The sequence below is a fragment of the Mustelus asterias genome, chromosome 15 (genome assembly GCF_964213995.1).
Source record: "Mustelus asterias chromosome 15, sMusAst1.hap1.1, whole genome shotgun sequence".
Lineage (NCBI taxonomy): Eukaryota > Metazoa > Chordata > Chondrichthyes > Carcharhiniformes > Triakidae > Mustelus > Mustelus asterias.
Window position 1 is genome coordinate 30696063 of NC_135815.1, and position 144179 is coordinate 30840241.

Below are 144179 nucleotides of genomic sequence, written 5' to 3' on the forward strand. Positions count from 1 at the left end.
AAATTATCAAACTGCTTATCAGACATTCAATACTAAATAAGCAGAAATTTCCTCCATTCAAATATTGGGAATGCTGAGGACATTGCTGTCAATTCCCATTCCAAACTTGGTTCCCTATAATTCCCTTATTGAGTCCATCCCGCTCCCTGGCAACTTCCTGACATTAATCCAGACTATTTGCAACCTTGGTGCCATAGAATCATAGAATCCCTACAGTGCAGAAGGAGGCCATTCAGCCCCTCGAGCCTGCACTGACAACAATCCCATGTGGGCCCTATCCCCATCACCCCACATATTTACCCTGCGAGTCCCCCTGGCACTAAGGAGCAATTTTGCATGGCCAATCCACCTAATCTGCACATCTTTAGAGAATGGGAAGACACTGGAACACCCAGAGGAAACCTATGCAGACACAGGGAGAAGGTGCAAACTCCACACAGACAGTCACTCAAGGCCAGAATCGAACCCGAATCCCTGGCGCAGTAAGGCAGCAATGCTAACCACTGTGCCACCGTGCCGCCCATATTTGACTCCAAGAAGAGTTTCCAACCACCAGCATTAAGACTCTCTGTTTCCATTTCCTTAACATCACCAGACTTCACCCTGCCATAGCTCAGTTGCTGCTGAAATTCTCAATCATGGCTTTGTTACCTTTACATTCAACAATTCCAACCAATTCCCCTTCCTAAACCTGAGACAACCCAAACCTTTGCTGCCCATGCCCTAACTCTCAGCAAGTCCCATTCACCTATCACCCCTGACCTATAATGACTCCCGATCAAACAATTACAATTCTCATCCTTGCTTTCAAATCCCTCCATGTCCTTGCTTCTCCCTGTCTCTATAATCTCCTCCAGCCCCACATCTTTCCATGATACCTAAGCTCATCTAATTCGGGCCTCATCAGCAATTTTAATCGCTCCACTATGGATGGTTATGCCTTCAGTTGCCTTGGCCCCAAGCTATGGAATACCATCCCTACACCTCTCTCTCCCTCACTTTCCTCTTTTAAGACACCCTTTAAAACCTGCCACTTTTCCTAAGCTTTTGGTAATCTGATCTAATATCTTCATGTGTGGCTCAGTATAATTACTCCCATGAAACACTTTGGAGTTTTATGATTTTGAAGGCAATATATAAATTTACATAATTGTTGTCCTGAATGACCACCCCTTATTTTGAGACTGTAACCTCACTACCTAGATTCCCCAGTAATGGGAAACATGTTCTCAGTATCTACCTTTCCAAACTCCTTAAATATTTCAATTGGATCATCTCATATTCTTCTGAACTCTTGGGAGCATAGACCTAGTCTGCTCAACCTCTCCTCATGGAGCAGTTCCATCATTCGAGGGACCAGTCTAGTGAATTTTTGATACACTCCCTCAAGGGCAAGTACGTCCTTTCTTAGAGGGCAGCACGGTGGCACAGTGGTTAGCACTGCTGCCTCACTGCGCCAGGGACCTGGGTTCAATTCCCAGATGGGTCACTGCTTGTGCGGGATCTGCATGTTCTCCCCGTGTCTGCGTGGGTTTCCTCTGGGTGCTCTGGTTTCCTCCCACAGTCTGAAAGACATGCTGGTTAGGTGCATTGTCCGTGGTAAATTCTCCCTCAGTGTACCCGAACAGGCACCGGAGTGTGGCGACCAGGGGATTTTCACAGTAACTTCATTACAGTGTTAATGTAAGCCTACTTGTGACAGTAACAAATGAACTTAAACTAGGTCAAATTGCACATGATATTCCAAGTGTGGCCTCACCTTGCCCTGTGCAATTACAGTCAGACATTTTTGCTCTTATACTCTTAACTCCTTCATAACGAATATCCCGCCATCCACAGGAAAAGGCTAACATGAAAATGAAAAAAAGGGAAAAACTCCAGGGGGCAAAAAGACAACAAGCCACAATATAAGGGCAAAGCATCACATGGGGCAACGAGGGTTGGACATGAGCTGAATGAAAGGTGACAGAGCAAGAGGAAAAGGTGACATGTTGACCTGACCTCTCTCTGTCCAACTCAAAAAACCCTTCACAACAAAAGTTAGCGTATTGTCTATCTTCCTAATTTCTTGCTATACCTGCATGTCAACATTCATGTACAAGGACACCCAGATTCCTCTGAATGCAGACATTTTCCAGTCTCTCACCATTCAAAAAATATTCTGCCTTTTTTCTCACTTTTAAAAACTTTTCCTACTGAAGTGGATAACTTCACACTTCGTCACATTGTATTTCCATCTGCCATTTTCTTGCCCATTCACCTAACCTGCCTGTATCCTTATGCAGCCTCTTCACCCTCTCCTCATTACTTATTTGGCCACCATCACCATTGGTAAATTTGGATATCTTAAGTTTCCTCATCTAGGTCACTAATATAGATTGTAAGTAGCAGTATTGATCTTGCAGTAACCCCACCAGTGACCATCTGTCATCCATTGCCATAATGGCTGCTTTGACAATTGATATTGGTAAATATCCAACATAATATAAGCGCAAATGCCAAACCTTGCCCAGCCATGTCAACACAAAAAGGTTCTTTTTTTAAATTCATTTGTGGGACATGGGCATCGCTGGCTGGCCAGGATTTATTTCCCATCCCTAGTTGCCCCTTGAACTGAGTGTCTCTCTCAGCTATTTCAGAGAGGCAGTGGAGGGTCAACCACATTGCAGTGGCTCTGGAGCCACATATAGGCCAGACCAGGTAAGGATAGCAGATTTCTTTCCCTAAAGGAAGGAACTGGATGCAGCATATTGAGGAAAGACCATAGAACCTCTACAATGCAGAAGGAAGCCATTCCTTCCCCAAAAGACATTAGTGAACCAGATGGGATTTTCTGACAATTGTCACCAGTAGATTCTTAATTCCAGATATTTTTTATTGAATTCAAATTCCACCATCTGCCGTGGTGAGATTCGAACCCAGGTCCCCAGAACATTAGCTGGGTTTCTGAATTAATAGTCTAGTGATAATACCACTAGGCCATCGCCTCCCACAAGAAAAAAATAAGAGTTATCATTTTTTGTCAAGTTGAAAATTAGAAAATAGGCAGGGTAGGAATGGGTCTCAATCATGAGATTTATTTTATTGACATCAACAATCATAAACAAACTTTATTCTTCTTCCGTTTTCACAGGCCTTTTTTTACTTGACATTTAGTGGCATTTTTAATCCAAAATTTTATTTTTCTCAGATTCTATGCCATGCCAGGAATTAGCACAATGACTGGACTCTTCTCCTTCAGCAGCACGGATTGTTTACACAAGACTAAAATGAAATGTAGGCTAATGCGTCAGAATAGGGCAAAGATGATTGGAAATATCATGCTCATTTTCAGAAGAATCAGGGAAACAATTCATCAGGTTCCCACGAAATGAAGCCTCCATGAAGGACTCAATGACCCATTCTGGTTTCAGTCTGCAGCCAGTTCATGTTAATAAGAGCAGAAATTAGCCACATTGTTATGTCAGCCTGAGAAAGGCTGAGTACGCTTGTCAGTCCAATATGCATGCCTCATCCAAAGTTGTGGTGATGGTGTGGGACGGATAGGCTTTAGTGGGAGGGTAGGAATACAAACCATATATTTAGTCACCACTTAACTGTTTGGTAGTGCATGACTTTGACAATTATTTGTGAAACAGCTATTTATATGAGTTGGGGAAGGAGTATTTAAAAACACCAAGATAATAATGGCAGTACTTTTGGATTTCCTCAATGGACTGTTCTGGTGAATTGACTAGAAGTACAGTCATTAGCACCTTAAACCTGAAAAGGTACCTTAAATCTATCTTGGTTTTGTCAAAAAAGAGGTGGCATCCCCACCTTTTTAACATTAAGGGGTGTCCCATTTAAGATGAAGATGAGGAGGAGTTTTGTCTCTCAGGGGAATGGCAAAGCAAGCTTGAGGGGGTTCAATGATCTACTCCAGATCCTACTTCTAAAGTTACATCAATAAAAATGTCGTATGACAAGACAATATGCCTCTTTTACATATAGTTAGGCCTCATCTGGAGTACTGCATCCAGTCCAGGGCAGCATACTTGAGGAAAGACCATGGAACCTCTACAATGCAGAAGGAGGCCATTTGGCCCATTGGGTCTGCACTGACTCGCCAACAGAGCATCTTACCCAGGTTTTATCCCCATAACCCCATTCATTTACCCTGCTATTTTCCCTAATCTACACATCTTGGGACACTAATTGGCAATTTACCAAAGCCAATCCACCTAACCTGCACATTTTTGGAGTGTGGGAGGAAACTGGAGCACCCAGAGGAAACCCACGCAGACACTGGGAGAATGTGCAAACTCCACACAGACAGTCACCCAAGGCTGGAATCGAACCCAGGTCCCTGGTGCTGTGGGGCAGCAGTGCGAACCAGTGTTCCACTGTGCCATCCCCAAGAAGAATCAATAGAATTTCACAGTGCAGAAGGAGGCCATTCAGCCCATCGAGTCTGCGTTGATTCTCTGAATGAGCATCTTACTCAGGCCCATCCAACAGAGGGGTATTCAAGATGCTGAGGGTTATGGATAGGGCAGCAGTGCTAACCAGTCATCATTTACTCATGACTTTATATGATATTGCTCTATGCATGCTAGCGCTGACCTATTGGGAAGAGCCCCGTTCAAGACTTACATTGAGAATATTTCAATTTTGAAGCTCTTTCATTTTTAATTGAACAGTATTTCCTGAGGACTGGAGATTACGGGCGGAATTCTCCAGCTGTGCTGATCTAAAAGCCGGAAATTCCCACCCGACCGTTAATGGGGTTTCACATTGTCCGCAATCCGCCTGCTAAAATTCCAGTGACGGACGGGATGGGAGAATTACAGCCTACTTTTTTAGTCATAGTCAATGCCCACTTGTAACGGGAATTGAGCACAATCATATCCGGAGATTCCAGCTTGAAATGGTCCTGCATTAATTATTGACTGACATTGACCCAACGTATCAAAAGTGTTACACTCTATGTCCTTTCTGTTGCTCTGAACTGGGACCTAACATTATTTACTGCTCAAATATTGCACAACAGGAGCAGTTTCATGTTTCATTACCCATTACTCTTAAATTCTTCCACAATTGAAGATCTGTCAAAGGCACCAGTGACATTTTGCAGGAATCTTGTGGTTTTCAAACTCTCTGTAATCTCAAAAATACACACACCCTCATCAATGATTCACCATTCCCCATGCAGAGCATTGTGCTATGTACAAGTATAAGGCAAGTTACAGTGCAAACCGCTTCTAATACAAACCCAATGGTTACCACTGTTTATATGATGTGGAGATGCCGGTGTTGGACTGGGGTAGGCACAGTAAGAAGTCTCACAACACTAGCTTAAAGTCCAACAGGTATATTTGAAATCATGAGCTTTCGGAGCGCTGCTCCTTCATCAAGTGAGTGCAGAGTTGGGTTCACAAACAGAGCATATATAGACACAGACTCAATCGCAAGATAATGGTTGGAATGAGAATCTTTACAGGTAATCAAGTCTTTACAGGTACAGACAGTGTGAGTGGAGAGAGGGATAAGCACAGGTTAAAGAGGTGTGAATTGTCTCAAGCTAGGAGAGTTAGTAAGATTTTGCAAGCCTAGGCCAAATGATGGGGGTTACAGATAATGTGACACGAACCCAAGATTCCGGTTGGCGCCATCCTCATATGTGCGGAACTTGGCTATCAGTTTCCGCTCAGCGATTCTGCGTGTCTTGAAGGTCGCCTTGGAGAATGCTTACCCGAAGATCAGAGGCTGAATGCCCTTGACTGCTGAAGTGTTCCCTGACAGGAAGGGAACACTCCTGCCTGGTGATTGTCGAGCGGTGTCTGTTCATCCGTTGTCATAGTGTCTGCATGGTCTCCCCAATGTACCATGCCTCGGGACATACTTTCCTGCAGCGTATCAGGTAGACAACGTTGGCCGAGTCGCATGAGTATGTACCATGTACCTGGTGGATAGTGTTCTCACTTGTGTTGATGGCATCCGTGTCGATGATCCGGCACGTCTTGCAGAGGTTGCTGTGGCAGGGTTGTGTGATGTTGTGGTCGCTGTTCTCCTGAAGGCTGGGTAGTTTGCTGCGAACAATGGTCTGTTTGAGGTTGCATGGTTGTTTAAAGGCAAGCAATGGGGATGTGGGGATGGTCTTGGTGAGATGTTCATCTTCATCGATGACAAGTTGAAGGCTCTGAAGAAGATGTCATAGTTTCTCCGCTCCAGGGAAGTACTGGACAAAGAAGGGTACTCTGTTGGCTCTGTCCCATGTTTGGCTTCTGAGGAGGTCGGTGCAGTTTTTCACTGTGGCGCGTCAGAACTGTTGATCGATGAGTTGAGCGCCATATCCTGTTCTTATGAGGGCGTCTTTCAGCATCTATAGATGTCTGTTGCAATCCTCCTCATCTAAGCAGATCCTGTGTATACGGACGGTTTTTCCGTCAGTGATGGCTTCATTAACGTGTTTAGGGTGGAAGCTGGAGAAGTGGAGCATCGTGAAGTTATCTGTGGGCTTGCGGTACAGTGAAGTGTAAGGTGACCGTCTTTGATGGAGATGCGTGTGTCCAAGAATGCAACCGATTCCGGAGAGTAGTCCATGGTGAATCTGATGGTGGGATGGAACTTGTTGATGTCATCATATAGCTGTTTCAGTGATTGCTCACCATGAGTCCAAAGGAAGAAAATGTCATCGATGTATCTAGTGTATAGCGTCGGTTGAAGGTCCTGTGCGGTGAGGAAGTCTTGTTCGAACCTGTGCATAAAGATTTTGGCATATTGAGGTGTGAATTTAATCATCATGGCTGTTCCCTGTGGCTGGATGAAGAACTGTTGTCGAAGGTGATGACGTTGTGTTCCAGGATGAAGCAGATGAGTTGTAGAATTGCATCTGGAAATTGGCAATTGGCGATGTTGAGTACTGAGGCAGTTGCAGCAATGCCGTCACCATGGGGGATTCTGGTGTAGAGTGTCGAGATGTTCATTGTGACGAGGAGTGTTCCTGGTTCAACTGCTCCATGGGTGTTGAATTTCTGTAAGAATCATAGAATCATAGAAACCCTACAGTGCAGAAGGAGGCCATTCGGCCCATCGAGTCTGCACCGACCGCAATCCCACCCTACCCCCACATATTTACCCGCTTATCCCTCTAATCTACACATTTTAGGATTCTAAGGGGCAATTTTTAACCGGGCCAATCAACCTAACCCGCACATCTTTGGACTGTGGGAGGAAACCGGAGCACCCGGAGGAAACCCACGCAGACACGAGGAGAATGTGCAAACTCCACACAGACAGTGACCCGAGCCGGGAATCGAACCCGGGACCCTGGAGCTGTGAAGCAGCAGTGCTAACCACTGCGCTACCGTGCCGCCCATAAGAAGTCCGTAGTGTCGCGACAGAAGCTGGGGGCTCCTTGTACGATGGGTTTCAGGATGCTCTCGATGTAGCCAGAGGTCCCATTGCCTGATATGATGGGGGCCGGATCCTTGTATATCTTCAGGAGGCAGGAGAGATTTCCAACGTGGGGAGTACGTGGGATGAGAGTACGGACAGTGCTTTTTAGGTCCGGATCAAAGGTCTTGATCTGTCTGTTGAGTTGGCGGGTGTGTTCTTTGGTTGGATCTGCGGGTAACTGTCTGTAGTGTTCCTCATTGTTCAGTTGTCGGTACACTTCTTTGCAGTAATCCGTTTTGTTCAGTGTGACGGTGGCCCCTCCTTTGTCTGCTGGTTTGATGACAATGTTGCGGTTGGGCTTGAAAGCTCGGATGACATTGCGTTGTGCTTGGGTGATGTTCGGGAACGTCTTGTGAGTGGGGTTGATAAATCTGGCATTGACGCACCTCCTGACGTCTTGGGCATACATGTCAAGTCGAGGGCAGCGGCCTTCCAGAGGAGTCCAATTCGACTCTTTCCTCTTCGGTTGCTGCACCGCGGATCTCTCTGTTGGCTGTCCAGTTCATTGGCTGTCTCATTGGGTTCGCTGTTGGCCTCTTGGGGTTTGTGGAAGAACTCTCGCAGCCTCATTCGCCTGATGAATTCCTCTGTGTCTGCTGTGAGACTGGTGGAGTCCATTTTGGTTATGAGGCAGATATTGAGCCCTCGGCTGAGAACTTCAATTTCGTCTGGTTGAAGGGTGTAGTCTGACAAGTTGACAATGGACTTCCCTGCAGTGGTACTGTTTTCTATTGTGGTACCGGGGAAGGTTTGGTTGCTACTGGTGATGATGCCGAGTTTCTCAAGTTTCCTGTTCTTGGTGCGCAAGTAGATGGCGTAGTTCCGATGTCTCATCTGCTTGGCAGTGTTTTGCAACTGGTCTGCGTCCTGAGCGCAAGTTGAGAATATGGACTCTATCTTGGTTTCCAGGTTGCGTCATCTGCTGTAGAGCTAGTGTATGAGGTGGTTGAGGAGTGTGAGAGAGGCACGATGGCAAAGTCTCTTCGCGTAGTCCGTGTTATAGGTTGACCTGAGTGTGTTCGTGATCTGTAGTCCTTTCGGGATCATGCCTGCTTTGTCGAAACTTGATGTCTGTGTCGATATGTGCGATCTTCTTGGAGATCCTCTCCAGTTTGAGCCGGCAGTTTACAGTGTCAGTGGTAGCCATGATGCAATGGGCCATGGTACATCGGCAAAACCATGCAGACGCTACAACAACCGATTGACAATCACCAGGCAGGAGTGTTCCCTTCCTGTCGGGGAACACTTCAGCAGTCAAGGGCATTCAGCCTCCGATCTTCGGGTAAGCGTTCCCCAAGGTGGCCTTCAAGGTACACGACAACGCAGAATCGCCAAGCAAAAACTGATAGTCATGTTGCGCACACATGAGGACAGCCTCAACTGGAATCTTGGGTTCCTGTCACACTGTGTGTAACCCCCACCATTTGGCCTAGGCTCGCAAAATCCTACTAACTGTCCTGGCTTGAGACAATTCAGACCTCTTTAACCTGAGCTTATCCCTCTCTCCACTCACATTGTCTGTGCCTGTAAAAACTTGATTACCTGAAAAGACTCGCATTCCAACCATTATCCTGCAACTGAGTCTGTGTCCATACATGCCCAGTTTGTGAACCCAACTCTCCACTCGCCTGATGAAGGAGCAGCACTCGTGATACCAAATAAATCTGTTGGACTTTAACCTGGTGTTATGAGACTTCTTACTGTTTTCACAGGGTTCCAAAATGCATGCCATTAGAAAGAAACATTTTTTATATCAACTTTCGCCTCCTTAAGATTTCCCAGAAAACTTTACAGACAATCACTTTGGAAATGTAGGTACTTGTTCTTTTTAGAGAAACAGAGATTCCAATTTGCACATTGCAAAGTCTGACACAATGATATAAATGACTGGTTAATATTTTTTGATGGAATTACTTGAGAGACAAATGGTGCAAAGGGAAGACAGAAGAGCTTCTTTACTCCGTTTAGTTCCATGGGATCTTTTACATCCAGCAGAGCTGGCAGAAGAGCCTTCAGTTAACATGTTATCCAAAAATGAACGTCGATGATAAAACAGCAATACCCTTAACATTGCTCTAAAATGTCAGGTTAGACTTTGTGAATGTGTCTTTGAGCGGAATTTGAAGTTACTGCTTTTCAGATTTTTGATTTTGATTTGATTTATTGTCACATGTATTGGGATACAGTGAAAAGTACTGTTTCTTGCACGCAATACAGACAAAACATAAGGTTCATAGAGTACATAGGGGAGAAGGAAAGGAGAGGGTGCAGAATGTAATGTTACAGTCATAGCTAGAGTGCAGAAAAAGATCAGCTTAATATAGGATAGGACCACACAGAAGTCTGATGGCAGCAGGGAAGAAGCATTTCTTGAGTCGGTTGATATGTGATCTCAGACTTTTGTATTACCTTCCCAACCGAAGAAGGTGGAAGAGAGTATGTCCGGGATGTATGGGGTCTTTGATTATGCTAGCTGCGTTCCCGAGGCAGCAGGAAGTGCAGATGGAGTCAATGGATGGGAGGCTGGTTTGCGTGATGGACTGGGCTACGTTCACAACCCTTTGTAGTTTCTTGTGGTCTTGGACAGAGCAGGAGCCATACCAAGCTGTGATACATCTGGAAAGGATGCTTTTTATGGTGCGTCTGTCAAAATTGGTGAGAGTCGTAGTGGACATGACGAATTTCCTTAGCCTCCTGAGAAAGTAGATGATCCAGAGGGAAGTTGGTTACTATTGAGCCAGTTGATAATAGGGCAGAGTACATCTATCTGGCCAATAGCTGTGTTCAGCTTGGTCCCCTTTATATCCCAGCCCTGAAAAATACAGGCAATTATCCAGGAGCATTCACAAAGTTCATCCACAAACACACAAATCAAGCTGAAAATGGAGGTGAGCCAGCTCTTCTACACAAATTCACTATTTATGGACAGTACATATAACTAAACATCACTCCAGCCATGGAGATAGTCCCCTTGGAAACTAAAAATTGGAAGCAGCTTTGGAAGAACAGGAGTGGAACATTCAAGCAGTCCTGATCAAAGCGGCGCTGATAAAATCAAGAAGGACCATGTACAAAGATTGCCAGAATGAAAGAAAGATGGAACATCTATCATACAACGTGCTCTTGCTTCTAGAGGGTTCCAAGATTGTGAGGCAGAGTTATTCCAAAACATTCAGACAAAGTTCAAAACTGGGGCTGACCGTCTACCTAGTATGCTAACAAGCCACTTTCCAGAACAGAACAATAACAGCAGCAAAGAATACTGCTTCTTTTTTGTTATGGATAATCCTTATCGTCACACCTGCTGTAACGTTCTGTCCCTGTGGCACATCTCTGGAATCCAGTGAGATGCAGCTTTCCATTCCTTGGAGGGGAAATGGACTCACTTGGAATAATGCAGTTTACTCCACGATCTTTCCTCACAAAGGAATAAATTAGTTACGTGACCATTCAACTCTATGGGTGAAGTTTTTCTTTTTAGGTGAAGTGTGGTGGGTTCAGCAGCAACTACCCCGCTGCTCGGAATGGCAGGAACGCATGCCGACTTTGCGCTGGGAAGCTCATTAATTATACACAGGCAGGTATTGGATCGAATCACCTGGTGAGTTGGGAGCTGATTCTTTCACCCATCATTTGTTGGTGGGGTCGAAGGTCCAGGTGCCATATTTAAAGGCCAGCCAAACATATGCATCTCACCCTCACCAGTCCACCTTCTCCAGGGCACACACAGCGTTGGCTTCCATCTAGAAGAAGAAGGTTGCAAGGCTCAAGAAGAAGGCAGCACCCTGCTTCAACCGCCCCCCACCCCACCGCCCCCTGCCCCGCCACAGTCCCCCAAGGCTTTGATCAAAGGAGTGTGGGTGCACAAGCATGTCCTGTATCCCAAGGATGAGTTCTGGAAGCAGACCAGCCTTGCCTCTCTGCTCTTCGGCCTGCAAAGCCATCGCAGGGGATGTCAATCGCAGCCAAAACGCCATCCGATGCAGGAAGAGGATGAATGATCTCACCTGCTCTGTCAGGGTAAGTCATTCTGCAACTCCATCCAATAACAAACCCCCATCATGGCATCATTAGGGAAAGCGATGGCCTAGTGGTATTAGTGCTACACTATTAATCCAGAAACTCAGCTAATGTTCTGCGGACCCAGGTTCGAAACCCGCCACGGCAGATAGTGGAATTTGAATTCAATTAAAGATATCTGGAATTAAGAATCTACTGATGACCATGAAACCATTGTCGATTGTCGGAAAAACCCATCTTGTTCACTAGAGTCCTTTACGGAAGGAAATCTGTCTCCTTACAAAGGCTGGCCGACATGTGACTCCAGAGCCACAACAATGTGGCTCTCAACTGCCCTCCAGGGACAAGTAGGGGTGGGCAATAAATGTTGGCCAGTATGGTGGCCAAGATGTGTTTAAATCTTTATCATAAGTGTGTGATGTGTGTGTTTCAAATCCTTCATCCTCACAGAAGATCATTGTGTGAGGGCAGCTCATGAGCCTGCAGCTACTAGCAGCAATTGTGTCTCCTCAGGGGTGGTAGTAAAGGACAAGGCATCGACTGGAGGAAGGCAATCCTCGTGCATGTCCTTGTCTCAATGATCACTGTGTTTTCATCTTATCTGGTGACAAAAGCTTCAAGTTAGGGCAGCATGGTGGCACAGTGGTTAGCACTGCTGCCTCACAGTGCCAGGGCCCAGGGTTCAATTCCCAGCTTGGTCATTGTCTGTGTGGCATCTGCACATTCTCCCAGTGTCTGCGAGGGTTTCCTCCGGGGGTGTTCCAGTTTCCTCCCACACTCCAAAGATGCGCAGGTTAGGTTGTTTGGCCATGCTAAATTGTCCCTTAGTGTCAGGGAGATTAGCAGGGTAAATATGTGCAGTTACGGAAGATAGGGCCTGGGTGGTATCGTAGTTAGTGCAGACTTGATGGGCCAAATGGCCTCCTTCAGCAGTCTAGGGATTCTATGATTCTGTGATTCTATCTCTCGCTTCACTCTCGTTCCTCAGTGGACTCTCAGTGTCCAGAGTGAGCGGATTCATGGGGCACCGCAGAGATCATAAAAAAGTTTTAAAAGTTTATTCATTATTGTCACAAATAGGCTTACATTAACACTGCAATAAAGTTACTGTGAAAATCCCCTAGTCGGCCACACTCTGGCACCGGGTACACTGAGGGAGAATTTAGCACGGCCAATGCACCTAACCAACATGTCTTTCGGACTGTGGGAGGAAACTGGCACCCAGAGGAAACCCACACAGACACAGGGAGAATGTGCAGACTCCACACAGATAGTGACCCAAGCCGGGAATCGAACCTGGGTCCTTGGCGCTCTGAAGCAGCAGTGCTAACCACTATGCCACTGTGCCACCCCATAGCCAGGCAATTTACGAGGCCAAAAGGTACAAGTGTGAATGTGGGTTTGGTTATTGATGCGAATGGTTGGATATCCCCTGAGATGATGGAGAATGCCTTGAGGGCCAAGCACAATGTGGCCATCTCCCCTTGCCTTCATTTTACTGTTCCCGGAAGATGTCAGCAATTGAAGTGTCACGGGCACGTCTCCCACATCTTCCTTCCTCCTTGGCGTCGTCACCTTCATACTGACCCTCAGCACCCTCTTGAGGTTCCTGAGCCTCTAGATCTACATCCTCCACTGAGCTCTCATCCTGCTCCCGTTCACCCACTGGCAAGGGATTATTTCTTTGCACTGCCAGATTATGAAGTGTGGAAGTTAAAAAGTTCAGATTGAAGGTTCACAGTTTGGAAGTTAAATTGTGCGGAAGTTAAAGTCTTCAAATTAAAAACTTATGCTTTCTCTGTACAGTAGAGGAAAATGTTTATCAGCTTACTGACCTTCAAAAGGAGTCAGTCTCTGCTATTTCTTCACAGGCGCCCAAAACATTTTCCTTTTTCGGCCTTCGCCAGAGGATGAGCAAGACCAGATTTTTCCATAACAAATACCAACGGCAATATATGAGGATATGCTATGCAAATGAAGGATTAGCTGAAGTCAATTTTTTATCGAATGAGGGGAGGTGAAAGGCTGGGATTTAATTGGCAATGTATGTCAATGAAAGATGTGAAAAATCTCTTGTTCCTGATTTGCTGTAATTGACTATAACAGCTGAGCTGTTTCTCTGTAACCTCAGAACTGCTCCGGTCAATCTGATTTGTGCACAAGTAATTGAAGACCTTGCATTGGATGCATGGTGTCCAGCGCTGTTTGTGTAAGGAGTTGACTGAGTGCCTTTAGATTGCTGTTACTCAAGAGAATGCTAACAGAAGGGCTAACACACTACGATCATGCAGGAAACTCTATTGGGAGTGTACTGTAGTGAGCCACATGAGTTGTCCAAGCATCTGAAGCACATCTTCAGAATCCCTATATTTTGCTCTACCAGGGAATGCATGGGACTGTGGGCAACGTTGTACTTCTCCTCAGAATGACCGCGGGTGACACGTCAGTGTCATCAGCCAGCATTTCAGTGAATCTCCTCAAGCAGCCATCCCTGTCAATTAACTGGCCCCTCGAAACGCTCATGCACCCAGGAATGACTCTGGATGTAGGAAGCATGGCAACTCCCAGGATATCCAGCACCAACACTCATTATGTGCTTCCGATGGTCACACATCAGTTGAATGTTGAGAGAATGGCTGCATTTGTGCTTTATAAACATTAGGGGCTTCTGTCATGGAGCCTTTAAAGCCACATGAGCACAGTCGATTGCACCCTGCACTCTTGGGAATGGTGGCGAAGCTGGTGAATCTCGCAGTCTGGCTATCGTCATCCGAGAAAACCTGACATCCTAATGTACCTTCCTGTAAAGAGCATCAGTGACCCCTTACATGCACCTTTGTGTTGCGGACTGAGAGATGCCACAGATGTCGTTGTTAATCCCTGCAAATAAATAAGAGTGTGATGGTCATCTTTAAAATCACTGACTCTCATTCTACGTGGCGTCAGGTCTTAGAAACATAGAAACATAGAAAAACTACAGCACAAACAGGCCCTTCGGCCCACAAGTTGTGCCGAACACATCCCTACCTTCTAGACCTACCTATAACCCTCCATCCTATTAAGCTCCATGTACTCATCCAGGAGTCTCTTAAAAGACCCTATTGAGTTCGCCTCCACCACCACTGACGGCAGCCGATTCCACTCGCCCACCACCCTCTGTGTGAAAAACCTACCCCTAATATCTCCCCTGTACCTACCCCCCAGCACCTTAAATCTGTGTCCTCTCGTAGCAGACATTTCCACCCTGGGAAAAAGCCTCTGAGAGTCCACCCGATCTATGCCTCTCATGTCTTCACAAAGAATGTAGCATATGTGATCTACCAGAGCTCGGGACGAGTGCAGACATGCCCAACATTGTTTCTCACTCATTTGTAAATAGGAATCTTCTTCAGTATACCCTTGGTCTGGCAAATCGGTCTCTCCTTTTGGCCCTCTTGTTCTTGCTCTTGTGCCCCTTGACTCTGGACATTAGATGGGGCCTCCTCATGGATCTGTGCTCTGCCTCACCACACCTCCCCTCCTCCATCTCTTTAATGCATTAAGACCCCCAGAAAAGCAATGTTGGGCCCCGGATCCATTTCTTCTTTGCCGTTGAAGAAATTAATGAGGAATGATTCTACACAGTGAAGCTCACAACCTTTAGGTTCTGTAATGGTCTATAATGGTTTCAGCCCTACTTGCGTTGTCACTGATGCTGCCTTGTCTTTGAGGTGCTAACACCCTGACTGAAGTCATCAAGGTGCCACCCCAGGAATGTGACTTCTCAATCCCTGATTGGTGTGAGAGGATGTGAATGACAAATGATACCCAACCTGGTTCTGTGCTCCAATCTATGATCTTGCATTCTAATTCACAATACATTGCTTCTGATGAAGGACTGGATGCCCTTTGGCTGGTTAGGCATGCTAATTCCAGAGAGAACATGTCTGGCCTCCATTAACGAAATCTCCCTGATTGCCTGTATTGCCAAACTATACATTCAGATGTCTTATTGCTGATACGCGGTGACATTGATGTGAAGCTAGTCAGTTATACGTATCCCTCTTTCAGTGCTGAATCTGTCTGTGTTAAGACGTCCTCTTCTTTCTATAAAATAAGACTCCAGATTATTCTTGCAGCACTTACACGTTAGAGAGTACAGTGAGAAGTCTCACAACACCAAGTTAAAGTCCAACAGGTTTATTTGCACTGCCCCGAAAACTCGTGATTCCAAATAAACCTGTTGGACTTTAACCTGGTGTGTTAGACTTCTTACTGTGCCCACCCCAGTCCAATGCTGGCATCTCCACATCAAGTTGGAGAGTGCCCTCAGAAAGGGTCCCTTTGCCGAGCAGTGCTCTTCTCTGACACAATCACTGACCGCTCCCATACAGAATCGCTTCTACTTTTGAATTAAAACTGAGCAATAACTCCATTACAAGATGGTTAATCGTGTCTTACTGTTTCAAAATAGAACATTGAATACAGGAGTTTGGGACGTCTTGTTGAAGTTGTACAAGACATTGGTAAGGCCACACTTGGAATAATGTGTGCAATTCTTGTCACCCTATTATAGAAAGGATATTATTAAACTAGAAAGAGTGCAGAAAAGATTTACCAGGGACTTGATGGATTGAGTTATAAGGAGAGGCTGGATAGACTGGGACTTTTTTCTCTGGAGCGTAGGAGGCTGAGGGGTGATCTTATAGAGGTCCATAAAATAATGAGGGGCACAGATCAGCTAGATATCTTTTCCCAAAGGTAGGAGAGTCTAAAACTAGAGGTTTAAGGTGAGAGGGAAGAGATACAAATCTCCCAGAGGGGCAATTTTTTCACACAGAGGATGGTGAGTGTCTGGAACAAGCTGCCAGAGGTAGTAGTAGAGGTGGGTACAATTTTGTCTTTTAAAAAGTATTTAGATAGTTACATGGGTACGTCGAGTTTAGAGGGAAATGGGCCAAATGTGGGCAATTGGGATTAGCTTAGGGTTTTTAAAAAAAAGGGCAGCATGGACAAGTTGGGCCGAAGGGCCTGTTTCCTTGCTGTAAACCTCTATGACTCTAAAACAAGTTTCAACACTCCCTTGTTGACTGTACTTGTACCAATATTTATCTGGAACATTACAATATGAAGGTACAGCTCCCTCCCTCAGCCTCCTCCAATGATACTGCATCCCTGAGTTGTTGCAGTGGACATTCCTACCCTCTCACCTAAGCCCATCATTACTGAAGTGCCCATGTGGTCTCTTCCCTCCTTATCTGGAGGCTGTGTCTGGAGCAGTGTCACCTACACAGGTTCACCTCCCCACCAGGAAAGCTTCACTTCCTCGTTGCCTCACCCCTGCTGCCGATGTGTTTACCTTTTCCCGCTATAGCACTCCCCACTTCCAAACCTCTTTCCCCATCGATATGATCATTTCTGACCACTCAGCCCTGATGAGCAGTACTGCACAGTACAGTCCCTCTTCCAGACAATGATGGGCACTCACCTGGAGCAGGCTACCCCACACCTTCCCCCAGCCGGAATAGTGGTCAGTATCTGAAAGTTGCACCCTGCCTGAATACCACTACACAGTGGTGTCCTTGCGACCATGGACCAATCACTGGGAGGAGAGCAACCCTCCAGCCACAGCAGTGTGGTGTTCCACTGCCATTGCAACCAACACCGGCACAAGGGGGGGCGGCACGGTGGCACAGTGGTTAGCACTGCTGCCTCACAGCGCCAGGGACCCGGGTTCAATTCCCGGCTTGGGTCACTGTCTGTGTGGAGTTCTCCCCATGTCTGCATGTGTTTCCTCTGGGTGCTCCGGTTTCCACCCATAGTTCAAAAGGCGTGCTGGTTAGGTTCCAAGGCCATGCTTAATTCTCCCTCAGTGCACCCGAACAGGTGCCGGAGTGTGGTGACTTGGGGATTTTCACAGTAACTTCATTGCAGTGTTAATGTAAGTCCACTTGTGACAAATAAGTAAACTTAAATATCACCATGGAAGGTAGTCTACTTGTGTTGCACTCACCTCAAAGTCGCGAGCAAAGAGAGGTCCGATGTGTGCACACCCACCTTTTCACAAACGTGAATCAGAGCGATGTGATTTCCCGCTGGCGTGACGTAAGATTGGAAGGCGGCACGTGATTCCAGCAATAAGTTAATTTAATCAGCGTTCCTGAGATAACGAATATAAATGGCATTCGCACCACGAGTCAGCAGGATAACTGACCCATTCTTAACGGGAGAATTGCAAACTATTTTTACACCGATTCTTTGCCACTGTTGGATTTTCTGTCCCTGCCACATAAAACCCACCACGGGCAGGACGGAGAATGTTTGTACACTATCAAAAAAATAATCAAAGATAGCATTTATTTTAATGTCTTACAGTATTTCCTCACATGGTTGACAGGATGTTCGAGAGCTGTTTAACATTGCTTTGGATGCCATGTGAAAACCAAGCGGTTTGCTTTTTTAAATTGTTTTTTGATGTGTCCTCTCAGTACGGACGGTGAGGCTGAGAAAATGCCTCTTGTGGGACAAGGAGTATTGCTGCTTTTTTGTAACGAGTAGAATAGCAATGTAATGTGATCAGGTGCCATGTTAACATTGCCTTGTCTGTTGGAATTTAGCACGAAGTACCACTTTGTTTCCATTACCGATTGTCTATGTTTTACTGAAAGGATGCACTACAATGAGATGCCTCCTTTTAGTAGACAGCGTGATCACCCTGTGACCTGAAGAATCGGCCTGTAACAATAGTTTCATTAATCAACAATGACACGGTGCCTGGGCTGTTTCCTTGAGATTTAACACCCATCCTCCTTACATCAGCTATTTCCTGCTCGCTGAGGTTAAATGACATTCTTTATTACTCTCCTTACATCTGGCTACTTAATGCTGGCTCTCATGCTCTTGAAATGCGCATGACTGCTCCAAGAACACAACACTTTCACAATTAAGTGGACAACCTTTTCTCAAAATAGCCATTTCCGCTGCAACAAGTCTTCCGCACAAAGCTCACACAAGTCTGTCAATGTAATCGGGAAAAAAAAGAAAACTGAGGTTTTCCCTATTCCTTGTTCAGCTGTGAAAGAGCAATGAAACTAAAAATGACACACATTACAAGAAAACAGATGCATCTGTTGCCTGTTTTTTAATCCAAATTCTATTTTCAAATCCTTCCTTGGCTTCTCCCCACCCTATCTCTGTAACCTCTTCTAGCCATGCAACTGGCCAAGATCTCTGCACTCCTTCAAAGGAGATTTACCAGGATGTTGCCTGGTATGGTGGGAAGATCGTATGAGGAAAGGCTGAGGGACTTGAGGTTGTTTTCGTTAGAGAGAAGGTGGTTAAGAGGTGACTTAATGGAGGCATACAAGATGATCAGAGGATTAGATAGGGTGGATAGTGAGAGCCTTTTTCCTCGGATGGTGATAGCTAACACGAGGGGACATAGCTTTAAATTGAGGGGTGACAGATATAGGACAGATGCCAGAGGTAGGTTCTTTACTCAGAGAGTAGTAAGGGCGTGGAATGCCCTGTCTGCAGCAGTAGTGGACTCGTCAACATTAAGAGCATTCAAATGATTATTGGATAAACATATGGATGATATTGGAATAGTGTAGATTAGAGGGGCTTTAGATTGGTTTCACTGGTCGGCGCAACATCGAGGGCCGAAGGGCCTGTACTGTGCTGTAATGTTCTATGTTCTATGTTCAATTCTGGGCTACTGCACAATCTGACAATTCAATCTCTTCACCATTGGCTGCCATGCCTTCAGATCCTAAGCCCGAAGCCCTGGAATTCACATCTTAAACTTAGCGTCCTTTCTAGTTCTCTCTCAAAGTATTAAAGTTTATTCATTAGTGTCACAAGTAGGCTTACATTAGAACATAGAACATAGAATATTACAGCGCAGCACAGGCCCTTCGGCCCTCGATGTTGCGCCGACCGGTGAAACCAATCTAAAGCCCATCTAACCTACACTATTCCAATATCATCCATATGTTTATCCAATAACCATTTGAATGCTCTTAATGTTGACGAGTCTACTACTGCTGCAGGCAGGGCATTCCACGCCCTTACTACTCTCTGAGTAAAGAACCTACCTCTAACATCTGTCCTATATCTATCACCCTTCAATTTAAAGCTATGTCCCCTAGTGTTAGCCATCACCATCCGAGGAAAAAGGCTCTCACTATCCACCCTATCTAATCCTCTGATCATCTTATATGCCTCTATTAAGTCACCTCTTAGCCTTCTTCTCTCTAAAGAAAACAACCTCAAGCCCCTCAGCCTTTCCTCATACGATTTTCCCACCATACCAGGCAACATCCTGGTAAATCTCCTCTGCACCCTTTCCAACACTTCCACATCCTTCCTATAATGCGGCGACCAGAACTGTACTCAATACTCCAAGTGCGGCCGCACCAGAGTTTTGTACAGTTGCAACATGACCTCCTGGCTCCGAAACTCAGTCCCTCTACCAATAAAAGCTAACACACCATACGCCTTCTTAACAACCCTATCAACCTGGGTGCCAACTTTCAGGGATCTATGCACATGGACACCCAGATCCCTCTGCTCATCCACACTACCAAGTATCTTACCATTAGCCCAGTACTCTGTATTCCTGTTACTCTTTCCAAAGTGAATCACCTCACACTTTTCCGCATTAAGCTCCATTTGCCACCTCTCAGCCCAGCTCTGCAGCTTATCTATGTCCCTCTGTAACCTGCCACTTCCCTCCGCACTGTCTACAACTCCACCGACTTTAGTGTCATCCGCAAATTTACTAACCCATCCTTCTACGCCCTCATCCAGGTCATTAATAAAAATGACAAACAGCAGTGGCCCTAAAACAGATCCTTGCGGTACACCACTAGTAACTGAACTCCAGGATGAATATTTCCCATCAACCATCACCCTCTGTTTTCTTCCAGCTAGCCAATTCCTGATCCAAACCGCTAAATCACCCTCAATCCCATGTGTCCCTATTTTCTGCAAAAGCTTACCATGGGGAACCTTATCAAACGCTTTGCTGAAATCCATATACACCACATCAACCGCTTTACCCTCATCCACCTCTTTGGTCACCTTCTCAAAGAACTCAATAAGGTTTGTGAGGCACAACCTACCCTTCACAAAACCGTGCTGACTATCCCTAATCAAATTATTCCTTTCCAGGTGATTATAAATCCTATCTCTTATAATCCTTTCCAATACTTTGCCCACATTAACACTGCAATGAAATTAATGTGAAAATCCTCTAGTCACCGCACTCTGGCGCCTGATTCACTCTCTGGGGTGATTGGAGTGATTCACTGTCTGGGGTGATTGGAGTGATTCACTCTCTGGGGTGATTGGAGTAATTCACTGTCTGGGGTGATTGGAGTAATTCACTCTCTGGAGCGGCACGGTAGCACAGTGGTTAGCACTGCTGCTTCACAGCTCCAGGGTCCCGGGTTCGATTCCCGGCTCGGGTCACTGTCTGTGTGGAGTTTGCACGTTCTCCTCGTGTCTGCGTGGGTTTCCTCCGAGTGCTCCGGTTTCCTCCCACAATCCAAAGATGTGCAGGTTAGGTTGATTGGCCAGGTTAAAAAAATTGCCCCTTAGAGTCCTGGGATGCATAGGTTAGAGGGATTAGCGGGTAAAATATGTGGGGGTAGGGCCTGGGTGGGATTGTGGTCGGTGCAGACTCGATGGGCCGAATGGCCTCCTTCTGCCCTGTAGGGTTTCTATGATTCTATGATTGGAGTGATTCACTGCCTGGGGTGAATGGAGTGATTCACTGCCTGGGGTGATTGGGGTGATACATTCTCTGGGGTGATTGGAGTGATTCACTGCCTGGGGTGATTGGGGTGATTCACTGTCTGGGGTTATCGGGCTGATTCACTCTCTGGGTTATCGGGCTGATTCACTCTCTGGGGTGATTGGAATGATTCACTCTCTGGGGTGATTGGAGTGATTCACTCTCTGGAGTTATTGAGGTGATTCACTATCATGGGCAACTTTCCCAACCTGCCACCAACTGAGGTCCATAAATGTGCAGTTAATATGTATTTATTAGTCACAAGTAGGCTTACATTAACACTGCAATGAAGTTACAGTGAAATTCTCCTAGTTACCACAGTCCGGCGCCTGTTCGGGTCAATGCACCCTAACCAGCACATCTTTCAGACTGTGGGAGGAAACCGGAGCACCCGGAGGAAACCCACACACACACGGGGAGAACGTGCAGTCTCTGCACAGACAGTGACCCAAGCCGGGAATCTAACCTCAGTCCCTGGAACTGTGAGATAGCAGTGCTAAACACTGTGCCACTGTGCCGCCCCTAGTAATGTCTTCTTAAGGCCCTCATTTCACCACCACTAACCCAGGAGCACGACAAGTAAATCTTTGCTGGGTCACTTGGGTGCTACCCAACTCAAAGGTCCTCTACCTGATCAAGAAAACTAACATCAGGAAGGTGGAGTGGGGGGGGGGTGGGGGGGGGGAGGGGGCGGGTTGAGGGGGGAGCGGGGGTGGAGGCACATCTGAAAGGCATTGCTGCTGACCTCCCACTCCCACAACTCCCCATAATCGCCATCCCCCAACATCCACACACCCCTTCCCCTACCACTACTACCAGCATCATCCCAACCGCCATCATTCATCTCCAGCTCACGGTCCAGCAATGACCTTCAGCCTCAGGCAGGTGTTGTACCTGAAGCAGCCACCGCCTCCCCAGTGGAGCTGCTGTTCAATAGAACTGCCTGCCTCCAGGTCCTTCATTCCTGGGGAATGCCCACTTCCGGTCTTTCATGTCCTTGATTGGCACATGATGTGGCAGGCCTTCATGAAAACGGGCCACGCTGGGCTCTTACCGACTCTGCAGCTGACAGCCCGAGACCCCAGCCGCCTTCATAAGATTCCGACCAGGAGGATTGGAGACAAGTTGGTGTCTCCAGTACATTCCATTGTGCATAACCAGTAAGAGAACTAATGCTTTATCAGGCACATTTACCTTTATGTTGTTTTTTGACTGTGCCCAAAGCTTTGGGTGCAGTTGCATTCCAGCCCTCACACACACAAGCACTATCTGCAATGATGCCATCAGACAAAAAGCGACGCGGCTTAGTCCTTTGAATGAACACTGCAATTTAAAGATTATGTGGAGTATGTCAACATGACTGCAATGTTTACCCAGCTGTAGGTTACAAATTTTTGGTTTCAAATTTTGAAGTAACAAGCTGTCTTTAAATTCTTGGTCAACATCTCAATGAAATTCATGCCACTGGCACACCTATTCAAACATTTTTATTAAGGACAAACAGTGGATTGTCAACGTACACATGTATCTTGCCCCTTGCTTTCCAGTTAAACAATTACAGCTTTCTGATATTATCAAAAATCATTGTCCTGTCAGAATCTTTGCTTGCTTTGATGACTTCAATCTCTCAGCAAATAACAAAGATTTCTCCTATATTTGAAATATGGCACAATGGTTAGCACCCCTCCCTCACAGCGCCAGGGACCGGGGTTCGATTCACGACTTGGGTCACTGTCTGTGCGGAGAATACAGGTTCTCTGCGTGGGTTTCCTCCGGGTACTCAGCTTCCCTCCCACAGTCCGAAAGACGTGCTGGTTAGGTGCATTGACCATGCTAAATTCTCCCTCAGTGCACCCGAACAGTGTGTGGCAACTATGGAATTTTCACAGTAACTCCATTTGCAATGTTACCATAAGCCTTCTTGTGACACTAATAAATAAACTTAAAGCTTATTTTTTTCTCATTATATGTGAATGAAAATTAACTTGATCTGTCTGCTGGCTAGGCAGTATTTTGTAATTATGTTAAACCTTTACCCTGAGACCTGACCCAGGGAATTGTGCTAAATTCCAAACACTATACTATATGAAGGATGTCAGGGCCTTGCAGAGAATACACAGCAGATTTGTCAGAACAAGACCAGCGATGAGGGGCTTCTGTTATTTGGAGTGATTAGAGAAGCTGGTATTGTTCTCCTTCAGGGCAAAAAAAGGTCAAAGGTGTTCAAAATGAAGAAGGGTTTCAATAAATTTTAATGAGTATCAACTGTTTCCACTGGCAGGTGGGTCGTTAGCCAAGGGGTACATATTAAAGATAATTGTCAAAAGACCTGGAGGGGAGATGAGGAGAAATTTCTTTAAGCATTCAGTCATTGTAATCTGGAGCCCACTCTCTCTGAAAGGGTGGTGAAGCAGATTCAATTGTAACTTTTCAAAAGATAATTCAGTGCATGCCTGAATCATTGCAGGGCTATGGGGAATGAGAGGAGAAGAGGGGACTGAATGAATACTCATTCAAATTCCAGCACAGGTACAATGAAACAAATGACCTTCTTCTGTGCTGTAAGGTTGCATGGTTCTGTTGTTGGCATTTAAAGTTGAAAGTTTGTTTATTAGTGTCACAAGTAGGCTTACATTAACACTGCGATGAAGTTACAGTGAAAATGGGGGTGGCACAGTGGTTAGCACTGCTGCCTCACAGCACCAGGGACCCAGGTTCGATTCCCAGCTGGGGTCACTGTCTGTGTGGAGTCTGCACGTTCGCCCCGTATCTGCGTGGGTTTCCTCGAGGCACTCCAGTTTCCTCCCACAGTCCGAGAGATGTGCTGGTTAGGTGTATTGGCCATGTTAAATTCTCCCTCAAAATACCCGAACAGGCACCAGAGTGTGGCGACTAGGGGATTTTCACAATAACTTCATTGCAGTGTTAATGTAAGCCTACTTGTGACACTAATAAAATAAATTTATAAAATCCTCTAGCCTGACCTACAAGAAGGTGCTGAATGTTTAAGGCTTCACATCAATAGGATAAATACATGAATCCAACACTGAACTGTCCTTTCTAGATTTGAAAAGTTGAAGCAAATCCTTAGCCTTTGTGGATCCAAAAACAATGGGGCCGATTTTACCAAATCGGCTCGAAGTGCCGGGTGCGGTCGTAAATCAGACCCGCGCCCGGCAGCCATGCTCCAACGCCCCCATACGCCTTTTTTCGGTGTGGGGTCCAGTGGGCGGGCCTAGCGCATTTGCATCTGTCAAAGCATCAAACTGCACATGCGCAGTTCAAAGCCGACAGCACTCAGCGCCCGAGCACGAAAGTCAAAGGCAGTGCTGACAGCACTGCTGTCTGCGCTGCCTTTGACTTTCCCTGGTGGGGTGGGGGGTGGGTGGGGTTGGGGGGTGGGGGTGGGTGGGTGGGTGGGGTGGGGGTGGTGGGGGGGCGGGGTGGGGGGGTGGGGATGTGACGTCTCTTCCCTGGTGGGGGGGGATGGGGGGGGTGTGACGTTTCTTCCCTGAGGAGGGGCTTGGGGGGGGGTGGTGGGGGGTGGTGGGTGTGGGGTGTGGGTGTGGGGTGGGGGGTTGGAAGGGGTGGGGGGTGGGGTAGGGGGGTGGGAAGTGACGTCTCTCCCTGGGGGGGGGGGGGGGGGGTGGGGGGGGGATGTGACGTCTCTGCCCCCCCCCCCCCCAGGGAAGAGACATAACATCACCGCCCCCCCCCCTCAGGGAAGAGACGTCACACCCCCACTCCCCCCCCCCCCCCCCCCCCCCCCGCAGTGAAGAGACGTCATCCTACCCATCAGGAGCCCCGGAGCAAGGCCAGGATCCAGGATCGCAAGATGCTTTCAACAGACACCAGCGATCAAGGTAGGTCGGGGGCCCGGGGGGTCTGATCCCGGGGTGGGGGGGGGGTTGATGGCGGGGCCTGCGTCCCAGGGTGGTCCGATCAGGGGTGGGGTGTGGGTTGCCGGGGTGGTTCGTGGGGGCGGTCCGCGAAGGTTGTTCGGGGCGATTTAGCGGTTCAGTTGCTGAGGTGAAGCCCTATCGGACTTGAATCCAGCAATACGGTAAATGCGCGGGCGCCGATCGGATCGGAGCCTCGTAAAGTGGGAATCCTTGGGTAAGTTGGGTGCGGGCTACAGTTTGCCGATTTAAATGCGTGCAAATGCATTTAAATCGGCCCGCTGGCCGATTCGGGCACGCGCCGGATCGGCGCCCAGATCAGCTGTTGGTAAAGGCGCGATTAGCCTTGGGTCGGGTCTGGACTGCGTTTTAGGCCCGACGCCCAACTTTACACGATTTCGTGCCCGAAAACGGGCGTGAAACTTTTGGTAAAATCAGGCCCAATGGGTTGTGATTTGGGCAGTTTGCCACAACTCTGCCTGCCAGTGCTAACACTGCTGGGTTTGGGAGATCAGTAAGAAAACACCTCATTTATGCAAGCACACTACAACAGATGCCCCCTTTGACCTGCCCCAGTGTGACAGGGAATCCATTGCCCACACACCGTTAGAGAAGCTAGTTCAGATATTTCAAAAACAAATGTTATTTTTCTTCAGGGTTGGTGCATCTTGTCATTTCCGGTCCCCCCTCTCCCACCCCCTGCATCCCCACCTCTCCAAAAAGGGTCATTTTCCCCAACCTGCATGCTGTAATGCCTCCTGTGGCTTGTAATGCTGGCCTCCACCTTGACAACTGGACCGCTTCTGAGTTGAAGAATGAGGAACTCCTTAACCTTGTTAGTGGCGATCGATTTGTTTCACTTCTTTATAAACCCAACCAGGAATTCCCAGCGTTGGCAAAAGTCAAGTATGGCCAGGTTCCTGCCTTTTTCTCATTGGTTCCATTGAATTTCTCAAGGAAATTCCAGCGTACCGGTGGCACAGTGGTTAGCACTGCTGCCTCATATCACCTGGGACCCGGTTAGATTCCAGCCTTGGGTGACTGTGTGAAGTTTGCACATTCTCCCAGTGTCTGCGTGGGTTTCCTCTGAGTGCTCCAGTTTCCTCCCAAACTCTAAAGATGTGCAGGTTAGGTGGATTGGCCATGCTAAATTGCCCCTTAGTGTCCCAAGGTCTGTAGGTTAGCAGGGTAAATACGTGGGGTTATGGAGATAGGGCCTGTGTAGGTTGTTCTGTCGGAGAGTCGGTGCAGACTCAATGGGCTGAATGGTCTCCTTCTGCGCTGTAGGGATTCTGTGATTCTATGAAATTGGGGCCTACATTTCTAAAGTTGGTCAATAAAAACTAACGGCAAATGTTAGATGTGTGAAGTTTTACTTTCGTTGAGTGTGGAATGAGCAATGTAACTTGTAGTGCCTGTCGTTGCTGTTCTGAAGCTGGTACCTACACAATAAAGGCTGAATGTCACCATTCAACTTTTGGTCTATCACAGTTCCAGCGTGTCTTCTTTCAACAAGCTAAATAGAAGTAGCTCTGGACAATGTAGAACACATGATGGTAACGTCAAATCTATTAGCACCTTACACTTCTCAGATTGTGTAAAGAATTCTGTGTCAGGCACCAAGTCTTGAGGTAAAGTCGGCACAAAAGCAAAGAATTCTAAAAAAGCTGAGGTCAGCAGACATCCCCCACGACAATGGGCAACAATAATCCAGGTTCACTTTCCAAACATGCCATGGCCATTGAGTAATGTGTCTTTGCAGCATAGCCAACAGCAAGAATATGTTTAAAGTACTCACAACCCATAGAATAAATATTATCTAATCGATGCAGGCACTTTTGTTTGTAGCTTTCATGGATCAATTCTCTGCTGTTCGGTAAATGATACTTAAATAACTCTCTCCTTACCATTGTTTCTCAGTCAAATTGCTAAGTGCAAAGCTTACAAAGTACTATTCAAGCTCTGTAGTGGAATGCATTGGCACAACAACTTTCACTTCAATAAACTGCTTATTGTACACAGTTGATTCTGGAGGATTTTTTTAATATAACCAAGTTGTCATTTTGGGATGCTTTGTGGTAGATTAAATTCTGGAAAATTCTGAGGAGCTTTATTGTTGCCAGGGAAACTTTGGGGGGTCTATTTCTCTGTTTTTAGCATCAACCTAGTAAATGGGTTTTTCTCTAAACATCGAAAAGCAGAAATCAATAGGATTGTGCAACATACATTCAATTCTCCTCCACTTGTTTTATGTCCAGAAGGAAAGAAAAATTACACCCATGTCTACGGCATTTTGCATAGTTCACCTGTCCCACTGCCAGGGGCCCTTTGGTGGGCCCAGAAGTTCTCACTCGTGTAAACGGACGGAAAATCCTGCCCATTATCTTTTCTATTCATGTAAGGATGTTAAATCCTTCTCAACAGTACCATTTGGTCTTTTAAATATTATTAATTGTTTACCAGTTCTAAGGTACCAACTATTACTTCATTTTCAGTGCCAATAGGGGAAGCGATGGCCAACTGGTATTATCGCTGGACGATTTATCCAGAAACTCAGCTAACATTTGGGGACCCGGATTCAAATCCTGCCACGGCAGATGGTGGGAGTTTGAATTCAATAAAAAAAATCTGGAAAAATGAATCTACTGATGACCATGAAACCATTGTCGGAAAAACCCATCTGGTGCACTAATGTCCTTTAGGGAGGGAAATCTGCCATCCTTACCTGGTCTGGCCTACATGTGACTCCAGAGCCACAGCAACGTGGTTGACTCTCAACTGCCTTCTGGCCAACTAGGGATGGGTAATAAATGCTGGGCAGCAAAGCAATGCCCACGTCTCACAAATGAATAAAAAAAAATTCTTGAGTTTAGAATTTGAAAGATGATTTAATTGAAGTCTTTGAAATAATAAAGGGCTTCCACAGGACAGATACAGAGGAACTATTCTCTATTCTCTCCACAGATGCTGTCAGACCTGCTGAGTTTCCCCAGCATTTTCTGTTTTTGTTATGGAGCAACTATTTTCTCTGAAATAGTATCCAGAATAAGTGGAAATGATCTAAAAATTAAAACAAAACCGTTCAGGTGTGAAATCAGGCAGCACTTTTCCACACAAAAGGGTCATGGAATCTGGAGGTCATTCTCGAAGAGATCAATTGATTTTGGGTAAGTATTTGTATCAAGGAATAAGAAACAAAAATAGGTGAATGAAGTTGAGGAAGGCATCAGCTATGATCGGACTGAATTAGATGAGACGAATTGAAACCAATGGAAAAGGAGGTCAGTGTGAGGGTGTGAAGAGGACTGACAATAGTGTATTGTCCATTTTGCATCGAAGACCAATTTCAGAAAATAGTTTCAAACTTTCAAGCCTAGGCATCATATCTAGTCGTTGGTAGGTGTATTTAAACAGATTATAAATGTGAATCAATATTGCATGAATCAGAGATTTTAGACTTGGGGAAAACAACCATTCTGACTAACTTTATTCACGCCTTGCCCCACATGCCACCCGTCACTCCTTAACCCCTCACAGTTGAGTGTTTTTGGAGTTTTAGCTATAATGTGAAATTCTCTTCACAGCTAAGATTGTACATGGGAAATGGAGACGAGTAGTAATTACTACATTACTAGCTGTATGAATACATAATGGTAAATGTGTAGTAATACTATCACATCCAAGATCATTTCAGAACATAACAGCCAAACAATGTCCACTTCAAAAACACACAAAGGATAATTCATGGGTGCTATATATACAGTCAATGCTGTTCAGCCAATAAAGTCAATACAAAGATTCAAGATGGCGCTGGATCGCAACAACTTCTTGCGAGCTGTCCCCAGCATGCCCTTTAATTCCCTTTTTTTACTCTCGTCCAATGCTCTTAAAACTGTACTCTAACTCTTTTAAACTTTCAAATAATGGTCTTTTCTGCTCTTTCTCTACACCCTATCAGTAACTGCAACACTATATTCTGCACCCTCTCCTTTCCTTCTCCCCTATGTACTCTATGACTTTTGAATGGACCTACCACATATTAAGCTAATCTTTCTCTACACCCTAGCTATAACTGTAACACTATATTCTGCACCCTCTCCTTTCTTTCTCCCCTGTTTATTCTATGAACGGTATGTTTTGTCTGTATAGCACGTAAGAAACAATACTTTTCACTGCATTCCAATACATGTGACAATAATAAGTCAAATCAAATTCAATTTAATTCAGTGCTGCACAAAGTGAACCCTGTTTTTGATGCTACATTGGAAAAAAAATGCTGTTCAAACTAGCAAACTTTAAAAAATATCACAACTCACTCTCAGTGGCAACAAAAATAAAATAATTTAAAAGAGGTAAATAAAGAAATTATAATCACCGAACCGCCATGTTGGAATAAGGAACAAAGCTATCATCAAAACTATCCATCATCCAGCCACATTGAACTCTACAAAGGCAATTCGTTTACAAGTAGCGGACATCAGAACAAACGTAATTACTATGATTTACAAAATTGTTTTCAAAATGCTTGCTAATTTTTTCATAGTGGCAAGGTTATGCATTCCAGTGATTCGTTAGGGCACATTTATGGAATTTAACTGACGTAAACCATTACAATAATCAACTTGCACATTGGCTTTGCTTCATTTATACCCAGCCGTGTTGTTTTTAAGAAGGTTTATTTAAACAATGAGTACTAATGGCCACTGGAAGGTTCGCTTGGGGGAGTTCCTGTGTCACAGAGTACAGGGTATCTGAATCAACATGCACATAATTACAGTGACAAGGTTGCTGAACCACCCGAGTTAATAAGTATATTTACTGATGTTAACTCGGCTCTCTTACACTGTCCGCTGATCTCTGATTACATACTGGAATAAAACCCCCTGACCTCGATACAGATTTGAACTACGAATCTAGAGATTCCTATCAAGCTGGTCTAAACAGGCTAAGGTGAGTATGTTTAGAAACATAGAAAAAAAACTACAGCACAATACAGGCTCTTCAGCCCACAAAGTTGTGCCGAACATGTCCGTACCTGAGCGATTACTAGGCTTACCTATAACCCTCTATCTTACTAAGTTCCATGTACTTATCTAAAAGTCTCTTAAAAGACCCTATCGAATCCGCCTCCACCATCGTGGCTGGCAGCCCATTCCACGCACCCACCACCCTCTGAGTGAAAACCTTACCCCTGACATCTCCTCTGTACCTACTCCCCAGCACCTTAAACCTGTGTCCTCTTGTGGCAAACATTTCAGCCCTGGGAAAAAACCTCTGACTATCCACTCGATCAATACCTCTCAACATCTTATACACCTCTATCAGGTCACCCCTCATCCTTCGTCTCTCCAAGGAGAAAAGGCCGAGCTCACTCAACCTATCCTCATAAGGCATGCCCCCCAACCCAGGCAACATCCTTGTAAATCTCCTCTGCACCCTTTCTATGGCTTCCACATCCTTCCTGTAATGAGGCGACCAGAACTGAGCACAGTACTCCAAGTGTGGTCTGACCAGGGTCTTATATACCTCTTCCAACCAAGGAGACAATGTCAGCGCAGGAACCGACTTAGGGAAGATGTTTACTTCAGGTCAGGCAATGGCCACAGAAATGATATGAGAAATACGTATCATTGAAGAATCATGGAATCTATAGTGTAGAAGGAGGCCATTCGGCCCATCGAGCCTCCACCAACAACATCCAGGCCCTATCCCCATAACCCCGCATATTTACCCTGCTAATCCCCCTGACACTAAGGGACAATTCAGCATGGCCAATCAACCTAAGCCGCACATCTTTGGACCGTAGGAGGAAACCGGAGCTGACAGAGGAAATCCATGCCGACACAGGGAGAATGTGCAAACTCCATACAGATAGTCACTCGAGACCGGAATTGAACCGAGTCGCTGTGAGGCAACAGTGCGAACCACTGTGCCACCGTGCCACCCAGCTTTAAGATTACTTTCTACAATTAGTGTCATAGAATCACACAAACATACAGCACAATCGGAGGTCATTTGACGTATAGTGACTGTGCTTACCTTTCGAAAGAGAGATCGTGCTTAAGCCCCACACTCCCACTTTATCCCCATAACCCTGCAAGTTCCCTATCCTCAAGCACTTGTCCAATTCTTTTTTAAAACCTTTTATTGAACCAGCTTCCATCACCATTTCAGGGAGAGTGTTCCAGTTCCCAGCGATTCTCAAAGTGAAAACATCTCGCTTCATCTCTCCTCACGATCTTCTGCCATTAATTTTATAACTATGATCGCGGATTATTGGCCCGCTCGCCAGAGGGAGTAGTTTTTCTCTATATTTTATCAAAATTTCTCATCAATTTGGAAATCTCAATTAGGTCACCTCGTAACCTGATCTCCTGACAGCTGAACCACCTGCCTCCCCTCCTCTTCATTCCCCGACAATCAGCTCATCGCACTCCATCTCACCTTCCTCCTACTCAGACTCATTGCGTCACCTAATCTCACACTATTGCAAACATCATTTCCCTCATGACGCACATGACTTTTCTCAGCGACTCATAAAGTTATCACCGGGACACCATTTCGCGCAAGAGAAGACTGTGCACAATCTTCAGCAAGAAGTGATGACAGAAAGGGGGCAAGCCCAGCTGCCCATCCTTTACCCGCTGTAAGAGGGTATACCAACCTTCACAGGTAGGGGGAGTGTCATGGCTGTCATGAGTGGCAATGGCAGAGGAGATTTCACAAGGGTGTCAAGATTACTTATAGAACATAAAGTCAGTTCTGTCCTACATGGGGTGAGTGGTCAGCTCCACGAACATGATGGCGGTGCCCATAGGAGCCTCTGCAGACAGCTCTCGCGGCTGCTAATGGGAGCTCAGATGGCCGTCGGCTTGGTTGTTGGTGCTACCGGGTGACAGAGGTGTCCAGAGCCCCTTCCGGGACAATCTGATCTCCTGCAGCACTGTATGTGTGCTCAGGCACAGTCTCAATAGAGAGTGGCGCTTTCATAGAATAGAATCATAGAAACCTTACAGTGCAGATGGAGGCCATTTGGCCCATCGAGCCTGCACCGACAACAATCCCACCCAGGCCCTATCCCCGAAACCTCTCGCATTTACTCTAGCTAGTCCTCCTGACACTAAGAGAAAACTTACCATGGCCAATCAACCTAACCTACACATCTTTGGACTATGGGAGGAAACCGGAGTACCCAGTGGAAACCCACCCAGACACAGGGAGAACGTGCAAACTCCGCACAGACAGTGACCCAAGTCAAGAATCGAACCCAGATCCCAGGTGCTTTGAGGCAGCAACGCTAACTGCTGTGCCACTGTGCTGCCCCTATTTGCTTAGCTTTCTGTCCTCTTTCAGGATGATGGCATGCCTGTTCCTCTGCCACCCATTTGGCCAGTGCCATTGTTACTGCCACACAGCCAGATTGTCTCTGGCTACACCGAGGTTCCACAGTTTGCTGCCAGATCTCAGGGCCCAGAGCTGTTTGAGGTTGCATGCCAAGTCTATCTGACATGTCCACAATGCAAATTCAGCAGTTTGCCACCTAGCAAGCTGCAGCCACAGGGATACACTTTGTAGGAGTAATGGCAGAGATACACTTTGAGGGAGTATTGACTGGGTAAATGAACGGACAAGATGTGGATTGTACAAAAGTAATTCTTATTTATTACACAAGTGATGTACATATGCATGTTAAGGGGAGGGATGGTCTCGCGGAATTATCGCTAGACTATTAATCTAGAAATTCAGCTAATGTTCTGGGGACCCAGGTTCGAATCCCACCATGGCAGTTGTGGAATTTGAAATCAATGAAAAATATCTGGAATTAAGAATCTACTGATGACCATGAAACCATTGTCGATTGTTGGAAAAACCCATCTGGTTCACTAATGTCCTTTAGGGAAGCAACTTTGCTGTCCTTACCTGGTCTGGCCTACATGTGACTCCAGAGCCACAGCAATGTGGTTGACTCTCAACTGTCCTCAGGCAACTAGGGACGGGCAATAAATATTGGCCAGCCAGCGACACCCATGTCCCACAAATGAACTTAAAAAGTGTTTATCCATAAGGGGCGAACCTCAATGACCTGTTGAATACACAGTAATACACAGCAAGCTGGGAGCTGTCACTGATGCCGCTGACTCCAGTCTGGAAGGAACCCATCGAAGAAAGGTGAAGGGCCACAGCCTTGTTCTACCTTGAGGCTAAAGTGGTGGCTGCAGCTGTTGGCATAACTGGATGGCAATACCTCCTTGGTGAAGCAAAGATGCCTCACACACTGCTGCTCAATAAGACTGAGGCTCGTAAACTACTTCCAGAAGCCCTATTGTGGGCATGGCATCATGCAAGATGCCCAGCTGCTGCTGTCCTTTCCTATCTCCCATTCATCCTCCAGCCCTGAGGCAGCTCCAGTTGAACATGCTTCTGAAATAAATCTGTTTTGGAGGTAGACAAAGTCAGTCCAACCCCGGCAAAAATTTAAAGGTGAAATACTGCAGAGGCTGGATATGGGATCCTTTGTATGGTTTTCTTTAGTTAAAAGACTTCATTTTAAGGTATTTCTGCCTATGTAACTAATTATGCTAAACTTTAAAGCTAACTTGGCCACATTTTAAAACTCAGTTGGGAATTCTGGGATGAACTTAGAAATTGACTACATTTGAAAATGCGATGTTAGCAGAAATGGTCCTTTTCTTAAATAAGCTTTTATGGTCACAGTTGCGAATTGTTTTTGAAAGTTACAGACTATGTGTGCCCAGAAATTTCATAACACAGATAAGAGCTCATATACTGTAAGTAATAATTACCTGTGTATTCAATTGTATTGAATCCTGTACGAGTTCAAATTCAAATCTGTATCGGGACCAGATTTCTGGGCACTCTCTCTCTAGCTGCTCTCTCTCTTCTTTCTCTCTCGCTCCAGTAAATCAGTCTCTTTCATTTCTGTCATGTTAATCAATAAAAGAGGTCCTACTTCAGACCAGTTGTGCCTGCATCTATTCTAAGAAGAGAGCAAACCCTACACTGGAAATTGAAAATAAAGACCGAAAATGCTGGAAGAACCAAGCAGATCTGGCATATCGAGCAGAACAAAGAACAAAGAACAAAGAAAATTACAGCACAGGAACAGGCTCTTCGGCCCTCTGAGCCTGCACCAACCATGCTGCCCAACTGAACTAAAACCCCCTACCTTTCCGGGGACCATATCCCTCTATTCCCATCCTATTCATGTATTTGTCCAGACACCCCTTAAAACTCACTATTGTATCTGCTTCCACTACCTCCCCCGGCAGTGAGTTCCAGGCACCCACCACCCTCTGTGTAAAAAAACCTGCCTCGTACACCTCCTTTAAACCTTGCCGCTCGCACTTCAAACCTATGCCCCCTAGTAATTGACTCTTCCACCCTAGGAAAAAGCTTCTGACTATCCACTCTGTCCATGCCCCTCATAATCTTGTAGACTTCTATCAGGTCACCCCTCAACCTCCATCATTCCAGTGAAAACAAACCAAGTTTCTCCAACCTTTCCTCATAGCTAATGCCCTCCATACCAGGCAACATCCTGGTAAATCTTTTCTGTACCCTCTCCAAAGCCTCCACATCTTTCTGGTAGTGTGGCAAGCAGAATTGAACACTATATTCCAAGTGCGGCCTAACTAAGGTGCTATAAAACTGCAACATAACTTGCCAATTTTTAAACTCAATGCCCCGGCCTATGAAGGCAAGCATGCCGTATGCCTTCTTGACTACCTTCTCCACCAGCATTGCCACTTTCAGTGACCTGTGTACCTTTACACCCAGATGCCTCTGTCTAGCAATACCTTAAGAGTATAAAACAAGAAGCAAGAGTTATTGTTTCGAGTCTGTATGATTCTTCTGCAGAACCAGCAAAGATGTATCAGGCGATGTCACATGTACAGTTGTGGAATGTGGAAAGTGCACATAAGTTAACCAGTAGCCTAAAAGCAGGGACCAAACTTGGATGAACTTTATATATAAACCCTTTCAAATAGTGCCACCGTTGGTTGGTTCATTGTTGTCTGTTAGCCTGAGAAATTACCACGAGTGTTTATCACACGGTGAGTCAGACACTGGGGCTGACCAATTTCACAATAGAATCCTACAACAAGTGTTGTATAATCTTATATAAATATATGAGCATTTTTAATATTTCTGGAGCGTCTCCTGGACACCTATGGTGGAGCTAGTGCAATATGGTGAACAGACAGTGTACGTGCGCAAATGTGATTGCCATATTTCGCCTTGAGACAGCTATTTAATAATTTTATTTTTGGATAAATCTTTTTAAAATTTTTATCAGCTAACTTTGTGATCCCAAAGTGCTGCCACGGACCCAAACTGATACTTCAGAAGCGAAAGGAGGGAGAAAGATTATTTCATAGTGGGAGGAAGTGAGAAGCATGTTTAAAATATTTTTAAATTTGACTATATTCTCAAACAAATAAGTACTTTGAATCTTTGTCCAGTACAGAAGTCGTTTTTCACGGATCTTTGCCCTGTGTCAGCAATTGACAACTTCAAATATTTGATTGCAGAATCACATTGAGATCTTTTTAAATTACAATTTACGCAGAAATGCTAAGTTAACAAGCCGACGGTTTACAAAGAAAGATGAATGTGTTTCCAAAGTCCTGCTGACAGAGTGTGGGTCAAGGTAACCTCCGAAAATTTACCGAGTCAGCAAACAGAAGCTGGGGTAGAGGGGTGCGGGGAAGGGGTCAGGTGGATGGGGAAATGGGACTCAGAAGTTTGAGTCCCAGAGTACTTTAACCCCCTGGACCTCATCTGTAGACCATCAGTGAACTGCCTCCGCAGAATAAGCTGAAAGAGGTATCTGGCTACCAGGTAGAAGAAGCAGCTTGGTCAACTCGAAGCCAGTGTCCAGTTGACTCGCAGGCAAGCAGATACATCATGGGGAGGAATTTCAGGTCCAAGGGAAAGGGAGGAATGACTTTCCTTGAAGTGCCTGGAAAGAGGACTCTTGCTACACCTAGTTCCAGGAAATAGAATATTTTCACTTATCTTCGAAGGCCATCAGTGAGATGTTGGATTGAAGGAAGCAAGGTACAATTATCAGGAAGAGTTGATTTACTCAACACCAGTGCCTCCTCATAGTCAAACCTGGATGGCATAGACACTGTCAGTGGAGGTGCAATGGAATAGAGCTGGCATAGTCATTAACTGTCTTTTTTCCTGGTTTCTGTGTCTATGACTCATAGGTCACTGTCTGTGTGGAGTTTGCACATTCTCCTCGTGTCTGCGTGGGTTTCCTCCAGTTTCCTCCCACAGTCCAAAGATGTGCAGGTTAGGTTGATTGGCCATGCGAAAATTGCCCCTTAGTGGCCTGAGATGCATAGGTTAGAGGGATTAGTGGGTAAAATATGTAGGGATATGGGGGTAGGGCCTGGGGGGATTGTGGTCGGTGCAGACTCGATGGGCCGAATGGCCTCTTTCTGCACTGTAGGGTTTCTATGATTTCTATCTTTCATTCCCTCACCCTGCAGTATAAATATCTCCCCCTTCCTCTGCCTTTTAGCTTTGACATAGGGTCATCTAGACTCGAAACGTCAGCTCTTTTCTCTCCTTACAGATGCTGCCAGACCTGCTGAGATTTTCCAGCATTTTCTCTTTTGGTTTCAGATTCCAGCATCCGCAGTAATTTGCTTTTAGTATGGCATAGTCATGGAGTGAATACAATGGTGATACCATTTGTATTAACACATTGGAAATTTGGTGCTACGAGAAACCAAGCAAATGTTTTAAAGTATCTGAATAAATTCCTGTTATACACATATAAGCTGGCGTGTCATCTCTGCATAGCTCCAAGTTATAAAATATGCAACACTAATCAAGGATCTCATGCTGCTGAGCAGGCAGAGAAGGAAAGTTGCAGAGACAACCCGTGCTGTTGTCGATCATAGTAGATGTTGTGACAATGGAGAAGCAAGCCACTTATATAAAAAAATAAAGAATTGCACTTCTCACAAGTGCCAATGAAGTGCTTTCGAAGTATCGTTATTTTTGCAATGGAGGAAATGCAGCAGACAATATATACACAACAAACCCCCGCAATATCATAATGACCAGACAATCTGTTTTTGTGATGCTGATTGAGGGATAAATATTGGCCAGAGCACCACAAAGAACTCTCCTGCTATCCTAAACAATAACTAGGAAGCAGTGCAAGTGTGGGAGGCCATCATAGAAGGAGTATCAGGATTGGCAGGAAGGAGTTTATTTGGCATTAGACGTACAATAATCTGCAATAATCTGTCAGCACGAATGTTATTTTTGGAAATGGTCCCTTCTTTCATTGGGAAACATTTTACAGGTGCCAGTTCACTCCCATGAGGCCAGTTTTCATCTCTGAACCGAGATTGCAAATGTTTGGCAAGAGTGACATTTATATCACATGCATATTCAAATTTAAAAAACTAATTGTCGACACGGTGGCACAGTGGTTAGCACTGCTGCCTCACAGTGCCCGTGTCCCGGGTTCAATTCCAGCCTCGGGTCACTGTCTGTGGGGGCAGCACGGTAGCACAGTGGTTAGCACTGCTGCTTCACAGCTCCAGGGACCCGGGTTCGATTCTCGGCTCGGGTCACTGTCTGTGTGGAGTTTGCACATTCTCCTCGTGTCTGCGTGGGTTTCCTCCGGGTGCTCCGGTTTCCTCCCACAGTCCAAAGATGTGCGGGTTAGGTTGATTGGCCATTCTAAAATTGCCCCTTAGTGTCCTGAGATGTGTAGGTTAGAGGGATTAGCGGGTAAATATGTAGGGATATGGGGGTAGGGCCTGGGTGGGATTGTGGTCGGTGCAGACTCGATGGGCCAGATGGCCTCTTTCTGCACTGTAGAGTTTCTATTCTTCTATTCTGTGTGGAGTTTGCACGTTCACCCTGGGTGGGATTTACGGCCTTGCTCGTCCCGAAACCGTAAAATTTTGCTCGAGGTCAATGGACCTTCCATTGTCCGTCCCTCACCTGCTCCGATTCTTGTGGAGGGTGGGGTGGTAAAATTCCATCCCCTATGTCTGTGTGGGTCTCCTCTGATTTCCTCACACACCCCTAAGATGTGTAGGTTAAGTTGATTGGTCATGCTAAATTGTTCCTTAGTGCAGGGGACTTGCAGGGTAAATACGTGGGGTTACGGGGTGGGATTGTTGTCAGCGCAGGCTCAATGGGCTGAATGGCCTCCTTCTGCACTGTAGGGGTTCTATGATTCTATTCTATGATTCTAATCATTGAATTGTATATGGCAATATAAATTTCTGCGACTTTTTTTTTGAAGAGCCCTACTCTCAAGTCATGACCTTAAAGTTCAGTTTAGACAATTTGACAGGGTTCATCAATTGTTGCTTAGGCTTTGTTGCCTGTTTGGCTCACCAGTGCTGTATCGTTTCATGCTTGCCTGCAGATCACATTAATTATGCTGATCTGTCTCCATCCTACTGATTCTTGATGACAGGAATCACCTCTTGTGATGCCAATGGCAGCTTCACCCAGCTGTCTGCATCAGGCATGGATGGTCAGTATTTCAGGGACCCTGCCACAAAAGCTGGTGCAATTTTCTAACTCAATGCCATTTACTTCAAAAATATTTGCTGTTTTTAAGGCTATGCTTTACAATTCCCACAATGCACTAGGGGAGCAATGATGGAAGAAAGACGCAGCACAGGGTCCTTTTTTTTATTCGGAATATGGGCTTCACTGGCTAGGCCAGCATTCATTGCACAGCCCTAATTGCCCTCGAGAAGGTGGTGGTGAGCTGCCTTCTTGAATCGTTGTAGTCCATGTGGTATAGGTACACCCACTTTGCCGTTAGGGAGGGTGTTCCAGGATTTTGACCCGGCCACACTGAAGGAACAGTGATATATTTCCAAGTCAGGGTGGTGTGTGGCTTGGAGGGGAACTTCCAGGTGGTGGTGTTCTCATGCATATGATGCCCCATGCCCTTCTAGATAGGTTTGGAAGGTGCTGTCTAATGAACCTTGTTCCTGCAGTGCATCTTGTAGATGATACACACTCCTGCTGCTGTGTGCCCGTGGTGGAGGGAGTGAATGTTCATGAATGGGGTGCCAATCAAGTGGGCTACTTTGACTTGGTTCTTTCGGCCATACTCCCTTTGAATGTGTCTTCCCTGCTGGGAGATCGGGGTTGGTGAATGTAAGCATTTAGACAGTTACATGGGTAAAATGGGTATAGAGGGATATGGGCCAAATGTTGAAATAAAACAAAGGGTGATATATGGTTGGTTTTCTGTTTAGCAGCGTAGCCTGATGAAACTGAGCTTTCATGGTACCCTCAGCCAAAGCAACTTCAACAACAACTTCTATTGTATAGCTTCTTCAATGCATTAAAATCTAAAATGATGTAGCAGAGTGCTGGAAAACAAAATGTGACACCAAGCCACAGAATGAGATTTTAGGTCAGATGACCAAAAGCTTTGTCAAAGAGGTAAGGTTTACTTCCTGTACGATACACATTCTTTGCTGTTTTTCTCCTTACACCGGTGAAAATAGGCTGAAGAAAACATGAAGAAAGGGAGCATTGCTTTGTTCTTACTGATTGTAGTGCTAAATGAATTGATTTAAGATTAGATTTCATCACCGCAGTCTTTCCAGATTGCAATCAAGTTTTTCCTGACATCAGACTGTAGCCTATGATCTGTTTCCGCTATCTCTCTTGTTTCACTGTTGCTTTATCTTATCATTTTTTTCCCCTTCACGAAATAAAGGAATTTCCATTGATATTGAGGCATTGCAGCAGCCGCATCTTCTCCCATTTGCCAGTCTTTAGAACAAGGCAGAAACATGCAAACAGTGTTGTTGTATTCTGAAATGAATTCAGAAAAATTATCACTCAGCAACAGGCTTTAGCATCTTCGTTAAAAGCCGATTTGCCGAAGCTCACAGCACAGTGGTTAGCATTGCTGCCTCACTGCAGGGGAGTCTAAAACTAGAGGGCATAGGTTCAAGGTGAGAGGGGACAGATGCAAAAGGGTCCAGATGGGCAATTTTATCAGTCAGAGGGTGGTGAGTGTCTGGAACAAGCTGCCAGAGGCAGTAGTAGAGGCGGGTACCATTTTGTCTTTTAAAAGGGGTAAAATGGGTATAGAGGGATATGGGCCAAACGCAGGCAATTGGGACTAGCTTAGTGGTAAAAGCTGGGTGGCATGGACAAGTTGGGCCGAAGGGCCTGTTTCCAAGCTGTGAACCTCTATGAGCGCAACAGCGCTAGGTACCCGGGTTCGATTCCCGGCTTGGATCACTGTCTCTGCGGAGTTTGCATGTTCTCCCTGTGTCTGCGTGGGTTTCCTCTAGGTGCTCCGGTTCCCCCCTACAGGTCGAAAGATGTGCTGGTTAGGTGCATTGACCATGCTAAATTCTCCCTCAGTGTACATGAACAAGCACCAGAGTGTGGCGACTTGGGGATTTTCACAGTAACTTCATTGCAATGTTAATGTAAGCCTACTTGTGACACTAATAAATAAACTTAAAATTATACAGAGTGTCTCGAAAGGAACTTGGGTGTTAAATGTTCGGTTACATCTGTTACTTGTTGGCTCGATGGAGTTTCCTGGAGTGCAGTAAAGTCATTGTTGGGTATTTCTTCAGACAACAAGATGAAGAAGGGAGTTGTAAAGAGGACATGGGTAGTGAATAAGTCTTGGAACAAGTTACTTCAGGAAATGGATCCACCAGAATATGATCAGCTAACTGAAGTGGCGGATGGCCCTCTCACATAAAACCTTAGACTGTTTCGCCTGGCTTCTCCAAAGAGATTTCAGGAGATTTTTTACAATTGTACAATTGTTAGTTACTTTAATTTCCCTTTTGGAGAACTGGCCTTAACTTTTATGCACAATAAATGGTTGATATTGAAAAACATATTACAAGTAAAATATTTTGATTCAGTGATTCAAGTGTGTGCAGTGTACACTTTTCTGATGTCCTTATCCCATCGTGATTCATAAAGCTTTCAATCGACCTGTATCAATAATAGGAGGCTCAGTTAGCTGGACAGCTGCTCCATGATTCACAATGTTGTCAACAGTGCAGGTTCAATTCCCCATACCAGCTGAGGTTATTCATGAAGGCCTTGCCTTCTCAAACTTGCCCCTCACCTGAGATGTGGTGATCCTCAGGTTAAACCGCCACCAGTCAGCTCTCCCCCTCAAAAGAGAGAGCACCCTATGGTCACCGTGGGACCACGGCAACTTTACATTTACCAATGATAAGTCCTTAGTTAAGGGAGTGATAGACAGCTGTTCAGCCAACTTAAAAGCCACATACGATAAAAGAAAAGTCCCATTAATTGTATCTGAATTAGGGCCAAACTTGTCCTCAGTGTGACCCCATTTGAATGCCTCAGGCTTCATGTGACCCTAATGGGAGATGCTGGTGGAAGGTATGGTTACAACCCCTGAGGATGGGGAGGAGTGGTGGAGGGGCTGTTAGCATTCAGTTCAAGCTTCACAGCCGCCATCACTGCCTCGGAGTTTGCAACCCCAAAATCTCGTCTCACTGGTGGTCGCTACCCACAGTTTGTGAAGCTGTAACCGAGGGGTACCACTTGCAGAAGTCACTGTGGAATCATTACTCTCATTGAGGTAGAAGTGGGAGAGAGGAGGACCCGGAGACACACAGCAGCACCTAAAAGAGTGGGAGAGAGGAGAATCCGGAGCCAAACAGCAACCTGAAAGAGCTATCCACTGTAGTCCAATCTGTGACTGCAGAGCAAACTGACTGAGTTCTGAGAAAATTTAAAGTGATACTTTACAGGAAAGCAGGAAGTTAATTTGCTGGCGAGTATCTTTCTCATTTATCTTTCAAAATTCAGGTCATTTTAGTAATTGTAAGGTTTTATTAGTTGTAGAATGTTTACTGGCAGTAGTAAAACTTATTAGATCAGTCGGTGAGTGTTTCCTATTTATTTTAACTAGGGAATTTCAATCGGGGAAAGTAAGCATTTATTGAAATAAAAAGGAATATGAGCACGGGCATTAATTAAAATTTAATCAGTAAAATAATTAATTAATTAAACGTTATTAAAATGGCAGACCAGGTGGTTGCAGAATATGAGTGCTTGTGGACAACAGTGTGATCCAAGACAAATACATCTGCAGTAAGTGTCTGTGGCTGGAGGAACTTTGGTCCAAGTCATTGAGCTGGCGTTCGATCTGCAACATGTCAGTGAGGGGGAATGTCCTTTAAGAAAAGAAATCTGCCATCCTTATCTGGTCTGGTCTACATGTGACTCACAGCACAGCAATGTTGGTTGACTCTTAACTACCCTCTGAAATGATCTATCAAGTCACTCACTTTAGGGGCAATTATGGATGGGTAACAAATGCTGGCTTTGCCAGTGATGCCCACATCCCGTGAAAGAATATTATCTCAGTACTTTGTTCCAGGAGGCAATCACATGCCTCAGGATAGCATCATCTGATTTGACTCATGGTCAGGGACAGGAGGATGTGACTGCGAGTGAGGCAGCTATAGGGATCGGAAAGATAGAAGCCTTTGCAATTGTCCAATAGGTTCAAGGCTGTTGTTACAACCCATCTGGATGAAAGCAGGCTGGATGAATGAACTGATCATAGCACCATGGCACAGGAAGCCATTAAAGCAGAGGGAGATAATAGGAAAGTAGTTGTAGTAGGGGACAGTATAGTCAGGGGGATAGAGACAGTTCCCTGCGACACAGCCAAGTGCGTGAGTTCAGAAGGCTGTGCTGCCCATTTCCAGGGTTTGAGACATCCGATCTAAGCTGGAGAAGAACTTGCAGTGGGATGGGGAAAGATCCAGTTGTTGTGGCCCAAATGGGTGCCAATGACACGGGTAGGGCAAAGATAAAGGTTCTGCTTAGAGAACATGAGCAGCTAGGGGCTAAATTAAACAGCAAAGCCTCAAAGGTAATAATCTCTGCATTACTGCATTAAGTAAGGTAAGTAAGATTACAGAGTTAAATGTGTGGTCCAAAGATTGGTGCGGGAGAAATAGCTTTCAGTTCATGGGGCACTGACACCAGTACTGGGGAAAGTGGGAGTTCTACTGTTGGGACAGGCTTCACCTCCACCATGTCAGGAGCAGTGTTCTGTCAAGTCATAGTACAAGGGTGCTGGCGTGGGCTTTATACTAAATCGTAGAAGCAAGAGATCGGGTTAAGGAAGTTATGATAAATTCAACAGAGAGAAAAAGGCGAGAGCAAGATAGCAATAAGGGAATTGATATCCCGAGTGTGGCTGGAAGGGACAAAGTATACAAATTTAACTATGTGCCAGCAGATAAGGCTAGAGATTGTGAAAAGAGTTTTTAAAGTTTATTTATTATTGTCACAGGTAAGTTACATTAACACTGCAATTAAGTTACTATGAAAATCCCCTATTCGCCACACTCCGGCACCTGCTCAGGTACACTGAGGGAGAATTTAGCATGGCTAATGCACCTAACCAGCACGTCTTTCAGACTGTGGGAGGAAACCGGAGACCCAGAGGAAACCCACGCAGACATGGGGAGAACATGCAGACTCCGCACAGACAGTGATCCAAGCCGGGAATCAAGCCTGGGTCCCTGGCATGTGAGGCAACAGTGCTAACCACTGTGCCACCCATAATAATAAAAAGACAGAATTAAAAGCACTCTATCCGAATGCACACTGCAGTCAGAACAACTTGGATGAATTCATAGAATCGTAGAATCCCTACAATGCAGAAGGAGGCCATTTGTCCCATCGAGTCTGCACCGACTGTCCGACGGAGCATCATTCCCAGGCCCACCCTCCCGTCCTATTCTTGTAACCCCACATATATACCCCACTAATCTTCCTAACCTAAACATCTTGGAACACTAAGGGGCAATTTATCATGGCCAATCCACCCAACCTGCACATCTTTGGGCAGTGGGAGGAAACCGGAACACCCAGAGGAAACCCACACAAACACAGGAAGAGCGTGCCAACTCCACATAGAGTCGACCACGGCTGGAATCGAACCCCGGTCACTGGTGCTGTGAAGCAGCAGTGCTAACCACTTTGCCACCCACAAATGATGGCACAAATGGAAATTAACAGGTAAACATTACAGAGACGTGGCTGCAGGGTGGCCAAAGCTGGAAACTGAATGTTCAAGAGTGATCGACCTTTAAGAATAACAGATACAGAGGAAAAGAAAGTGAGTGAGCGGTGTTAATAAATGATGAGAAAAATGCATTCGTAGAGAGGATGTTAGATTGGAAGATCATGATGCAGAATCAGTTTGAGTGGAGTTAAGAAACCACAAGAGTAGCAAACATTGGTAGGAGTTGTTTATAGGCCACCAAACTGCAGTGATAATGTTTTAATCAGAAAATCGTAAGGGCTGGATAAACTTAATTAGAAGATGAATTCCTGGAATTAATTTGAGTTGACTTTCTAGAATGGTATTTTGAGGAACCAACTCTAGAATGGTTATTTCAGATCTTGGGCAGGACTTTAAAGTCTCGCTCGTCCCGAGACCGTAAAATCTTACCCGAGGTCAAAGGGTTAGGGTTAGGGTTCCATTGTTCCCCCCCACAACCCACTCCGATTCCCGCAGCAGACGGGGCGGTAAAATTCCGGCCCTAACACTGTGCACTGAGAAAGGACTAATTAATAATCTCGCTGTAAAGGAGATTGTAGGAAGTGTAACCAAAACAGGAGAGAATTTTATATTAAGTTCGAAAGTGATGGAATTCAATCTGAAATTAGGATCACACATCTAAACAAAAGGGAACTACCAAGGTTTGAGGGGGAAATCTTGCTGTGGTAGCTTGGGAAACTATGTTAAAAGGTATGATGGTGGATAGGCAATATTTAGCATTGAAAGAAGTAATACATGGTTTACAACAAATTTACACAAACACAGCAGGAAAAGTGATACAACTATGGCTAACAAGAGATGTTAAAGGTTATATCAGATCAAAGTAAGAGGCTGATGAAGTTGGCCAGAAAGTAGTAAGGCTGAAGATTGGGAGCATTTTAGAATTCAGCGAAGGAGGACCAAGAAACTGATAAAGAAAAAGAAAATAGAATATGAAAGTAAAGTAGCCAGAAACATAAAAACAGACTGTAAAAGCTCCTATAGGTGTGTAAAAAGGAAAAGATTAGCAAAGACAAATGTAGGCCCAATTTAGGCAGAGGCAGGAGAATTTATCATGGGAAATAACTAAATGGCCGAGAAACTAAACAAATACTTTGGGTGGAATTTTTCGTTCTGGAGTCTAAATGGGGTGGCGAGCGGGAAAGTCAGCGCGATTCCTGTTTGACGGTCTTCTGCTGTTCAGCTCATTAATTACGCATCTGTACAGATCATGGTGAATTTCGTGGTGGGCTGGGCAGGGAGTTGCCTGCCCTTCCGTTACCTCATGGGGTCAAAGGTTTTGGTGTCATATTTCAATGGCACCCACACAGCCATTCACTCAGTACAGGCCAGGAGCTCTGCGTTACTTCTCCGGTGTCTGACCACAGCAGCTCATACTGAAGAAGCTGGCAGATGTGAGTGACCACATCCCGGGATAAATGAGGGCCCCCCCAGCATTGCCTTTCGTGCAGTTTAAGCTAAGAACTTTGACTGTGATCCACCCATGGCCAGGCCAATGCTCACCATTGCAATGGACCATGCTCGGCAGCATTTTGACTTCCTTGAAGCTGGGTTTCTTCTTCCTGTTCAAGCTCTTGCTCCTTCGAGCCCTGTACCAACTGACCATGGGCCTGCCTTCTACTCATTTGTATGAGAGCCATGTGCAAGAAGACTTCAACTGGCACTATTCCACCTGCCACCACTACCCTCCAGATTCTTTGGAGAGACCATTGCCTTGGCAGCATGGAAAGACCAACTACTTGAACCCTTGTCAACCTGGGGGTCAATGGTTTGGAGTTGTGAGTTGGCTGCCATTCACCAGCCGTGTCCCTTGGAAGCATTCACCTCCCTCCCTCCCTTCATCCCTGCCTCTGACTGCAAATGGCACAGAATGAACGTCAACTCCATACCTTGCTGGGATCTTGATGTGATGAGACCCAGGAGTCAAGATGTGTGATCCTAACTGCTGCCATCACCATAAGGAGGAGAAAACAATTGAACATGATTGACTTCCAGTTGCCTCACAATTATTCGGGTATCCCATTTGCACTCCGCCCACCCAAAAAGACCCTTCTCCCTGTTGGGTTTCTCTGACATGATAAGAAATCCAACATTGTGTGTTCAAAAAATTATTCTTCTTGCTATTTATTTTAATTTATTTTCTGATTAACCAAAAAGGATGGCTGCTTCAAGTTCCATGACTACAGGATTGATCCCTTGTTTTGGGATCTACAGCCAGGAGTTACAAGAACAAATAAATTAATCACTCAGCTTGTGGAATCTCACACACAGATCCCTTGTAATCAACAAAAGCAGAGCAACTGCAGGCAAATTGGCTCACCCAGCCTGAACTATCACAAAAGAGAGAGATTGAATCTCATTAAACTGGAAGAGATACTAATAACCACCTCATCCCACTCCGCAGGAGAAACAGCGGAATTCTGGCCAGAAGCACAGAAACTGATAAGCTTCTGGGCCATGTCACATGACCCAAACCTCTGCCCTTTTGGACAATTCTAACATTACATCTTTGACCTCACAGGCAGCCTGCTGTTTAACATCCAACTGTCGAACCACCAAGAGCTGTAAGGAGAGACTGGATAGACTTGAATTGTTTTCTTTAGAGCAGAGAAGGCTAAGGGAGGACATGATTGAAGTTTATAAAATTATGAGGGATATGGACAGGGTGAGTAAGGAGCAGCTGTTTCCCTAGGTTGAGGGGTCAATCACGAGAGGGCATAGTTTTAGAATAAGGGGCAGGAGACTCAGAGGAGATTTGAAAAGAAAAATCACTCAGAGGATGGTGGGAATCTGGAATGCACTGCCTGGGAAGGTAGTGGAGTCTGGAAATATTTAAAAATATTTGGATGAGCACTTGAAATATCATAACATTCAAGGATATGGGACAAGTGCAGGAAAATGGCATTAGCGTGCCATTAGTGGTAGTTATTGTCGGTGCAGACTTGATGAGCCAAAGGGCCTTTTCTGCATTGTATAACTCTATGACTCTAAGAATCAAACCTCCAGGCAGAATAGCAGCCTACTCCTTGAAGCTTGGGTTCCTATGATTGCCTGCAGAATTGACCCAGTCCTTGTGTACCTACTTCACCTTGCTATATGGGCACCAATGGTAAAGCGAACACGACAACTCCAATCTTGAACCAATTGATCTTGAGGTCTTACATGAAAGAGTTCCTCATTTCCCTCTGACTCTGGCCTAAGGAAAACACATGGACTAATATTCATTCTGTGGTTCTTGTACTATTACTATCCATGGTGGTAAAACTCCTTCAATGTAAAACAAACTTGCTGAGTTAGTCATAGCATGGGTTTGCTGTGGGTTATTCATCAACCGGAACATAGAAATGAAGGGTTCGGGAAAACACACCACCGTAGACTTTAAAAATAATTCACAACAACCTTCTGCTTATGGACAGGCGGCAGGAGGAAGTAAATATAGTTTGCCTGTCTCTCTCCTGTCTGTAGCATCCTACTTCAAGAGTCTCACTTACTGAGTAATTGTGTGGTCAAGGCCAGATTTGAAAAATTGATTTAATTTGATTTATAATTGTCACCATGTATCATATACAGTGAAAAGTATTGTGTCTTGCGCGCTATACAGACAAAGCATACCGTTCATGGAGAAGGAAAGGAGAGAGTGCAGAATGTGTTACAGTCATAGTTAGGGTGTAGAGAAAGATCAACTTAATGCAAGGTAAGTCCATTCAAAAGTCTGACAGCCCCAGGGAAGAAGCTGTTCTTGAGTCGGTTGGTACGTGATCTCAAGCTTTTGAATCTTTTTCCCGACGGGAGAAGGTGGAAGAGAGTATGTCCGGGGTGCGTGTGGTCAGAGATTGTAATAGAGCATTGTTCAAGAGCTTATAAGAGTTAGATGATACACATTGCATTCTAGATTTGCTCCACCATCTTCTACCCTCCCCTGTTACCCAACAATATTCCCCCATCACCCTTGAAGCACCATTCCTCTCTGCTCTGTCACCCTTGAACCTCCCCTCTTACCCTGGTTCCTATTATGATGCAACGAACCACCTAAACATGCCTTCCCTCTCCTCAGAGCCAACGTCCATTACCGTCCATATGCCCACCCTGACCCTGCCCCCTCCCATCATGCAAACCACATCTACGGTCCTCCTCCATGACCCCTCCTCTACCTCACTATGAGACCTTCAATACCAGATTCTCATTCTGGATCTGCCACCCTACCAGACCCCACTCTGTCCTCCTATCTCCAGTACCCTGGGTTCACCCCCTAGAACCCACCATCAACCCCACTGGCCCCACCCTAAGACACTCTCTCCCTCCATTTGGAGGGAGAGAGTGTCTTAGGGTGGGGTCAGTGGGGTTGACGGCGGATTCTTGGGGATGAACCCAGAGTACTGGAGCTAGGAGGGCAAAGTGGGGTCTGGTAGATCCAGAAGGCAAGAAGGCAAAAGCAGCATCTACTGATCTCAAAGTCACGGAAGAGGTAAAGCTTACCAGGTGCACATCACTTTATACAGTTGTAAAAGTGAACATTCTAAATTCTCATTGACGGGGGACTTAATCTGGAGGGAGAACCTAATTCCGGCATGGTGGCCTTTTAATGAGCATACATGAGATGCTAATGCATGCAAGCGAGTTCCCAACATTGTTTGTTGGGAAACTTGGCCCACCTTTAACCAGTCATGAAAGAATAAAATTCAAGCGGTTTATCCGGCTGTCCGGAGACAGATTTTCTTCCCCCCACCCGCTGCGGATGGAATTGGAAGATTCCGCCATTTATTTCTGTCGCCATGGAACAAGATACAAAAAAACTCACGGGAATGCTACAGAACCATGGCACTGGTGAGAATAGGGAAAGAATCCAGCCCACCATGTGAAAAATGTGAAGTTATCCACTTTGGTAGGGGAAATACAGAGTATTTCTTAAATGGTGAGAGATTGGGCAATAGAGATGTCCAAAGAGATCTGGGTGTCTTTGTTGATAAGCCACTGAAAGCTAACATGCAAGTACAGGAAGCTATTCAACAAATAGTATGTTGGCCTTTATCGCAAGAGCATTTTAGTACAGGGCTAAATAAGTCTTGCTGAAATTGTACAGAGCCTGGTGAGACCACACCTGGAGTATTATGTACAGTTTCAGTCTCTTTACCTAAGGAGGGATATACTTATCTGAGAGCGAGTGCAACAAAGGTTCACTCGACCGATCCCAGGATGGTGGGATTATTCGATGAGGAGAGAGTGAGGAGACTGGACCTGTATTCTCTCGAGTCTAGAACAGTGGTTCCCAAAGGGTGCGGCGCGCCACACTGGTGCGGCAAGAGAGGATGGCAAGTGTGGCGGGAAGATTCAAGGACAATCAAAGAAACATTTAAACATGGTTTAAACAAGCATTGTTTTATACTTTCTGGATGTCCCATGATCGATTGTGTGAATTTTTTATTTCTATATGGTCTTATATCATTTTTCTTCCCCCCCTCCAGTCTTCCTTCCCCCTCCCTCATCCCCCTTCCCTTACCTTTTCTCCCCTCCACTTACCCTTTTCTACATTCTACCTCTGTCCCATTTCCCCTCCTCCGCCCCCCCCAACATCTCCATCTGTCACAGCTTACAGCTTCTCTGCCATTTGGCCATTCACACACTTTATTCTCTCTGTGGACAGCAATTAACAGCCTTTCCCCTTGTTTTTGTGGCTATGACTCATCTTTCATTCCCTCCCCCTACAGTATAAATATCTCTCACTTTCTACGCCTTTTAGCTTTGACAAAGGGCCGTCTGGACTCGAAACGTCAGCTCTTTTCTCTCCCTACAGATGCTGCCAGACCTGCTGAGATTTTCCAGCGTTTTCTCTTTTGGTTTCAGATTCCAGCATCCGCAGTAATTTGCTTTTATCCCAGTATTCCTCAGCAGTTAAACTTGATGAGACATCAGCAAAGCCCCCAATTTTAAACCGTCGAACAACTAAGCACACTGAATTATGCAACAAGGCATAATCAGAGAGTCAATTCACCATTTTATCACCCAGGCCAAGGAGGTTGATGACAAATGTGAAACATCAGTCTGACTTGCCAGCTGAAAATATTTTCATATTTATTTCTGTGGGATTGCAGAAGCCAATTCCTAAGATGCTGGTCAGATTTTGTTTGCGGCGGGGATTTAATTGCTTGATTTTCTGGGAATGCTGCAGAGGTAATTTCGGGAATTAGGTCGTGCTGCAAAAATTCAAGCCCACACCGCGTGGGCATTATTTATTCAAATGGTCGGAAAATCTTGCTCAGCCCTTGCCCACACTTCTGGCACACACCCTCAGTGAAGTCAGAAAATTATCTTTCAAGTGCCGGGAATTTTCAGAACCAACTGTCAACCCAGATAGGATGGTAAAGTGTCTGGGGCTGGGTTTCCTGCCTCTGCCGGGGCCTGGAGCAGAGGCAGACAGGAACTAACGGTACCTCTGCCAACTGGCATGCCAGTCTCTTGGCACCATCCCCCCACCTTCAGAGTATTTTGGCGGAGGCGGCATTGGGGGTGGGGGGCGATGTGGGGGCACAGCAGGAACCAGGGATGTGGTGGGCAACCAGTCAGGCTCATTAAGATCTTCACTGATGCCAATCAAAGGAGAACAACTGGAATTTTCCAGTCAGCTTCCAGCTTCCCCCAATTTAGGTGGCAGGAGGTAGCCTCCTGGTGACAGACGAGCAACGATTACTCCAGTCAGGTCTGGAGACCCTCCCAGCCCTTGTAGAGCAGCCAAAGAGGGCCCTGCACACACTATACCCACACCAGCTCCACCCCCCTTCCACCCACCACACCCTGCCCCAACACAGTGGCCCAGTGGTCAGCACTGCTGCCTCACATCGTCAGGGACCCAGGTTCAAATCCGGCCTCAGCTCACTGTCTGTGTGGAGTTTGCTCATTCTCCCCATGTCTGCGTGGGTTTCTTCTGGGTGCTCTGGTCTCTTTCCACACTCCAAAGCTGTGCAGGTTAGGTGGATTGGCCATGCTAAATTGACCCTAGTGTCAGGTGGATGAGCAGGGTAAATACATGGGGTTATGGGGATAGGGTTTGGGTGGAATTGTGGTCAGTGCAGACTTGATGGGCCGAATGGCCTCCTTGTAGGGATTCTATGATCTATTCTATGAACTCCCAGTGGTGGCCTGACTGCAAAATCTATTTTTTATTAAATATTTTCAAACGCTGGCGAGCATGCCTCCTCTCGCTCTTACTGAACCTCCCCTCCTGCTCCTCTCAAGCATTAAGTTCTCTGATTGAACCTTCAGCATTCAGACTCCACCCGCATCCTTAACTGGACCAAACCTGCACTCTGGCCATTAATTTGTTGTACCCAGGAAGATCACAAGAGTTTGAATTAAATTATTATTTTTCGTTCTTAGAATCCTTGTGGAAGGAGGCCATTCAGTCCATCAAACCCATGCCAGCAACAATCCCAGCCAGATCCTATCCCCGTATCCCCATGTATTTGCACTGCTAATCTGCCTGACACTAAGGATCAATGTGGCATGGCCAGTTAACCTAACCTGCACATCTTTGGACTGTGGGAGGGAAGCGGAGCACCCAGAGAAAACCCACGCAGACACAGGGAGAGACTCTGACGCGAGGCCAGAATTGAACACAGGTCCCTGGTGCTGCGAGGCAGCAGTGCTGACCACTGTGCCACCGTGCCACATCTTAAAAGGCCGCGATCCCGCAGTGTAATAAATTTTCCTATTTCTTTGCCTCACTGGTGTTTCCGGCAGGCAGGCTATTTCCGCACTGAATTCACAAGCAGTCACACCGAGTACATCATTCTGCGGCATGACTGTCTCTTAAAGCACGCAGCAGTCTTCAGAGATGATAAATCTGGACAGGATAAAGCTGCTATGCTGTTGGAATTTTGAAAAAGGTAACTCAAAATAAACTCATAAAACCGGCCAAGGTGAAACATAAACAAGATACATTGCAGGGCTCCGGGTTTACAGAAAAATAAACTCCGAGTGAGTCAGGCCAGTTTCAATTACTTTCCTTTTCTCGTTGTGAGTTATGGTGCCCCTAATGCCACTGCTTAGTTTATTTTTCAGTCAACGACCGAGCCCTGTCATGTTTCATCTCTCTTCCCGATAAATCCACCGCTCCAAGAATGTTCTCATTCAGCGACCCTGCAAAATATTGCTTGAAGCAATATTGACAACTGTCGTCACTTCAATAACTTCCAATCTCTTCAAGGGAGCCGCAGTTTGCTGCTCAAGCTGAGTTTGACAGGGCTCAAGGGGAGGGGAGAGGCAGCGGTGTGGTGGGAATGTCACCAGTAGGCCCAGGCTAATGTTCTTTGGACATGGGTTCAAATCCCACTGTGACAGCTGAGGGAATTTAAATTCAATTTGGAATTTCTTTTGAAAAAAAGCTAGTCTTGAAACCATGAAACCATTGGGTGGGATTCTTCAATCTCAATTTCTATATTCCTTTGTCACCCAGGAAGCTGTGGATTTGTTTGCTCAAACTTTCCCTTTCTTTGATTTGATTTATTATTGTCACATGTATTAACATACAGTGAAAAGTATTGTTTCTTGCATGCTATACAGACGAAGCATACCGTTCATAGAGAAGGAAACGAGAGAGTGCAGAATGTAGTGTTACAGTCATAGCTAGGGTGTAGAGAAAGGTCAACTTAATGCAAGGTAAATCCACTCAAAAGTCTGACAGCAGCAGGGAAGAAGCTGTTCTTGAGTCGGTTGGTACGTGGTCTCAGACTTTTGTATCTTTTTCCTGAAGGAAGAAGGTGGAACAGAGAATGTCCAGGATGTGTGGGGTCCTTAATTATGCTGGGTGCTTTGCCGAGGCAGCGGGAAGTACAGACAGAGTCAATGGATGGGAGACTGGTTTGCGAGATTGATTGGGCTACATTCACAACCTTTTGTAGTTTCTTGAGGTCTTGGGCAGAGCAGGAGCCATACCAAACTGTGATACAACCAGAAAGAATGCTTTCTATGGTGCATCTGTAAAAGTTGTTGAGAGTCGTAGCTGACATGCCAAATTTCTTTAGTCTTCTGAGAAAATGGGCTTCCTTAACTATAGTGTCGGCATGGGGGGGGGGCGGGGGGGGGACCAGGACAGGTGTTGGTGATCTGGAAGCTCTCGACCATTTCTACTTCATCACCATTGATGTAGACAGGGGCCTATTCTCCACTACACTTTCTGAAGTCGATGACAATCTCCCTTCATTTTGTTGACATTGAGGGAGAGATTATTGTCGTCGTAGCAGTTCACCAGATTCTCTATCTCATTCCTGTACTCTGTCTCATCGTTGCTTGAGATCCGATCCACTATAGTGGTGTCATCAGCAAACTTGAAAATCGAGTTGCAGGGGAATTTGGCCACACAGTCATAGGTGTATAAGGAGTATAGTAGTGCGCTGAGAACATAGCCTTGTGGGGCACCGGTGTTGTGGATGATTGTGGAGGAGGTGTTGTTGCCTCTCCTTACTGAATCATACTTCGGAAGTTCAGGATCCAGTCGCAGAGGGAGGAGCCGAGGCCTAGGCCACGGAATTTGGAGATGAGATTCGTAGGAATAATGGTGTTGAAGTCAATAAATAGGAGTTTATTTATTTAGTTTATTTACAGCTCGAGTCAATAAATAGGAGTCTTACAAAGGTGTCTTTGTTATCTCGGTGTTCCAGGGTTGAGCGCAGGGCCAGGGAGATGGCATCTCGGGAATTTCAAGGGAATATTCCTTGAGTGTGCCTGAATCTCTTCTTTGAAGGTAACCTATTGATCAGCTATCATCCGGAATTCTCCGATCTTGCCCATAGCTGGGATTCTCTGGACCCACTGCAGTGAATAAGAGTTGGCTGAGCGTCAAGTTTTCCATTCTCACTGGCAAGGTAGTGGGGTGTATGAGACCAGAGAATTCTGGCCATCATTTTTCTGCCAACCTTTGACACCAATTTATTTGGCCCAAATCTGTTCTTATATCATTGAAGTTGGGTTTCCTGCAGTTGATGTTGCTTACTTTGGACATTCTTTGTTCTTTTCCATAGTCAGTTGAAACCTAATGATACAATGATCACTGTCCCCCAGATGTTCCCCTTCTGACAGTTGATCTATTTGGCGGAGCTCATTTCCAAGAACCAGGTTGAGCAGTGCCTCCTTCCTCATTGGACTGGAAATATACAGCTGAAGAAATATTTAGAATCATAGAATCCATACAGTTCAGTAGGAGGCCACTTGGCCCATCGAGTCTGCACCGACCACAATCGCCCTATCTATGTAACCCCACGTATTTACCCTGACACTAAGGGGCAATTTAACATGGTCGAGCAACCTAACCCGCACATCTTTGGAGTGTGGGACGAAACCAGAGCACCCAGAGGAAACACACGCAGACACGGGGAGAATGTGCAAACTCCACACAGACAGTGACCCAAGCCAGTAATCAAACCCGGATTCCTGGCGCTGTGAAGCAGCAGTGATAACCACAGTGCCACCTTGCCACCTGCTTCCTGAACATCCCCTAAGAACTCTATAATTAACGCTCTGTGTTCATTTCTCTGTAACTATTCCCAGAACATTGCAAGCCCTCAAATACATCAAGCAAAATTTATTTTTATTGTTAATCAAGAAAGAAAGATTTGCATTTATTTATTGCCTTTTATGATCTCAAGGTCAAAAAAGTAAAAAGTTTATTTATTAGTAAGGCTTACATTACCACTGCAATGAAGTTACTGTGAGATTCCCCTAGTCGCCACAGTCTAGAGAATATAAAGACTGACAAATCCCCAGGGCCTGATGGAATTTTTCCAAGGCTGCTCAGGGAGACGAGAGATGAAATCGCTGGGCCTCTGACGCAAATCTTTGTCTCGTCACTGGACACAGGTGAGGTCCCAGAGGATTGGAGGATAGCTAATGTGGTCCCGTTATTTAAGGAGGGTAGCAAGGATAACCCGGGTAATTATAGGCCGGTGAGCTTGACGTCCGTGGTGGGGAAGTTGTTGGAGAAGATTCTTAGAGATAGGATGTATGCGCATTTAGAAAGGAATAAACTCATTAACGATAGTCAGCATGGTTTTGTGAGAGGGAGGTCATGCCTCACTAACCTGGTGGAGTTTTTTGAAGAAGTGGCCAGAATGGTTGACGAGGGAAGGGCCGTGGATGTCGTCTATATGGACTTTAGTAAAGCGTTTGACAAAGTCCCTCATGGTAGGCTGGTGAAAAAGGTTGGATCTCATGGGATAAAGGGGGAGGTGGCTAGATGGGTGGAGAACTGGCTTGGTCACAGAAGACAGAGGGTGGTAGTGGAAGGGTCTTTTTCCGGCTGGAGGCCTGTGACTAGTGGTGTTCATGATGTGGAGATGCCGGCGTTGGACTGGGGTGAACACAGTAAGAAGTCACACAACACCAGGGTTAAAGTCCAACAGGTTTATTTGGTAGCAAATACCATGGTGGCCAAATACTAGTGGTGTTCCGCAGGGCTCTGTATTGGGACCTCTGCTGTTTGTGATTTATATAAACGATCTGGAAGAAGGTGTAACTGGGGTGATCAGTAAGTTTGCGGACGACACAACATTGGCAGGACTTGCAGATAGTGAGGAGCATTGTCAGAGGCTACAGAAGGATATAGATAGGCTGGAAATTTGGGCAAAGAAATGGCAGATGGAGTTCAATCCTGATGAATGCGAAGTGATGCATTTTGGTAGAAATAATGTAGGGAGGAGCTATACGATAAATGGCAGAACCATAAAGGGTGTAGATACGCAGAGGGACCTGGGTGTGCAAGTCCACAGATCCTTGAAGGTGACGTCTCAGGTGGAGAAGTTGGTGAAGAAGGCATATGGCATGCTTGCTTTATAGGACGGGGCATAGAGTATAAACGTTGGGGTCTGATGTTGCAGATGTATAGAACGTTGGTTCGGCCACATTTGGAATACTGCGTCCAGTTCTGGTCGCCACACTACCAGAAGGACGTGGAGGCTTTGGAGAGAGTACAGAGGAGGTTTACCAGGATGTTGCCTGGTATGGAGGGGCTTAGTTATGAGGAGAGATTGGGTAAACTGGGGTTGTTCTCCCTGGAAAGACGGAGGATGAGGGGAGACTTAATAGAGGTGTATAAAATTATGAAAGGCATAGATAGGGTGAATGGTGGGAAGCTTTTCCCCAGGTCGGTGGTGACGTTCACGAGGGGTCATAGGTTCAAGGTGAAGAGGGGGAGGTTTAACACGGATATCAGAAGGACATATTTTACACAGAGGGTGGTGGGGGCCTGGAATGCGCTGCCAGGCAAGGTGGTGGAGGCGGACACACTGGGAACGTTTAAGACTTATCTAGATAGCCACATGAACAGAGTGGGAATGGAGGGATACAAAAGAATGGTCTAGTTTGGACCAGGGAGCAGCGCAGCTTGGAGGACCGAAGGGCCTGTTCCTGTGCTGTATTGTTCTAGTCCGGCTGCTGTTTGGGTCAATGCACCTAACTAGCATGTCTTATTCAGAATGTAGGAGGAAACAGGAGCACCCGGAGGAAACCCACGCAGACAACATGCAAACTCCACACAGACAGTGACCCAAGCCAGGAATTGAACCCGGGTCTCTGGCGCTGTGAAGCAGTAGTGCTAACCACTGTGCTACCATGCCGCCCAGCAGCCAATGATGTAGTTTTGAAGTGTTGTAATGTTGAAAAACACAACAGCCAATTTGCACATAACAAGTTACCATAAACAGCAATGTGATGATGGACAGAAAGCATAGCACCTGCTCATTATGCACAATGTTGTTAGGTACAATGTTTCATGCTGCCTGCAGAAGCAATGAGGCCTACTTTACGTTCCAAATACTGCAGCTGGTGCCCCATGCCCAGAAGCTCCAGGAGCAAAGTGCTGATCAGCAGCACCCAGGACCACTAACGACATACTTGTATTATTGCACAACTGAACCATTGTTGCAACGATATCAGTGGGGCAAATTCTGCGGCATGTTATCAGGTTACATATGTTGGGGCATAGCCCCCTTTAAGGGAACAGGTCATGTAACCTCGGGGTGAGCTGTTGAGATCCGCCCAGAGTGGGCAATCAACATTTGGAGTGTGGAGCAAACAGATTGTATTAAGAGGTGTGTTCCTTGACGCCTGACGGTGGAGGGGTTCTTGAGGAGAAGCCGCAGCACAAGAGGATTTGACAATCGGGTCATTTGCAAAGGCCACCATTCTACAACAGAAACAAGGAGTTAGCTTCTTCTCCCATCGACTGATTTGCAGCTGGGTAATTCGAATGCCCATCAATGTAAAACCTGTTCGCCCACAATTTCCTCTCACTTCACTCGTTGCCCATATAGAATAGGTTTCGAGGCCACCATATCAGTTTACCATGGCTGATGTGAAGAGAAAGAAAAACACGATTTCTGGTGCAGGATTTAAAAGGCTGAGGTCAGCATCACTTTGAGGCAAAATGTTTTTGCATAGCATCTGAACGCGCCCACACATTCTCTGATCCTTCCGCTGCCAGCCCAGCTGAGGGCAAGAGGCCCCAGGCGGGAGTGATACAGGCTGTCTGGGAGGAGGTGGCAGAGGCTGTCAGTGAGAGAGATGTTTAATGATCTCACTAGGTGGCCAAGGTAAGTTAAAACCCGAGTGACACCACACATCCTCTCCCACTCAGACAGCATCACTCATCTCCTTACTTAAGCATGCTTTTCCTCTCTCAGCACCTGCATTCACCTCAATGATACCTTGCAGCAGTCCTTCTCACTCATTATATAGTGGCGGTAATTATTTGAGAATGAAATGGAAAGGAGTGGACTGGAATGTTTAGATACACCCCTTTCACTATTTGAAGTGGTACATGAGCTACAGACAGCTCTTAAAGAGAGATGGCTTTACTCTTACGAGGGGCTCACAAGTGCATTTATTTTGTTGTGGTGGATTTGAGCACATTTTACTCCAATTTCTTCCTTTAATCTCATAGAATCATAGAATCCCTACAGTGCAGAGGTGGCCATTCAACCCATTTGTGCCTACTCTGACAACTATCCCATCCAGGCCCTAACTCCGTAACTCCACATATTTACCCTGCTAGTCACCCTGACACTAAGGGGCAATTTAGCATAGCCAATCAACCTCACCCACACATCTTTGGAGCGTGGGAGGAAACCGGAGCACCCAGAGGAAACCCACGCAGACACGGGGAGAATGTGCAAACTCCACACAGACAGCGACCCTGAGGCTGGAATTGAACCCAGGTCCCTAGCTTGTGAGTGCTAACCACTGTGCCAAATCTGTACGGCAGCAGAAGATACTCCGAACCAAGGTATCACATTTATGATAGATTTGCATTTACCAGGAACTGTGTTTTTTTTGCATATTTTTGTCCCTTTTTGTCATTTTGATTTGCAGAATTTTGAATGTTCCTGAGCTATTTAAATATCACCTGAGACACTGGTAGCTGGGTAAACAGGTAGTCATGAAACTCAGATGCTTCGAAATTGTATTGGACATTGTTTGCACTGTTACACGCTTGTCTAAATTACTTTTCTGCCATTACGGCAAACATTTTAACCTGAAAAATTTAATAACTTAACAAATGAAATTTCAAAGCAAGGAGTGAACAGCATGGTGACCTCCGGGCAAGAGTAAGTCAATCTCTCAAACTATCCATGGGATGTTATCTATTACAGTAAGAGTTTTAACAACACCAGGTTAAAGTCCAACAGGTTTATTTGGTAGCAAATACCATTAGCTTTCGGAGCGCTGCTCCTTCGTCAGATGGAGTGGAAATGTGCTCTCAGACAGGGCACAGAGACACAAAAATCAAGTTACAGAATACTGATTAGAATGCGAATCCCTACAGCCAGCCAGATCTTAAAGATACAGACAATGTGGGTGGAGAACCAAATTCGCACCTCAATATGCCAACATCTTCATGCACAGGTTCGAACAAGACTTCTTCACCGCACAGGACCTTCAACCGATGCTATACACTAGATACATCGATGATATTTTCTTCCTTTGGAGTTATGGTGAGCAATCACTGAAACAACGATATGATGACATCAACAAGTTCCATCCCACCATCAGACTCACCATGGACTACTCTCCGGAATCGGTTGCATTCTTGGACACACGCGTCTCTATTAAGGACGGTCACCTCAGCACCTCACTGTACCGCAAGCCCACGGATAACCTCACGATGCTCCATTTCTCCAGCTTCCACCCTAAACACGTTAAAGAAGCCATCCCCTACGGACAAGCCCTCCGTATACACAGGATCTGCTCGGATGAGGAGGATCGCAACAGACACCTCCAGATGCTGAAAGATGCCCTCATAAGAACAGGATATGGCGCTCGACTCATCGATCAACAGTTCCGATGCGCCACAGCGAAAAACCGCACCGACCTCCTCAGTAGACAAACACGGGACACGGTGGACAAAGTACCCTTCGTCGTCCAGTACTTCCCCGGAGCGGAGAAGCTACGGCATCTCCTCCGGAGCCTTCAACGTGTCATTGATGAAGACGAACATCTCGCCAAGGCCATCCCCACACCCCCACTTCTTCAAACAACCACGCAACCTCAAACAGACCATTGTCCGCAGCAAACTACCCAGCCTTCAGGAGAACAGTGACCACGACACCACACAACCCTGCCACAGCAACCTCTGCAAGACGTGCCGGATCATCGACACGGATGCCATCATCTCACGTGAGAACACCATCTACCAGGTACATGGTACATACTCTTGCAACTCGGCCCACGTTGTCTACCTGATACGCTGCTGGAAAGGATGTCCCGAGGCAAGGTACATTGGGGAGACCATGCAGACGCTACGACAACGGATGAATGAACACCGCTCGACAATCACCAGGCAAGGCTGTTCTCTTCCTGTGGGGGAGCACTTCAGCAGTCACGGGCATTCAGCCTCTGATCTTCAGGTAAGCGTTCTCCAAGGCGGCCTTCACGACACACGACAGTACAGAGTTGCTGAGCAGAAACTGATAGCCAAGTTCCGCACACATGAGGACGGCCTAAACCGGGATGTTGGATTTATGTCACATTATCAGTAACCCCCACAGCTTGCCTCCTGGACTTGCAGGCTGTCCTGTCTGGAGACAATACACATCTCTTTAACCTGTGCTTAATGCTCCCTCCACTCACATTGTCTGTATCTTTAAGACCTGGTTGGCTGTGGAGATTCGCATTCTAATCAGTATTCTGTAACTTGATTTTGTGTCTCTGTGCCCTGTTTGAGAGCAGATTTCCACTCCATCTGGTGAAGGAGCAGCGCTCCAAAAGCTAATGGCATTTGCTACCAAATAAACCTGTTGGACTTTAACCTGGTGTTGTTAAAACTCTTACTGTGTTTACCCCAGTCCAACGCCAGCATCTCCACACCAAATCTGTACGGCAGCAGAAGATACTCCAAACCAAGGTATCACATTTACGATAGACTTGCATTTACCAGGAACTGTGGGTTTTTTTGCATATTTTTGTCCCTTTTTGTCGTTTTGACTTGCGGAATTTTGAATGTTCCTGAGCTATTTAAACATCACCTGAGACACTGGTAGCTGGATAAACAGGTAGTCATGAAACTCAGATGCTTCGAAATTGTATTGTACATTGTTTGCGCCGTAACGCGCTTGTCTAAATTACTTTTCTGCTATTACGGCAAACATTTTAACCTGAAAAATTTAATAACTTAACAAATGAGATTCAAAGCAAGGAGTGAACAGCATGGTGACCTCCGGGCAAGAGTAAGTCAATCTCTCAAACTATCCATGGGATGTTATCTATTACCCAGACGCTAAAGAACAGAATTAGTGGGGATGGCTCTCCTCCAATGGTGTAAAGTCACCACAACAGAACTAGCATCCAGCCCATGTACTACAACCCTGTTACTAGAAGGTTGACCTGGGTAGGCTTATTTAAGTAATTATGGTGGGCTCCCAGCAAGGTTCCATCCACTGCAGGGAATGGGGAAGAGAAAGCCTGTTGCATAGCAAATCCTCAGCAAAATGTGGGCAATCGCTTTCGAGGCAGCTGAAGAGATGGACAAGAATTTAGAAATATATTATAAGCTTCGTGAAGCTTCAAGTAGAATCAATTACCTTCTGCTGGATTCAATTCCCTTCGGGCATTCGAAATGTAAATTGTGCCCTAATATCCAACCGTGGTGCAAATGCGTCAAACCTGCAGGACTTGCAGGTTGTTAACGCTCGCTCATAAGCACACATAAGTGAATATGCATTAACAACAACATGAGGGACTCACCACCACCCCAGATGCTATTTAATGTGATCTCTTTTCAACTTTCAGGTGAGGTGCTTTTGATTCCCTTTTACTATTGCAGACTTCTGGAAGTAGCGCTCTTGTTGAGAGAGGCAACAAATGTTTTCAGTCAACATGCAATGAAATTCTAAGTACTCTCTGAACAGAAAAGTTGCTGCAAGTCATGGGGGATATCGCTGAAGGTTCTCTTGGGCTGCAGCGTGAGATTAATGGAACAGAGGCATCAGAGAGGAGAAGCTGTTCACAAAGGAAGGGAGAGTTGAAAAGCCAATGCGCAGAGTGGACCGGGCAAGCCCGAATCCATCTCCTTGCTTGCTCCAAAAACCAATCCAAATTCGAACCAATTTATGGTCCCCACAAGAGAGACATACAAGATCAAGCTGACAAGAGAAGGCATTGCACCTGATCTTGGGCTTGATCCAACACTTGATCTTAGCCAAAAGGCCGAGACGCAATTTTGTTTTTGGCTACATCCAATCAAAGTCCAATTCAAAGTCTCAACCAGTGAGACATTACAAATTCAAGCTGACAAGACAGGCAAGTCTCTTCCTGTCTTGGGCTTGATCTGCATGATCCAAGCTGATAGGAGCAGGCATTGCGCCCTCTCCAATCTCATTTGCATCTTAGCTAAAAGGCCTCGATGCCATTTTAATAAATTGCTTCAAATGAAGCCTCAGTGTGACCTCATTGACTTCTATCAAGTGCAGGACTACAAAACTACATTTGATCTTACATTAGCTGTAATTCACCAAGAAAGAGATCACAGAACTGCACCATTGCTCCAACCTGGGCCTGGAGCCACCGGTGCCCGTCAAGGTCACCGTGACCCTCAATTTCCATGCCTCCAGGTCCTTCCAGACTGGACCCAGTGACATCACCAACATCTCTTAGTTCATAGTACATTACTGCATCTGGGAAGTCATCGCCACCCTGCAGTCAAGGACAAGGGACTTACAGACAAGGACAAGGGACTTACAGACAAGGGACAAGGGACTTCTCTCAAAGCCGCAGCAGCACAAATATATGCAAGTTAACCAGAAACCATGCTTTACACCACTCCCAGCTTTATTTTCTATTGGCTTAAATGTGAAATAGATGGTGGATTCACTAACGTCCATTTAGTTCTGCTGCTGAGGATTCATTTATCCCATTGTTCAACTGGGGGAAGTTCTTTTGTGCAGATCTTCAGGATAAGTAGGATGTCCATCTTTCATGCCCATGGTTGTCTTTGTTTGTGGAAAAGCAGTAGAAAGTAGTTCAGCCCTTCTGAGAATTGTTGAGGAGCATTTTAAATGATGTGCGTTGGAACAAAATTGCAGATGTATTAAATTAATGCTTCATGTCAATTTGAATAACAAAGATAGCGGACAAATTCCAGAACCTGCCAAACTGGCTCAGAAATTTCTGACATATCCAGAGGTCAGTGAAGCATTCATCATGAAGGGCTTTAACCAGATGTGTTTGCAAGCAAACTCCTCAAGGCAATTGGTGAGGAAATAGATAAAAGACCTCATCGGTATAATTCGGAGAGCCATATAAGTACAAAGTGCCATTCCTGAGATAATGGAAAACAGTGAATGTTATTCCAATATGCAAAGACAGATTGAATTGTGTCCCAGTTACTCTGACAGTAATTACAATTTGAATGTTTGGACAGAAGTATTCTATGAGCCCATCATTTCCAGGAATCCGCTTGGCAGGGACAATTATGCTAACAGTCGGCACAATGACTGATGCCACACTCCACGAGAGTTACGCTGGCTTTCCAATGTCGATAGGTTAGAGAACGGGCAATTGAGCCATCAATCCACCACCAATTTAATGCACTACTTCCATCCTGCCATGGGGACAATCATATTTTGCCTCCTGGCCAATTAAGAGCCTCCATTCACCTCATTTCCTGCTCCTGGGAGCTTCACGGCATTCAACCTCGGATGTGCTCTTTCTTGGCACAATTTCAATTTGGTCTCAACTGAAACCAGACGCTTTTCTCGGGTCAACTGATTTTAAACGGTCTGGGAGATTATCTGAGAGTGGGTACCTGCCCCAGATCAATGGGCAGAAGTTGGGCAAGGTTTGCAAGTATTAAAAGCCTGAGTGCAATTCATGGTAGATTCTGGGCCTTTTGTTAACAGAAAGAGCAATGATCACTAAATGACCAAACAATTCTCAGTTAGTCAGGGGAGCTGTGCTGTACCCCAAAAAGATAAAAGTTTATTTTAAGTGCCAGGCAGTTAGCTGCCAGCTTGGGGCTTCACGGTGACACAATAGTTAGCACTGCTAATTCACAGCTCCAGGGGCTTGTGTTCAATTCCCAGCTTGGGTCACTGTCTGTGTGGAGTCTGCACATTCTCCCCGTGTCTGCGTGGGTTTCCTTCGGGTGCTCCGGTTTCCTCCCACAATCTAAAGATGTGCCGGTTAGGCTGACTGGCCATGCTAAATTGTCCCCTAGTGTCCTGGGATGTGTGTGTTAGAGGAACTAGCAGGGTAAATATGCGGGGTTCCGGGGATCAGACCTGGATGGGATTGTTGTCAGTGCAGACTTGATGGGCCGAACGGCCTCCTTCTGCACTGTAAGGTTTCTATTTCAAAATTTTGCAAACTGTAACACGGGTTAGAACGTTAAGGATGGAGTGTGTTCAGCACTCACCATCCGGAGAGTCAGCACGTGACACTCCAACTTTCACTCCCAGTAGCCCACCACCATTAAATGCTTACTTGAGCGTTGATTGGCAGTAGATGGGATTTCCATCCACCCTTGGCCAACAGTTCTGTAATCTTGCCAGACACAGTGCCGCAGTGGCCAGAAGAGGAATCAAGTTCCGGGACCATTGGAAATTTAGGTCATGTGGGTCCAGGGAGCGGGGAGGAAGCGGACACCTTGGGGGTCAAGGGGGTGATCACGACTTTGGTGTGTTGGTTGGGAGGGAGGCCCAGAGCTCCAAGGTCCTGGAGGGGATGGTGCCGCAAATCTGAAAGTGCCTTCAGATTGAGCCGCCCCCCCCACATCCTCCCCCTTCCCATCCTAGATAGAGAAAAGTACTTTTCTCAGTTACCAACCTACCTGCACCTGCTCCCACCAGCCTAAAAATTGAAGCTGGGCGGAAAAGGCCCTTAGTCATCACAAAGTGCCCTAATAGGGGAAAGGGCGAGTTTCCCGCCTGAGGCTCTGCCTGTCCAACCGTGAATTTCCATCTGGGTTGGGGTGGACGGGATCCTGGGATATCGCATCCATTCAATATTATGCTCCTCTCCAGCTCAGAGTGGAGGGGGCAGTGTCAAATTCTGCCCACAATTTCCTTGCATTTCCTTTTCTCTTCTGGTGCAAGAAGACAGTGTGGAATCCATGGAAAAGTATGTGGGAAATACTGTCACTCCATATCATTGACACATGATTTAAATGCAAGGCAATGTGCATACAAATACGCAATAAGCACAATATAAGCAGAGGCCCAGGCCTCTGATTTCCTTGTGCTAACACTCCATAAACTGTATAAGGCATTAAGCAGAACAAAATTCACCTTGAAGTTACTTTGGATCGTAAATTAAAGTCCCAGCACTCACAATATAGTCGCCGGAGTTCTACCGCTCCGCCTGCCACAGAATTGGAGTGGGTGAGGAGCAGAAATGTCCGTTAACCTCGGGCAGGAATTTCCGGTCTCGATCGAGCGAGGCAGTAAAATCCCGCCAAATGTGTCTTCAGTAGCTTACAACATATTACAACATATTGACAAAGTAGATCAGAGAGCCAGAGCTGTGAATCAAGAAATGTTTACTTTCAAAAGATAAAGAAGTTTCAAGTACTTGCAGTTTCTGCTATTGATACCTTAAAGAATCTGGATGATTGACATTTTTATTCATAGAATCATAGAATCATAGAAACCCTACAATGCAGAAAGAGGCCATTTGGCCCATCGAGTCTGCACTGACCACAATCCCATCCAGGCCCGACCCCCATATCCCTACATATTTACCCGCTAATCCCTCTAACCTTCGCATCTCAGGACTCTACGGGGCAATTTTTAGCATGGCCAATCAACCTAACCCGCACATCTTTGGACTTTATTCACCTGTAGTAGGAAAGAGTTTTTTTTTAAGAACACGGGAATCTATCAATGAATGACTGGGAATCATGTGTTTCAACAGGCTCATGGATTTCTGGGCTCTCAGCTAAGCTGTATTCTTGGCTGAGAACCCAGACATGAATTAGAGTGCTAAAACACCTAATACCTTAGAAACCCCTCTCTTTTCAAAGTCCATTTCCATAGCAATGTGAATCATGGGGCCTTGTATCCAGGTAGGAATGCTGATTAGTTCTCGTTGAGACCCAAACTTTCTTTTATCTTGGAAATAACTGGATAGTTTAAAGCATAAGTGTTTACAATCTAACATTCTCAACATTTTCTGGGGTTTTAGATGCTCACAGTCTGTCCGCTGTCGGAACGGAGGCTGCTGCCATTGCCATAACTACATCTTCTAGCAATAAAACTATCTGGGCATTGCTTTAATCTCTAACAAACAAACCATTCCCCAACACCCCCCCCCCCCCCACCAGCCCGCCCCCCCTCCCACCCCCCCCCCCCCCCCCCCCCCCCTCCCACCCCCCCGAGTTGCTGTCAGGCAGACTTCAGAGCAGGTCATGTGACACACTCCATTTTGCTTTGAAGACACAATTCCGAAACATAAAAATAATCATATTAACTTCAGTGCTGCAATACAGGCAAGCCAGAGAACAGAAAACATAGGCAGGACTAATTGCAAAGCGGAAGCAGGTATACCTAAATTCCTCAGTGCACATGGCCATATCAGCTTGTCAGAGCTTGTAGCACTCTGACTTCTGAGTCAGAATGTTGCAAATTTGAAATCCCATTCGAGAATTTTAAGACACAATTTAGATGGGTGCTTCAGTGCAGTACAGAGGGAATGTTTCATGGTTGGTAGTAGTGATTTGATGGCGCACGGAGGGTGTGGGCATAGCGGGGGGAGCATAGGGAAGGGGGTGTTAGTGGTGCTTCCTAATAAAAAGGAAGTCAGTGGTCATAGCGCCACAGACCCATTACCTCAGCAAAGAGGGGCACCTTCAAGAGTTTAAAGTTTATTTATTAGTCACAAGTAGGCTTACATCAGCATGCAGTAAGGTTACTGTGAAAATCCCCCAGTCGCCACACTCCGGCGCCTGTTCGGGTACACTGAGAGAGAATTTAGCATGGCCAATGCACCTAACCAGCACATCTTTTGTACCATGGGAGGAAACTGGAGCACCCAGAGGAAACCCACACCGACACGGGGAGAATGTGCAAACTCCACACAGACAGTGACCCAAGCCAGGAATCGAACCCAGGTCCCTGGCGCTGTGAGGCAGCAGTGCTAACCGCTGTGCCACCCGGGAGAAAGAAGTAAAATCATCAACAAAACTTGGGGGAGATTTTTTTTTCAAAAGCCGGAATAAGTAATCATAATGGAACACTGAGTGAGCATGGGAGAACCATTTCTGGAGATTTCCACAGAAAATGCTGGAAAATCTCAGCTGTCAGACCTGCTGAGATTTTCCAGCAGTTTCTGCTTTTGTTTCAGATTCCAGCATCCGCAATATTTTGCTTTTATCTGGAGATTTTACCTTGCGCACATTAAATAAAAGGCAAGTTCCAGCTTACACTTAACTTGCACGCAATTTGGAGTTATCCTGTTTATTCGATGTGCCTTCATACTGAAGCATTCTGTTAATAACAGTCAAGAATTTTAAACCACTGAACCTTAACACGATCATCAATCCATTTTTAATGACATTCGTTAACATGAGCGTGATTCATTATTTTGATTTAGCGTTCACTAAAAAACACGCCACATTGTTCTACACCGCTTGGTGAAAGGTCGGGAGGAAGGGAAAATTTCAGGGAGGTCAGCTAATCCTCCACAGGGAAAAAGAAATGGAAAAATTGAGGGCAGATAATCCTCAGCCACCTGGTGAGCATCTTAATAGCACATCACACAGCGCAGAAGTGGAATGCACATTGGGAAAAACATCAACAAAAATGAGGAAATGAAATGGCAGGCAGAGTTGAGTGAATGATGTACCTAACTGAAGTATTTAGTCCATAGAGATCTTTATGGCTGGGCTGTCCTCACGGCCAGGGGATGGGTTCACAACCTTGTAGGGTAGAAATAAGTCTTTACTAAGGTTCTTTACTAACAGTCAGAGAAAACAAAGTGTATTCGATCTCAAAGCAAGAAAATAACTATCACGCCACTCCAATCATCCTGCAGGCCAGAAAGACAAACAAGCTAAGCTGTAAGTCAATAGATAAAAAGGACTTTGGCCCATATGCTAAGCAGTCACAGCAGAAATCAAATTGGACCCTACAAAGTCAAAATTGAAAGCAACAAGGACAGTTTAATCAGTAAATTACGAACAACTGTAAAAATACATTTTAAGAGTAAACAGCTGAACTCCAGTTTTGTCCTGATTAGTGGAGTTTTTTTTTTCTCTGTCTGGACTCATAGCAATGGAAAATTCCATTCCTGTTCCAGTTTACGTCCACCTTTATCTTGCCATCTCTAATGTTCTCAAGCATTTCAGCCACACATAATGAAAATACAATCGCACTGACGAGAAGGATTCTCCATGGAATTCACTAAAATGTTACTTTTTGCTCTTAAATAGTGTTATTACAGGTCCAAAGTTGCCTGTATGGGGGACTGCACATTTCTCAATAAAGGCTGCATGTATATATATTGTGAAATCCAATTAAGTGCGTTTGCCATCTTTTAATCCATGCGGTTTTATGTTTTATCTTGAAAGCAATAAATCTTGCATTTGCCCTGGCTATCAGCCATCTTGCCCTTTGGCTTTTCTCCCAATCCGGCTAACAAAGCACAGTGTAATTAATCTTTGCCAATTTGGCTAAATTAACAAAATGAATCATTATGTACATATGCAGCAGTGATAGTTTGTTTGTAATAAATGTTTATACAGTCTGAAATGTTGCATAACTGAAGCTGGCTACTTTTTGGCCAGAAACTCTCAAACTTCCAAAGAGATTGCAGTAGAAAGCCCAAAGTCACGGAAACAGTCTGCTTGTTGAAACTTGAGTCCAAGCGTTCAACTTTAAATTGCCTACTTCTATGATTTAAACTGAGGGTGGCTTTTCATTCAGCTGTTTGTCAATGCGGATTTCCTTTCAACTTCTTGACATCCAGTTACAAAATAAGGAAAAGCATTCATCGAAGACGTCTATTTACTGAAATACAAGCAGCCTCAGATGGGCAAAACCAGAAAAGAGATTGTTTGATTGTAAAAGAAAAAGCACTTACTCAAAGTTTCCAAAACAAAATCTGAAGATTTTGAGAGAAATCAAAAGTAAACTCCAAAACCTCACCCAAATTAAAATTAAAGACACATTTGGCAGCAGTTATGCTCCATGCATCTCAATGCATTTCAAGCAGACGAACATTGGAGCAGGGCATGTAATGGTCCCCATCACTTATAGAGGATGCGTTGGTGTTAATGCAAATAGTCCACAATTAGTGTTGGCTGGAGTGTCATTTCTTAAGAGATATAAGAGCGGATGTGAACAGATGACTAACTGGATTCTGATTCTGCTCAACAGCAAGTCTCATTAACAAAAATATAACATGGAAAGGGAGGGAAGCAGTATAATTTTAATGCCTTGGCCAACATTTATCCCTCAACCAGCAGCAAAAACAGGTGATCTGGTCATGTATTTGATTGTTGTCAGTGGGACCATGCTGTGTGCAAATTGGCTGCTGTTTTTCCGAGATGACAGCACGTTGAAAGTACTTAATTGGTTGCAAACTACTTTGGATCATCCTGAGGTGGTGAGGGGAACTATGCAAATGCAAGTTTTTCTTTCATGATATCACATCATTTATTAAGAAATCAAATAACCAACCTTATAGATAATTTTTATGTCTTCATTTGTTTTGCTTAGAATACTTTCCTGAAAGGACATCTAAATTGGCTACGTGGAAATTTTTTGCCCAAGTTGATTTATTTATAATGATAGGAGGTCTTGTGGCACAGTGGGGAGCATCCCTGCATCCCTTTGTACAGTTCTGGTCACTACTGTGTACATTTCTGGTCACCCTATTATAGAAAGGGTATTATTAAACTGGAAAGTGTGCAGAAGAGATTTACCAGGAGACTTGATGGTTTGAATTATCGGCAGAGGCTGCATAGACTAGGACTTTTTTCTCTGGAGTGTAGGAGGCTTAGGGGTGATCTTATAGAGGTCTATAAAATAATGAGGGGCATAGATCAGCTAGATAGTCAATATTTTTCCCAAAGGTAGAGGAGTCTAAAACTAGAGGGCATAGCTTTAAGGTGAGAGGGGAGAGATACAAAAGGGTCCAGAGGGGCAATATTTTCACACAGAGGGTGGTGAATGTCTGGAACAAGCTGCCAGAGGTAGTAGTTGAGGCGGGTACAATTTTGTCTTTTAAAAAGCATTTAGACAGTTACATGGGTAAGATGGGTGTGGAGGGATATGGGCCAAACGCGGGCAATTGGGACTAGGTAAGGGGTTAAAAAAGGGGCGGCATGGACAAGTTGGGCCGAAGGGCCTGTTTCCATGCTGTAAACCTCTATGATCCTATGACTCTATCTGAGCCAGAAGCTCCGGGTTTGAGTCCAACTCCAGGGCTTGAAGGCCAAGGAAGGGTATTCATAACACGGTCACCCCGGTTGGTTGACAACATGTAAATCCTTCCAGTACACCCATGCTAGGAGGTAAGAATGGAAGAGTCTACTGATGCAGAGTGGTGTCCCTCAAGCTATAACCTCTGGTGATAGGCTGGTGACCTACTCCAAGAAAAATGAGCTATGGAAACAGAAGTAAGTAAATGCTTTGTCAGCCTTCTGCACCTCTGGACATAGAGATCTTCTGGGTCTAGGACCTGAATTTTGTGTTCGTTGGGTCCACGCATTTGGTTGGCAAAAACGGACACAAGATAGGCTTTCGGCCAAGATCGGGCCTGGCATGTGATGTCACACTGGTTGGCCAGTCAACGGGGCAGCCTGTGTGAAACGTGCACTGAGAAAAGTTCAGCGCTGCTGGGGGTGGCATGGGTGGTAAGCGGGCAGGCACTAGGAAAAGGGAGGGTGCAGGCTGGCACTTTTAATGAGCTCTCCCAACGTGGACAGCTGCTGCGGAGCTGTCTCAGGGAGTTGCAGACCTGTGCAAATTAAATGTGATGATTAAATGATTAAATGTCTGTACATTCAAACATCTGACAGCAGAACTCAGTCCGTGGTCCCCAGAGAGTTAAAAAAAAATTTATTTCACCCCAGACATTTCACCCTGCCCTGGATCGAGGTTGTAGCAGAAACGTGCAGGCAGCCTGGCCAATTAGCCTGCCCACCCACTGTAAAAATGGATGGGCCATGTAAAATCGCTTTTAATTGACTCCTTAAAAGGCACAATTGCCCGCATAGTTGTCAGCGGGCACGTTCCTAACTCCTGTGTGCGCCCGCCCACTGAAATATCACGCTGGTGCGCGATGGCGTCGGGACGCGGCCAACGTCTTCTAGTGTGAGTTCACGTGTTTCCAGATTGGCAGCGTAAAATCCTGGCCTGTGTCTGATTGAGAATATCATTTTCAGAAAAGCTGAATATTTCTTTACCAGCCAGGTATGTAACTTCTGTTCTCTCCTTGCACGCTGTCAGTTTCAAAATCCCTCGCTTCAAACACTTGGATAAATACTGAGCTGAAATTCAACAACTGGAAGCACGAAGCCTTCTTTTGCCAATTTCCTCTGCTTCTCCCACCTGAAGAGATTGGTGAGTATCAACTCACCCACTTACACTTTGCCCAAACTACCATTCTTCATGTCTGAGTCTAAGCAATGAGTTCTGGCAGTCGACCAGCTTGGCAAGGATCACAAATGATCCCATTCCTTTTCATATCTGACATCCAGGCATGTACATGTTCTAGCAGTAGTTTTCACTCCTTAGTGATTTCCACCTCCTACGTCCAGGACCCTAATTTCAAGAGTCATACCTCTTCTGCCTCACATCTGTAATTAGCTACCTCAGCGCCGACTGAGAATGAAGTCGGAACCTTTATCGTCTTCATGACTCATTTATACACTGCCTTTACCAAATGAGCTGTCAGGGTTAAGAGCACAACATCCTTTTCAGACAGGATACATCAAATCAACTCTATCAATAGACCACATACAATTTGCACTGGTGTGGGCTGCCCCTAATTTATTTGGTAACTTTTACTAAAGTAAAGGGGATGAGGGCAGTGGTTAATAAGGTGAGTTCTGAGGTGACACAATTGGGCCATTTTCCTGAACCCCTCAGAAGAGTAAAGCTTGGTGTTTGGAATATCAATCTAATTTAAGGATCTATGTTAGTCAATGTTGGCTGACTGCATTCCTCACATGGACCGGAATTCTCCCCAAAAATTCTAAGTCCCCAATTCACGTGAAAACACAATTTTTGTTTAGCGGGATTTCCAGAATGAGATTCCGACACTCCATGCATTGCAGAGTGCCCCAGCGGGATTCCCTCTGAGAATCAGGGGGTGGGGCCTATTCCCACTTGGCACTGCCCGATGCCTGGTGGGCAGTGCTAAGGTACCCGTTGGCAGTGTCAGTTTGTCCTTTGGCCCCAGACGCACAGCAGGCTGAGAGAATCGCCCCATAGTGTTACTCTGGTACCGAAATAACTGGAAGCTCGATGTTCCACGTAGCTTTCAACTGTCCTTTAGATCATTTTTTTAAAAACTGGATATGTCTGTCCTGTTACTTTTTGATGCTCACTGACAAACCAATTGTCAATCAGTTAATTAATTTCCCATTAACTCTATTTGCCTCAGTCTTCTTTGTAAACCATATGTGATGTGTAGAACTTTATGAAATGCCTTTAAGAACACAAATGAATTGTAGCCAGCAGATAGCCCTCATCCATTAAGTGAGTTATCTCATGACAAAATGCCACTAGCTTCATGAGTCTTAAGTCATTCATTGTAAACCCATTCTGACTATTCTTATGAGGTCATTTGAACAAAGGAACTTAAGAACAATGAGTAGGAGTTGGCCATTCAGCCCCTTGAGCCTACTCCGCCATTTAATAAAACCATGGCCGATCTCATCTCAACCTCTTCTCCACCCCAGTCCAAAAGACGTGCTGGTTAGGTGCTAAATTCTCCCTCAGTGTACTCAAACAGGTGCTGGATTATGGCGACTAGGGGATTTTCACAGTAACTTCATTACAGTGTTAATGTAAGGCTACTTGTGATGCTAATAAATAACTTTAAACTTAAACTTCCTGCCCGCTCCCCATATCCCTTCATCCCTCGACTAACTAAAGTATGATTCCCATTGGGGAGGGGGAGGGGGGGTGGGTTTTGGAAAATTTATCTAATTTAAATAAACAATACAAGCTGTAGTTACCCATTAGCCCATTCAAAAATAAGGAAGACTACATTAAAGCACAACACATTGATCATGCATGATAATTGTAATGCCCTCAATGAGGCCCATGAGGTGGGCTTCTTGGAGTATGAGCTCCCTGATTGAGTTACTGATTGCTTGCCAAATCAGAGAGTCTCACCTGTGTATAGATTGAGGAATGATATATATTCATATATATCAGGTCCACTGGCACTCCAGATTCCGACTTTGTACCCGAAGCACTCTAATGAATGGAGATAAGTTTGTAAACAAAGGGAATCGGGTGAAGGGACACCGGCCTATGAGGAGTTATTTCAATAATACTTGTATTTTAAGTGTCTTATCATGTCAAAATGCCTCAAAGCATTTTAATGATTTATTACCTTTTGAAAGCAATGATTATTTTGCAGTAATGAAAATCAGGAGGTCTGTAAGTGTTAACTTAAATATCCAGTCCTTCCACTGTTGGTGCACCGTGACTGCAGTGTCTAATATCTCCATCCATTTCAACAGCTTGACAATGCTTCTTCACTCAAACCCACAAACTCCACCACATGGAAAGCGATCCACACAATTGCTGTGGGCACAAAACTGGTCAAGCAAAAATCAGCTACTTTGAAACAGACTGTCAACCCGATTTTAACGAGAAAGAAAGTGGCGGCATGGTAGCACAGTGGTTAGCACTGCTGCCTCACAGCACCAGGGACCCGGGTTCGATTCCCAGCTTGGGTCACTGTCTGTGTGGAGTTTGCACGTTCGCCCCGTGTCTGCGTGTGTTTCCTCCGGGTGCTCCAGTTTCTTCCCGCACTCCAAAGATGTGCATGTTGGGCGGATTAGCCATGCTAAATTGTCCCATTGTGTCAGGGGGACTAGCTAGGTTAAATGCATGGGATTATGGGGATAGGGCCTGGGTGAGATTGTGGTCAGTGCAGACTCAATGGGCCGAATGGCCTCCTCCTGCACTGTAGATTCCATGATTCAAACTTGCAGTTATAAAGCACCTTTCACAACCTCAGAACATCTCAAAGCAATGAAGTACTTTTAAAGTGTAGATGCTGTTGCAATGCAGCTAATGTGTGCACATACTCTATTTCAGGTGCTGAAAGGTCACAGGCCAAAACGTTAGTTCTGTATCTCTCTCACAGATGCTGCCAGAGCCGCTGAGTATTTCCTGCATTTTCTGTTTCTACATCTGTTGAAGGTGTTGCATGAGGAATAAATGTTGGCCAAGACGCTGAAAGAACTTGCTGTTGTTCTTCTTCAAATTTTCTACAGCATCTTTTACACTCAACTGAAAGAGAGGGCAAGGCATCAAATTTAATATCTTACCCAATAGAAGGCAAATCTAACGGTACAGCACTCCCTCAGTACGACACCGGTGTGTCAGCCTAAGTTTTGCACTGAAGCTTCTGAAGGAGATCTGGAAACCTGCTGACTCAGAAGTTTTATTCAAGTTTTATTTATTAGTGTCACAAGTAGGCTTACATTCATACTGCAATGAAGTTACTGTGAAAATCTCCAAGTCACCACACTCCGGCGCCTGTTCGGGTACACTGAGGGAGAATTTAGCATGGCCAATGCACCTATCCAGCGCATCTTTCGGACTGTGGGAGGAAACCGGAGCACCCGGAGGAAACCCACGCAGACACGGGGAGAACTTGCAGACTCCACACGGACAGTGACCCGGAATCGAACCCGGGTCCCTTGCACTGTGAGGCAGCAGTGCTAACCATTGTGCTACCATGCCGCCCCAGAAGTGAAAATGCCTCCACTGAGCCACGTCAACTAAGCAACAAAGAGATTGCAGTAGAGTTCTCCCACCCTCCTGCCAGAACTTCGATGGAAGATGAGCGGTGTCCTTGCTATGTTAATTTACCACATTCACTGTGTAAACAGACATTTTAAAATGCTTTAAGCATTGAACTCTGGAGGTTCCACCAATTTTCTACCCAGATTATGGCAAGAGATTAGGGGAATTCCATAGAAATTCCAACTGATTGGCTTTATCAGTTTGTCCAGATAGAACAATTGGCACAGCGGCAAGTACAAATATCTGTCATTTTCTTTCATCATGTCCTATCTTTATCACGGAGAGACACAGACATGCTCTGTGTGATGATGTTTGGAACTAGAAACTGTGGAACAGAATGATCTTCTGTTTTACTCTCATTTCCCTTTTTCTATATTCCTCTATCCCCACCCCTTCTATTTGTGAAGTAATGCTCTTAGGCATAAAGGGCAGGGTTTAATGTTCTCTGCCTCAGCGAGTTGGTGGCGGAGAGAATTTAATTAGGCATGAGGTTGATGGGTGGGGACCACGTTACTTTCCTGCCACTCTGCGAAAAATGGATGGTCTGTGCGTGGATGGTCTTTATTCCCCACCACCAATTGAGATCCTTAAGTGACCAATTAATTTTCACTTAAGGGCTTCATCGTACTGCGACTGGTATTAACCCAGCAGTGGATGATGGGTCTCGCCATACAGGGAGCAGAGTAAGCATTGAGTCACTCGCTCAAAAGCACCAACAGACCTCGCATTGGGAAGCAAGGGGGGGGGAGGCAAGTGCTGAAAGCCACCCCTTCCCATTACTCACCTGTGCCTGGATACCCCCTTTGATTCAAGCACCGGCAGCAGCAACCACCTCCCCAGTGGTGCTGCTGAGTGCAGAGCCCCCCAACTCCATCCTACACCAAGCGGGGTCCTTGATCCTGAGAGAAGGCCATGCAGCTGGCCTGTTCAGTGCCTGTTCAGCGAGCCGATTCTAAAAGAGGGGATGCGAGGCTCCCACCAGTTCTCGAGCCAACTGCTAAGACTCCTGTTGCCTCCATTAAACCTAGCCCTAAACCTCAAGCTGGACACCCACCTAATCAATGCCCACGGCACAGTGGCACTTAATACCTGTGCCCCTTAACACTGCTGCCTCATAGCGCCAGGGACCCAGATTTGATTCCCAGCTTGGGTCACTGTCTGTGTGGAGTTTGCACATTCTCCTCGTGTCTGTGTGGGTTTCCTCCAGGTACTCTGGTTTCCTTCCACGGTCCAAAGATGTCCAGGTTAGGTAAATTGGCCATGCTAAATTCTTCCTTAGTGTACCTGAACAAGCGCCAGAGTGTGGCGACTAGGGGATTTTCACAGTAACTTCATTGCAGTGTGAATGTAAGCCTACTTGTGACAACTAAATAAACTTTAAAAACTTTACTCAGAAACTTTATCCTACACATCTCAAATTTTAGGGTGCCTTGGCCGATCTCTTCAGTTTCGCAATAGAAATAAATAATTATCAAACCTTGTTTGAGATTGGAAAATGTATTGAACAATTTTCCTTCAATGCATTTCAATTCCTGAGAAAAATCAGTCGAATGGAAAAATAGTATTTAAAGATCCTTGTGGTGACATCAACGGAGTTAACTGAGGGTGGTTGGCAGGGGTGCGGGGCGGGGGGGGGGGCGGTTGCAGGTTGGGATTCGTTGGGGGGAGTTCTATTAAATGAACCATCTGGTGCTAAGTGGATTGTGTTTTGAAAGCACTGTTACCAGCAGCTGTAACTTCCTGTGCTCTGCAATGTTGTATGTGCTGCTGATTGTATCAGAACTTGTTCTCTATAACATGGTGTCCTTTGCTCAGCAGGTTCTCGTTTCCTGTTATTGTAAACTTCTATAAACCTCGACACGCCCAGCCTCCGATATACAGTGCTCAAATCTTTATCATGCTTCTTGCTTTTAGGGTAATTCCCCCCCCCCCCCCACCCCCCCCCCCCCCCCCCCCCCCCCCCCGCCGCCCCCACCCCCCTGGGAAAAGTAAACAAAAATGCCATTAAAGGCAATGCGATTCTCAGACCTGGCTATAGATACTGTTGTTGAGAATTACAGTTCCGCAATTTGAAAATATTTCTGTCAATTCAAGGCGTGAACTGGTGTTTACAAATAAATGGATCCTCCTCCGCAGTGCCAAATAACCCATTGAATTGACCCATTGCCGTGCATTCCAAAGATGCGTGGGTTAGGTGGATTGGCCATGGTAAATTGCCCCTTAGTGTCAGGGGGGACCATTTGAGTAAATACGTGGGGTTACGGGGATAGGGCCTGGGTGGGATTGCTGTCAGTGTGGAGGCCAAATCATTGAGTGTCTTTAAGACAGAGATAGATAGATTCTTGATCAATAAGGGGGATCAGGGGTTATGGGGAAAAGGCAGGAGAATAGGGATGAGAAAAATATCAGCCATGATTGAGTGGCGGAGCAGATTCGATGGGCCGAGTGGCCTAATTCTGCTCCTATGTCTTATGGTCTTACGCAGGCCTGATGGGCTGAATGGCCTCCTTCTGCATCGTAGGAATCCTGATTCAGTCTTCCATTAAAAAGGGGATCAGGTGAATTTGGTTTGCTGAGGGAAATAAAGTGTCGTTCATGACAATTCGGCACTCTCGTTTCTCCTTTATACTTCAAATCCTGTTACTGTTTCGTTCGCCAGCTCAGAGTGGACAGGCTTTTCCCGGTTCTGGGGTGGCGGGCTGGGGGAAGGGAGGCATGAAAATAATGGAGATTGATGTCAAGACGGCTTCCTGACACAACCTTGCTCGCTGCCAGGGAATTTCCCTAACGGCAGAACTGGATGCAAATCAACTTCCTGCCAAATGCAGGCAGGCAGCCATTTTAAAGGAATAAAGGACCTGTCCAGCGTGATTTTCTCAGCCCAGAGCACCCTCTCTTTCCCTGCTGGGGAGTTTCATGGAGGTGGTCACCCAGTGGTCATTTGGAGTGGGAGCGGCCATTGGAGCTGAAGGCTCCATCCCCCAAAGAAAGGGCCACAGAAGGCGGGAAGGCCAAGCTTCTAGCCCCTAGAGGCCATCCAGAAGAGCTATTGCTGGCATGGCCCCTCCAAATGTAAATTTATTACTCCAAAATTAGAGCTCCTCTCGGTCCCTGAGCTGCCTTAGCAGTGCCCACCTCTCTCGATGGGCTTGCCAAGGCTTCAGGAATCTGACAGGGAGACAGCTCTGCGAAAGTTGTTGACTTGATCCCACTACACGAACACTAACACAGCGACACAGAGGCCCATTCTAGCACTCCTCCTATCACCACAGTTGGGATCTGCTAATTCACCTCAAACCAGGGACCAAAATGAGGATCAGGATGTATCAGTCAACATTCCATGTTGAGTTCAGCAGCATAGAAACCGTAAGTTACAACTGAATTACTTGGGATGTACACAAGAGAAACAGGTCAAGCAGCCCAAACAGTGTTTGGGCTCCACACGAGCCTCCTCCAATTTTATTTATTTCCTCTCAGTATCTATCCTTTCTTCCCAAGCTTCCCATTAAACATGCCGCAGTGGAATCACAGCAGACGTACTACACTATGGGCAGGATTTTCCGGCCGCATGCACTCCAAGACTGGAAATTCCTGCCCGAGGGTCAGCGGACCTTTGCGTAGTTCGCCAAATTTTTTGTCCCGCCCGCTACGATTCCAGTGGTGGGTGGGACGGGAAAATCCCACCCTATGAGTTTAGTGATCCACCAACTATGTGATCGTGCAAGTCAAGGGAAAAGACTCACTCTTTAACAAAATTATAAATTCTTAATGATACCCCTGTGTAACAAGCAAACTCCAATTTTCAAAGCAACACTCATATTTGCAAAGTTTAGATTGTGTGGTTAAGTCTCTGGGCGGGTGCTGGTGTTTGAACCGATCACCTTTAGAGGTGCGAATGTTATCAGCGAGTCAAAGCTGACATCTATCACCCAACTCCACGTACCACAAACTGCACATGACATAGCACCCACCTCAGGCTCTAAGTAACCCGAAGCATAAGTAACAAGAAGTTTCTCATTTTGTTCCTGCCCGCTGTGATATGGAGGCAGATTACAATCTTGCAAATAGTTCCAAGTAAAGGGTTTTTTAAATTCTGTATGTAAATTTTGAATCTCAATTATTGCTTTAAAAGCATGCCGAGCACTGAAAGATACAAAGGTGTGAGGCCACATACCAACTGACTCAAGAACAGCTGCCATCAGACTTTTGAATGGACTTACCTCGCATTAAGTTGATCTTTCTCTCCACCCTAGCTATGACTCTAACACTACATTCTGCACTCTCTCCTTTCCTTCTCTATGAACGGTATGCTCTGTCTGTATAGCGTGCAAGAAACAATACTTTTCACAGTATACCAAGACATGTGACAATAATAAATCAAATCAAATCAAGAATGTTTGAGGCAAAAATGCAGCATGGTTGACAGCATACCTCAAAATTAAAATATTCTTTGATTTATTAGTGTTGGGTTATGGATAACTTCTGTGTCAGTCATTCCAGGCAACACCTAGGAAAGATCAAAGAGATTAGAATTCATGCTACTCAAGCAAATACATGGGCTGCAAGGTGGGAGGATTGGCAAAATGGCAGGTGAAGGTGTCACGAGGTGCACTTGACATCTTTCCACTGCTAAGGCATATTGTCAGAGTCAGGAACCTGAGTAGCATGGCCACTCATGAGCTGAACAATTGAGCCATTAAATGGCCTAGTTTTGGGCCATTTCAAGCCCTCACAGGGATTTTTCCTATATTGGTAAGCCCTGGCCACCTCACAATGGAGGAGGGTGGGGGGGGGGGGACTCCATGGCTCACAAAGGTTCTCCCTGGCAACCATGACCACGCCCAAGGCACCACCACTGTAACCACTACCAATCCATCCTCCCGCAGTCACAGGGGCCTGCCCACCTGACCTTAGGGCTTCCCCTAAGAAACTTAACCAGCTTCAAGGACACATCAGCATTGAAGTGCCCTCTCCCTGGAGCTGCGGCCTCAGTAATGGGTGCTCCAGTGATGGTGCTGAAGAGGCTGTCGAACTTCTGACTTTCTGTCTGTGCCGGCAGGTCTTGGTGGGCAGGCCGCTGACCTCAGTTTGATGGCAGCCCTAATGATGACCTGTGAATTGACTGCCAATGGCAAAGTGCCACCACTCAGGGTCTTGCCACAAGGTCACCTCGCACTTTTGGTCCTGACAGCCTCTGCCCAAAAAAAATTCATCTGAATGAGTCCATTATGGAAAATCTATTAACACTTTTTTTGAAACAGGTTTCTTCTTCTGGAGTGTTCCACAAAACCTGCGACTCAGGGAATATCACAGAATTTCATTTCACTTTGTGCATTTACGGCAGTTTAGCAAGAATGCTTTAAGACTCGCTGTTAGAGTAACGTTGTGTTGCCCAGTAAAAGTGGTTCATTCCAGTAATTCCCCACATAATTCCTGATCTCACTGTGCTTTTATAAGGAGATAAAGGCCAAGCACTTTCTGAGGGGAAGGGGCTGTGTGTCTGGGGAAAAAGTAACACCACAGAGCACAACATGTACTGACCGGTTAAAAGCAACATTGGCGAAGACATGTAGGTCATCTGTCGTCTCTCAGCTGGGATTGCCTATGATGTCAGGGGGCCTCAGAGGAAGCAGTCAAAATAAACACTTTTTAAAATAACACCTTAAAAAGGTACACTGTTAAGACTATACAAAGGGTATCAGAACATAATGTTAATTTGGTCTCAGTCCAATGGATTCACTCCCCAAATAGGATCCGTTTTAATGTAACTGGCATTACAACCCCCATGACTTGAAGGGTTTGTGAAATCATTGAAAGTAAATTGTTGAATGATTGTTTTGATCATATCCATTTAATAAAGGGAAACATATGGCCAATTCTGTCATCGTATTCCAAGGTCAAACTCTTTGACCAAGTTTTACTCAGCCCTCTAATGTCTCTTTTGGTTCATTATCCATTCATCCTTGCATTTCTGTGCGAGGGTGAGGTTATTTGTATCGACATATTTTTGTATATAAAAATATCATAGAAATCACAGAATCCCTGCAGTGCAGAAAGAGGCCATTCGACCCATTGAGCCTGCACCGACAACAATCCCATCCCCGCAATCCCACGTATTTCCCCTGCTAGTTGCCCTGACACTAAGGGCAATTTAGCATGGCCAATCAACCTCTTTGGAGTGCAGGAGCACCCAGAGGAAACTCATGCAGACACGGGGAGAACGGGCAAACTCCACACACAGTCATCCAAGCCAGGAATCGAACCCAGATCCATGGCACTATGAGGCAGCACCATGCCGTAGATATATGTAGGTTTATGTAGTTGCGTTTTTGTTTGTTTTCTACATCAAACTTCATTACGCTGAGTGCTACACGAGAACTTTGCCTCATAAATCTCCCACTTTTGCACACATTGGCTCAGATTTCCATGCAGTTGGGAAAGCTTTGTGGATTTTTAAAAATGGCGGCTGAGACCTGGATGCAGCAGACATGCCTCCATTTACAACAGATCTAATTTTTGCTGGTGGGAGAAGAGGAAAGAGTGCTCTATACGCAGGTGGGAAACCCAAACTCAGCAGGACCGTTTGAACTTAGTGCTGTTCCAAAGGGCCTTAACCGCAGGAGTGAGAGTCACAAATTGATGGAGTAGACTGGAAAAAATAGGAAGAAGTGAACCACGATGTGATTCCATGATTAGGCAACAGTTACTGAACAATCCCGAGTGTGCCAAGAATTACACTAACAACCAATTTAATATTGTCAGTTCATCTTGCAATGTGGCTCGCTTACACTTGTTAGAAGCTACATATGTTCATAGGCAGGACCTTAGCCTCTGCAACCAAAAAGAATATGTCCAGGCATTGCATCTTTTTTCAATTGAACAAAAGCATGGGGGACAACTATTCTCTGGTGCATTCCTCATGGCAATGCTCAGCCAATCAGAGTTGACTTGCCTTTCACTGAATTTAAACAAAATCTTGGAGGATAACCATAGAATAGAATCTCTACATGACAGAAGTAGACCATTCAGACCATCAAGTCTGCACCAACTCTCTGAAAAATATCTTACCCAGGCCCACCTCACCTCCCCCCACCACCCCAGCCCTAACACCATAACCCCTTGCATTTACCATGGCTAATCAACTGAACCTACACATCTTTGGACTCTCAAGGCAATTTTAGCATGGCCAATCCACTTAACTTGCACATCTTTGGACTGTTGCCTGGTGCATTCTCCATGGTGATGCCTTGATCAGAATCCATTTGCAAACCATGCACCACACTTTTCTCATACAGTACAAATGCCTGTTCCCTTTGAAATTTGGTCTTCTTGCATCTGTCCTGATGAGTGCAAGTTGGAAAAATTCAACGGCATGTCTCTTTTCTCAGCAAAAATGTAAATGGCATGCTTATTAATGAGTTATATTTTGTAGAATGCCAGGTTTTGTTATTTATTCATTTATGGGATATGGGCATCGCTGGCTAGGTCAACATTTACTGCCCATCTCCAATTGCCGTTGTGAGGATGGTGCTGAGCTGCCTTCTTGAACTGTTGCAGTCTGCATGTGACCAAATTACAAAGAGTACTATTTCTCTCTTCTGGCACTGAGATGACAGTTCAGCTGAGCACAACTATTGTGCCACATATGCAGATTTTTAACCAAAGGCATAACACGCTCCAGGCACAGGCTGGCCCCTTGGTAGGTCTTTGCATCTGGTAGTAGGTGCACAAACACAACAGTGTTGCAATGTAGCTAAAGGCTTCAGGGCATTCTCGCTGCCTCCTGGGCACCTTCCCAGTGCAGGAGGTGTGGATTGGTGGTAAATGAATTGGGAGGGCAAGGGATGCCAGTTCCTGCTTCAAGCATTCTGCCACCCATTACCCCTTCCCTCACTTTAGAGGAAATTCCTGAACATCATACAGGAACCTTAAATAGGCCCAAACCCGTGGGATTCTACCAACTGTACATTTCCCAACATGTTGGGTGGGAAAATCAGTCCAAAAGTTTGGAAATAATTCATGATGTTTCTTGTTTCTTCAAACTGTTTTATTCTTTAATTGCTATTGCTGATGACAGCAGTGTCCAATGATTAATAAAAGTTAACCCACTCACCTCCATTAAATCAATCAAAGAAAAAACAAAGGGTGGGATTTTCCGGCTGCGCTCACTCCAAAGCTGGAAATTCCTGCCCAGGGTTAACGGACTTTGCATGGTCCACCAAATTTTCTGTCCCACCTGCTATGATTCCCGTGGCAGGTGGGTGGGATGGGAAAATTCCACCCAGGAAGTTTTAAGCATTTCATTGAATCATAGAATCCTTACAGTGCAGAAGGAGGCCACTTGACCCATCGAGTCTGCATCGACAACAATTCCACCCAGGCCCTAATCCCGAAACCCCATGTATTTACCCCACTAATCCCCCTGACACGAAGGGGCAATTTAGCATGGCCAATCAGCCTAACCTGCACACCTTTGGTGTGTGGGAGGAAACCGGAGCACCCAGAGAAAACCCAGACACGGGGAGAACGTGCAAACTCCACACAGACAGTCACCTCAGGCTAGAATCGAACCCAAGTCCTTGTCGCTGTGAGGCAGCAGTGCTAACCACTGTGCCACCGGGCCGCCATTTGTATCACAATATAAGACCAGAAGACCATAAGATACAGGAACATAGAGTAGGAAGATTGTGACTCCATTGGTTAGGGTACTAATGAAGCAAACATTCTGTTCTTTTGACCTGTGAATCCCAAGGATAATTAAATCTGTCAGAATTGCAGCTTCTTTTTCTATCCAGTGATCCACGCTGGGAATGCAAATGTGTAAATATTAGAAAAAATATGGCAGAGTTCAACTGCGATTCTCACAGTCGGATGGCCTCCAAAACTCACCTGAACTAGTACATGAAGTAAGACGCTTTCCTTGGAGGTCATTTTAGGGGACATTTGGTGTCAGTGTAATTTTATCCAATGGTTTCGTGGAAGGAAATACATGAAGAGATAGTACTACACAGATCTTTGTAATCTGGAGCCAGGACGTGGCAATGGATTGTCCACCGCATTGAACCCGCAGAAAGTGACTCCCTCAATGCAACAACACTAATCAGAGATTGAGACTTTAGCCCCTCTGCCACTGTTTCTGCATCTGCTTCAGGGGCAGGAAGACTTTACTCTGCAGCACTCAGAATCCCTCTTCAATCAAGGCAAGCTCTGCGAATTAGAAAAGAAAGAGTTACGGGCGAAATTAAAGCTGGGGAACTAAGCTTCACATGAATCTTCAAAGGAGCATTCATTATTTCAGAAAACAGTATTTAAAGGAACATATTTCTTTAGGCAGAGTCACAGCTGCTTACCTATGATGTTAAAAAACTACACAGTGGACCCATGCTCCTCCTACTCTTTAATAAAGCAGTACTAGGCAAGAGCAAAAGTAATTGCAGTCACTGGAAAATTTTATTTATTCTTTCACAGGACTTGAGCCTCGCTAGCCAGGCTAGCATTTTTATTGCACATTCCTAATTGCCCTTGAGAAGGTGTTGGTGAGTTGCCTTCTTGAACTGCTGGCGTCCATGTAGTGTAGGCTCACCCACAGTGCTGTGTTTTTGATTTGATTTGATTTATTATTGTCAGATGTATTGGAAAAAGTGAAAAGTAGTGTTTCTTGCGGGTTATACAGACAAAGCATACCGTTCATAGAGTACATAGAGGAGGAGGAAAGGAGAGGGTGCAGAATGTAGTGTTGCAGTCATAGTTAGGATGTAGAGAAAGATCAACTTAATGGAGGGTGTTCCAAGATTTTGACCTAACGACAGTGGAGGATAAAAATTAAGGCTAAAAAAGGAGCAAAACATTTATTAGATCTATTTACATTGTATAGCCTCTTTCACCTGAAAATTCTGAAAATCTCGAGGATTTTCACAGTAACTTCATTGTAGTGTTAATGTAAGTCTACTTGTGACACTAATAAATCAACTTTAAACTTAAACCAAGGTTCTCAGGCAAGTGGCTCACATTTGATAACGATTAATCTATTCACAGACAAGCCCTTGAAAAACAAATCTTTTATCCTGGACACACCTTTGCCTTTCTGTAAGGAAAGCCTTTAGGGTGTCATAATGGATTATAATTAATCAATCGTAACTACAAATAAATGTTTTAGAAGCAGCAAGGAAAAAAAACAGCCTCAGGATGTATTACATTTTCATCCCAATTTAGAAATTACTGGCATTGAAATTCAGGAGTGGTTTTAAGTGTTTAAAAAAAATACTTTTCTTTCAGAAGTGCGCATAAGTGTTGTTTATTTGCACTGCATGTTTTTGCAAAAAATTGTAAAACTGTATCAGTGGAGTGCTGCCAGGATTGGGTACCAACCCTCACCACATGATGTGTTGCACATTGCCTGTAGCAGTAAACATACTTGTTTTTTTTAAAGCAGCCATGCAGTCCTGACTCTTTACGTTCTAGAGGCTTCTCTGCCACATCTTTGATAATGGAAGTGTTCTGGGCGAGTAGCCAGGGCTCAGGATTGTCTAGAGTTCGATTTGGTCAACGGGGATAATATTTGTTGATTGAAACGTCCCTCCTTGCTTTAAATGGGGCCATTTCATCTGAAACACTCAATTTTGCCAATATTTTCAAAATAGGATTGATCAATAATTCCAAGTCAAGCAGGAATGCATTCTTGTTCCAAACTCACTTACAGCTATCTGGAATCATCTGACATTTGCCTCACTAAAGTGAACAAAAGCATGAAAATCGCAAGAGAAAATAAGGTTGCTGAGTTCCAGAATATTTTGTACTTAATTTCCCTTCTTTTGTAAGTGCTACTTTTCATAATTTGGCACTCATAATTTGTGAAGTCAATTCATTTGGATCTCACATTGCTTGTGGGAAAATATATTGGTACATTGGGTTTCCTGGCATGGTTGTGAGGACGATGTGGGAATCAGCATTGCAAAAACTCATTTGACCTTGGTCTCCAGGAGGCGGTTGGGTTTTCAAAGGCATAATGACAGCAATCAACATGGGAGGAGGGTTGGGACGCCATATTGAAAGAACATGGGCCTCTCCCACTCATTGCTCGCAACCCTAATCACCACCTCCTCGCCACCACAACTGCTTCTCAATCGGATCGCATACACCCTCTTCGGTCTAAAGATCACATCCGTCTTTGTTTTACTCACCATCTTGACACGGGGATTGTTCTCTGAGGCACTCTAATTTCTGGGTCATTGGGCTTTACTAATATTGACGAGCAGTCTTGCTGGTTTGACTTGGTGCCACTTGCCAACAATTGGAGGTAACGTGTTTCTTTCTGGCATTTGCTTGTTTCCTTTCCTGGAAAGGGAGGCAGGATTGAGCATGAGTGAATCTGTGAACCATCCCAATTATATTTTTCTTACATATTCATGTTTCTGACTGCAACCACCAATTAAATGTTCCAAGAGCAGTTGTTGCGTAAGAGCGTTGGATTTTTTTGGGTTTAAATTAATCTCCTTAAACACAAAGGTATACATAATTTGTTTTACCGTCACAGAACTTTCCCACCCCTTTTAGCACCTGCTCAATTTGTTCTTGCGCTGTGCTTACTCTGAACAGATGACCTCAAAATCAATGAATGGTATTCATTCTAAACTCAGGAGTCTTGGTCTTTCAAATTTATCAACCAAATTTCCTTCCTTCTCTCCTGAACGCATTGACTAGACCCAGAGGTGGCAGTCATCCTGTGGTGCCCAAGTGGTCTTTTGATGTTGAGCTAAGGCCCGTGCATTGGTGAGATTTTCTGGCCTTCCAGCCGTGTGTTTCCCTCCAGCAGGAGGTAGCGCGTTGTTCGTTAGTGGCACAATTCTCTGGTTCCACCGCTGTCACTGGAAGTTTCCATTGATGTCACCCCATGCCAGAGAATCCCACCGGTGTGAACAGCTGGAGAATTCTGACCTATATGTCTTTGGATGCTGTCATAGTTAAGTGTGATCATGTAAACTTGATGCACAGGGAGCTCAGGAGCATAAACCTTAACCAGTTATGTTACCGTTCCCCTAACCAATGTTCAGACAAACTCAAGAAACCGTGAAACTGTCTGAACACAGTACTGACTGCAGTTGATTATTATGTAACTAGCTATTTCCCAAATTGATTTGAAAAGTTTAGGTCATATTTGCAAAATGGATGTCATTTAGTTTGCAATATGGAGTGATGTCTCCATTTTCAAGTTTGCTGATGACACCAGTGTAGTGGGTCGGATCTCAAATAATGACAAGACGGAGTACAGGAAGGAGATGGAGGGTGGGATTTTATGGTCGAGCTCGCCCCAGGACTGGAAAATCCCACCTGAGGTCAATGGACCTTTGCATGCTCCGCCGCCCCACCTGCTATGATTCCCGTGGTGGGCAGAATGGGAAAATTCCACCCAGAGAATCTGGTGAAATGGTGAGTGACAATAATCTCTCCCTCAGGGTCAGTAAAACGAAGGAGATAATCATCGACTTCAGGAAGTGTAGTGAAGGAAATGCCCCTGTCTACATCAGTGATGAAAAGGAAATGGTTAAGAGCTTCAAGGTTCCAGGTGTCCAGATCACCAACAACTTGTCCTGGTCACTCCATGCTGACGCTATAGTTAAGAAAGCCCGCCAACGCCGCCACTTTCTAAGTAGGCTAAGAACTCTCACCAATTTTTACAGATGCACCATAGAAAGCATCCTTTCCGGATGTATCACAGCTTGGTATGGCTCCTGCTCTGACCAAGACCGCAAGAAACTGCAAAGGGTTGTGAACATAGCCCAGACCATCATGCAAACCAGCCTCCCATCCATTGAATCCATCTACATTCCTGCTGCCTCGGAAAAGCAGCCGCTATAATCAAGGACCCCATGCACCCCGGACATTCTCTCTTCCACCTTCTTCCGCTGGGGAAAAAAAAACAAAAGTCTGAGATCACGAAACAATCGACTCAAGAACAAAATTTCTACCCACTGCCATCAGACTTTTGAATGGCCTACCAAATATTAAGTTGATCTTTTTCTGCACCCTGGCTATGACTGTAACACTATATTCTGCACCCTCTCCTTTCCTTCTCCCCTATTTACTCTATGAACGGTATGTTTTGTCTGTGTAGTGCGCAAGAAACAATACTGTATCCCAATACATGTGACAATAATATATCAAAATCAAAAAGTCAAAAATCAAAATTAAAAATTAAACTTGAGGCAGGAAGCACAGAACGGGTGAAGAGCATTCAGCTCAGTAACACTACTGTTCTCAAAGAGACAGAGATGCCAAAACGAAGTAAGAAGCGTTATGGAATACTTTTGCAAGAGTGACACTTACTTGTGGCACAGCTAAATTTTGCTGGACATTTGCTTCCAAGTCAGTACAGTAACAATTCTGATGTCTGATTGCCCAAACATTGAGGAATCCTCCTTAAAAATAACTGCTGTACGATTGGAACACACGGTGCTGTGCTCCCATATCGGATTCTGTTGCGTCAATTTAGTTTGCATGTGTATTGAAGGACATTCTGTTCTCAGACTCCCACATCCAATCATACTCTCACTTCTTTCCTTACTTTGCCAAGTTTTCTCCCCTCTTCGGATTCTTGTTGTGGGATGGCTCCACATGTGACAGCTATTGGCCTGCAGTATTTCAGCCGAGTAACTATTGCTCATGTTTAAGACTTGACAGCAAAGGGGGCCATTTTGCATGCAACTGTTGCCAGCATGGAGCATACACAGAATTGTGTGCGTGTTGGGGAATTGGGTCAATAATTCTCTCTCCAATTTGATTAGCACATCTAGTAAGGCCTTTGTCTTCGAAGGAGCCATAGAAAATTGCCTCTTATGTGTCAATATACCATTTTGCTGGTCAGGGCAGCAATTCCGAACCTGATCTTGTTAACCAACTGTTAATTTGAGCATTCATGCTCACAGCAAGGGCTTTTGGAGACCTATCTGGTACAGAAAATCCGGATGATAAGCCCCTCCCTGAGGCACTGAGGTTATATCTTTCCGTGCCCTGGTACAGGGTACAATTTGACCCCACAACCTTTCCAGCGTGCATGATTGAGATTCACACTTGATACAGAGATCAAGTGGTTTCAAAAACAAACAATCTCTGCCTCTTACTTTGTTAGAGAAAGAATATTTTAAATGAAACCGGAGATTTTGCTAGTGCGCTGCATTCACTCTTTGTTCATTGTCCTTTATGGGGTTGTGGCTTTGAATCCAACTCAGATTCTAGGGGCGAAAGCTCTTTCTCTCTCTTTATCTCTCTCCCTCTCACTCTTCCTCCCTCAAATTTATCTGTTGTAGTGGGCAAAATATTTAGAAGAAAAGAAAAAAATCAGAAACTAATATGGATTTTGAAAGGGAAGGTAACATGACTTTAAAGGAGATCGGAAGTAAGTTGATGATATTGCACAATAAGTCAAACTTATTGCCCCCAACCCCCACCCCCCACTCATTGGAAAACATGGGGAACTAAGTGGTAATTTAATAAGTTTACACCCCTGCTTTGTCTATTGACAGTGCACATCAGGAATTCAGACAAGAGCCCCCCACACTTTCTTCTTCACTAAGTTTAACGTTTATTTATTAGTGTCAGAAGTAGGCTTAACATTAACACTGCAATGAAGTTACTGTGAAAATCCCCTAGTCGCCACACTCCGGCACCTATTCAGGTACACTGAGGAGGAATTTAGCACGGCCAATGCACCTAACCAGCTCGTCTTTCAGACTATGGGAGGAAACCGGAGCATCCGGAGGAAACCCACACGGACAAGGGGAGAACATGCGGACTCCACACAGACAGTGATCCAAGACTGGGAATTGAACCCGGGTCCCTGGCGCTGTGAGGCAGCAGTGCTAACCACTGTGCCACAGTGCGATAAAATTAGCTTTATTAAATGGAAAATATTAGGTGCCTTTGCGTCCAAACTTTCAACTTGTGTCTCCAGAAAACAAAACCTCGTGTCGGGATCTTAGATCTGAAAAATTGTTCTTGCTCCCTGGCACTGACATTCCTCATGGAGGTGCGTACAAGAAAAATGACATTTTAAAAAAGAAAACTTTTCTGCTTCCCTTCAGGCTTTGCAAATATGGCATGGTCAACAGCATTCAGAACATATTGCAGTCAAGCCCAGATCGTTTGCCAAGAAATGTTATGGTTGGATCAGAAATTCTGTAACCTTCTTATTATAGAAAGACCAATTTGTAATTTGAGTACTCAGTCCATGGTATCGCACATACTGAAACTGAAATGGAATTCAAACACACAAAATTTGATCCTTTTCAATAATATTTTCAGGTTGTGAAAGATTACTGAAGAACATGAACTGAAAGTGCTCCCTCGCAAGAAGTATTTTTATTATTTTCTCCATTTCCCCTCTGTGGTCTCCCACACAAAATCTTAGCCAAGAAAATAATTAAGTGCCCTATTCCTAGGCCTCTGTGTTGATGCCATTCCATCGTCATTACAGAATTCGCAACAGTGTCCTGCAGCTCCTCTTTCCTAACTCTCCTTTCCTAGCACCTGATCGCGACTCTTACTCTGCCGATAGGAGAGAAGGAAGGAAGAAGGGTGGAGGGAGGAAGGAAAGAGGGAAGGGAGACAGGGAAAGAAGATGAGGATTGTTGGTGGGAAAGAAGATGAGGAGGGAGAGATGGAAGGAAGGTGAGGAGGGATGTGGAAGGAAAGTGAGAAGGGAGGGAAAGAAGGGAGGGTGGGAAGGAAAGAGGGAGAGAAGGAAGGAAGGAAGGAAGGGATTTGATTTGATTTATTATTGTCACGTGCACTGGAAAGAAGGGAGGGAGGGAGAGAAGAAGGGGGGAGGGAGGGAGAGAGGGAGGGAGGTATGGAGGGAGGGAAGGAAAAAGGTGAGGTAGGAAGGAAGGAAGGAAGGAAGGGAAGAAGGGAAGAAGGGAAGGGGAGAAGGGAGGAATTTGATTTGATTTGATTTATTATTGTTACATGTATTGGTATAGTGAAAAGTATTGTTTCTTGAACACTATACAGATCAAATATACCATCCATAGAGTACATAGGGATAGAAGGAAACGAGAGAGTGCAGAATGTAGTGTTACAGTCATAGCTAGGGTGTAGAGAAAGATCAACTTAATATATAGTAGGTCTTTGATTTGATTTATTATTGTCACATGTATTGGTATACAGTGAAAAGTATTGTTTCTTGCGCACTATACAGACAGAGCATATCATTCATCGAGAAGGAAAAGAGAGAGTGCAGAATGTAGTGTTACAGTTATAGCTAGGGCAGAGAGATATATAGTAGGTCCATTCAAAAGTCTGATGGCAGCAGGGAAGGAGCTGTTCTTCGGTCGGTTGGAACATGATCCCAGACTTTTGTATCTGCTTCCCAACAGAAGGGAAGAAGGGAGAGAAGGAAGGAAGGAAGGAAGGAATTGGCAGCAGTAGTAAGCCTCTCGGCCCCTCAAGCGTGCTATGCCATTCACTAAGATCATGGTTGATCTGCTTGTAACATGAACTCCAAATTCCACCCTTCCCGCAATAACCTTGTTAATCAAGAATCAATCTAGTTCTGCCTTGAAAATATTCAAAGGTTGAGATCTTCCGCTCCCATTTGTGACAGGTGTTGTGGAGGGAGGGGAGCAGGAAAGATCACAAGAAACCAAAAATCAGTGTTGCAGCGTTGTAAAGCCGGTTCACCATTTTGTGTTGCAGCCTCCAATGGGGGGGCCACCTTTCTCAGCACGCCACGCCAGGAACATCATTTCAATGGATTTGCACCTTGTTATAAGGACTCCTCACTGGAATTATCCCCACACACAGGATCATCATGGCAAGTCGGCGTGTAATTAAAATGATGTGTTTCACAACAGGATATAATGATGTGAACCTGGTGACCTGCACTTTGCTCATGAACTCAAGGTTTGCTCACCTATCTTGCATCGCACAACACTCGCAGGAATCAACGCCAATGTCACAGGCGGCGCCACATCGCTTTCACGGCATTGTCACAGGGAAGCCTCTACCTACCAGACCAGTGGTAAGGCCCCACAAGCAGTAAGGAAACAATAAGATTCGATAATAAATGTCAAATTACTATTTTGTTCATTAATTTCACAGTAACTTCATTGCGGTGTTAATGTATGCCTGACTAATAAAAAATTTTTAACTTTAAAGGTACTTGTAATTAGGCCTGTAGTTGATTTTTATGGCCTTTATTTAACGTAACTAAATTTTCTGGTTGAAAGACTCCGGGGTCAGAGCTTTGTTACGAGCCCATTTTTGTATTCCACGGGCTAACCAGCTGCATTGAAATTCAAGTTTCTGCTGCTCGAAAGAACCATTCTTTCAAAGCCAAAAGCCCTGCCGAGGGTTTGTCCCACAAAAAGTTGAAGGGAAGTTTTTTTTTTGTAAAATGAGTTCTTTCAACACTCAAGTCAAAGAATCTTCAAAATCGTGAAGTTGAAAGCATGTTGAGCAGTAAAGGGGGGTTCATTACACCAGTCTGTAGGCGTGGCTTCAAGTCCATGCAGAATGCAGCTTGAGAGAGTATTTTCAGTGCCAGTGTGTAAAGATGGGCGCAATGCTCCCGTCCCGCCCGCCATGGGAATCATAGTGGGCAGGACATGGACCATGCGAAGGTCCGTTGACCTTGGGCAGGATTTTCCGGCTTTCGGGCAAGCGCAGCTGGAAAATCCCACCTGATATATCAGAAAATTTCACATCGTTTAGAGCACAGGCCAAATCAGCATGACTCAAACAGATTCCCACTTTAAACCACTTCTCCTGTGAGCTTTCTGGAAACTTTCTCAACTTAATTTTGACCCTTTTACTAATAAGAGGAATATAGCACCAGCCACTCGAGGCTTGCCTTTTAAACGGGCCAATCTCTCCATAAAATACCAAAGAGAGTATTTTTAAACAGACACTGTAAGCCCAGTTGTACGCTCTTAGCTCCCAGTTTCATTTTGGAATCATGGAGGTAAAATTATCAAATTAATCTATGTAAACAGAGTAATTGTGACAAATTAAACGAATGAAGAATCTACAAAATGCCCCTCAAACTAGATTGAATTAAATCATTGTCCAGGCTACAAGCTATTAAGAAATTACAAAGGGTCATGAATGAAGCCCAGTCCATCATGTAAACCAGCCTCCCATCCATTGACTCTGTCTACACTTCCCGCTGCGTCGGAAAAGCAACCATGCATAATTAAGGACCCCGCGCACCCCGGACATGCTCTCTTCCACCGACTCAAGAATAGCTTCTTCCCTGCTGCCATCACTCTTTTAAATGGACCTACCATATATTAAGTTGATCTTTCTCTACACCCGAGCTATGACTGTAGCACTACATTCTGCACTCTCTCCTTTCCTTCTCTATGAACGGTATGCTTTGTCCATATAGCGCCCAAGAAACAATACTTTTCACTGTATACTAATACATGTGATAATAATAAATCAAATCAAATTTTAAAAATAGCTGCATGAACATACAAATTAGGAGCAGGAATAGACCATTCGGTCCCTCACCGCCATTCAATAAGACCATTGCTGATTTGATTGTTAATTCAATCCCATATTCTTGCCTATAACCTGATAACTTTTCACTCCCTTTTTTTCATTGGCGCAGGTGATGTTAGTGTAGCTGGCTGGACCAATATTTCATTGCCCATCGCTAACTGTCCTTGAACTGAATGGTCTGCCATGATGAGATTTGAACCCCAGAGCGTTGCGCTGTTTCTCTGAGTTATCAGTCCAGTGACAATACCACGATGCCCCCATCTCCCCTCGTTGATCAGGAGTCTATCTAGCTCTGCCTTAAAAATACTCTCTGCTTCTACTGGCTTTTGAGGAAGAGAGTTTCAGTGACTACATATCCCTCTGAGAGAAATAATTTTTCCTCGCCTCTGTCTTAAATGAGTGACCACGTATTTTTGAACTTCAACCAAATGTCCAACTTTTCCTCTTGAAGGGATGCATGTGACTAGAGTCACAACAGAGTTCATGCACCCTTGGTAACAAACAATTCTCCCTTCGGAATATAGTGACATTTTAGTAAAAAAGTAAAGCTTATTTATTAGTGTCACAAGTAGGCTCACATTCACATTGCAATGAAGTTACTGTGAAAATCCCTGAGTTGCCACACTCCGGCGCCTGTTCGGGTACACTGAGGGAGAATTTAGCATGGCCAATGCACCAAACCCGCACGTCTTTTGGACTGTGGGAGGAACGCAGAACACCCGGAGGAAACCCATGTAGACACGGGGAGAACGTGCAGACTCCACACAGACAGAGACTCAAGCTGGGAATTGAACCCGGGTCCCTAGAGCTGTGAGGCAGCAGTGCTAACCACTGTGCCACCATGTCGCTCCATGCAGTACATGCCCAAGTTTAAGAGAACACTGCTGATGAAATTACCATCATAAAGAGGTAATTGGAACTGTGATTGATCAGACCAAAACTTGTCGAAAGAAAGCCTAGGGAGCTGAATATGCATAAACTCCTCGCAATAGCTGCCTAAAAAGAAGCTTTAGCAGCGGCCTATGATCAGGTCTATAGTCCATAGAACAGAGACTGATAGAAAAGAAAGATCAAAGAAGAAAACAGCAAAAAAGATAAAACCAAACTTTTGCAGCAATGATCTACAGCAAGTGTTACTGAAGAATGCTTGATAGGGCGTCACAGTGGCACAGTGGTTAGCACTGCTGCCTCACATTGCCAGGGACCCGGGTTTGATTCTTGGCTTGGATCACTGTCTATGTGGAGTCTGCACGTTGTCTGCATGGGTTTCCTCCGGGGGCTCTGGTTTCCTCCCACAGTCCGAAAGACGTAATGGTTAAGTGCATTGGCCGTGCAAAATTCTCCCTCCAGTTAACGGAACAGGTGTCAGAGTGTAGCGACTAGGGGATTTTCACAATAACTTCATTGCAGTGTTAATGTAAGCCTACTTGTGACTAATAAATAAGCTTTAAAATCACGCACACGTAGTGTTCTATGAATTAAGGAGCACAACTCAATCGTGCCACTATAGGTTCCAGACATCATTTTAGGCCAATATGATAGATCAAAGCCCTAGTTCCTCCATCCCCCCACCCCCCATCCTTCCACCTCCCTAATTTGACCCACCATGAACAGATCCTAGCTGTGTGCAGCGATATGTTTATGCAAAGCTCAAATATCCTGTCAAAGAAAATTGCTGCTTTTAGCCTGTCTGAGCTCCACTTAACTCTGTAACCAAACAAAATTAGACGAATAGGCTGACGGAGCAGACACTTTCTTTACTTTATCTGGCTCAGGGGTATTTTGGAAGTTCCTGTTATGTTAAGCAGATTAAAAACACTGGCAGAGTAGGGTGGTGCAGAAACTCCATTGCAAACATAAAACACTACATTCAGGCTGCGAAACTAACCAAAAGATGCATGTCAGACCGGACCAATTCGTATATGCGGTTGACTTCAAAAGCTTTGTGGCCCCAATAGCATCAAATGCGTCTCAGACCTCGCGTTGTTTCAGAAATACACTTCTGGACCAATGGTTCACATTCAGTTTGGAGAGGGCCTTAAATTTAATTTGACAAGCACTCGATAAACAGGGACAAAACTGAGAAAGAAGTTAACATAAATTGGCCAAAGTGAAAATAAAAGGTTAACTCTCACAGTGGTGATTTACAGCAGGTCTTGTTGTTGCCAAATTCACATAAGCACACACTCAATACTTTGTTTGTCACATGTTCACAGAATGAGATGTATGCATATCAGACTTGACTGCACGGGCATTTAGTCCTTCGAGAATAAGAAAGCAGCTATCGTCCGGTCACACATTATTGTATCAATCTTGCCATCTGAAAAAAAATCCAAAACCTTTCTGTTGAACGTAAAAATGAGGAACCGCAGCTAAAGATTATCTTAAAGCTCCCCATGCTGCTTTGTGTATCAATGAATTGTATTCTGCTGTTTGAGCAAAGAATCCTGGGTTAGCACTGCTGCCTCACAGCGCCAGGGACCTGGGTTCGATTCCAGCTTGGGTCACTGTCTGTGCAGAGTCTGCACATTCTCCCTGTGTCTGAGTGGGTTTCCTCTGGGTGCTCCAGTTTCCTCCCACAGTCTGAAAGGCGTGCTGGTTAGGTGAACTGGTCATGCTAAATTTTCCCTCAATGTACCCAAACAGGCGCCAGATGTGGAGACGAGGGGATTTTCACAGTAACTTCATTGCAGTGTTAATGTAAGCCTACTTGTGGCAGTAAGAAATAAACTTAAAACTTAAACTGATTCCTGGCCACAATTTTAACTGAGGATGATATTAATCTGTGGAGTCAGGGCAGGTAGGAAACATGGGAGGGGAATCACAGAATCATAACCCCAAGTATTTACCCTGCAAATCCCCCTGACATTAAGGAGCAATTTACCATGGCCAATCAACCTAACCTGCAATCTTTGGACTGTGGGAGGAAACCCACGAGACTCGGGGAGAACGTGTGGACTCCACACAGACAGTGATCCAAGCTGGGAATGGAGCCCAGATACCTGTCGCTGTGAGGCAGCGGTGCTAACCACTATGCCACCGTGCCGCCCAGAGTTCGATGATAATCTCCCATTCTAAGTCCATCCCGGGTCTCATTTACAAAAGCAATTTCAGAGTCTTCATAGAATCATAGAATCCCTACAGTGCAGAAGGAGGCCATTCGGCCCATCGAGCCTGCGCTGACAACAATCCCACCCAGGCCCTATCCCCACATATTACCCTGCTAGTCACCCTGATACTAAGGGGCAATTTAGCATGGCCAATCAACCTCACCTTTTACATCTTTTGGGCTGTGGGAGGAAACCGGAGCACCCGGAGGAAACCCACGCAGACACGGGGAGAACGTGCAAACTCCACACATGCCTGAATCCAGCAGCTATTGCTACTCAGTCGGTTAAAATAAATGCAACGCATCACTTGTAATGTACAGCATCTGTGCTGCTAACAGTGCTGACCTCGGCAGCTGCATTGTAAAGTGAATAATGTGTATGCCTCTGAAAGGACGCAGATCTACCCCAAGATGTGGTTTTTCTCAAGTAGTTTCAAACTGGTGCCATCACAACAATATAAACAGCACTTCAAAGGGGTTTGCTATTATTTCTGGCTGAACCTTCCTGTGCTGACCAGCGTTACAATTTCCTATTGTTGGTCATGCACTGAAACATGCCCAGTGGCCAAAAATAAAAGCCCCGATCATGACTTCTGAAAAGTAGCACACGTGCAAGTTTAACCACTTACATATCTTTGTTTAATCCTGCGGGTGCATCAAAGCGAGATAGGTTGTGTGATATTAAATGATCTAAGGCCAACTTCTGACACAACCTATATTTGTCGTGCCTTACCAGAAGCACAAAGAGAGGTTTCAGTAAGTGATGTGCGTGCCAACAACAGCGAGTAGATTTTTTAACTTCCCATCCAGACATCAAGCTGGTTTGTATATCAGTCGCTGCTTATTGAAAGCTCACAACTTCCATTTGAGCAACAACTTGCAATCATGTTGTGTCTCTAACGTGGAATCTGAGGATGGAATTCAATGCCCACACCGTGGTGAGCTCAGTGGTGGGGGATCACGAGGTGACAAGTGTGGACCCTGCCACCTTCCCAACTCTGTCCCGATTAAGTCCAAGGTGGGAAGGCTCATGTACGTTCTTCCCACCCCACCACCAGTTGAGGCCCTTAAGTGAGCAATTCGTATCCACTTAATGGCTGCATCTCGCCACCATTGCTATTCACCCAACAGCGGGCAGGGGACTCACCGTGCAGAACGCCCAAAAAGCAAGCCATGTCAGGAGGGTTGCTTTCTGGTGTGTCCCTCACTCAAAGGCACTCAATGCCTCAGGAAGAGGGGACCCATGGCAAGAGATCGCCATGATGTGGAGATGTCGGCGTTGGACTGGAGTAAACACAGTAAGAAGTCTCACAACACCAGGTTAAAGTCCAACAGGTTTATTTGGTAGCAAAAACCACCAGCTTTCGGAGCGCTGCCCCTTCATCAGGTGAGTGGGAGCTCTGTTCACAAACAGGGCATATAAAGACACAAACTCAATTTACAAAATAATGGTTGGAATGCGAGTCTTTACAGGTAATCAAGTCTTAAAGGTACAGACAATGTGAGTGGAGAGAGCGTTAAGCACAGGTTAAAGAGATGTGTATTGTCTCCAGACAGGACAGTTAGTGAGATTTTGCAAGCCCAGAATCCCCATGACTTGCCTGGGCTTGCAAAATCTCACTAACTGTCCTGTCTGGAGACAATACACATCTCTTTAACCTGTGCTTAACGCTCTCTCCACTCACATTGTCTCTACCTTTAAGACTGTGGTGAACCATAGATGGTTACCACTATGGGTACTTGTACATATGTTACTCTTGTTACTGTTGGGGTTAGGGTTGGGGTGTTCCACCTGTTAGCATTGTTCTGTGGTACACTCCGTTTGGCTCCGCCTTTTTACAGAGGTATAAAGGTCACTGCTACTTCCTAGTAGCCCTTAGTCTGGGATAGTATTGTTCAGCAGTATGCTCTATTCTTGTTGTGAATAAAAGCCTTTATTCCCGGGTACGTCCTAGCCTCCCGTGTGAATTAATCGCGCATCAATTTTATTCACAACAAAATACCGAAAATTTTGTTCGAAGAAAAATGGAGCAGATGCTGAAACCCGATCGGCTAACCTTGGATCCGCGTGCCGCTGGAGCGTCGAATACTTTCGACCATTGGTTGAAGTGTTTCGAGGATTACATCGACGCCTCGACAGCAGTCCAGTCCGACGCCGACAGATTGCGGGTCCTCCACGCAAGGGTGAGCGACACTGTGTATGCAACAATCCGTGATTCCCAAAATTACAAAGAGGCCATCGAATTACTCAAGAAGCTGTACCATAAACAGCCGAACGAAATTCATGCTCGTCACCTATTAGCCACTCGACGGCGGCAGCCCGGCGAAACTACGGGACAGTACCTGCGCGAACTTCAACAGCTAGCCAGAGCCTGCAATTGCAAGGAGGTGTCGGCCACTCAATACACCAACGATCTGATCCGAGATGCGTTCGTGGCAGGAATCGGCTCATCCTATATTCGCCTGCGGCTGCTAGAGCAGGGTAACTTGGACCTGGCTAAGACGGTAGAATTGGCCGATGCAATGGAAACGGCCTCCAGAAGTCTTGAAACCTACCCCACCGACCACGTGGGAACATCGTGGCAAGCACAGCCACCGCCTCAACTGTACTCGGCGGCTCCTCGGAACTGCGCGATAATGCTCTCAACTCCAGACCTGACGGCTGCGGCAGCTCCTGGAGGCCCACGGTGCTATTTCTGCGGATTGGCGAAGCACCCTCGTCAGAGATGTCCAGCCAGGACGGTGTTTTGCTCCGCCTGTGGGAAGAAAGGGCACTATGCAAAAGTGTGCCGAGCAAAGACCCCTTCCAAGCCCAGCAGTGCTGCGTGGGACTCCCCAGGATCCATCTCCTCGTCTCCGGCCTCGTCGATGTCTTCAGCCACGTGCGATTCACGGGCACCGCCATTTCCTATGACGACGATGCAAGCCACGTGCGACATGCGGGTGCCGCCGCTTTCAACATCATCGACCACGTGCGATTCATGGGCGCAGCCATTTTGGTCGACACCGGCCGCAGAAGACCAGCAGGGGTCCTCGTCGTCAGCTATCTCAGCTGCCTGCAGTCACACTCGGGATCCAACAGTGGCGTCAATCATCCTGGACCAGGCCAAGCCTCACAGACTCGACAAGTCCATGATGGACATAGAGGTAAACGGGCGCCTGGCGCATTGCCTGTTTGACAGCGGGAGCACGGAGAGCTTCATCCATCCGGATACAGTGAAACGGTGCGCTCTCCGTGTGCAAACTGTCAGGCAGACAATCTCCATGGCGTCGAGGTCCCGATCTGTTATCGTTCTTGCGAGCTGTGTGGTAACCTTAACGGTGCAGGGCACAGTTTACGAGAACTTCAGGCTCCTCGTGTTACCGCACCTTTGCGCTCCGGTACTCCTGGGGCTAGACTTTATGGTCCACCTGAAGAGTGTGACCCTGCAGTACGATGGGCCACTCCCTCCACTTTCAGTGGGAGAACAGCAGCCTCCAAATTGTCCAGCGCGCTCCACATGCAGTCTCTCGACACTCAAAATTACCCCGCCTTCCCTATTCGAAAATCTCGTGCCAGGCTGCAAGCCCATCACGACTAAGAGCAGGCGTTACAGCGCTGAGGATCGGATCTTTATTCGATCTGAGGTTCAGCGGCTCCTCAGGGAAGGGGTCATTCAACCTAGCCCATGGAGAGCACAAGTCGTGGTGGTCAAGACTGGAGACAAGCCCCGGATGGTCATAGACTATAGTCAGACCATTAATAGGTACACGCAGCTGGACGCGTACCCTCTCCCGCGCATATCTGACATGGTCAACCAGATTGCGCAGTACCGGGTGTTCTCCACCATCGACTTGAAGTCACCCTACCACCAGCTCCCCATTCGCCCAGAGGACCGCAATTACACGGTCTTTGAGGTGGATGGCCGTCTCTACCACTTTTTAAGAGTCCCTTTCGGCGTCACAAATGGGGTCTCGGTCTTCCAGCGTGAGATGGACTGAATGGTGGACCAAAACGGGCTACGGGCTACCTTCCCGTACCTGGACAACGTCACTATCTGCGGCCATGACCAGCAGGACCACGACGCCAACCTCCAGAAGTTTTTACGCACTGCGACTCTCCTGAACCTGACCTATAACAAGGAGAAGTGCGTATTCAGCAAGCACCGCCTAGCAATCCTCGGATACGTGGTGGAAAATGGGGTCATCGGCCCCGATCCAAACCGTATGCGTCCCTTCCTTGAACTTCCCCTACCCACTAGCATCAACGCACTGAGAAGATGCTTAGGCTTCTTCTCGTACTATGCACAGTGGGTTCCCAATTACGCGGACAAAGCCCGTCCGCTCATAAAGTCTACCTCTTTTCCCCTGACAGCAGAGGCTCGCCTAGCCTTTGAAGGGATAAAAGCCGACATCGCGTGATGCGCGATATAACACACGAGAGGCGTGATGTACTCGGGAAATAAAGGCTTTTATTGCCAACAATAACAGAGCTACCATATACAGTATACGATCCCAGACTAAAGGGTCACCAGGCAGAGCAGTGACCTTTATACCTCTCCCAGGAGGCGGAGCCGACTGGGGTGTACCATAACAACTATATTAACAGGGAGAACAGCCCAACCCTAACCCCAACAGTAACATATATACAGACTCATAGTACTGGCCAGACCATGGCTCAGCACTACCTGGTGGGAACCAACAATGGTTCACCACATCGCGAAACCCACAATGCACACTGTCGATGAGTCCATCCCCTTTCAGGTGGAGAGTGATGCATCTGATTTCGCCCTGGCCGCCACACTTAACCAGGCGGGCAGGCCCGTCGCCTTTTTCTCTCGCACCCTCCAAGGCCCTGACATTCGGCACTCCTCTGTGGAGAAAGAGGCTCAGGCCATTGTGGAGGCCGTACGGCATTGGCGCCATTATTTGGCTGGCAAACGGTTTACCCTGCTCACGGACCAGCGGTCCGTGGCCTTCATGTTCAACAACACGTTAAAAGGAAAAATTAAGAATGATAAAATCTTGAGGTGGAGAATCGCGCATCAAAGACTTGATTACCTGTAAAGACTCGCATTCCAACCATTATTTTGTAAATTGAGTTTGTGTCTTTATATGCCCTGTTTGTGAACAGAACTCCCACTCACCTGACGAAGGGGCAGCGCTCCGAAAGCTCGTGGCTTTTGCTACCAAATAAACCTGTTGGAGTTTAATCTGGTGTTGTGAGACTTCTTACTGAGATCGCCCCCCCCAACTCCCCCCTCCACTCCCATCGCCACCCTTACTGCTGATCCCTCCCCCACACTTCAACACCCCCGCAACCCCCATCCTGCCATCACGCACCATTGTAGCGTGGGTGCCTCGGTGAGTCTGGGCCTTGATCGGTGCATTACGTACCGCAGCCATCGCTCCAGCTGACTCTGCCGAGCAATGCACGGCTGTCAGCCTCTGATTGGCTGGCAGCTCACCTGAGGGTGGGGGGCAGGATTTCTACTCCCGTCGGTACTTGACCCCAAGGAAGGCCTGCTCTTAAGTACCTGCCTGGTTGTGTGTCATGCTAAGAAAGGAGGAAATCATAAGGAGATGGCACTCCCTCATCCAAACATTCTAGTATACTAGCTTGAGGGAAACGGCGGCCGATAGAACCATGTATTGTTCAAAAAAATATACAGAAATTAATAGAGTCAAGAGAAAAAGTGAAGCGAGACCTTCATTATACTCAGCTGGGAGCAACATTTCAGTGCTCCTTCGCACTACCCTGCAATTATGGTGCAACAAATGTTATATTAACTTGTCTAATTAGATGGATCTGTACTACAAATAGTCATGAAGCAGTGTTATGTAAAACAAATTTCAGAAAGTGATCTGAAACATGAGTCACTGTGGTACTGGGTGGAGGGCTAAAAACATTTCGGGTTTGTACATGTTTCACACAATGTGCCATATTTCATTCATCTCCTTCTTAAGAGTCAATACCATTAAGGTACTACAAATAAGCATTGTTGAGGACATTGTTTTCATTAATCCGTCAAAGTAAATTGCCTTTGGCATGATGAAAGTTCACTGCTTATAGGCCCACATAAATAAAGTTGGGTTAACGCTTTGTTCCTTTATCTCCAGCCACTTTTTCTGATGGGCCACCTTTTAGGTAAACAATTGTTAAAGATAAAATCTTACAGGCCGAGCACCATGACATCTAGGGTTAGCAGTTAATCACCTCGAAGTACGATGGGGCCCGATGCCAGCCAGGCTCTGGATTCTTCAGCTGCTCCTGCGGCTGCTAACCAAAGGTAGGGATTTGTTTTTAAGGAACACATCCCCGGGGAAACCAGAAGCAACAGGGGTACTCGAGGAGTCACATCAACCCTCGCAGAGCCTGCTCCAAACTTCCCTAACTGAGGACCACTTGCAGCAAGACACAAGAGTGATGCTCCCCGCTCCCCACCCCCCCCCCCCCCCCCCCCCCCACCCCCCCATGTTAGGTGAGTTGCCCGTGGAATCAAGACCAGCGTAACAGCTTGCCCATAGTACTCCAATGCGGACCGCTTGTTTCAGTCACTGTGCCTCTGCAGCATCAAGCCTGGACCCAGTAGCAAGCCCAGACTCATTTCCACCTCGGTTTGATGATGTGATTCCTTTCATTAACCTTTTTTTCTTCGAAGAGGAAAATGAGGTATTAATTATGGTTTGCTGTGCTACCAAAACAGATCCTTCTCACTTCATGTGAGTGAGAGATGCCTGTCAGTTGTTAACATTTTGAGTAAACACTCGACCAGACCATCTGCTCAGTTGCCTAATCTTCTTAATTCAAAACCACTTAATTGAAATTATCTGATAGTTCAGTTTTTTTTAACACTAAGTTCACACTTTGCTTCGCTATTAATTCGAAGTATTGGCTCCGACTGATGAGGAAGGGCCAATGAGTACAGAATCCCTACCTGTGTTTGGAAGATAAAAACACAGACTGTCTCACACCAACTAACAAACAAGTTGGAGTGGTTACATAATTAGGCTAGATTAGGATGCAACTGCATTTAAAGATTTGTTTCTGTCAGAAAGATGGGTGAGTGTCAATAGAAAATCGCATTTTCATTTATACCAGATGTTTGGTATGAATTTGGAAGAACGTGTTGAGATAGGAATCTACTTTTTATATTGATATCATAAATTTGTTCTTACGTACGCTAATTCAACCGACTACCCATTAATTTTGATATAAAAACATCATTAACATCAAGGTGCTTCCGGTGGATTCGTGGGAAGGCCATTATGCGAAAGCTTAAACCAGTCTGTGCAGGACGCAATTTAGGTCAGAGATAGTGTTGCAACCTAGTGGTGCATGGTTGCATGTAGCAAGCACTCACGCCAGCAGTGCAGCATCACAATTTGTGTACTTTGATCTGTCACATACAAGACAGAAGCTGAACCCTCGCTACCTGTGCTATTAAGTGACCAAAATCAAAACAGCGATTGTGAGTTTGCCTAAGTATACATGAGAATAGGATCAAGATCAGCCCTGATATCCTCAGCAGACACAAATCTTGTATGTTCTATGTTCCAGTTTCAGAAAGACCACTCGAGGAAGATACTGGAGAACTCCTCATACCTGAGCATCAGTATACTGGACATGATGCTGGGAGACTGAGTCTTTTTTCTAAGGAAGAGCTAGAAAAAAAGAAAGAAGTCAGTCAGTCAGTCAGTCAGCAAGTAATTACAGGCACTGTCACTGCAACAAATGAAATGAGTGGATAAATATTGGGGCATGGATTTTCTCAGGGCTTTGGGATCCCAGCATTGGGGCCACATGGGGGCCCTGAGCCTACACTTGCCAGCAGCGAGTCTAGCTCAGTAATTGTCAGTGTAGGCTCAGTGGGCCAAATGGCCTCCTTCTGCACTGCAGAAATTCTATGATTCTATAATCTTCCTAGAGGCAGACTCCTAATTGGCCTCCTACAAACTTGCCATCCTATTATGGACAGGCGAGCAGGCCCCCGAGAGGCCTGCCCAATCAGAAGGCTGGGAGCTCCAGAATATCAGCATCATCAAGGTGGGACCTGCTGAGGCAAATCGTGGAATGCCCTAGCATGGAGGCTCCCCAGCTGGGCTGCCCGTGGCCAAGGGAGCCAATCCACCACCAACAAAATGACTGAGAGGCTATAAAATTAATCCTAACCAGAACAGGCAGCCCAGTCTGCTTCCGAGGCACTCTTGGGAAGGCTCCCCAGTGACAGGAGCTCAAGGAAGTATCCCAGTGTGGGACAACCCCCCCCCCCCCCGCCCCCCGCCGCCACAGCCCCCACCCAATTTTCCCAGCTGCTGGACTGCAATCCCACCACCACATGATAGAGAAAATTGAGCTGTTGTTTTCAGTGATGTTACTTGAGGGAGGAATGTTGACCAGGACACCATGAGAACTCATGGTTCTTCTTCAAGGAAAAGTCATGGGTTCTAGTATATTCATCGGAACAAGTGTCTCAAGGGTCGGACATCTGGCTATGTATTGTTTCTTCGTAAAAGAGCAAAAATTAAGACATTTTTAGACTTCTTTTAATAAATAAGAAAATGGCGTTGGCAGAATAGTGAACGCCTTAGCTGCTGTCAGCTGCAAGGCGTTGAGAGCCTGGCTGACTGATTAAGAGTGCGGGCAAGAGGCTTACAGAGGTTTCAATTGTTATATAATGACAGCATCGAGTGTCCTGGTATTGGAAAATAATTAACGAATGTGTTTTGCTTCATGCTGGAGCTCATCAAGGATGTGTTATTACCCCAGGATTCCTCAGCGCCGTAATGGGCAGAATTGTGACAGGAACAATCACTGGGTCACATGCTGATTGCCCCTTTTTTTTGTCATCGTAACCATTGGCAAGAAAACTGCTGATGGGAACCTGGTCTTATTCCCAGCTCAGTAACTGAAATCCCTTGTCTGGTTTTCTTTTCGACTGCCGCGCAATTTAGGAAGAAAACAAAGGCCAATTCAGCCTCAGATTGACAAACCACCTGCTACACTCCGACAAAGAAGACAACTACAATACATAAGAGACACCAGGCCAATGTGTACATGTTAAAAACTGTGCGTTAGCATCATTAGGGTTAAACCGGTGACTCACTGCTGAAAGAGAGAAAAATCTAGGTCAGTTATCTAATCTCATTGTGATGCTCATTCCTTTTCTGATCGCTTAAAAATGCGGCTTTCACATTGAAAGCTGCTCCACCAAGATTACACCTTTGAGACTGTACAAAAGAATTTCTGTAAAAGTTGGAGTGGACTCAAATGCCCACCTTCATCTTCAGTATTCCCAGATCTTCAAGTCTGCAATGCTTGGCAACATAATACCCTTCATTGTGAGCTGCCAGAATTTTTCAAAGCTGAATGATTGCAAATTGACAATGTTGGATAGCTCGCTCTAATGGAGAATAATTTGATCACAAATTACTTTAAACTGTCAATAAAGGCCCTGTTTTGGGTAAAGCGGTTTAGCAACACATGGACGCTTTCTTTACAAAAAAAAACATGAACATTTGAGCAGTGTTTTTGTACGCAGCGAGAGGAATTGAATGCCCTCCCCCCGTGGTGGGTTTGGTGGCAGGGGGTCTTTTAATCAGGGAGGCAGGTTGGGGACCTATAACTATGTTGGGGGTTGTGGGTTTTAAACAAAAAGATAAAAGCTGTGGTTTGCACAAGTAGATTCAAACTAACAACTTATTCCCGGACTTCTTGCCTGTACAGAGTACAAACTGAAATTAAAACAGCAGCCTGTGCAACACCCTAACGACATCACCATCAAATCATGTGATTGGCCCTTACAGCGAACATGCAACTATTTAAATATATAACAGGATCCCACTGTCTTCCTGCCTCTGCCCTGATTAGATTCATAGTGAGAAGCATTGTGGACAGTCTTCCCATTCCCTTGCCAATTGAGGCCCATAGTGGGCAAGTAATTCCCACTTAAGGGCTGCGTTATGCCACTGCTGGTATTTACCCAGTGGTGGGTGAGGTATTTGCCACATGGGAAACATCAAAAGAAAACCCTGCCAGGGTTGCTTGAGGGCTATGAGGGAAGTGGTGAACCTTTCTTCAAAGGAACTCAGCATCGGGAAGGGGGGATGTCCGCTGAGAGCCACCACCTTTTCCTTCCTGCTGGACCTTCTTCCCCGTCTTCTGCCGTCACTCCACCCCCTCCCCCCCAAACCCCCCACAACCCCTCCCACCATCACTCCCTTGTGGCCTGCGATGACCTATCATGGTTCAATGACTTGATGACCAAATGTCCGCACAGTGGGAGTTACAGGGTTTTGACACAGCGACAGTGAAGGAACAGCGATGTATTTCCAAGTCAGGATAGTGAGTGGCATAGCTGTGTTTGCTGTTGTCATTTCTGGCGCCTGGGTCAATATCAGGTGGTGCGTCCAGTTTCAATCCTTTGAGACTTTTTTAGCAGTTGGATACAACGGAGTGGCTTCTAGGCCATTTCAGAGGGTATTTAAGAGTCAAACACACTGCTGTGTGTCTGGCTTCACATATAGGCTGGACCAGGTAAGGACGTCAGATGAATTTTTACGACAATCGACTGTGTACAGTTCTGGTCACCCTATTATGTAAAATATATTATTAAACTAGAAAGAGTGCAGAAAAGATTTACTAGGATGCTACCGGGTCTTGATGGTTTGAGTTATAAGGAGAAGCTGGATAGATTGGGACTTCTTTTTCTGGAGCGTAGGGGTGATCTTATAGAGGTCTATAAAATAATGAGGGGCATAGATCAGCTAGATAGTCAACATCTTTTCCCAAAGGTAGGGGAGTCTAAAACTAGAAGGCATAGGTTTAAGATGAGAGGGGAGAGATACAAAAGGGTCCAGAGGGGCAATTTTTTCACACAGAGGGTAGTGAGTGTCTGGAACAAGCTGCCAGAAGTAGAAGAAGAGGCGGGTACAATTTTGTCTTTTAAAAAGCATTTAGACAGTTATGTGGGTAAGATGGGTATAGAGGGATATGGGCCAAATGCGGGCAATTGGGACTAGCTTAGTGGTTACAAAAAAAGGGCGGCATGGACAAGTTGGGCCGAAGGGCCTGTTTCCATGCTGTAAACATCTGTGACTCTATGAAAATGGTTTCATGTTCATCATTAAACTTTTAAATCCAGAATTTAAATTCCAACAGGAGTACAGACTCTATTTTTATTTTCATAATTTAAGGCAAAATAAAGTTCTGAGCATTTGTAATATTTAATATTTTAAAGTAGAATTAATTAAGCATGTGGATATAAAATTTCCAAGCTTTTAAAACAGAACATCCTGAAATTTAACTCCTACTATTTGATTTATTTCATTCTCTCTGCTCCTCATACATTTAGGCATGCACATTGGACTTTGATCCTTCAGCTAGACCTCTGAAAACAAAGAATAATGGAATCATAGATCATCTCATCTTGTTCCAAGTGTTGTATATATGCATGAACAACTAAATCATCCTTGATGTAGAAATACCTCAAACACACACAGTATTTCCCAGTTTATTGCATCATTGCCCTAAGGTTTTATGAAATTCAAAGATATCATATAAGATAGAGTGGTTGGATCCACAGGTGCACCTTGGGTGTGGCAGCATGTATTCACAAGGGCAATAAGGCCAGTGGTGTGTCTGATGCTCGCAAATTATAATGCAGCACGCCTATGCCTGTTTGATTTGATGTGCCTGTATGTGTTAGGCACATTAAGGCTCGTTAAGCATATTAAGACTCTAAGTGCTGTCAAAGCAACTGGGAAGCATTGCTGTCACTCAACCCCATTAGAATTGAAAGTTTACTTATTAGTGCCACAAGTAGGCTTACATTAATACCGCAATGAAGTTACTGTGAAAATCCCCTAGTCACCATACTCCGGCGCCTGTTCGGGTACACTGAGGGAGAATTTAGCATGGCCAATGCACCTAACCTGCACATCTTTCAGACTGTGGGAGGAAACTGGAGCACCGGAGGAAACCCACTCAGACACGGGGAGAACACGCAGATTCTGCACAGGCAGTGACCCAAGCTGGGAATCGAACCCAGCTCCCTGGCATTGTGAGGCATCAGTGCTAACCACTGTGCGGACATTTGGTCATCAAGACATTGAACCATGATAGGTCATCTTTCTTTCAGAGCAGCTTGCTTAGTTGACTGCTAAGGAGTGATCTAAGAATCTGTATCTTAATTGCTGTTTTTTTCTTTGGTTTCTGAGGAGAGCGGCTTCGGGAACTCTAACTGACAGAGCTTCAGTTGCATCTACGGGTATCCCAGCTTTGCTTGTGCTTCATCTCAACATTTAATGTATGCTTTGTAATATTTAAGTTCCTTGGCCAGTCAATAGTACGTTGGCAGTGAATCTATTGCTTTCTTTAATTCACCGGGACAGCCATTGACTATACGGCTTGCCCTACTGCAGCCACAACTCATGTCATTTAGGGAAGGAATTCTGCCGTCCTTGCCTGGTCTGGCCTACATGTGATTCCAGACTCACAGCAATGTGATTGACTCTTAAGTGCCACCTGAAATGGCCTAGCATGCCACTCAGTTGTATCCAACTGCTAGAAGTGGAACAAAAAGGAATCAAACTGAACGGATCCCCAACATCAACCTAGGCACCAAAACAATAACGGCAAATCAAGTCCTGGTGACCCTGCAAAGTCCTCCTCACTAACGTCTGGGGGTTTGTGCCAAAATTGGGAGAGCTGTCCCACAAACTAGTCCCCCAACAGCCTGACACTGTCATACTTACATAATCATACCTTACTGATAATATCCCAGACATCACCATCACCGTCTCTGGGTATATCCTGTCCCACCGGCAGGACAGACTCAGCAGAGGTGGTGGCAGTACAGTGGAGTATACAGTCAGGAGAGCGTTGTCCTGATAGTTCTTGGTTGGATGACTGGTGCGGTTCAGATTGGTGCCAATGGTATAGGGTTCAAACAACTCCCCCACCACCCCCCCCCCCCCACCCCCACCCCTCCCCAGTTCCAGCTGACATGGAATTGGGACCTGCCCCCTTGCCCTATGTGTGGTGGAGATGGTAGCGCTGTGGGTCGGATTTGCCTTTGGGCGGAGAACTGAAGAAGATAGGAGAAATCCTCTGTAATTATATGTTCAGTTGCTAGTTCCAGTAACAACATGTCATTTAATGTATTAAATGGATGGCAACAGACATCAAAAAGATACATTGATGTTTATATAGTGTTTGATCATTTCAGAACATTTCACCTTCACTCCAGTGAAATGTAGGTGAATGCTGCAACCATTCTTCACGCCAGAAGATCTCACGAAGAGCAGTGTGAGGAATGAACAGTTCTTGCTGATGTAGTTTGAGCAAGAAATGTTGGCCAGGACATCAGAGAGGATCGTGCTGTTACAAATGGTGCAATGGCATCTTTAATAGCAACATCAATGGCCATTGGAACCTCACTTTAATGTATCATTCAAAGGGTGCAGCGTTCCTTTAGTGTTGCCGCATTTCAACTTCAATGATCATCAGGAGTTTACCAGGGGGCTTCTTCTGCTCCATTGCTATTACTCCATTAACAGTGTTTCCGGCAAACAACTGGTGACAGAATAGCTGGAACCATGAGACAATTCCTGGTGCACACATTTAACTGCTAGAGCAAGGAATAAATGGCAACCTGCTGGCTCATATATCAGAGCACTAGCAACTGAGTCAAGCTGACACTTGCATTATCATAGCTCAGAATTTATCGTGCTTTGTCTTTAATAAAGATACATTAATGCTGCAACATTTAACAGATGTGGCAGCGTTTTAAAAGTACCAATACTACGTGCTATTTACTAGCCAATAGGATAGGCAGCTGAGTGTGATACTCAGTATTCAAGATGGAGGCAGAGCATGGTGACTTCCTGCGAACTGTCCCGTATCTTCCACTCTCGTTCCATGCTTTTATATGCTGCACCCTCTGCTTTCCGTCTCCACTATGTACTCTATGAATAGTATGCTTTGTCTCTATAACGTGCAAGAAACAATGGCCGGAGTTTTACAGTCCCGCCTGCCACGGGAATCGGAGCGGGCAAGGGACGGATCATGGAAAGGCCCGTTGAACTCAGGTGGGATTTTACGGTTTCGGGATGAGTGAGGCCATAAAATCCCACCCAATACTTTTCACTGTATACCGACACATACAGCAATAATAAATCAAATCAATGTCTCTGCTCATGCTCCAATATGACCAGCCACTCGACAACTGAAAAATGTCTGGGTTATCCCTATGTTGACCTCCCATTTTGGACATGCCGAGCTTCCATTTGTGTCAGCCACTTTAGGGATTGGTTAAGATCAGAATCACAGCTGTAAATCCATGACCCACCATGATAATGCAGTGCAGTAATATCTAACGCAGCCAATGCATTGAGTCAAATCATTATGAAGATCGTAAAAGTTTTACAGCAGAAGTCAATCTCAAAAAAGTGTGGCTGATCTCTGCTAATTAACCGCTATTGGGTTCAGGATCTCTCATTTCTTACACCGTCTATAAACCATTTACATTCCATGGGGTAGTGCCTGTTTCTAAGAGAGACGTGTGTTAAGGTAAAAGAAGACATTCATTTATATAGCGTCTTGAAAACCTCAAAGTGCTTCGCACATTAGAGAGCTGCACTTTACACTGTTAGACAAAGATATAGGGCCGGAATCTCCCACCTCGCTCGCAGCCGGGATTCTCCAGACCCGCTGCAGTGAACGGATAGTTGGCTGAGCGCCAAATTCTCCGTCCTCGCTGACGGCAGGGCGTGAATGGCTGGAGAATCCCGGCCATGGCAGCTCGTTTACACACAGTAAAATTCAATAGAAAACAACAGATTCAGCTGTTTCTGGTGGTGGTGGTAGAGGTTGGAAAGAGATCTAAACAATCGAGTTATATTTTTATAACTAAAATATGTCAGCTCCTTTCCAAATGTAGGAGGTTTCACAGCCTAAGATTGGCCCGTGGTGAAAATTTTTAAAATGTTCTAATTGGTGGAACTTACTTTGCTTCTTTTATTGTCCATCGGAGCATGGAGGTGGCATCGGGATTGGGTGAGAGGATGAGGGAATGTGATGTGTGTGAGGACTATAAGGCCTAACAGTCTTTAAGAAAACTGGGACAAAGTCACAAGCAGGCGTTCTAACCAGCCCGCTTTGGCAGCTTATAGGGTCAATAGGCCCAACTCAATCCCACTTTTGTCACTCTGGAGCAGAAATAGTGCCATTTATTTGGAACTGGACCTGCTGAATGGGGAAATTTTCCACCTCAACCTTCCTATCCTAGTGGCAAAAAATCCAGTCCTTAGTCTCAAAATAAGCAAAGCCTTGCTACAACGCAACCAAGTCAAACTGCAATAGAAAAGCCTAACAGCAACCACGTGGCATATTACGGATTTTACTTACCTTCTAAAAAGACTTCATTTTTTTTACTTCATCACTTGTCATTCTGCGATAAGGCTGGGTATCAAAAATGAAGGGAAGAAACAACTTTGAATGAACCGAATAGCAATACTGTTTTTCAAAAATTAAACATTTTAAACACTTATTTCACTTATTTTGGGTTTTTGACAAGATAATTAAATTCAAATGAATTATCCTTTGGCTTAACTTAACCAAGCTGAACCTGACAGACAGTACTTGGCGCCGAGTTGTGGAAAGTCGAATTATGAATGTCGTATCTTATTAAAGACGGCATGTTGCAGTGTGTGTGTGAATCATTGTCATGGGCTTTGAGCAGATATTTTAAAGGCACTGAGATGACTATCATGGAAATAAAACAGCATCAACACAAAAGCATGTAATTATTGCTAACAATAAATTATAGTTAAAAATCTCAGCATACTGACACCTGCATTGTGTCAGCCAATGCGAATCACAAGAAGTGAGGGGTGCGATCCAGTAGAGTACAGACCTTCCTAAGAATATTAACAATTTGAGACTTGTATTTTGAGAAAGACTGGCGATTATGAATCAATCAGGTGCTTTTTCATAGAATCCCAACAGTGCAGAAGGAGGCCGTTCGGCCAATCGAGTCTGTACCGACAACAATCCCACCAGGCCCTATCCTCATAACAGACAGTATTTGGCGCAGGGCTGGTTAGAACACCTGCCTGTGACTTTGTCCCAGTTTTCTTAAAGACTGTTAGGCCCTATAGTCCTCACACACACCACATTCCCTCATCCTCTCACTCAATCCCTATGCCACCTCCATGCTCCGATGGACAATAAAATAAGCAAAGTAAGTTCCACCAATTAGAACATTTTAAAAATTTTCAACATGGGCCAACCTTAGGCTGCGAAACCTCCTACATTTGGAAAGGAGGAAAGCTGACATATTTTAGTTATAAAAATATAACTCGATTGTTTAGATCTCTTTCCAACCTCTACCACCACCACCAGAAACAGCTGAATCTGTTGTTTTCTATTTAATTTTACTGTGTGTAAATGAGCTGCCATGGCCGGGATTCTCCAGCCATTCACGCCCCGTCACCAGCGAGGATGGAGAATTTGGCGCTCAGCCAACTGTCCGTTCACTGCAGCGGGACCGGAGAATCCTGGCTGCAAGTGAGGTGGGAGAATCCGGACCTATATCTTTGTCTAACAGCAGGGTATTTACCCTGCTAGTGCCCCTGATACTAAGAGGCAATTTTGCATGGCCAATCAACCTAACCTGCACATCTTTGTGGACTGAGAGGAAATCGGAGCACCCGGACGAAACCCACGCAGAGAATGTGCAAATTCCACACAGGCAGTGACCTGAGACCGGAATTGAACCCGGGTCCCTGGCGCTGTGAGGCAGCAGTGCTAACCACTGTGCCACCGGGCCACCCTCAGTTTTTTGATCTTCTACGTTGCAAGCTATTGTCACTCTCCAACTGAAAATATTCAATAAATGTAATGACGGCATTACTAGTTGAAAAGTGTGAAAGGAGCTTTATTATACGAGTGTTGTGGCTGGCCTTTCAATTTTAGTTTAATGCATTTCAATGGCATGGGAACTTTGTCAGCCACATCATGTGTAAATATACTAGGCAACTTAACCCTGCTTTAGGAACAAGAGAAAGGTATGCCTTTTAAATTCATTTCAACGTCTTGAACTTTTATGCTTTTATCAGGCCTCATAAAAGCTGCAAACACTTCAATGTGGGACTCAAACAATCATATATTTGACCAGAACTGCTGTAAAGGATTAATTTAAAACGACCATCGGCTTCATAAGTAAATCCCTGCAAAATCTTTGTCAACCTTGCTTCTATCTACCAAATCCTTTATGCAAACCTTACTTTCTGTGAAACGTCTAAATAAAAAATAATGTTATCTGACTGCGCTGATGCAAGAGTCAATTTTCTGTAATGATATTAACCATCGGTATGATTGCTATGTTGTCAGACCACAAAAGGTTATCATTGCTGTCAACCAATTTAGCAAATGAATTGTGGCTGGTTCTTTTCACCACATGACTTCACATTTCCTTCGGCCCTGTTGCTTCAGTACAGACATACAAATGGAGGGCACCTTGCTATCATCTAGTCTATCCTGTTGCACAAGAGTATGTCATTACACCAAATGTATGTAACAACGTTCATGTGACATTTCTATACAGAATCACAGTCATTGAGTCATACAGGACAGAAGAGGCCCTTCGGCCCATTGAGTCTACACCAACAAAAAGAAACTACACTAAATCTACACTAATCCCACTTTCCAGCACTTGGTTCATTGCCTTGAATGTTATGACATTTCAAGTGCTCATCCACGTACCTTTTAAAGGTTGTGAGGTTTCCCGCCTCTACTACCCTCCCAGATAGTGAATTCCAGACTCCCACCACCCTCTGGGTGAAAAGATCTTCCTCAAACCCCTCTAAATTTCCTGTCCTTCACCATAAAATTATGCCCCCTCATTATTGACCCTTCAACTAAAGGGAACAGTTCCTGCCTATTTGCTTTCATAATTTTATACACCCTCAATCAGGTTTCCCCTCAGCCTTCTCTGCTGTAAAGAAAGCAACTCAAACTAATCCAGCCCAATAACAAACAGGCTGACTCCAGGGGACAAGAATATGTGCTTACTTTGCCTCTTGGTTTTTCCTTCAGTAGACCTGTCCCGTGAGGTAATGTGCCCTGGGATAGGATGACATATCAGTAGATTTGCTTTTGGCATATGAAGTTGAAGTGGACTACACAAGGATCCATAACTTCTTCAGAATGGCGTTCAGCATTGGATTGCCACTCTGTGTCCAATTACTTACGTCAATACTCTTCCGAGCCTGTCTCGCCCGAACCTCTGACTTAGGCCTGGCGAGATCCCAGTGCAACTCACCCCCAAGGCCCAGTGTCTAAGTTCAACTCCACTGAAGCAAAGAAGTACACACTCATTTTTTTATAGTGCTAGCTGCCATTAACTCAGTTAAAGGACCCATTGGGGTGTACAGGCGAGGGAGAAGGTAAGTGTCTAAGTAGATAGGATTTGGCGGGTGGGGGAGGGTGTTCAGAAGTACGGGGAGGGGGCAACTTCTGGAGTGGTCAAAGGTTTGGGCAGGTGTTGGGGCTCAGTGCAGGGGAAACTGACCTCGGTGGGGTGGGTAGAGGGGGCTGGACCCCTTGGGAGGTTTTGGACCTCATGGATTCATTTGAGTTGTTTTCTTTACAGCAGAGAAGGCTGAGGGGAAACCTGATTGAGGTGTATCAGATTATGAAGGTAAATGGGAAGCAACTGTTCCCTTTAGTTGAAGGGTCAATAATGAGGGGGCATAATTTTGAGATGTAGGGTGGGAAATTTAAAGGGGTTTGAGAAAAATATTTTCACCCAGAGGGTGGTGGGAGTCTGGAGTGCACTGCCTGGGAGGGTAGTAGAGGCGGGAAACCTCACAACCTTTAAAAAGCATGTGGATGAGCATTTGAAATGTCATAACATTCAGGGCAATGGGCCCAGAGTCAGACCTCATGGGGGATGACGACCCTGCGGTGGTGGGTTCGAGCTTTGGACTGGGGTCAGATCTTGTGGGTGGTCATGTCAGGCCTCGGGGAGGGAGGTCAGACCTCGTCAGGGATGGGGGAGGGGATTATTCAGACCTGTGAAATTCCAAGAGAGGTTCCCCAGTACTTATTTGGAGTGCTATTCCCCAATCTGACGCTAAGGAGCTCAGGAAGCAGGGAGCAGAGTTTATGATTAGGATTTTCAGCAATGGTTTGATCTTCCCAATATTTAGTTGGATGAAATTTCTGATGTCGGACAACTAACCGGTCTGACAACTTAGAAACAGTGGAGAGGTCGAGAGGTGTTGGTGAGATAAAATAAGGATATCATTTGCATACTGATGGAGACTGATGCCACATAATGTCACTGAGGGGCAGCAGATATATGAGAAATTAAGAGGGGGTGGAAGAATCAATCTTCTGGGCTCACCCAAGGTAACAGCATAGGAGTGGGAAGATCTAGGAGCTTTTTTTAGTGACTAAGTATTAAACTGGCTATCCCATGAGGGATTTCCCCTCTTAATTACAGCTCAGCTAACACAAAGACTCATGGAGACAGTATTCTGGTCAAAGACATATCTTTATTTTCCAAACCTGGTTCAAAGTACGAAGGAGGGTGATTTTGAGCAGTTCCAAATCACTCTGAAATTACATTACTCTCAGTATTACAATTCTGCAAATTTCAAAAGTCATTTGCCCACCCTTCTGCTCACTCCAGCCAAATATGAGCCAATCATTATTAGTATGGATTATTTACCTTGGCCAATAATATTTACCCTCTGACAGCATGAGAATATGTGAGTTTGTGGACTTTGAGAGTCTTTCTCACAGTCTCCTAACATTCTCTAGACTTTCTTATTTGTTGTAATGTATGATCTATTCATTGGCCTATCTGAAATTTCGAGTACTGTCCTTAGCTTAGTGAATATTCTTTTCATTTAGGACCATCTAGAGTTACTGATAAGAATTGCTTTCGCCCTTCACTCAGTAGCTGTATTGTTCCGAAGAATGTGATTCCCTTTACGTGACTACATCCCATCATGCCTTAGAGCAGTATGTCATTCGCCAAGGTGTATGCTATTAATATAGAATATAATACATTTTCAAAAATACGTTTGAATTCTCTAACAGTGGTTATATGTGTCTCTGTGCAATGAGTACCTTTGTTAAATATATTCCAGGCACTTTGTGACTTCCCTACACTGTATTCACTCTGATTGTTAGTCTTTTAGTCCCAGGTTATTCAGAACTCCCTCTTACAGAAGGGAAATCATTGCGGCTGATTACCTGGCTACAGCTGGATAATTAAGTATATTAGATACATGCCATTCCACTTAACTGGGTGATGGTAGAAGGACTTTGGAGGGGGATGTTATGATCAACCATGTCAAAGGTTACATAAGGAGTTATTAGTTGGATGACCAAAAGTTCAATTTAAGAGTTAAGGTTAAGCAAGAATACTCAAGGAGTTATTGAGCCAAAGAGATTTTAAAAAGGGTGGCACAGTGGTTAGCACTGCTGCCTCACAGCACCAGGGACCTGGGTTTGATTCCTGACTTGGGTCACTGTCTGTGCGGAGTCTGCACATTCTCCCCGTGTCTGCATGGGTTTCCTCCGGGTGCTCCCATTTCCTCCCATAATCCAAAAGGCGTGCTGGTTAGGTGCATTGGCCATGCTAAATTCTCCCTCTGTGTACCCGAACAGGTACTGGAGTGTGGCAACTAGGGGATTTTTACAGTAACTTCATTGCATTGTTAATGTAAGCCTACTTGTGATACTAATAAACTTTAAAGAAAGAAGGACTCACCACCAGTTGTCTCAATGTGCTTTACAGCCAATGAAGAACGTTTTCAAGTGTAGTTTCTGTTCTAATGTAGGAATCGCAGAAGGCAAAATACATACCGCAACACCCACAAGCAACAATGTGAGAATGACAAGATTATCGGTCTGTTTTGTAATGTTGATTGAGGCATAAAGGTTGACCTGGACACTGGGGTAACTCCCCACTGCTTTACTATGAAATATTATCATTTACATCCACCTGAGTAGCATGTATAGTCTCGGTTAAAAGTCCCGACCAAACTATTTTTAAAAAGGTTTTATTTATTAGTGTCACAAGTCAGCTTATGTTAGCAATGCAATGAAGTTACTGTGAAAATCCCCGAGTCGCCACACTCCAGCACCTGTTCGGGTACACTGAGAGAGAATTTAGCATGGCCAATGCACCCAACCAGCACGTCTTCCGGACTGTGGGAGGAAATCAGAGCACCCGGAGGAAACCCACGCAGACATGGGGAGAACGTGTAGACTCCGCACAGACAGTGACCCAAACCAGAAATCGAACCCCGGTCCCTGGCACTGTGAGGCAGCAGTGCTAACCACTGTGCCACCGTGCCGCCCACAGCAACTCTGATATTGCAACACTCCATCAGTGTTGCACTGGAGTACCTGCTTTGCTTTTTGCACCCAAAGCCTGGAGTGGGATTTGTGGCTTAGATGTGAGTGCCGCCAACTGAGCTACTCCAAATTAGGAAAAAATGATTGAGCTTCAGGCCTGAAGGCACAACTGGAAATGACGGGGCGATTAAAATCAGGGGATGTGCTGGAATTGGACTTGTAGAATCCTTTCGAGATAGCAGAGTGAAGACTTCCATCCTATCAGTCTCTAACTTAACTTATCTGCAATTCTGAGCATGATTATACAGGAAAGATTAACGTAATGGCAACATACTGTTCACATGAATCTTGCAAGATTCACATCACAACTTTTATTTATTCGCAGACGAGGAAATCAAACAAGCAAGGGACTTGGCATACGCCTTCCCATTGGGGAGGATCTCAGTAAACACATTTTGTGAATATTTCTGCAGATAAGGACAGTATTTTTCCTGCATTGATCGATTTGATACAGCAAGTGAATGTTTTGGAGCCTGGCTACCATACAAAAGCAAGTTATCAGTTAGCAGTTTGGAATTCAAGAGGAGTATATTTAAATTCATGGGAGTGATCGGTGTGCATCTGCCAGATTGGAAACAGCTAAATTATTGATCTTAAGGTCGCATTAGACTCATAAGATCTCAGAATCATGCAGCACAGAAGAAGGTCATTCAGCCCAATGTTGTTATGCTAGCTCTCTGGGAGAGCTATCCAACTGGAACCTTTTCCCTACCATTGGCTGCAGTCCTGCATCATTTTTCCCTTAAAATATCTATCAAATTATCTTTTCAAAGCCTTTTTAGGCAAGACAGAGCTGCATTTTTAAAAATTTCCACATCTCGTCTCTGCTGTAAACAGTTTATCCTTACTTATTCTATCAAATCACTCATGCTTTAGAACATCTTTATCGGTTCTCCCCTTAACCTTCTCCTCTCTAAGCCGAATTTTCCCCAGTCATTTCCTGTAACTGATACCATTCTTGTAAATGATAAACAATGGCTTGCAGGCAGCTGGAAGAAACTTGCATTGCTATGGTTGGATCTCCTGGGTTATAGGAAGTGACTCTACCGGGTGTTATCCAGTAACTGGGGAAGATGTGGTTTTGGGGCAGTTAGACGCACTTAGAATCATAAAATCCAGCAGTGCAGAAGGAGGCCATTCGGCCCATCGAGTCTGCACCAACCACAATCCCACCCAGGCCCTACCCCCATAACCCCATGCATTTACCCCAGCTAGTCCCCCTGACACTAAAGGGCAATTTAACATGGCCAATCCACCTAACCCGCACATCTTTGTACTGTGGGAGGAAACCGGAGCATCCGGAGGAAACCCATGCAGACACAGGGTGAATGTGCAAACTCCACACAGACAGTGACCCAAGCCAGGAATTGAACCTCGGTCCCTGGCGCTGTGAGGCAGCAGTGCTAACCACTGTGCCACCGAGCCGCCCAAAAGGAAATAGCAGAGAATTGTTCCTATAGCCTATTACTTCCTATGACCAACATCACCATCCGGGCCTGCCTGCTGTTTTTACCTGACCTGGGGAGCAGTGGTGTTTACTCCACTCAGCCAAGCCTGATGGGGACAGAAACCAGGCCCGAGCAGGCCTTGTGGACTTGAAGCTATGGGAGTATGCCAGGCTTCCTCTCTTCCCTAATAGTGTTTCTGCTCTCCGAGGTCTCGCAGCCATTTAACTTATGCTGCATTCTTACTGTTCTCTGAGTAGTGGACTCTGAGCTGGACAGTCCCTTCCCACTGACCATTCAGCCCTTTTGATTGGAGATTTAATAGGAGATAGACCCAGACATTCAAGTTGGCTGCATAATAATTTTGAAAGAAATGTAATCCGTTGCTAAATTATTCCCATGGGGAAAAAGTCTAGATGGCATGCTAATAAAAGTGCCAATCATCCAGTCCCTTTGAAGTTTCAAAAAACACAGGCTCTTGAAACCACTTGACTCCTGTCAACAAACATTGTAAAAATTGACCATAGTGATCAGAGATTGTGAGCTGTCAATCAAATATTGTTTCAGGGGAGCAGGTGTTTTCATAATATAATAGCTGACTGGGCTCTCAGTTAAGCATACATAATGATACCTGGATGATCTAAACTTTATGATTGGACTTTAACCTGGTGTTGTTAAAACTCTTACTGGATCTGAACATTCCCAAGGCAATGAAAAACAGAGTGCGGACAGCAAGCTAATAAATGTTAACATGGCAAAGAATGGTTTATGGAAGTCCACAGTTTTCATTAGTTATAGATGTAACTCAATCTTTAAGCTCAAATGTGGTAAATTGTCAATTCAAGACAATAAAGTCAAAATGGCTTTTTTGCACATCTACATCTAATTTCTCCTCCGATCAAAAACTCTTTTAGCCATTTCAAGAATGTTATTGATATGCCACACAAGAGGGTTTGGTATTCCTGTTTGGAATGATTTTTGGACACTTAGATCTTGCAGTTTTGCCTGATTCCCTTTCAAATGGGTTTAATTCAATTTAATTATACAAGAAAAGCCAACCGCTTTCTTATTCTGGACTTTTATTTTTCTTTCCAATATCTTTAAATCTTCTGGAAAAAAAACCCCCACAAACCACGTCATCCTAATACTCCTTGGGTTTTAAATGATTTTTTGCAAACTAGCGACTTAAGAGCGGTACTCTGTGTCTTCACACTGGCAAGTATCTGTAATTCGGCATCCATTGTCATTGGCCCTTCTGGATCACTTTGTGGTCTCAGTCCTTTCCTTTGAAAAGTTCTACCTTGCAATTCTGAATGCACTTCAGTTGCTTCTGTGATGTCCATTACTGAGATGGATACATCACTATTGTTACTTGGATCAGTTCCTTGCTCAACTGGATCACAATTGGGCAATGAATTATTATTCACAGAAACAACTCTAGAACTGTGACATCCCATCCCAGGTTGTGGAGAAACTATACTGCCCACTATATCATTGCCCAACATAAAGTCTTCAGGCGAGATTCTCTGGCCTCACAGTCATGTGTTTCCCATTGGTGGGAGGTGGCAATGGGAACTCCAATGGGAATTCCTGCGGGTGGGGGTGCGCTGCCGGCGGGTCTGGAGAATCCCTCAAGCATGAATGGCCAGAAAATTCTGGCCTACATTTGTAATAGGTAATTTTGGGAAAACTGCAATTACACAATGCCCCTTCATCAGAGCACAATTTAAATTCATTTTGTGTAATGGGTAAGGCACACCCTTCCCGTCCATAGTCAGGGGTATTAATACATTACCATTCAGCGACTTCCTGCTGAAGAATGTTTTATTGAAGTCCACAGTCTAGTTGTCACCTTTTTCATTAGTTATGGATGTAACTCAATCTTTAAGCTCATTTTATGAACACAAATGTGGTAAATTCTCAATTCAAGACAATAAGGTCAAAATGGCTTTTTAGCGCACCTACATTTAATTTCTCCTCTGATCAAAAACTCTTCTAGCCATTTCAAGAATGTTATTGATATGCCACACAAGAGGGTTTGGTATTCCTGTTTGGAATGATTTGGAATTAAAGATCCAATTCATTGTTAACAATAAGCTCTGAGCCGAACCAGTATCTTCCAGGATAATATTTTTTCTGGGTTCTTTCTTGGATGAAAATGGAGTGACTTCTCTTCCAATAAAAAGGCCTTACAACCTGTTTTTCAATTCCATCTATTCCTACTGCAAAAGCATTCGTAGCACTGGGTTTCTCACAAGTTTCACTTTCTGGTGCAGCTTTCTGTGTGAAGATTGCTGTCGCTTGCACCAGTGCCACTGATGTGGGAGTTGCCGGCGTTGGACTGGGGTAAGTGGGGTAAGTAGCCTCACAACACCAGGTTAAAGTCCAACAGGTTTATTTGGTAGCACAGGCTTTCGGAGCGCTGCCCCTTCATCAGGTGACTCACCTGATGAAGGGGCAGCGCTCCGAAAGCTCGTGCTACCAAATAAACCTGTTGGACTTTAACCTGGTGTTGTGAGACTATTACCAGTGCCACTGTTTTAACATTCATTACCTTCATTGGTACCGTCTTTTCTAAAGGCTCCTTAATGATTCCTATTACTAGTACTGGTTTACCATTCAGCTTCAAACAATAAGGTGCCCTGACTTATGGCAATAAAAGCATACGAGTTTCTTCATGTCACTTTTATCCTCTACACTATTATTTCGATTGACTGTAACAGCTTCTGCCTTTTCAATAAAGCTAGACTCATTCCTATTCCATCAACGTCCCTGTGGGTTTATCAATGGAGATCTTCTGTCCCGAGCTGCCTATGTGATATATCATACCCATCTGCCAGAACCACTGCTTCCCATGCCTGAGAAACCTTCAAGTCTTCCAGTTGTGATATAATCGCTTTTAGGATGCAGTTTCATTGGCTCCATCACATTCTCAAAAATTTGTTCTAACTTCAGGGATCAAAACCACTGGTTCCTCAACATTTCTTTCTCTCCAATAAATTCTGCAAACATTTCATTTGGTATTTTCTTTAAAGTCTGAAATTACAACTGATATGTTTTGGAGGCAACCTCAGAAGCATTATGTACCACAATTTTAATTACCTCATAATCTGCAGATTGTTCTTCTGAAAGGCTAGAGTACAGATCCATAACCTTCCTGACCAAAACGCTTTGCAAAATGAGAGTCTGTGTGTCCGTTTCAGTCTTTAAGCAGTTAATCCTATTGTTATTGGCTCATTTATAGTACAATTTTTAATTTTATTGTTATGATTGAAGATACGTATTCTTTAATATGTATAAATGAACATAGGTTTTGTCATTTGTTTTAAATCTGGGAAACCATTATTTAAATCTGCATTATATTATTATATAACTTTACACGTGGCATACTTACAAGCCTTTGTATGTTTTAATTTGAAATATAGAAACTGAAAATGCAATTGGGAAGAAGAGAAGTCAGAACTTCTCAGACCATGATTTGGATACCTTATTGCATGAGGTTAAGCAAAAGAGAGTTCACATCTTGGGCCGTGGAAAATCTAAACCATCATGTGCCTTTATCATTAGTATTATTCTGCCTTGCTTACTTCATTTATGATTATCTCATATTTAACTGATGTGTTTTGATGTTTCAAAAAAGCATTTGTATGATTTCACGTTTAAATATTTTGTTTTAATGTTTCAATAAAGCATCAGCAGAATTTAAAGCAAGTTTAATGGAAACATTTATTAACAAATGTAACGTTATAAATACAAAACTTTGATACCATGATAACATTTGACTAAACATTTTGCTTTAGCGGCTGTACTATGACATTTTGTTCAATTGCCTCATCTTTTCAAATTTCTTGCAATAAAATGTGTTTTTTATCTTCAACACAACTGTCAATAAAATATATATTTTTTTACTTTAATGCAATTGTTCTGTTGTTTCTGTAAACAAGGAGGTAAAGGAAGGAGGGAGAGATGGATGTGAGAAAGGATAAGGAGGGGAGGGAAAGGGAGAGGAGGGGAGTGGAGAGGGTGTGGAGGGTTTGGACATATTAACTGTACACTTTACATATAGCCTGACTCTTCTATCATGACCTCAGCACCTACGTTGAAGCCTCAAAATAACTTGTTGGTGATCTGTATACTTAGAAACTTGAAGCTTTCAACCATTTCCACTTCATCGCCATTGATATAGACAGGGGCATTTCCTCCACTACGCTTCCTGAAGTCGATGACTATCTCCTTCATTTTAGTGACAAACAGGGAGAGATTATTATCGTCGTACCAATTCACCAGGTTCTCAATTTCTTTCCTGTACTCCATCTCATCATTGTTTGAGGTCCGACCCACGACAGTGGTGTCATCAGCAAATTTCAAAATGGAGTTGGAGTGGAATTTGGCCACACAGTCATAAGTGTATAAGGATTATAGTAAAGGGCTGAGGACACAGCCTTGGGGGGCACTGGTGTTGAGGGTTATGGTGGATGAGGTGTCATTGCTTATCCTTATTGATTGCAGTCTATGGACTAGGAAGTCCAGGATCTAGTTGCAGAGGGAGGAGCTGAGCCCTAGGCCACAGAGTTTGGAGATGAGTTTTGTTGGGATAATGGTGTTGAAGACTGAGCTGTAGTCAATAAAGAGGAGTCTGACATAAGCATACTGTAGAACTTGTGTAATTTTGCTTGCTTGCGTGTGTGTCTATCTGTGTGTGTCTGTGTCTGTGTTTGTCTGTGTGTGTGTGTGTATCTGTGTGTCTGTCCATCTGTCTGTCTGTCTGTGTGTATGTTTGTCTGTCTGTGTGTTTGTCTGTGTTGTGAAGGTTAGGATGCAATTTATCCTTTTGAATAACTTTACGGATTGATTTTCCGGCTGTGCTCGCCCCAGAACCGGAAATTCCTGCCCAAGGTCAACAGAATTTTGCATGGTCCTGTCCCGCCCGCTATGATTCCATGGTGGGCAGGACGGGAAAATTCCACCTTATGGCCGGAATTTTACCGACACGCCCACTCCGATTCCAGGGGCGGACGAGGCTCGGAGAACGGCATTCTACGTTGGCTTCGGGCGGGATTGTACAAACCTCGGGCGGACGTGCCAGTAAAACTCCACCCTATATCTTTGCCTCAGTTGGTTTTTGGCTCAATAAAAATGAACCTCTTTGTGTTAAATTCAAGGTGATCTGTAGGACGGGTTTCTTTGCAAGCAGCATGTAAATGGTTAAGCACAGATTTTGCAATAATATCCTCATCCTTTGTAAACTACACAAAAACCCTGCTACAATCAACAGTGGAGTGGGAAAGAAAAGGCAAGTCTTAGCATGCGTCCTCACCTGTCGTAACAGTACGTTTAGTTTGTGACCACAACAAAGATTTCCTTCCAGTTTGCATAAGGTTCCCAGGTAGCTGCCGTGACTCCTTTATAGTGAGTTCTCAACTGCCTCAGCTGCTTCAGCCACCAACACAGATTCGTGAGTGGCTTCTGGGAAACAATGTTTTAGGAGTCCGCAAACTGAACCCGGGCACAGATACAACAGCAGACGTGTGGCCATAAGGGGTACAGAAGAATAAGTCACTGGGCAGCCTGAAGGTGTGCTTCATTGCTAAGGTGGAGATCTGTAGCATGTCCCAGAAAGGGTATTTATACTGTATGTTGCATGCTGCATAACATTGTGTGGCAGAGGGGCCTGCAACTTCAAGATGATACCATGGCCAGAGTTCAAACTTCTGAGGAAAGTGACGGGGAACATGACGAGGACGAGGTGGAAGTCCCTTCTCAATCTCAGGAAACAGATATGGAGAAGGATGGCAATGGCAGAATCTTGTTGCCAGACCTGATTCTGTGCAGGAGGGACTCATCACCAGACACACCTTTGTGCAAATCAGATTCACATAGGGTCCTCAGGTCACTTTCCATCAGCCAGCCTCCGGTGAGCAAATTCCACCTACAGAACCTTCAACGTTGTAGCCCTATTTATTCAGGGTAATGCACATCCCCAGCGAGAGAGAAAAGCGACATCAAGTAGTTGACTCAGCCAGCAAAGATGGCTGCCACCATTGCCCTCAACATCTTGTCAACACACCCTGGCCCCCTCACATAACCACCAGTGTCAATGAAGTGCCAAAGCTACCACCTACTGTAAAAATGCTCATAATGCTGGTGGGAATTATGCCTTCACACACAATACTTGCTGATAAGATCCTGTGTATAGCTGCAGGTAAGGCATATTGAAGTCATGGCTGTGTATCAGCAACTCCTTGAATCACAAAGCGCAGCATCTATTCACCCCCATGAAAGTTTCAGGAATGAGCGATATATTTAACATGTATAGATCCTATAAACCTCAGTCCCTCACAAACCTCAGCCTCTGGAGGATGCAAAAATATCCAAAACAATGGAAACAGCTTATGAGCAATATTGGCTGGAGCACATGTGTCACCTCGAGCTGCATTGCCTCCACTAGGTCAATGTATAACACTGACATGCAGATGACTGAATACCTTGCAGCCAGAACTCGTTCTTCAGATGGGCCTGCTGACCTCCATGTGTATTTACAGTCTGATCATTGAGCCTCCCTTAAAGGCAAGCACGGATGGACAATGAATATGCGAGGAGCATCTCAGACCTTGATGCTTTGGTCATTATTCTCTCGTGTGATAGATTAGAGAAGAAAAAAACCTTCCACTGCCTCACAAATAAGGTCACATCCTTGTTCCTGATTACATCAATGCAAGGGCAGCATGGTGGCACAGTGCTTAGCACTGCTGTCTCACAGTGCCAGGGACCCGGGTTCAATTTTGACCTCGGATCACTGTCTGTGTGGAGTCTGCACATTCTCCCCATGTCTGCGCGGGTTTCCTCCGGGTGCTCCAGTTTCCTCCCACAGTCCAGCTGGTTAGGTTGATTGGCCATGGCACATTGCTCCTTAGTGTCAAAGGATTAACAGGGCAAATAAGTGGGGTCACAGGGCTAGCACCTTGGTGGGATTGTTGTCGGTGCAGGCTCGATGGGCCAAATGGCCTCCTTCTGCACTGTAGGGATTCTATGAAAGATGGAGCTCAGTATGCTGCCTTCAGTGTCACTGGTAAGAATGCCCTTTATCATATTCACACTCTCATTGAGATTCTTGGTCTGTATGGCAATAAGGAGCATGGTAGTTTGCCTAGTCATCTATGAACCCATTGGCGACCTCCCTCAGACAGCAGTCTGAGATCTGTGCATGAGCAGCTGTGGTCGCTGCCGCCTACGGAGTAGATGAGGGTTCTGGTGGAAAGGCTGGGGAAGTGGAGGGAGTTGAGGGTGCTGAGGAACTCTCAGTACCTTCACCTTCTTCAGTGACCTGCAACAATCCTGGGTTGACCTTCAGATGGGAATGATGGGGCTGGCTTATGGTGGGCAGTGATCGTCCATCCTAGCAACCATTTATGTCAACAGTGCAAGCATCCTGTTAAGGATGAACGGCTCCTCATGCATTATGTTGATGTCAACACCCGTACTGTGAGTGGACTGCTCCAGGCTACTGATGGGGTTTGCACTCTTTCCTGCATGAGATGCTGCTTATGCTACCACTGCAAGTGTTACTGCCTGTGTCTCTTCGTGAGGTTGGCCAATCTCTCATGATCAGAGCTCATGCGGTTAAACTGCTGGGAAAATGCATAATTCATTCATCTGGTCCCAGTCCAAGAGCTCCGATTGCCTTAGGTAACTCTGCCAAATGCTTCACATCTGCTGATGATTATCTAAATACTGTTCCCCAAAAGGTGATTCCCAAGGCTCTACATCCCTGCCCACCGAGGTATCATTGGAACGTTCCTCCCTCCTCTTAGGGGCAGTGTGCACAGATGTCTCTGACTCTGACACCTCCTCCTGCATCCGGGTGCTACGCTTTTCACCCTGTGCTACCAATTTTACACGTGTTCCATTCCCTCCAATGTGCTGATTGCTGTGGGTTGTTGTTTACATCTCTGTAGGTTTGATGAAACCTCAGTAGTCTGTAGCAGTTTAACTGAAAGTCCTTATTAACTACTAGAACTATTTACAAAGATACTGTAAGGGTACAAGCTAGGAGTTGGTCTCCGTGGTTAGGTTGGCACGTGGCTCTATCAAACACCACAATGACTCTGGGTGGCTCTATCAAACACCACAATGACTCCATGTTTTCTCTTTCATCACTGTACGGGTGGTACTGTACTCAGTCCCAGATTAATCCAAAATATGCCAGACCCTTATACCACACTGGTAGCTGAGTTGGAGTTGTGAGGACTTGTCAGATGTGAAGATGCCTCTTCAGATATTTCTTCCTCCTCCTGATGCCCAAGCGATGATCTAGCCTGAGGGCTGCAGTATCAGGATCTGGCATAGAAACGGTTAATGTGGGACTGGATACAGTACTGCCCACGCTGTGATTTGAAAGAACCTCTTAACTTGAATCTCGAGGGCAGTCTTCTTCTGGACAGAGACAAGTGTAGAGGCAAGCATGGAGACAGCTCCTAGCCAAGACTTTATATTGTATATATGTACATAGTTAAGAATAATTCACCAACACTTACTTTTAAACTATACAAGAATCTGAACATCTTTGCGAGACCTACTGAACTACACATAACATCTTGCAACAGAGGTGAGTGGTTGGGGGGTGGGGGGGGTGGGGGGTGCTGTCGGAGCCGTGCTGGGATTTGTTTGACACACAAAAAAAGTTCCTTAGGTATTGCCCATCTCATAGTGAAGGCCCTCTCTGTTGCAGACTCTTTCCTTTAACCATGCTCATGTTGTCCTTATGATGCAACCCCATCCATTTATTCCCTCTCATGCTATCATCCTCTTGTACTCAGTGAACTAGCAGCCTGACCTCCACCATTACCATCATCTTCCGAGATGCATCTATCACTGCTTTTGTCACGTGCCACAGGTGATTCCCCATCACCATCATGGACACCCTGGTTACTTCCACAACTATCTGTTCTAGCTGGTTGCAGCCAGACCGACCCACCCCAAATGACCTGTTAAAACTCCGAAACATTACCCCAGAATTTGATTTTTTTAAATATTTCTCTTTATCCGGACGGTGCATCCAAGAGCTCCAGCTCTGGGCTGGCTGAACTGCAACTCTGCAATTGGTGGTAAGTGTGGAGAAGCAGAGAACGGACAAGGTTTTGTTCATCAGACTATTGCAACATTATACTCAACAGTTCTTACCCAAAAGCAACGCCTCTTGAACTTCAGCCAAACCTCTAATTCAGCTAATGACATCTCCATTATGACACACATGTTTATACTATTGCAATAATATGCTTGTCTGTGCAAGATCTCCCAGTGCTGCTCCCATTTCTGTGGAAGCTGCCTCTCACACTCCTGGACAAGACTGCAAGAGAAAGCCTGCAGGGAGAGGGAGCAGCAGGCGGCATTTTATGGGAGAGGTGGGGACGGGGACAAAATGCTCCCCCTGCCTCCCCCCACCCCATCGGAACAAAAGTCAACCCACAGGCCATAGGTAATTGAAGCCCACTCCGCAGCTACAACATGCCGAGGGCAGCGGAACCAGCTGGGAGTGGGGCTTCTGTCCACCATTGGGAGGGTGTCCCGCCCTCAAGAGCCAACCTGATAAGCTGGCAGCTCCAGCAGTCCCAGTCTCGCCAGTGGCAGTAGTGGGCACTGCCGGGATTGCAGGAAGGAGCACAGAGGAGACAAAAGGCTGCCACAAAAGGGAAACAATGGACGTTCTCTGGCTTTTAGGGTGTCGGGGTATCAAAGACACCAATGTGGGGGGAGGGGGGAGGAGAGGGCGGGGGATTGGGGGGTGGGGGTGAGGGTGACGCAAATTTTGGGGGGCAGTCAACAAGGAAGTCGGCAATGGAATCACTATCGCTACAAAAGCTGCAAAAAGATTATGCCGAGCGTCTTTTATTCAATAAAATAGGGGGAGTACGCTAACAAAACGTATGGCCCTTAGAACATCCTTCATGCTTTGATCCCCTGTAGAAAATTCACAAGCATCAAATCAAAGACCACAGAATACAAAACACAAATAGGGCTAGTGTCTAAAAAGACGTCAAGACAACTATGAACTATGCCAAGGACACTCAGTGAATGAGGATGGAAGTGTATATAGTGAAGCATAACATGAGATAATTGGAATAAAATTGTACTGCACAACAACATCCTGTTCTTATTTTATATGTTCATTCATGGGATGTGGGCGTTGCCGGCTGGGCCAGCATTTGTAATTTATGAATATTAAGAAATGCAGCACTGAAAGCTTTTTTCTTCACTAATTGCTGGTACATTAAAACCTATTTGTCTGTTTTTCAACTTCACACTGTGGGCCAGATTCTCCCACCTCACCCACCTTCTCCAGTCCCGCTGCAGTCAATGGAGATTTGGCTGATCCTCGCTGTCAACGAGTACTTCGAGTACAATCGAGTGCGGCTGCCTCCCTTCTGCAGGGGGAAGATGGAGGAGATCGCCGACTTCCCGGTCAGGGAGAGCGACATCTGGACGCCACCTACACCAAATCCGGAACAAGTCTGCTCCAGGAATTGGTGTACTTGGTGAACCAAGATGCTGATCCAGATGAGATTGGAATAATGGGGCAGGAATGGCCGGAAAATTCCGACCTGTGTGTTTTTCAGCTTTACAAGCTTACATCCCAAATGATGAGATTTAAAAAGCCTGAACCCCTCAGGGTTTATGAGAGTCTTTTTTTACTATCCGCTAATCTCAATTTGGGCAGTAGCAGAGTTCAGAAGAAAAGTCTCTATCTGAAATACCGACTTGCCTCTTCCCTCCCACAGACACTATGTGTTTCTCCCATTATTCCTTTTCAGTGCAACTTTTCAGCACCTGCTGTTTTTTTATATTTTACGTGGACAAGTTTTAAATTTATTTATTAGTGTCACAAGTAGGCTTGCATTAACACTGCAATGAAGTTACTGTGAAAATCCCCGAGTCGCCACACTCCGGCGCCTGTTCGGGTACACTGAGGGAGAATTTAGCATGGCCAATGCATCTAACCAGCACGTCTTTCAGACTGTGGGAGGAAACCGGAGCACCTGAAGGAAACTCACGCAGACACGGGGGTGGGTGCGTGACGACTCCGCATAGTGACTCAAGCCGGGAATCGAGCTCGGGTCCCTGGCGCTGTGAGGCAGCAGTGCTAACCACTGTGCCACAAGTCTACAACTGGCCTTGGACAAGTATAATAAGGAGTGGAGAGTCAGCACTTTCACTACAAATCTCTGATGCAAGGGTGTGTGTCCATATTAAATAGTCTGTCACACTCACTGTCTAGACTCACACACAGTAAGCAGGCCCAGAAGAAGGGAGGGAAGAAAGAGGAAGCTATTGTGAGGAGCGGATCATCAAACGAGTAAGTTTAACAATGTGTAATTATCCATGTACCTCGTAGTGTTGGAATTATGCCCTGCTTCTTTTAAAAAAACAAAGCACTGACACCAAGCATCAGACGAAAGCGAAGTACTGCCCTAAATCTGGAAAAAAAACAGAAAGTGCTGGAAGTACTCAGCAGGTCTGGCAGCATCTGTGAAGGGAGACAGATAGTTACTGTTTCAGGTCTGCGCCACTTCATCGGAACACCGTTGTTCTGAGAAAATATCGTTGATCTGAAACATTGGCCGGAATTCTCCGGTCTCACGCCCCCTGCTGCCGCTGCCAGCGAGAACAGAGAATTTGGCGCTCAGCCAAATCTCAGCTCACAGCAGCGGGACTGGAGAATCCCAGCTACAGGAGCCAAGGTCGGACAATTCCGGCTCTTAACTCTGTTTCTCTCTCCACAGGTGCTGCCAGACCTGCTGTGTATTTCTAGCACTTTCTGTTTTTGCTACTTCAAAGAATGCCGGTACTGGCAATAAAACATTAAACAAGAGCTCTGCAAACACTGAGGATATTTAATCTTCAGGTACCAGATGGTGCTCCTATCATCCAAGATTCTTTCCTAACTCACTCATTTTGTTTCTATTTTGCTGAGGAAACTCTAGGCCAGAGAAAAAAACTTGAAAATCCTAATACATTCCAACAATCTAACTCTACGGGGCCAAGCTGAATTTTTTGCATAAGCAACATACTGCGGATATTGGAAATGTGAAACCTGTAAATCCAGCTGAAAAGTGCTGTGATTCTTCAGCAGGTCTGTGGAGAGAAACAGAATTTAATATTTCACTTCAAGAAAATGTTCTGATGAAGTCATCTGGAGCTGAAACGTTAATTCTCTTTCTCACTCTCCACAGATGCTGCCTGACTTACTGATTACTTCCAACATCTCTTGTTTTTATTTCATTTTGTACATCTGTGTAATTCAGTAATCAATTAATTACATGTAATTCATCACATGTTATTCAGTTCCACGATTTATATCTTTCAAACCCTTTAATGTCAGTATGCTTTATAATATCTGAAATATACAATGAACCAGATGATAGTATGCTAATGTTTGGGAAGTGGAAAAGGGGGACAGAGGGATAATTATGGTGCCCTCATCCTGTGGAGTCACTATTCACACGTGAACTTAAAGTTTGTTGATTAGTCACAAGTAAGGCTTACATTCACACTGCAATGAAGTTACTGTGAAATTCCCCTTGTCACCACAGTCCGGCGCCTGTTCGGGTCAATGCACCTAACCAGCACGCCTTGCAGAATGTGGGAGGAAACTGGAGCACCCGGAGGAAACCCGCGCAGACATGGGGAGAACGTGCAAACTCCACACAGACCGTGACCCAAATCGGGAATCGAACCCGGATCCCTGGCGCTGTAAAGTAGCAGTGCTAACCATTGTTCTACCGTGCCGCCGGTAGCTTACGACAGTGGGACAGAGAATTTAGATGCTCCGCACAGTTGTCTTAGAATCATAGAATCCCTACAGTACAGAAGGAGGCCATTTGGCCCATCGAGTCTGTATCCACCACAATCCCACTCAGACCCTATTTCCATAACTCTCATTTACCCTGCTAATCCCCTGACATTAGGGTCAGTTCAGCATGGCCAATCAACCTAACCCGCACATCTTTGGACTGTGGGAGGAAACCGGAGCACCCGGAGGAAACCCACACACACGGGGAGAATGTGCAAACTCACACAGACAGTAACCCGAGGCCGGTAATTGAACCCGGGTCCCTGACGCTGTGAGGCAGCAGTGCTAACCACTGTACCACCGTACCGCCCGTCTTGCCTAATAATTTGAGGTCAGAGGCCACTGAGGTCAGATATTTGAATCAGAGGGCGAGATTATCCAGCCCCGCTGGCCCCAAAGCAGGAAATCCCGCCTAAGGTCAAACGACCTTTACATGGTCTGTGTTCTGCCCGCTACGATTTCTGTGGTGGGCGGGATGGGAAAATTCTGCCCATAGAATGATAGAGTGCAGAAGACACCCTTTGGCCCATCTAGTCTGCACTGACACATTAGAAACACCTGGGACAGAATTCTCCCATCCTGCCTGTTACTGGAACTTTAGCGGGCGGGTTGCGGACAATGTGAAACCCCACTGACTGTCGGGTGGGAATTTCTGGCTTTGAAGCCGGCGCGGCCGGAGAATTCCACCCCCGATTTCCCACCTAATCCCACCTGCCGGCATGAGGCCCATAGCCCTGAATGTTATGACGTGCCAAGTGCTCATGTAGGTACTTTTTAAAGGATGTGAGGCAACCTGCCTCCACCACCCTCCCAGGCAGCGCATTCCAGGTTTGGTGATCAGATTTGAACATCAAGCAACCATTAAGTGGCCATTGGAGGAGAAAATGATCTGAGGGCAGACCAACTTTGTTCACAAATTGCCCTGAGGAGGCCAAGAGCAGGAATGAAAGATGATCTTAATGGAAGGTGAGGTATAGCCAGGACAAAACATCCTTCGATAAATACTGCAGATGCTGGAATCTGAAACAAAAACAGAAAATGCTGGAAAATCTCAGCAGGTCTGACAGCATCTGTGGAGAGAGAATCGAGCCAACGTTCCGGGCCCAGACGTCCATGTTGTCGGTGATTATCCTTGTTGCTCTCTGCCCTTGAAAATCTTATTGATGTTGGCTTTGATTCAGGGATGGGATCCTTTTTGATGGTGGGGTTTTCTACTTCATGAACTAACAGTCAGAAAAGGAAGCACCCCCACCCCCTTATCAGCCCCACAGCTATTGCATGCTTCATGGAGTGTTAATTGGCTGGAGACGGGACATCTGCCCCTCACTCCAGCAGGAAGTCCCATCTCAGAAAGCTGCCAGCCAAAATGGCAGCACGGCGCCTGTCCCAGCAGCACAATGTCAGGACTGGGGTGACAAGCAGACCCCAGATTCTCAGCCTAGGCGGGGGTCTTGATGGAGAGGTCAAAGGGGAAGGGAGCACCCGCCAAGGGCAGACCTTGAGGGAGGCATGACCACAGTTGAAAGGGGACCCTCGATGCAAGTCTCATCCTTCCCACCCAAGGTCTGAGCGGAATGATTCCCCCCCCCCCCCCCCCCCCCCCCCCCCACCACCACCCCTCAACTCCTCCCATCAGCCTTAAAATTGAGATTGGTCAGCCCTTAAAAGTGGCCAAAAAGTGGTCTCATTTGGGAGGGTGTCCCGGGCCTTTCCTACCTCATGTAAAATTGCAGACGGGTCTGGAACCCGTGGGAGAGCTGCTGGAAGGTCACCCGGGGAATTTCACTATCCCCTGTGACCTACAATTCCATCAACAAATTCAGCCCTAGGTGTTTGAGCCACATTACTGAGAGCTCCATGTGTGCAATCAGTGAGCAATTTACCAAGATCAAGTATTTGTCGAGGTGGCACGGTGGCACAGGCGTTAGCACTGCTGCCTCACAGCACTCGGGACCCGCGTTCGATTCCAGCCTTGGGTGACTGTCTGTGTGGAGCTTGCACCTTCATCCCATGTCATCATGGGTTTCCTCCAAAGATGTGCAGGTAAGGTGGATTGGCCATGCTACATAGTCCCTTAGTGTCAAAAGATGGGTAAACTGGGTGGGTTACCCATGGTAAATGCATGGGGTTACAGGGATAGGGCAGAAGGGAGTTCCGGGTGGGGTGCTCTTTTGCAGGGTCGATGCAGACTCGATGGGCTGAATGGCATTTTTCTACACAGTAGAGGAATCCCTATTTGCTGCCCACATTCTTTTGCACCTTAAATCCAAAATGATGGGACCAATTGCATTGTCACACCCCATGTGTTATTGAGTATTCAAGTACGCTCACCCCTTATCCTGCCACCACCTGCTATCTATTCTTGTACCCTTTCCAGCAGTATTTAAGATAGGATAAAAATTAGGAATGAAAACAGTGATTAATCGTCCCTTCCTTAGAGATAACTAACTCAGTACAGATCAGAGATTGAACCTGGAATCTTCCCACTCTGTATGGTACTGCTTGTCCTTTAGCAACCAAACCATCACATGTATCAATTTTCAAAATGTCTTGTCTCATTTGTCGCACGGGTTTACACCACGTTTCTCCTTCCCAATCCTGAAGGGACTGACTCTGGCCTGTTCTCCAGCTGATAGGTATGGCCCAGTTCAGGGTAAAGGTTTAAGAGAGAAAGACGAGGCCTTCACAAGTTTATTAGTGTCACAAGTAGGCTTACATTAACACTGCAATGAAGTTAGTGTGAAATTCCCTTAGTCGCCACACTCTGTTCGGGTACACTGAGGGAGAATTTAGCATGGCCAATGCACCTAACCAGAGCACATCTTTCAGACTGTGGGAAGAAATTGGAGCACCCGGAGGAAACCCACACAGACACGGGGGGGAACGTGCAGACTCTGCACAGACAGTGACCCAAGCCGGGAATTGAACCCCGGTCCCTGGCGCTGTGAGACAGCAGTGCTAACCACTGTGCCACCATTCTGGGGACGCCAGCGGATTTTCACTGTAACTTCATTGCAGTGTTAATGTAAGCCTATCTGTGACATGAATAAAATAAAAAAAATTTGAAAGGTAGGTTTTCAGCCAAGTTTCCCTTCTTTGCCAACCATTCCTTATTGTCGTGCTATCTTCAATCTGAAAGCCTAATTGAGGGTTGGAGCAACATACCCAGCAAGAGTAGCAGCCTTGGATTCGACTCAGATCTTTAAACAGAACTCGGTGGGTTGACCTAGTTTAAAAAAGACAACACTGGATCTTTCAGCTCACGGCCTTTTTTGAGAGATCGATGCTGCCCCCTAAAGGAATCTGCACCATACTGCTGAGTAAAGACTAATGCCACCGTCTGCAGGGTCATTTTAACTATAGACAATAATGCAAAACTCACAATAATCAGCTTGGTCACACATTAAACACCTCTCCCGACTTCAACAGAAGTTAAAGAAGGGAAATGGGTAAAGTGTGGGAAGGTGAGAGATCAGCCAGAAGGTTCAATGGTGAAAGAGGCTCAACGGGTCAGATACCCTGTTCCTGCTCTTACATCATATGTTCTTATGAAAATCAGGAGAGCTGTTCACTAGGTAGCTGAGATAATTACTACTGTTCAAAATGAAAATTAATCTCATCATGTTGCAGATTCTTATCATCACGATTGTTACAAATTAGATTGTTTTAAAATTTGAACAATCAGAACAAAGAACAATACAGCACAGGAACAGGCCCTTCGGCCCTCCAAGCCCGCGCCGCTCCCTGGTCCAAACTAGACCATTCTTTTGTATCCCTCCATTCCCACTCCGTTCATGTGGCTATCTAGATAAGTCTTAAACGTTCCCAGTGTGTCCGCCTCCACCACCTTGCCCGGCAGCGCATTCCAGGCCCCCCCACCCTCTGTGTAAAATTGTTGATCAATAGTTGGTGCAAGACAGAAATGGTTGTCAGTAAGGTCAATGACCCCATAGCATGGGTCTTCACTGAAAAAATGTCCATTGACAGAATCCCTACAGTGCAGAAGGAGGCCATTCCGCCCATCGAGCCTGTACTGACAAAAATCCCACCCAGGCGCGACCCCTTTAACCACACGTATTTACCCTTCTAATCCTCCTGACACTAAGGGGCAATTTAGCATGACCAATACACCGAACCCACATATCTTTAGACTGTGGGAGGAAACCGGAACACTCGGAGGAAATCCACATAGACAGGGGGAGCACGTGCAAACTCCACACAGATGGTCACCCAAGGCCGGAATTGAACCTGCACCACCATGCCACCCCCAAAGGATGTAGGCTTCCCTGGCAATGCCAGCATTTATTGCCCATCCTTGATTGCCAATGAGAGGGGGTGGCGAGCTGCCTTCTTGAATCACTGCAGTTCATGTGGTGTAGGTACACCCACAGTGGTGTGAGGGAGGGAGTTGCAGAATGTTGACCCAGTGACAGTGAAGTAACAGTGATATATTTCCAATTGAGTGTGGTGAGTGACTTGGAGGGGAACCTCCAGGTGGTGGTAACTGATGCCCTTGCCCTTCTTGATAGTAGTGGTCACAGGTTTGGAAAGTGCTGTCGAAGGATCCCAATGACTGCAAATTGCTGTTGCTGGGCTCCAGTTCAGAGAAGGCTCACTAAATTGATTTCTGGGATGAGGGGTGAGAGAAGGTTGAGAGGATGGGCCTATATTCATTTTTTTATTTATTCTTTCACAGGATGTAGACATCACAGACAAGGCCAACATTTGTTGCCCTATCTTGAGCAGAGGATAGTTATGCATCAACCACTTTGCTGTGGTCTGGAGTCATATGTAGGTCAAATCATGTCAGGATAACAAATTTCCTTCCCTACAAGGACTTTTGTTAACCAGACCACACAGAATCACATAGATGGGTTCTTAACAACAAGCACTGACAGTCTTCTGCATCCACACCATAAATGCTGTAAGCTGCAGGGCTATTGGGCCATGTGCAGGAAGATGGGTTTAGAAAGGGCATCTGGGTGGCTTTGGGTCAGCATGGGCAAGATGGGCTGAATGGCTCCCCTCTGTGCTGTATAATTTCTATGATTCTATGGTCACCATGACTAAGATGAGCTTTCAATTCCACATTTATTAATTGAACTAAAATTCCACCCGATTTGAACCGCAGTCTCACTCAGGGGATTTCTAGCCTAGTGACATTAGCACTAACCCACCACCTCCCCTTAATTGGAGTTTAAAAGAATGAGAGGTGATTTTATTGAAATATGTAAGGTTCTAAAAGGGCTTCTCAGGACAAACGCTGATAGTAGGGAAATGGATACTCGGCAGGTATGAATCCAGGATGGTGGGCAGGATTTTGCGGCGCGCTCACCCCAAGACTGGAAAATCCCACCCAAGGTCAACCGATCTTTGCATGGCCCTTGTACCGTCCGCTATGATTCCCAAGGCTAGCAGGACAGGAAAATTCCACTTGATGTGTTGCCTCCCTGGTGCCAAGGTCAAGGATGTCACTGAATGACTGCAGAGCATCCTGAGGATTATGATGTGAACAATTGGCAGTTGTGGTCCACACTGGTACAAACAACAGTAAGAATTTTAACAACACCAGGTTAAAGTCCAACAGGTTTATTTGGTAGCAAATGCCATTCGCTTTCGGAGCGCTGCTCGTTCGTCAAATGGAGTGGATATCTGCTCTCAAACAGGGCATACAGAGACACAAAATCAAGTTACTGAATACTGATTAGAATGCGAATCTTTACAGCTGATCAGGTCTTAAAGATACAGACAATGTGAGTGGAGGGAGCATTAAACACAGGTTAAAGAGATGTGTATTGTCTCCAGACAGGACAGCCAGTGAGATTCTGCCAGTCCAGGAGGCAAGCTGTGGGGGTTACCGATAGTGTGACATGAACCCAAGATCTCGGCTTAGGCCGTCCTCATGTGTGCGGAACTTGCCTAAACCGGGATCTTGAGTTCATGTCACACTATCGGTAAGATAGTGTGACATGAAAGCTAATGGCACTTGCTACCAAATAAACTGCTCCGAAAGCTAATGGCATTTGCTACCAAATAAACCTGTTGGACTTTAACCTGGTGTTGTTAAAACTCTTACTGTGTTTACCCCAGTCCAACGCTGGCATCTCCACATCATGACAAACAACAGTGGCAGAAAGAGAGATGTGTCCCTGCAATTGAAATTTCGGGGACTGGGCAGGAAATTAGCCAGCAGAACCTCAGATTACCACAAACAAGTGAGACTAGAAATAGGAGGGTAAAGCAGATGAATGCGTGGCTGGGAGAATTGTGCAGGATATGGGCATTTGATTCTTTGGACATTGGGACCAGCTCTGAGCAAGATGGGACCTGCTGCACAGGTCCCTTAATAGAGCCTGGACTGAGTTTTGTTGGGGCTATTGGGGAGTGTTTGAACTAACTTGGCCGGGGTGTGGGGAACTAGGAGATAGTTACAGAGAGAATTATATTCCAGGAGTGATATAGGTAGCACTTGAATAGGAAATAGTAAGTTAATAAATTGGGTCGGAATAAGGGAGAAAGTGATAAAGTCTAAATCAGTGAGTGGGTGTGAGTACACAAAGTGAGGCAAATAAGATCGGCGAGTTAAAGGTACAGATTGCCATGATACCATTACAATGATGTTGTGGCTATGACAGAGACATAGCTCAAAGACTGGGACTGGGTATTAAATATTCCTGGATGCAAGGTGTTCAGGAAAGATAGGAAAGGAAGAAAAGGGGAATAGGTTGTGATATTGGTTAAGAAGAGCATTGCAGTGCTGGAGAAAAAGGATGTCCCACAGGGGCCAAGGACAGAATCTATTTGGCTAGAGCTAAGGAACAAAAAAGGTGTAGTTACATTGCTCAGTGTAGTCTATAGGCCAGCAACCAGTAGGAAGGGTTTAGAGGAACAATATGCAAGGAAATTTCAAAGAGATGCAAAAATTATTGAGAATTATAATGGGGGAACTTTAATTACACAAATATAGATTGGGATAATGGTAGTGCAAAGGGAAGAGAGGGCAAGTGATCCTAAACTCTGACAGCAGTATGTTTCAAGTACCACAGGACTTGGTTCTTGGGTCAAGTGGATCAAGTGTCAATGGTAGGACATTTAAGGGACAGTGATCGTTGCATTCTAAGGTTCAGGCTGGCTATGGAAAAGGACAAGGAGCAATCCAGAGTAAAAATAATTAACTGGGAAAAAGCAAACTTCAGTGGCTAAGAACGGAATGAGGCCAAATAAATTACAGTCAAAGTTTCGCAGGAGAAAGAGTGGCTGAGCAAAGAAAAGTTAGTTCAGGAGTAGTCAAGGTGTATTCCCTCCAAAGGGAAAACGACAGCAAGCAGGTCCAGAACTCCTGGGGTGAAAAAGAACAAAGAACAAAGAACAGTATAGCACAGGAACAGGCCCTACGGCCCTCCAAGCCTGTGCCAATCATGATGCCTGCCCAAACTAAAACTGTATGCACTTACGGAGTCCATATCCTTCCATTCCCATCCTATCCATGTATTCGTCCAGATGCCCCTTAAATGCCACTATCATACTTGCTCCTACCACCTCCCCGGGCAGCACGTTCCAGATATTCACACATCCTCTGTGTAAAACATTTGCCTTCCACAACTCCTCTAAACTTTTCCCAACGCGCCTTAGCCTATGTCCCCACGCACTTGACTTTTCCACCCTAGGAAGGAGCATCTGACGATCCACTCTGTCCATGCCACTCATAATCTTGTAAACCTCTATCAGGTCGTCCCTCAACCTCTGTCGTTACAGTGAGAGCAAACCGCGTTCATCCAAAACAGGAAATAGAAATTAAGATAAGGAAGAAAAGGTGTGGTCATGACAGATGCCTGATAAAGAATACAATTGAGAACCAGGCTGAATATAGAAGGTTCAAAGGGGAGGTGAAAAAGCAAATAGGAGAAGCAAAGAGGAAGTTTGAAAAGAGACTGGCAGTAATTAGCAAAAGAAGCAAAAGTAATCCAAGGAAAAACTTTTACACGCAGCGAGCAGTTAAGGTCTGGAATGCTTTGCCTGAGAGTTTGGAGAAAACAGGTTCAACTGTAACATTCAAAAAATAATTTAACACTTATCGGAAAAAGGCGAATGTGCAGGTGTGTGGAGAGAATGGCTCAAGGTGAATTTCTCATTCGAAGAGCCAGTGCAGACACAATGGGCCAAATGGCCTTCTTCTGCACTGTAACAGCTCTGTGATTCTGAAACACATGGGATTCTGAGGAGGCTTGGCAGGGCAAATGCTGAGAGAATGTTTCTTCTCTGGGGAAATCTGGAACTGAGGAGCACAAGTTAAAAGTAGGGAGTCTGCAGATAGAGATGAGGGGGAATTTCATCTCTCAGAGACTGATTAGAGTCTGGAATTCTGTTCTACAGTGAGCAGTGGAAGCTGGGACATTGAAAAGTTTCAGGGCTGAATTAGGCAGATTTTTGATTGACAAGGTAGGGTTATGGTGGGGCAGGCGAGAATGTGGAGTTACGGTTATAGTCAGATCAACCATGATCTTATTGAATGGGGGACCAGGTTCAAGGAGCCGAATGACTCCTATTTCTTATGTTCTCATGAACAGAAATCAGGTGGGATTCTTCTCCTAATCAATATAAAGGTAAAGTCACCATTGTCCCAGATGACCATAGACTGCTTTCCCCTTCGAGGGGAAGAGATGACTGGTGGTGATTTAACCTGAGCATCAAACACCTCAGGTGAGGTTGAGAAGACAGGCCTTAATAATCTCAGCCGGCATGGGAACTGAACCTACCCTATTGGCCTTGCTCTGCATCATAAACCAGCTGTCCAGCCAACTGAGCTAAACTGGCCCCCGCCAAATCAATATATAGTGACACTAACTGGGGAGTGCTTGTGTATGGTTGCTGTGCAAATGGGATGGTGATGTCTTCTAAGGGGGAACAGCTTGTTGACAGTTAAGTCAAAGCCGCACATGCAGCAATGCAACTTGGCCAACTTACTGGAGAGGCTGACAGTGCCTAGGAAAACCAGTACCTTGAGGAAAGGGGGTGGGGCAGGGGAGGGGGGCGGGGGGTGCAGAAAGAGACAAACAATATCAAAAATAACCAAAAATCAAGCATAGATTCCGTGACCTTGTTTTCAGGAGACATTGCGATCGCGGATAAAGTCACAGTCATTTAAATCGTCTGGTCAGGTATTGTGAACTGCACAAAACTGAGTCCATCCTCTCATTACCGGTGATCTTCCCCCCTATTCTGCAATCCTTATCTGATCCAGTTCTGTCAGAAAGCAAGCAACAGCCTATGTAGTGCAGTATTTATCACACTGGGGTGCAATCCATCGGGAATTAGGGACACAAAGCAAACCAAACAAAAAAAAGAGGCTAAACACATGAAAGTAAAGTCAGATAACTCCCAGTCACCACAGGATTTCAATCGTTCTAATGAGCTCAGTCACAGATTACAGCACATGGATAAGGCAGTGTTCGAAAGCTGATTCATGAATTCAAGGGTCACGGCAGTAAACAGTCGCTATCTGGTTTTGTGGGTGGGGAGTTGTGCCAATTAAATAGATTCATGAATATCTGCGCAAGCAAAGAACCATCTGATGCATTTGGTATAACTCTGAGTTCAGCACTTGAACCAACATATATCTGACCTCAGGATCAGTGGCTCACTGCAGTAGAATCCTCGGCACGGGGGGAACAAACATCTCTCAGCAGGTTATGTTTGCAGTCACCCTCAGCTCTGCTACATGCTCTGTAATGGGAGAAGGAGGTGAATGGTCATCAGCTGTAAACTGTGGGGTTCCACCGTTCAGGTGACAGTTTTTTTTCGGTCAGGCCAAAGCAAAGGGGAGATTGATTGGTGAATGACTACAAGAAACCAGTTTGGCTGTGGTATAAAACTCAAGGAGCTAGTCCAATACATTGTGAGGCTTGTTACCAGCGCACAGGCCATTGTGCAACTGAGAGTTAAACTTGGACAAAGGGTCATCTGGACTCGAAACGCCAGCTCTTTTCTCTCCTTACAGATGCTGCCAGACCCTGCTGAGATTTTCCAACATTTTCTCTTTTGGCTTCAGATTCCAGCATCCCCATTAATTTGCTTTTATCCTGGGAATTAAATTTTCTGGATTCACAGAGGTCGACCACCAGTAAGGTCAGATTAAATGAGTCTTCAGCCAGCAACCTGAGCGGATCCCAGCAGGTTTACAGCTTAGTTTTGCTCTCGTTAAAACAAGGGGATTCTTTTCCATTTCAAGTGCCCATCAGCATCGAGCAGTCCCAGTTCAGATGGAGGCCAGTTGGATGGAGAGCTGAGCACTGCTCTGCCCCAACTGTAGCTCCAAAACAGCACTCGGTACCTAATGAGTATGACATTCTCCGCTCATTACATCTTTGGAAAAAAAAAGATACAAAGATCAGAGAAAAGTACAGCACAGGAGCAGGCCCTTCGGCCCTCCGAGTCTGTGCTGATCATGATGCTCTAACTAAACTAAAAAAAACCTTTGTCCTTACTCGGACTACATCCCTCTGTTCCCTCCCTATTCATATATGCATCCAGATGCTTCTTAAATGTTGCTAATGTGCCTGCTTCCACCACCTCCTCTGGCAGCATATTGCAGGCACCCACCACTCTCCCACACAGCCCCCTTAAACCTTTCCCCTCTCACCTTGAACCTGTGCCCCCTTGTGATTGACACTTCCACCCTTGGAAAAAGCCTCTGACTATCCACCCTGTCAATGCCTCTCATATGTCTCTGCACTCCCTCCCTTCCTTCTCTATATACGGTGTGCTTTGTATAGCGCACAAGAAACAGTACCTTTTGCTGTATACCAATACATGTGACTATAATAAATCAAATCAAATCATAATTTTGCAGACCTCTATCAGGTCTACCCTCAGCCTCCGTCTTTCCAGTGAAAACAATCCTAATGTATTCAATCTCTCCTCATAGCCAACGCCCTCGAAACCAGGTAACACCCTGGTGAACCTTTTTTTGCACTCTTGGGTGGTGCTGTGTGGGGGCATGGCCTATGCCATCTCCTGTTACTGATTAAATGTTTTTTAACTCGGTAATTATGATCAGCAACAACCTCGTTACCCAGAGGGAGTGAGAATGTAGAACTCGCTACAGGGAATAGTTGAGGTGAATAACGTAAACGCATTTAAGGGGAGGCTGGATTGGCATGTGAGGAAGAATTGAGGGTTATTCTGGCAGAATTACCTGAGGAAAAATGTGAGAGATGATTGAGTGGAGCACCAACACCAGCAAGGACTGTGTTGCATTGTTGCATTATTCATAAAGAGCTTGGAACCTTTGTGAGAATGTGCATCCAGTATGCGACATTTACTGCTGCACTGTTTAAGTTTATTTATCAGTTTCACAAGTAGGCTGACATTAACACTGCAATGAAGTTACTATGAAAATCCCTTTGGCGCTGCACCTTTTCAGGTAGATTGAGGGAGAATTTAGCATGGTTAATACATCCAACCAGCACTTCTTTCAGACTGTGGGAGGAAACCGGAGGAAACCCACACAGACAGAGGGAAAGCAGAATTGAACCCGGGTCTCTGGCACTGTGAGACAACAGTGCTAACCACCGTGCCACCGTGCCGCCCTACAGTTAAGTGCTGAGTGACAGTGCAAAAGTGCACAAGTCACATGGAGAACAGCAAAAAATCCACTCGGTGAAAACCCCCAGCATTTTGAGCTTTAAAGTGTGATTACTTCAAACTTCTGAGAGCCAGAAGATATAACTGACTGATCAGGTTGATAGACCTGTCCCTGTAATGTCAATTCTCTGTAATTCATGTCATCCTTTTTCCTCCTTCCCACTTATGGATGTCCATCACCCCCCTATGGAAACCATTCTTAGGTGTTCCACTGTGCTGTAGAAACGTAAGTTATCGCCCATCTCCTCATAATTGATCTTAATTTAGCGCCGCCTCGAGTGTCGGAAACTGGCTACCCAAATTCATTTTTGCGTCAATGGATCTGTTCCGTACCACTCTACCAAAGAAAACAAAATGGCGCCCCAGGCACTCAGCAGAGAATATCAAGTGCGTCTCTCACTCCTGGACCGTGCTCCTGGCACGTTCATTAGAAACAAATAGAACTGGTTAACATAAATGAGATTTCAGTTTAAA

The 144179-nt window shown here is 45.3% G+C and overlaps 1 protein-coding gene and 1 pseudogene across 1 annotated transcript; one reads left to right on the forward strand and one right to left on the reverse strand.

Annotated features, from left to right (window-relative positions):
* The first annotated feature begins 25013 nt into the window (after positions 1–25013).
* LOC144504435 (uncharacterized) lies at positions 25014–117384 on the forward strand. The gene is made up of 4 exons (XM_078229701.1): positions 25014–25101; positions 71200–71313; positions 91593–91759; positions 117191–117384. Exons 1-4 carry the CDS (start codon positions 25074–25076, stop codon positions 117239–117241), a joined length of 360 nt encoding a protein of 119 aa, XP_078085827.1. The 5' UTR covers positions 25014–25073; the 3' UTR covers positions 117242–117384.
* On the reverse strand, positions 61744–61972 carry LOC144504970 (U2 spliceosomal RNA; annotated as a pseudogene).
* Positions 117385–144179: the final 26795 nt, after the last annotated feature.

Coding starts and splice junctions, on each gene's coding strand:
- LOC144504435 (XM_078229701.1), top strand. CDS start 25,074: ATGCTTTCAACAGACACCAGCGATCAAG. Junction 25,102..71,199: donor AACAGACACCAGCGATCAAG/GTAGGTCGGGGG, acceptor GCACGCTGTCAG/TTTCAAAATCCCTCGCTTCA. Junction 91,760..117,190: donor CTCTACCTACCAGACCAGTG/GTAAGGCCCCAC, acceptor GTTCTAATGTAG/GAATCGCAGAAGGCAAAATA.